Source organism: Heterodontus francisci, unplaced genomic scaffold (assembly GCF_036365525.1).
Source record: "Heterodontus francisci isolate sHetFra1 unplaced genomic scaffold, sHetFra1.hap1 HAP1_SCAFFOLD_51_1, whole genome shotgun sequence".
In the NCBI taxonomy this organism is placed as follows: Eukaryota; Metazoa; Chordata; class Chondrichthyes; order Heterodontiformes; family Heterodontidae; genus Heterodontus; species Heterodontus francisci.
Genome location: NW_027141937.1, coordinates 4,184,252 through 4,328,430, shown reverse-complemented (window position 1 = coordinate 4,328,430; position 144,179 = coordinate 4,184,252). Strand labels below are relative to the sequence as shown.

The window sequence follows — 144,179 nt, the reverse complement described above, 5'->3', positions numbered from 1 at the left end:
TGGTGGTGGACAATTAAACAACCAACAGGAGGAGGTGGATCCACAAATATCCCCAACCTCAATGATGGGGGAGCCCAGCACATCAGTGCAAAAGATAAGGATGGAGAATTTGAAACAATCTGCAGCCAGAAGTGCTGGGTTGATGATCCATCTCGGCCTCCTTCTGAAGTCCCCAGCATCACAGATGCCAGTCTTCAGCCAATTCGATTCACTCAACGTGATATCAAGAAACGACTGAAGGCACTGGATACAGCAAAGGCTATGGGCCCTGACAATATTCCGGCAATAGTACTGAAGACCTGTGCTCCAGAACTTGCCGCGCCCCTAGCCAAGCTGTTCCAGTACAGCTACAACACTGGCATCTACCCTGCAATGTGGAAAATTTCCCAGGTATGTCCTGTCCACAAAAAGCAGGACAAATCCAACCCAGCCAATTGCTGCCGCATCACTCTACTCTCAATCATCATTTTAGTGATGGAAGATGTCATCGACAGTGCTATCAAGTGGCACTTGCTTTGCAATAACCTGTTCAGTGACGCTCAGTTGGGTTCCGCCAGGGCCATTCAGCTCCTGACCTCATTACAGCCTTGGTTCAAACAAGGACAAAAGAGCTGAACTCAAGAGGTGAGGTGAGAGTGTCTGCCCTTGACATCAAGGTAGCATTTGACTGAGTATGGCATCAAGGAGCCAGAGCAAAACTGGAGTTAATGGGAATCAAGAGGAAAACTCTGCACTGGTTGGAATCGTACCTAGCACAAAGGAAAATGGTTGTGATTGTTGGAGGTCAATCATCTCAGCTCCAGGACATTACTGCTGGAGTTCCTCAGTGTAGTATCCTCGGCCCAACCTTCTTCACTACTTCATCCTTCAATCATAAGGTCAGAAGTGGGGATGTTCACTGATGATTGCAAAATTTAGCACCATTCGCGACTCCTCAGATACTGAAGCAGTCCATGTAGAAATGCAGCAAGACCTGGACAATATCCAGGCTTGGGCTGATAAGTGGCAAGTAACATTCGCGCCACACAAGTGCCAGGCAATGACCATCTCGAACAAGAGAGAATCTAACGATCTCCCATTGACACTCAACGGCATTACGATCGCTGAATCCCCCACTATCAGCTTCCTGGGGGTTCCCATTGACCAGAAACTGAACTGGAGTAGCCTTATAAATAGTGTGACTACATGAGCTGGTCAGAGGGTAGGAAGCATGCGGTGAGTAACTCACCTCCTGACTCCCCAAGCCTGTCCATCATTTACAAGGCACAAGTCTGGAGTGTGATGGAATACTATCCACTTGCCTGGATGGGTGCAGCTCCAACAACATTCAAGAAGCTCGACACCATCCAGGACAAAGCAACACGCTTGATTGGCACGCCGTCCACAACATTCACTCCCTTCACCACTGACGTACAGTGGCAGTAGTGTGTACCATCTACAAGATGCACTGCAACAATGCACCAAGGCTACTCAGGCAGCACCTTCCAAATCTATATCCTCTACTGCCTAGAAGGACAAGGGCAGCAGATGCATGGGAATACAACCACCTGAAAGTTCTCCTCCAAGCGACACATCATCCTGACTTGGAACTATATCGCCATTCCTTCCTTCACTGTAGCTGGGTAAAAATCCTGGAACTCCCTTCCTAATAGCACTGTGGGTGTACCTACCCCACATGGACTGCAATGGTTCAAGAAGGAAGCTCACCACCACCTTCTCATGGGCAATTAGGGATGGACAATAAATGCTGGCCTGGCTGGCGACGTCCACATCCCATGAAACAAATAATTAAATACAATAACAGCTCATCTCAATTCCTAGTATTTCTAAATCCCACCAGTCCAACATAAGCTGAACAATTATTGCATGTTGTGATTGACGGTCTGGTCTGTAAACTGCACTGTATCACAGATTGCTGACATTTGCTGACTGGAAGTGAGAACTGCAAAATCGGGACAGTAGTTCACATAGTCTGTCAGTGTGAAAGAATCAGGCAATGTGAGGTAATGGAATTTGTCTGTAAATGTTACACTCATATTGCTTTATATTTTTATATTGAAAATAAAAGTAATCATTTCGTGAAAATAGTGACATGTTGTCCAAACTTTGGAAGCCAGTTGTTTTCGTCTTGCACTCAGCAGGGCAATCCGCAAGAATACCAATTTAAGGGAAAACAACAACTTTCTTCTGTATGAGAATGTGAGTGCTGATTGGTTGGCAAGTGAACTCTGATTGGTCGAGGCATTGCCATTCAGAATGCATCAGTTTATGGTAACTGACAGATAACTGCCCAGCTTTGTTTGAAATTTAAACCAGGCAGCTTGACTCTGATTGGTCAAGGCATTGCCCTGTGGAATGAGCCAGTGAATGGCTGTCACTTATTTTGTTTAGCTGAAACTGGCACAACATGTGTGCATGTTCTTTCTGTTTGCAAAGAACAGGGCCCTGTGTATTAATATATGCAGCTGACAGGACACACCAATGCACCACACTGCAAGCCCTACAGACAGTCTTAAATCGGTTGTCAGTGTAATTCTTAGCACACTGAGAATTATTTAGCAAATGTTGTCCTATTGTGGAATCACATCTCATGTTGGATACTGTGTTTTGAGTTTTGCAAGCACGGGTTGGTTGGGTAGGGCCCATTGCGAACAGCGGAAGGGACATGTTATTTGATACAATCCGCCAGTTTTGGGATGTACGGTCTAGAAACCTAGCATCACACTGGTATTGAAATTCATATATCACGTTACTTATTTGTGTGATAGGCAGGACGTCTCTTTTGCTTGACAGCAGCATCCTGTTAGTGGCGAACACCACACTTGTTGCTCCATCATAGTAACAGCAGGAAACAGCTCGCTTCACCTGTTACTCACATACTGGGGATATATTACCCTTCCAGGGTAATTTGAGGGAGACTGGGCACTTTTCAGGGCTCAAAATGACGTGCTTCAGCCCGTTTATAAGTTTGTGCGATATACAGTGAGAAATGATCTGATCAGTGTAGCCATTGTAATGCAGGATGTCTTTGATTCGCACTATTTCAGCATCAAGCTTGCATGGTGAGCAAATGGCTCAGCCCTATTTATGAGGTTGTCGATAAGACCAATCTTATAGCGCGTGGAACTGTAATAATCCCAACGCGTGTATTGACCAGTGAAGGTAGGTTTGCGGTAGACCGTGGTCGAAAACCCCTTAGCAGATTTCTCAACTAGTACATCAAGGAAAGGGAGCTCATTTGACAGCTCCATTCCAAAGGTGAATTTGAGTGTCGGATGGAGCCCATGAAGACGTGCAAGGAAATTATTTCATGCAGCTGCGGATTCAAATTTAGCAAACGTATCATCTACATATTGGAAATATGCAAGAGGTCGGAGGTTAGGTGTCATTCCCTGAAAAACAGTTTTGTCATGGAATCCAACAAAGATGTTTGTGAGAGCTGGGCCTAGAGGGGATCCCATGGCAACACCAGCGATACATGGTGTCAATAAAACTGAACCCAACTGTGCAAGTTGCCGAGTTCATAAGTTCAATGAATACGGATTCACGCAATGGTGACGGGTCTAGATCACCATGATATAGCACTGCAGTGCAAATATCTATGGCTTCCTGAAGTGGTACATTGGTGAATAGGCTAGCAATGTCAAATGAACACATGGACACGACATTGCTATCGATATGCAAGTCCTGTATGGTCTTCGCAAATGTGAAGGAATCCTTCACCGTGTTTGTGGAGAACTTGCTCAAAAACTGGTTGTAACAATTTGCCCAATCATTTGGCAAATTCATTTCAGGATACTATTTACATTACTTCAAATAAAGAAAACACAACGACACAAAGAATTGAGCACAACGCTGAAAGTTTCACAGCAAATAGTCAAATGGGAAATGGATGAAATACAGAAAGAAAAAGCCTAAAATACTGAAAACACTCAGCCAGTCCGGAAACAACTGTGGAGAAGAGAAGCTCGGGTTAATGGTCCAGTTCTGTGACCCTTCTATAGACCTGAAACATTGCTCCTCCCTTCCTCTCTCCACAGATACTGCTGGAACTGCTGAGTGTTTCCAGAATCTTCTGTTATTATTCAGATTTCCAGTGTGTGCAGTATTTCTCTTTTTGAAAATAAAATATTCCCTGAGAGGAATGGAACTTAACATAAAAAATAGGAGTGGGCCATTCGGCCCATCGAAATAGCTCTGCCATTCAATAAGATCACAGCTGATTTCCTACATCAACTCCAGCTGACCACACTAGCACAGATCCGTTGATTCCCTTAGTATCCAAAAACCTTTCGATCTCTCTCTTGGATATACCCAACGATCATCCACATCTCTAGAGTCACAGAGAGATACAGCACTGAAAAAGGCCCTTCGGCCCACCGAGTCTGTGACGACCAACAACCACCCATTTATACTAATCCTACACTAATCCCATATTCCTACCACATCCCCACCGACCCTATATTTCCCTCCCACCTACCTAAACCAGGGACAATTTATCATGGCCAATTTACCTACCAACAAGTCTTTTGGCTTGTGGGAAGAAACCGGAGCACCTGGAGAAAACCCACACAGACACAGGGAGAACTTGCAAACTCCACCTAGGCAGTACCCAGAATTGAACCCGGGTTGCTGGAGCTGTGAGACTGCGGTGCTAACCACTGCGCCACTGTGCCGCCCATAATGTGTGATCTCACCAAGGCGCTGTCTAATTGCAGTCAAACTTCTTTATTCTTATAAAAACTCTTCACAATGTTGAACACAACTATTAACTGCCATTCTGCTCCAAGAACAAGGACCCCAGCTTCACACACCCCAGACCCCTATTCTTTCCACATTAGCTGAATTCCTGCATTTCTGATACCATTCCAGTAAATCTCCTCTGCACCCTCTCTGAGGCCTTGACATTCCTGCTAAAGTGTGGAGCATGGAATTAGACACAACGCTCTAACTGAGGCCTATAACCAGTGAGATTTCTAAAGGTCCAGCGTAAATTCCTTGTCTGTGTCCCGTACTCCCATTTCTGGTTTCTGACTCAATGTCGGCTCTGAGCTGTTGAAACTGCCTGAATAAATATTTCCACCCAACAAAGCGCTCGGAATGTGAGAAGGGACAAAGTGAGTGACCAAGTACATCAACTCTAAGTAAAACTCCACCGTGCAGTGAAAACACTCGAAACACAACGGCTCTTTTAAGAGCCACCCACAATCGCTCTGAAAAAACTGCACCAACATCTCTCTAGAATTGGTTTATTTCATTGGTTTTAATGCTCAGTAACTCTCTGGAACTTTCTCACTGTCTTTGTGTTTTCTGTTTCAATCTGGTATGGAGTGTCTGGGAAGATGAGTTTCACTGCCTGGGAGGATCTTTGTGGTTTTCCTGCAGAAACACAAAACAAAGTCTCTTTTCAGAGTCACCCACCGCCTCATCGGGACAGCAGTGACATGGGAACGGGAGCTGGGGTGTGTTTTATGCCGGAAATATCAGTTAATGATTTATGTTGTGCTCTCGTTAGATTCCAATCTCTGAATCGAGCCTTTCCACCGCACCAGGGTTATGGGGAGAGTTTTCATCGTTTATTTTCTAAACGTACAGACGATGTTATAAAGTTGCTGATTTATCCAGATGGTGGATTCTCCCCTCACAGTGAAAAGTAACATCGCACCTTCACATCTGCCCATTGTTTTATAATTGAATAATTAGTCAAATGGAATTATTTGTGACGTTATTTCCCCCGAGTCGGTGTTTCCTGCAGTGAAACTGATCAGTTTCAGCTCAGTCATTCAGGGACCTGGAATTCCTGCAGTTTGAACCCGCTGTCACCCCAGCCCACTTCTGATTGGTCACCCTCTTCTCATAAAGTCATTGACAGCACATGAGAAGGCCATTCGCCCCATTAAGTCCATGTCGGGTTTCCAATCTGTTCAGTCCCCGACTCAATCCCCAAATCCCTTTGGGTCAAAATGACCATGGCAGGACTCGAACCTGCAATCTTCTAATAACATCATAAAATACACCGAATTCAGACGCCTTATCCATTAAGCCACACAGCCATTAGCTTACATGAATGATTCAATCAGAGAATATCGAAGCACAAAATACAAAAAATCATTGGTTGAACCTGTCAACCTGGCAGAATATTTGAATTTGTGAAAGCCGCCAATTTCACTGTGGAAAAGAAGTGATCGACTGGAAAAGTACATAAAAATCTATTTTCCCGTAGCGGTTTAAATAAACTTTTAAAACACAATTTTGCTTTTACCGACTCAAATTGCTGGTGCTATTTTATGAACAGCTTTATTTTGCCAATTTTTGTCAACTTCTCATCCGTAACTGATAGTAAAAGACTCCGTTCAGCAATCTTTCACGCGACAAATAACTCAAACTCGGTGTGGAAGTAATAAATTACAGACTATTGGTAATTCCCCTTCACACAGGCTTCAGGGGGACAGTGAGAAGACACTGAAATAGTTGCTTCATCCTTTTAAAAGGTTACCATTCTGTCCTGTTACTGACATGTTGGAATCAGATTTGTATTTAACAAGATATTTCTGTGAAAACAAAATCCTCAACAGACCAGCTGGGAATCTGGGAATCACTGTAGTAAAATAAAAGGCTTTTGATTGAGAAGACGGGACCGTCTCACCAGCAGCCTGGTTACATTCCCCTCACATCCTTACACAGTGAGCAGCTCTTTCCCTCGAGAAATAGGCAGCAGCAGTTGGAAGTTCAGTAAAAGGATCGGTTCATTGAGACAAGTTTCTGACTGACAGGTGGTGCTGAATATTAATACAAGAAGGCCCTGGAATGGGAAACAAGTGTCCAGAGTGGGGTCTGAAATCAGGACAGGGAAATGGCCAGCACTGACACAGATCATTTCATTATTACATTGATATCTGACTGTCTATAAGGAGAAGCGAGTTAAACACATGATGTTGAAAGGAATGGAAGATGACGCTGGTTGTTCTAGATGAAGAGGGATAGACAGAGGTGTGGGTACAGCAGACTTCAGACAGTAATCAGCCCTTTCAGTTACTGTGGGTGGATCTGAAAAGAGCCTTTGGGATAGGGAAAAAAGCTCTTTGTTTAAAAACCCTCAAATAGCTACCTTGTAATTGGTCAGGTTACTAATGTTTTAGTTAGTGTAATTTATGAATAATTACTAATTAGAAAGTGCTGTTTGGACAGAGTGTAAAGCTGTGAGTTGATGTGTGAGGGACTTCACTGACTGGGGGAAGGAGGTGCTCTTTGGTCTCTTCTGCCTTTTCAGCCTCCATGGTACAGGGGAAGAAGCTGATCGGTGAGTAGCTGGTAAATTATTCTACTTATTACACTTATTACACGAGCAATAATGAGTTTGTAATGCTAAGTAATGGCAGGGCAGCTCGAAAAGTAAAAGTTCTAAATTGGGGGAAGGCAAATTTTACAAAACTGAGAGGTGATTTGGTGGATGTGGACTGGATACAACTACTTGAAGGAAACCCAAGGATGTTTTATCAGTCCATGAAGAGCGAGAGGATAATTAAGGAAAGGGTATGGCTTATCAGAGATGTACAAGGGAACTTCTGTGTGGATCCAGAAGATGTGGGCGGGGTTCTTAATGAGTTTTTTGTCTCTGCCTTCACAAAGGAGAGGGATGATGCAGACATTGTAGTAAAAGAAGAGGAGTGTGAAATGTTAGATACGATAAGCATAATGAGAGTGGAAGTACTAGAGGGTCTGACATCCTTGAAAATGAATAAATCACCAGGGCCAGATGGTTTGCATCTGAGGTTGTTAAAGGAAGCCAGGGAGTAAATAGTGGATGCGCTGAGGATCATCTTCAAATCCTCACTGGATATGGGGGAGGTGCCGGAGGATTGGAGGTCTGCGAACGTTGTACTATTGTTTTAAAAGGATGTGGTCAGTCTGACCTCAGTGGTGGGTAAATTATTCGAATCAATTCTGAGGGACAGGATAAACTACCACTTGGAAAGACATGGATTAATCAGGGATAGTCAGCATGGATTTGTTAAGGGAAGGTCATGTCTCACTAACTTTATTGAGTTTTTTGAGGAAGTAACAAGGAACATTGATGAGGATAGTGCGGTGGATGTGGTTTACATGGATTTTAGTAAGGCATTTGATAAGGTCCGACATGGCAGTCTGGTCAATAAAATGAAAGCCCATGGGATATAGGGGAATGTGGCAGGTTGGATCCAAAATTGACTCAGTGACAGGAAACAAAGGATAGTAGTCAACGGATGTTTTTGCGAATGGAAAGCAGTTTTCAGTGGCGTTCCACAGGGCTCAGTGTTGGGTCCCTTGCTGTTTGTGGTGTACATTACCACACGGGTAGCACAATGGCGCAGCGGTTAGCACCGCAGCCTCACAGCTCCAGCGACCCGGGTTCAATTCTGGGTACTGCCTGTGTGGAGTATGCAAGTTCTCCCTGTGTCTGTGTGGGTTTCCTCTGGGTGCTCCAGTTTCCTCCCACATGCCAAAGACTTGCTGGTTGATAGGTTAATTGGCCATTATAAATTGTCCCTAGGTAGGTGGTAGGGAAATAGAGGGACAGGTGGGGATGTGGAAGGAATATGGAATTAGTGTAGGATTAGTATAACACGGATGGTTGATGGTCGGCACAGACTCGGTGGGCCGAAGGGCCTGTTTCAGTGCTGTATCTCTTCAAAAAAAAAAAAATAACTATTTGGAATTAAAGTTGGGAGGTATGATTGGGAAATTTGCTGATGATTCAAAAATTGGCCATGTAATTGATAGTGAGGAGGATGACTTCAGAATGATATGAATGGATTAATTGAGTGGGCAGAAAAGTGGCAAATGGAATTCAATCTGGAGAAGTGTGAGGTAATGCATTTGGGGAGGGCAAACAAAGCAAGGGAATACACAATAAACGGGAAGATATTGAGATGGGTAGAAGAAGTGAGAGACTTTGGAGTGCATGTCCACAGGTCCCTGAAAGTGACAGGATAGGTAGATAGAGTGGTGACGAAGGCATATGGAATGCTTTCCTTTCTTGGTCAACAAAAGCAGGGATGTAATGCGAGAACTGTTTAAAACGGTGGTTTGGCCACAGCTGGAGTATTGCGTACAGTTCTGGTCATCACATTACAGAAAGGACATAATTGCTGTGGAGAGAGTACAGAGGAGATTTACAAGAATGATACTGTGGGTGGCTCTGAAAAGAACCTTTGGGTATTTGATAAAATCCTGGCAGATTGCCTTGGTTTTGGTGCCCGGAGCGCTGGTTTTCTTGGGCAGCAGAATGCCCTAGATATTAGGCAACACCCAGCCCTGAGTGATGGTCACCCCTTGCAGCAGCTTGGTGAGCTCCTCGTCATTCTGGACAGCCAGCTGTAGGTGTCTGAGGATGTTGCGAGTCTTCCTGTTGTCCTGGGCCGCGTTACTGGCCAACTCGAGGATTTCAGCGGTCAGATACTCCAGCACAGAAGCCAGATAGACCTGGGCTCCGGCAACCACACGCTCAGCATAGTTGCCCTTTCTCAGGAGCCTGTGAACACGGCCCACCGGGAACTGCAGTCCAGCCCGGGAGGAGCGAGACTTGGCCTTGGACCGAGCTTTCCCGCCGGTCTTTCCTCTTCCAGACTTTTCTTTTCCAAAAATATACTTGAGGACATTCCGTGCAGACCACTGCCTGATGGATTGGTGGTCCAAGGTGTTTTTCCACGCAAACATTCCCACGAACGCACAGTCCAACTGGATGGAGCGTTCCGTGGCAATGTCACCAGATCCATCCTTCGCAACACCGGGGTCAGATAGAACCTCAGCACATAGTGACAGTTGGTGTTTGCATACTGGGGCTCTACGCACAGCTTGATGCAGCCACATACTAAGGCGGCCATCAGGTTGAGGGCGACGTTGAGGACATTTTTTCGCCTTTATCCAGAGGTTTGAACATCGTGTCCCTCCAGACCCGGTCCATTTTGCGTCTTCAGATAAAGCGGGAAATGGCTCGGGTGATCGCCACAGCACAGGAGTGGGGTATGGGCCAGACCTGTGCCACTATCAGCAACAACGTGAGCACCTTGCACCTGATGACCAGGTTCTTACCCATAATAGAGAGAGATCGCTGCTCCCACTTGCTCAGTTTATGTTGTACCCTGGCTACTCGCTCCTCCCATGTTTTGGTGCACGTCTCGGCCCTGACAAACCATATCACCAGCACCTTCAGGTAGTCTGACCTGACAGTGAAGGGGACAAAGGATCGGTGAGCCCAGTTTCCAAGGAACATGGCCTCGCTTTTGCCATGGTTAACATTGGCTCTCGAATCCAGTTCGAACTGGTCACAGATGCTCATCAGTCTGTGAATAGACAGCGGATCCGATCAGAATACTGCAACATCATCCATGTACAGGGAGGCTTTGACCTGAGTGACACCACTGCCTGGGATTGTCACCCCTCTTATGCCCGCATCCTTCCAAATAGACTCAGCAAAGGGTTCGATACAGCAAACACACAAGGCAGGGGAAAGAGGACAGCCCTGTCTGACTCCAGATTTGATTCGAAACTTTCTGATTCCCACCCAATTTTTTTGGACTGCACTACTGATGTTTGTGCAGAGCAGTTTGATCCAATTGCAGATTCCCTCCCCAAACCCCATTTTGGAGAGCATATCCATCATGTATGTGTGCGATATCCTGTCAAAAGCCTTCTCCTGGTCCAGGCTGATGAGGCAGGTGTCCACCCTCCTGTCCCGTACATAGGCGATCATATCCCTGAGTAGCACGACACTATCAGAGATCTTCCTGCTGGGTACAGTACAGGTCTGATCAGGGTGAATCACCAACTCCAGAGCAGTCTTGACTCGACTGGCGATGACTTTGGACAGAATTTTGTTGTCTACATTAAGCAGTGAGATGGGCCGCCAATTTCTGATTTCTGCCCTCTCCCCCTTCTGCTTGTAGATGAGGGTGATGATGCCTTTCCTCATGGATTCTGACATGCTGCCGGCCAGGAGCGTACCCTCGTACACTTCCAGCAGGTCAGGGCTGACCCAGTACCACAGGGCCGAATACAACTCAACTGGTAAGCCGTCGCTTCCGGGAGTTTTCTTCGTCTCAAAAGACTTGATGGCCTTTGTCAGCTTGTCCAGAGTTAACGGTTTGTCCAGATTCTCCTGCATGCTGTCATCTAAGACCTCTGTGATAGATGACAGGAAGGACTGGGAGGCCATGCTGTCCATAGACTTCACGTCTTACAGCCCAGCATTCAAGGATTTGCTAATCCTTAGTATGTCGGAGTGTGAAGTTGTGACCGAGCCATCCTCTTCCTTCAGGCTGCTGATCACAGAGCTCTCTCTGTGTACCTTTTGGAAGAAGAAACGCAAGCACCTCTCATCCTGCTCAATGGAGCAGACTCTGGACCGGAAGATGATCTTGGAGGCCTCCGTGGCAAAGAGCGAGGCCTGCTGGCTCTTCACCTCTTGGAGCACCTCCTTGACCTCGACACCCATCGACTGCAGCCGGAGCAGATTTTGCATTCTTTTCTGGAGTGCGGACATTTCCCTCTGTCTCGCTCACCCTCTGAACACCTTTGGAGATAAAGAACCTCTTGATATTCACCATGATCGCTTCCCACCAGTGCACCGGATACTCAAAGAGGGTCTCACTGTTCTCCAACTTTTTCAATCTCTTTTGAGTTCCACAATGTTCTCTGGGGTTAGCAGTGTAGCATTGAGCTTCCATGTCCCCCTGCTAACCCGCTGGTCAGCCTGTAAGTGACAGTCAACCAGTAAGAGGCAGTGGTCGGAGAAGAACACCGGCTTGACGTCGGTGGATCTGACCGTGAAAGCAGGGGACACAGGCAGGAAGTCAATCCTGGAACGGGCAGACCCGTCCAATCTTGACCAGGTGTATCTACGCTGCTCTCTGTCTGCAGGTTTGCTGAAGACATTGTGCAGTTTGGCATTTTTTACTGTTTCATTTAAGAATCTGGGCGTAGCGTCCAGTTGTCTGTCGTCACTGCCAGATCGTCCAGCTGCATCAATGATGCAGTTGAAGTCACCTCCAAGAATGACCGGCCTGGATGTCGCCAGCAGCAGTGTGAGTTGCTGGAGGATGGTCTGCCCCCGGTATTGGACCGGGGCATATACCTTGCTTAACTGGAGCGGAGCATTGTTGTTCATTACATCTGCTACCAGAAGGCGACCGCCCACCAGCATCTTAACTTCAGAGATGGTTAAATTGCCTCCCCACAGCAGAATCCCCAGGCCGGACGAACAGGAATCATTTCCCCGGACCAGATCGATGACCCATGGGATCACCATCGTGACCATTGCCTGTAAGTGCTGCGGTGCAGGATTCCACACTCCTGACAAAACAGTACGCCGGCTTTGACCTTTGCGAAGTCATCCAAGGTTGAAACACATCACGTGGTGGATTTAACACAATGCATGTTAATCGAAGCAATCTTTATATCCACTATAAAGTTGGGTGTTGCTTACCACACCAGGTGTCCTTGCTAGTCCCAGTCCTTGAGTATGTTCCTGCATCCCCATCGTGTCCGCAAGCTGTTTCACATTCGTTGAGCCCAGAAACCCCTCATGGTTATTCATGAGGGTTTTGTTCCACTGGGGTGACATCGGCAGGTGGGGGACGGGTCTTGTCGGCAGCAAGGCTTGGGTTGTCCTCTGCTGTTGGTGTCTTTCCCCTCTGTCCCTCCTCAAAGACATCACTGTTCCTGACTTCCCGGAGCTGGAGCTGGAGTGCGCAGGACACTTCGCTGCTCTTGGTCTCCCGGAGCTGGGGTGCACTGAGCATCTCACTGGGTTCCATGCTTTTGGTTTGGGGTGCGCTGGGCGTGTCACAGCTTCCAGTGCCCCGGAGCTGGGGGGCTTTATCTTCCAGCTCCTTTGAGTTCTGCTGCTTCTTTTGGAGGTGCCATCGTTCAGGCCCTTCCTCGTGCAGTGAGGAGGAGCTGCTGTAGTCTGTCTCAGACGGTAGCCTCCTCTTGCCATTGGTTTGGGTGGTGACCTGTTCTTTTTTTGGAGCTTTTATCTTTGTGGTCTTCCTTTGTACCACCTGCCACTGACCTGTTTGTCCATCTGCTGCCTCCTCCTCCATTAATTCTGTCTGTAGAGGAGGAGTTTCCAGGCACGGAGTAGGTGTTGGGTCGCTGGTTGCAGCTGCCTCCCCTTTCTTCTCTTTCTCAGATAGACTTTCATCGCTGTGGGGAGGATTGCTTGTTTCCCTCCCAGCACCAGACGTGTTCACCGTTCCTTAACCCGTTCTTTCCTTGGTCCTTGCTGCCTGAGCATAACTGAGGCAGCGTTTGGGCAGGTTTTGTAGAGGTGGCCTGCCCCACCTCACAGGTTGCAGCACTTACTCTGTTTACAGTCCTTGGTCTGATGGCCTTCCTTCTTGCAGTTCTTGCAGACAACCGTGCTGCAGTTAGCTGCCACATGACCAGATTTGCCGCAGGTACGACAAACTCTGGGCTGCTCCGCATAGACCATGAAGCCTCGACTTCTCCCGAAAGCGAAGCTGGAGGGAGGATGGATGATGGCTCCGTTGGCATCGACCTTCAAGGTCACCTTGACCTGCCGCTAACTGGTCCAATTCCCAAATGGGTCCTTGACATCAGTGCTGCTGCCGGCCACCTCGACGTACCTGGTGAGGAAGGTGAGTACATCCACGACAGGAACATGGGGGTTGTAGAGGTGGCTTCTCACCACCCGGTCACGTTGCGATGGCAGTGTGAAGAGTGGCTCCACTGTGAGGATCGACAGCGGCGCCTGGTTTCCCTTCTCCTTGAACACCTTCAGGAACTTGATGCATCCGCCACGTACTTGGACGTCACGTCAGAATATCCACTGCTGGGGAAGTCCTGCAGGCAGAAGATGTTCGCAGCTTGTAATCCACAGAAATTAATAAGGATTTTCTTAATGAAGAAGGTACGATCAACCGGTGCATCTCCATCATTATCCTTCACTACCACCCGAACGGTGTTACACACTCCCTGGCCTGAAGTTACAGAATTGATTGCAGCCATTTTACTCAAAAACTTACCTGAGAAAGGATCATGGTCTCTCCCCTGCTCCTCTTCCAGACATTTCCACAATCTCACAAATACTTTCACAAAGAGTGAGGAATTCCTCCCGCACTTCCCTGCTTTACCTTCTGGAGGAATGCAGTCCGGCTACTTCTGATTGGTTACTGTCTGCTGAATCTCATTGGCTGGTTCATGTCACCAATCAGGTAGCTGCTATTTCGCCGATCATCAAAGGGCAATGAGAAAATGGGGCGGAGATTGACAGTGGCAAATTGTCAGAGCTGAAACCCATTCACAAATTTGAAAAGCCCGCCAAAATATTTGTGAAACAAGGAACAGCAGAAATATAATAAATAATATCGTCTGAAGAGTAAAATGTATTTCACTCTCTCCTGATATTGTGTTTCTCCTCTTTGTCCGTCACAGATACCAGACTTACTTTCCTTCCAGGAGCGGAGCAGAGAGGAGTGGACCTGTGGGGAGAGCGCCGATAGCAGAACCAATAAATTGAGCCCAAGGATCGCGGACCAGTCACTCACCTTCCGGGAGAGGATTGGACCTGTGGGGAAAACACCGAGATTGGAGCCGATAAATTGAGCCCGAGGATCGTGGCCCAGTCACTCACCCTCCGGGAGAGGATTGGACCTGTGGGGAAAACACCGAGAGTGGAGCCGATACATTGAGCCCGAGGATCGTGGCCCAGTCACTCACCCTCCGGGAGAGGAGCAGACCTGTGGGGAGAACACCAACAGTGGAGCCAATACATTGAGCCTGAGGATCGCGGCCCAGTCACTCACCTTCCAGGAGAGGAGCGGACCTGTGGGGAGAACACCGAGAGTGGAGCCGATAAATTGAGCCCAAGGATTGCGGCCCAGTCACTCACCTTCCGGGAGAGGAGTGGACCTGTGGGGAGAACACCGAGAGTGGAACCGATAAATTGAGCCTGAGGATCGCGGCCCAGTCACTCACCTTCCGGGAGAGGAGCGGAGAGCAGTCCAGGCACGCCGGAGTTTGAAAACAAAGTGAGCAGTGATGTCACAGGAAGGCTGCAAGGTGATTGGTTGGTGAGTGTCTGCTGTTAGGGAGTTACTTTAAATAGCTGGGTAAGTAACTAAAAGTAAAGGGAAAGGTCGACAGTTTTTTCAATAAAGGAGGTCGTGTTTTTTTGGGGGAGAATCAAGGTCCCTAGTGTAAATAATTTAATTTTTGGGTAATTTAAGGGGATTAATTAAGGGTAAGTCATGGCAGGGCAGTTCGGCAATGTGGAGTGATCCTCCTGTGCAATGTGGGAAGTCAGGGAGACTTCAAGTATCCAGGGCGAACACGTGTGCAGGATGTGTCTCCAGCTGCAGCTACTCGAAATCCACGTTTCGGATCTGGAGCGGCGGCTGGAGATACTGTGGAGCATCTGCGAGGCTGAGATCATCATGGATAGCACGTATAGGGAGGTGGTCACACCGCAGGTAAAGACTGCTCAGGTAGAAAGGGAATGGGTCACCACCAGGCAGAGTAGAAGAACTAGGCAGGTAGTGAAGGAGTCCCCTGGATCCATCTCCCTTTCTAACAGATTTTCCACTTTGAATACTGTTGGGGGAGATAGCTTCTCAGGGGAATGCAGCAAGCACCAAGTCTGTGGCACCACAGGTGGATCAGCTGCACAGGAGGGGCGGGAAAGGAGTAGAAGAGCTATAGTGATAGGGGATTCTATCGTAAGAGGTACAGATAGGCATTTCTGTGGCTGCAAACGTGACTCCAGGATGATATGTTGCCTCCCTGGTGCTAGGGTCAAGGATGTCACAAAGAGTGGCTGCAGGACAAGGGGGAGGGTGAACAGTCAGAGGTCATGGTACACATTGGCACCAATGACATAGATAGAAAGAGGGATGAGGTCCTGCAACCAGAATTTAGGGAGCTAGATAGCAGATTAAAAAGCAGGACCTCAAAGGTTGTAATCTCTGGATTACTCCCAATGCCACATGCTAATGAGTATAGGAGTAAGAGGGTAGAGCAGATGAATGCTTGGCTGAGGATATGGTGCAGGAGGGAGGGCCTTAATTTCCTCGACCACTGGGTCTGTTTCTTATTCCTATCACAGAGACATGGTTGAGGGAGGGGCTGGACTGGCAGCTCAGAATTCCAGGGTACAGAATCTACAGGCAAGACAGGTGAAGGGGTAAAAGAGGAGGTGGCATTGCACTGTTGATCAAGGAGTCAATTACTGCAGTAAGGAAGGATGATATCTTAGAAATTCCTCAAATGAGGCCATATGGGTAGAACTTAAAAACAAAAAGGGGACAATCACTTGGCTGGGAGTGTACTATAGGCCTCTAAACAGACAGGAAGAGATAGAGGAGAAAATATGTCGGCAAATCTCAGAGAGGTGTAAGAATCTTCTTCTTTGGCCTTCTTGTCTCGAGAAACAATGGGTAAGCACCTGGAGGTGGTCAGTGGTTTGTGAAGCAGCGCCTGGAGTGGCTATAAGGGCCAATTCTAGAGTGACAGACTCTTCCACAGGTGCTGCAGATAAAATTGGTTGTCAGGGCTGTTACACAGTTGGCTCTACCCTTGCGCTTCTGTCTATCTTCCTGCCAACTGCGAAGACTCTTCGACTCGCCACACTTTAGCCCCACCTTTATGGCTGCCCGCCAGCTCTGGCGATCACTGGCAACTGACTCCCACGACTTGTGATCAATGTCACAGGACTTCATATTGCGTTTGCAGACGTCTTTTAAGCGGAGACATGGACGGCCGGTGGGTCTGATACCAGTGATGAGCTCGCTGCACAATGTGTCCTTGGGGATCCTGCCATCTTCCATGCGGCTCACATGGCCAAGCCATCTCAAGTGCCACTGGCTCAGTAGGGTGTATATGCTGGGGTTGTGTTGGAGATATGGTTCTGCCACCTGATGCCAAGGATTCTCCGGAGGCTGCGAAGATGGAACGAATTGAGACGCTGCTCTTGGCTGACATACGTTGTCCAGGCCTCGCTGCCGTAGAGCAAGGTACTGAGCACACAGGCTTGATACACTTGGACTTTTGTGTTCTGTGTCAGTGTGCCATTTTTCCACACTCTCTTGGCCAGTCTGGACATAGCAGTGGAAGCCTTTCCCATGCACTTGTTGATTTCTGCATCGAGAGACAGGTTACTGGTGATAGTTGAGCCTACGTAGGTGAACTCTTGAACCACTTCCAGAGCGTGGTCACCGATATTAATGGATGGAGCATTTCTGATATCCTGTCCCATGATGTTCTTTTTCTTGAGGCTGATGGTTAGGCCATATTCGTTGCAGGCAGCCGCAAACCTGTCGATGAGACTCTGCAGCCACTCTTCAGTGTGAGATATTAATGCAGCATCGTCAGCAAAGAGGAGTTCCCTGATGAGGACTTTCCGTACTTTGATCTTCGCTCTTAGACGGGCAACCTGCCACCTGATCTTGTGTGGAGGAAAATTCCTTCTTCTGAAGGGTTGAACGCATGTGAGAGCAGCAGGGAGAAGAAGATCCCAAACAATGTAGGTGCGAGAACACAGCCCTGTTTCATGCCACTCAGGATAGGAAAGGGGTCTGATGAGGTGCCGTTATGCTAAATTGTGCCTTTCATATTGTCATGGAATGAGGTGATGATACTTAGTAGCGTTGGTGGACATCCAATCATTTCTAGTAGTCTGAAGAGACCATGTCTGCTGACGAGGTCAAAGGCTTTGGTGAGATCTATGAAAGCAACGTAGAGGGGCATCTGTTGTTCACGGCATTTCTACTGTAGCTGGTAAAGGGAGAACAGCATGTCAATGTTGGATCTCTCTGCTCGAAAGCTACACTGTGCCTCAGGGTATACACGCTCAGCCAGCTTCTGGAGCCTGTTTAAAGCGACTCGAGTGAAGACTTTCCCCACTATCCTGGACAGGGAGATTCCACGGTAATTGTTGCAGTCACCACGGTCACCCTTGTTCTTATAGAGGGTGATGATATTGCCATCGCGCATGTCCTGTGGTACTGCTCCCTCGTCCCAGCACAGGAAAAACAGTCCGTAGAGTGCTGAAAGTATAGCAGGCTTGGTACTCTTGATTATTTCAGGGTAATGCTGTGCTTCCCAGGTGCTTTTCTGCTGGCTAGAGAATGAATGGCATCACTGAGTTCCTATTTTGTTGGCTGTACGTCCAGCTCATCCATGACTGGCAGAGACTGGGCTGCATTGAGGGCGGTCTCAGTGACAACATTTTCCCTGGAGTACAGTTCTAGGTAGTGCTCCACCCAGCAGTCCATTTACTTCCGTTGGTCAGTGATTATGTCCCCTGATTTAGATTTGAGGGGGGCGATCTTCTTGATGTTTGGCCCAAAAGCTCTCTTAATGCCATCATACATTCCTCTGATGTTTCCAGTGTCAGAGGCCAGCTGAATATGACTGCATAGGTGTTGCCAGTAGTCATTTGCACAGTGCCTGGCTGTTCTTTGTGCAGCGCTTCTGGCTGCTTTAAGAGCTACGGATGTTAACTCGCTGGGGGCTTTCTTGTAGTTCAACAGTGCAATGCGCTTAGCGGCTATGAGAGGTTCCAGCTCTTCAAAGTGTGATTGAAACCAGTCTGCATTCTGCTTCACACGTTTGCCATAGGTGATCATAGCTGAGTCATAGATGGCAACTCTGATGTGGGCCCACTTGGTCTCTGCATCCCCTGTCGGAGTGTTTTGAAGGACTTTATCAAGTGAATTTAGAAACTTACGTAACAGCTGTGGATAAGAAATTCTGCTAGTGTTGATGCGCAGGCGGCCCTTCCGCTTGGAGTGATGCAGCTTCTTTGGTTTGAGTCTAACCTTGCTGCATACCACACACTGCACACCACACACATCCTTGTCCACTCAACACAGTATTAGACTGGCAGTAAAGTAAGCTTGTCTGCAGCTTGCTGTGAAATGGCATGAGACTGACATCTCTTGGTGTGAAATAGAACTGCAAGAGGGAAATCGATTGATAATAAAAAGCTCGGTGGGAATGTAAGCTGTGAGGGGGATACAAAGGACCGGATTTTATTTGGATCACTCCCCCCGAGATTCCGGCCCTGCTCCAATTCTGGTCTTTTGAGCATCGCTGATTTTTATCGCTCCACCGCTGGCAGCTGTGACATCAGCTGTCCAGGCCCGAAGCCTGAGATTTCCCTCCCTGAACTCTCTGCCTCTCGACCTCTCTTCCCTCCTTTAAAACACTCATGGAAGCTACTTCTGTGACCAAGCTTTTGGCCATCTGCTCTAATGCGGTCTTGTGTGGCTTGGGGTCCAAATTTGCTTTCCGACACTCCTGTGAAGTGCCATGGGACGCTGTATTACGTTAAAGGTGCTCGATAAATTTACACACAAGTTGTTGTTGTTTTTGGTCTGGAATGTATTGCCTGAGAGAATGGTGGAAGGAGACTCAATCATAAGGTTGAAAAGGGAATTTTGATAAATAGTTGAAAGGAAATGAAAGAGCTGCCACAGGCACGATGGGCCGCCCTGGTTGTGGATGTCGTCGTCGTCATCCTTCCTTCTACGTGAGATGATGGACTTGCAGCAAATCCATTGGTGATGGGACAGTTTCCCATGGTGCACTTTGTCCGATAGATGAAGAGGTCAATCTGTGAGAGGCAGGTTCTTCCACAAGTGACACATATGAGGTGGGATTATCAGGTGCCGCTGTTTTCCATGTCGGCACCTGCTGTCGAACTGCTGTAGTCCCTGATTGTCATGGTGATGCACACACCAGTCCAGGGGTAATATCACCATTTCCCTCTGTTGTTGGCCAGTGTCTCCCATGTGTGAAAATCGATGTTTCGGGCCTTCATGTCCTGCTTGCAGGCATCCTTGAAGTGGGGCTTTGGGCATCCAACTGGTCTTCTGTCTCCGGCTACCTCCCCATACAGAATACCCTTGGGAATGTGTCATCTTCCATCCTGCAAACGTGCCTGAGCCAGCAAAGTCACCTCTGCTTGACGAGTGTGAGCATACTCGGGAGATTTGCTTTTGAAAGCATTGTTACATTTGTGATTTTGTCCAGTGATTATTTGCGCAGTGTCTCACTGTCTCTTGCACAACTGCCTTGGCTAATTCCAAGTCATATAATGTTCTGGCTGCTGGTTTCATGTTGTGCGTCAGGTCGGTTCTGCTTTTTGCTTCAATAACAGATGTCATCTCTGCTGAGTAGGTGGGGAAGAGACAGTTGCCCACCTCCTTCTGGAATGTGTCTTTGCAAAGCAGGTGTGGAAAGACATGCAGTGGTTTTTGTCGAGGTTCATCCCAAGCAGCTCTGTAACACAGGAGTCTGTGCTCTATGGGCTGTTCCCAGGGACGCACACCGAGATAAACATCAACTGCTGCTGGAGGACCATCAATTTAGTGATAGACACTTTTTGGTCTGCCCGAAACTTGCTGGTCTTCCAGCGCAAAACGTTGTCCACGACCGAGTGTTGCAGACTGGCACATTCCAAGGTCCAGGACTACGTGCTGAGGGACACACTAAAGCTTGGGGTAGCCACTGCAAAGGCTCAATGTGGAAAGACCATTGTGTAAGGTCCTCCTGCCATAGTGAACTAAGGAACTGGACCCATGGGAAACCCATCGGGCTGTATACACCAAATATGGTTTTGCTGTAAAATGTACATGGCAGGTAAAGTGGAATGGAAGGGTTGTGAGGCAACTCACTCCTGTATTGAAGAAAACTGATTTCTTTCACACTTTTTGGAATGTCATAGAGTCATGGAGAGATACAGCACTAAAACAGGCCCTTCAGCCCACCGAGTCTGTGCTGACCACCAACCACCCATTTACAGTAATCCTACATTAATCCCATATTCCCTCCCACATCCCCACCTTCCCTCAATTCTCCTACCACCTACCTACACTGGGGCAATTTACAATGGCCAATTTACCTATCAACCGGCAAGTCTTTGGCTGTGGCAGGAAACCAGAGCACCTGTCGGAAACTCACGCGGTCACAGGGAGAACTTGCAAACTCCACACAGGCAGTACCCAGAACCGAACCCGGGTCGCTGGAGCTGTGAGGCTGCAGTGTTTTTTTCCAGATTTTTATGAATAAGGTATATTTTGGAAAAACAAAATTCTTAATGAAGTAGGCGCAGTCGATGGGTGCACCTCCTTCACTATCTTTCACCGCCACCCTAACGGTGTTACACACCCCCTGGCCTGGAGCTCTGGTGTTGGTTGCAGCCATTTTTACTTGACGCTTTCCTGGGACAAGTACTAAATCCTCAACTGACAGGGAAACCACCACCACGGTAGATCTCCAAACCCAAAGGGCGGAAGGCCCTAAATACGGTGCTGAAACCACCTCCCACCCCCAAAAAAACACAAAAACAGTACCTGCATTATCAAATGCCACTGATCACGGTCTCTCCCCTGCCAGCTAAGTCCAAGCATTGAGGTGGAGAAGTGTGTACTTGGAGCTGCGAAGAAACGAGCACGAGTGTTTATAGCAAAAAATATTTGGGAGCAGAAACACTGTCCAGCAACAGCTAGTAAATTCTATTTTTGATTCATATAATCAGGGGTGAGCACAAAAGCAGACCCCCAACTATCACAAATTCTGCTGTTGAGTATCCCACATTTGAAGACATCGCAGGCATCAGCAAATCCACAGTACAATAGGTTAGCCTCATCCTGGGAGAACTTTTTTCTTTATTTCCAAAATATACTTTATTCATAAAAATCTGCAAAAATTACATTCCCAAACAGTTTAAAACAGCATCAAGTCAAAAAATACAAACAGTGCAAAGGTGATCAGTTTCCTTCGACACAATCATGAGTTGCCTCACAACTCTTCCATTTCACGATTGTCATGCCAATTATAGTTTCACATTTACAGCAAAAGTAAATATCAACAAAACAGTTCGAGGAGTTTCCCATGGATCCAGCCCCTCAGTTCAGCTTGATGGGGGGACCTTACTTTTTTTTTTAATTTCCAAAATATACTTTATTCATAAAAATCTGTAAAAATTACATTGCCAAACAGTTTCCAAACAGCACCAAAAAATACAAACATTGCAAGGGAGATCAGTTTCCTTCAATACTGTCATGCGTTTCTTCACAACCCTTCCGTTTCACAATTGTCATGTCAATTACACTTTTACATTTACAGCAATTGAGAATATTAACGATACAGTTCGAGGGGTTTCCCATGGATCCAGCCCATCACTCCAGCTTGGTGGGGGAACCTTACACTGTGGTCTTTCCCCATTGAGCCTTTGCTGCGGCTGCCCCAAGCTTTAGTGCGTCCCTCAGCACGTAGTCCTGGACCTTGGAATGTGCCAGTCTGCAACATTCGGTGGTGGACAACTCTTTACGCTGGAAGACCAGCAAGTTTCGGGCAGACCAAAGAGCGTCTTTCACCGAATTGATAGTCCTCCAGCAGCAGTTGATGTTTGTCTCGGTGTGCGTCCCTGGGAACAGCCCGGAGAGCACAGACTCTTGTGTTGCACTGCTGCTTGTGATGAACCTTGACAAAAACCACTGCATCTCTTTCCACACCTGCTTTGCAAAGGCACATTCCAGGAGGAGGTGGGCGGCCGTCTCTTCCCCACCACAGCCAACGCGGGGGCACTGTGCGGAGGGGGCGAGACTTCGGATGTGCATGAAGGAACTGACGGGGAGGGCCCTTCTCACCACCAGCCAAGCTACGTCTTGGTGCTTGTTTGAAAGTTCTGGTGATGAGGCATTCCGCCAAATGACTTTGACGGTCTGCTCGGGCAACCATCCGACAGGATCCACCGTTTCATTTTCCCGTAGGGCCTTGAGGACATTTCGTGCAGACCACTGCCTGATGGACCGGTGGTCAAAGGTGTTTTCCCGCAGAAACTGCTCCACGAAGGATAGATGGTACGGCATGTCCCAACTGCACGGAGCGTTCCGCGGCAATGTGACCAGGCCCATCCTTCGCAACACCGGGGACAGATAGAACCTCAGCACGCAGTGACACTTGGAGTTTGCATACTGGGGATCTACACACAGCTTGATGCAGCCGCACACGAAGGTGGTCATCAGGATGAGGGCCACGTTGGGTACATTTTTCCCGCCCATGTCCAGAGATTTGAACATCGTGTCCCTCCGGACCCGGTCCATTTTAGATCCCCAGACGAAGCAGAAAATGGCTCGGGTGACTGCCACGGCGCAGGAGTGGGGTATGGGCCAGACCTGCGCCACGTAGGGCAACAACGTGAGCGCCTCGCACCCGATGACCAGGTTCTTACCCACAATGGAGAGAGATCGCTGCCCCCACATGCCCAACTTTTGTCATACCTTGGCTACTCGCTCCTCCCATGTTTTGGTGCACGCCCCGGCCCTTCCGAACCATATCCCCAGCACCTTCAGGTAACCTGACCTGACGGTGAAGGGGACAAAGCATCGGTCAGCCCAGTTCCCAAAGAACATGGCCTCGCTCTTGCCATGGTTAACTTTGGCTCCCGAGGCCAGTTCGAACTGGTCGCAGATGCTCATCAGTCTGCGCACGCACAGCGGATCCGAGCAGAAAACGGCGATGTCATCCATGTACAGGGAGGTTTTGACCTGAGTGCCTCCGCTGCCTGGGATTGTCACCCCTCTTATGCGCGCATCCTTCCTAATAGACTCAGCAAAGGGTTCAATACAGCAAACAAACAAGACCGGGGACAAAGGACAGCCCTGTCTGACTCCAGATTTGATCGGGAAACTTTCAGATTCCCACCCGTTGATTGAGACTGCGCTACTGATGTTTGTGTCGAGCAGTTTGATACAATTGCAGATTCCCTCCCCAAACCCCATTTTGGAAAGCACGTCCATCATGTAGGTGTGCGATATCCTGTCAAAAGCCTTCTCCTGGTCCAGGCTGATGAGGCAGGTGTCCACCCTCCTGCCCCGTACGCAGGTGATCGTATCCCTGAGTAGCGCGAGACTATCAGAGATCTTCCTGCCGGGTACAGTACAGGTCTGATCGGGGTGAATCACCAACTCCAGAGCAGACTTGACTCGACTGGCTATGACTTTGGACAGAATCTTGTAATCAACATTAAGCAGTGAGATGGGCCGCCAATTTCTGATTTCTGCCCTCTCCCCCTTCTGCTTGTAAATGAGCGTGATGATGCCTTTTCTCATGGATTCTGACATGCTGCCGGCCAGGAGCATACTCTCGTATACTTCCAGCAGGTCCGGGCCAAAACAGTCCCACAGGGCCGAGTACAACTCGACCGGGAAGCCGTCGCTCCCGGGAGTTTTACTCGTCTCGAAAGGCTCGACGGCCTTTGTCAGCTCGTCCAGAGTTAGCGGCTTGTCCAGTCTCTCCCTCCTGCTGTCATCTAAGACCTCTGTGATAGATGACAGGAAGGACTGGGAGGCTCTGCTGTCTGTGGGCTTCGCGTCATACAGCCCAGCACAAAAGGATTTGCTGATCCTTAGTATGTCGGACTGCGAAGACGTTACCGAGCCATCTTCTTCCTTCAGGCTGCTGATAACAGAGCTCTCTCTGTGTACCTTTTGGAAGAAGTAACGCGAGCACGTCTCATCCTGCTCGATGGAGCGGACTCTGGACCGGAAGATGAACTTGGAGGCCTCCTTGGCAAAGAGCGAGGCCTGCTGGCTCTTCACCTCTTGGAGGTCCTCCTTGACCTTGACCCCCATTGACTGCAACCGGAGTAGATTTTGAATAATTTTCTGGAGTCGGGACAGTTCCCTCTGTCTCTCTCTCGCCTTCTGAACACCTTTGTGGATGAAGAACCTCTTGATGTTCTCCTTAATCGCTTCCCACCAGTGAACTGGAGACTCAAAGAGGGGTTTCACGGTCCTCCAACCTTTGTAATCCCTTTTGAGGTCCTCAACGTTCTCTGGGGTCAGCAGTGTAGCATTGAGTTTCCACGTCCCTCTGCCAACCCGCTGGACGTCCTGTAAGTGACAGTTGGCCAGTAAGAGGCAGTGGTCGGAGAAGAACACCGGCTTGACGTCGGTGGATCCGACCGTGACAGCACGAGACACAAACAGGAAGTCAATCCTGGAACGGGCAGACCCGTCCGATCTTGACCATGTGTATCTGCGCTGCGCTCTGTCTGCAGGTTTGCTGAAGACCTCGTGCAGTTTGGCATCTTTAACTGTTTCTATTAGGAATCTTGACGTAGCGTCCAGTTTGCTGTCGTCACTGCCGGATCGTCCAGCCGCATTGATGATGCAGTTGAAGTCACCGCCTAGGATGACCGGCCTGGACGTCGCCAGCAGCAGTGGGAGCTGCTGGAAGACGGTCAGCCGCTCGCTGCGTTGTACCGGGGCGTACACGTTGATCAACCGGAGCGGAGCGTTGTTGTACATCACGTCTGCTATGAGGAGGCGGCCGCCCACCACCTCCTAAACTTCGGAGATGGTGAAGTTACCTCCACGCAGCAGAATACCCAGGCTGGAGGAACGGCAGTCATTACCCCCCGACCAGATCGATGGCCCGTGGGACCACCATCGCGACCACTGCCTGTAGGTGCTGAGGTGTGGTATTCCACACTCCTGCAGAAACAGTAGGTCAGCTTTGACCTTGGCAAGGTAATCCAAGGTTGAAATACATCGCGTAGTAGATTTAATGCTACGCACATTAATGGAAGCAATTCTTACACCCATTTTTTACTAAAAATTAGTTGTTGCTTCCCATACCATTTGTCCTCGCTAGTCCCAGTCCTTCGGGATGTTCCTGCATACCCATCGTGTGCGCAAGCAGTTTCACGTTGATTGGGCTCAGAAACCCCTCCTGATTTTTCATGCAGGGTTTGTTCCGCTCGGGTGACATCGGAGGGGTCTTGTAGGCAGAGAGCATTGGGTTGTCCTCAGCTGCTTCCATCTGTTCCTCATCGAAAACATCACAGCTCCCGGTGTCCCGGAGCTGAGATGCGTTGGCCACGTCGTTACGTGTGGGGCATTGGGGTTGGGCCACGCCGGGCCCATCACAGCTTCCAGTGCCCGGGGGCTGGGATGCTTTACCATCCCTCTCGGAGTTCTGCCGCCTCTTTTGAAGGGGCTGTCGTTCCAGCATTTCCCCGTCCAGTGAAGAGGAGTTGTTGCAGTCTGATTCAGAAGAGAGCCTCCTCTTGCCACTGGTTTGGGTGGTTGCTTTGGGATGTTTATTCTTTGTGGTTTTCCTCTGGACCACTTGCCACTGACCTGTTTGTGTAGATAGGCTGACTGGAGGGGAAGCTATGTTGGATTTGGTGCTTGGCAACGAACAAGGCCAGGTGGCAGTTCTCTCGGTGGGAGAGCATTTCGGTGATAGTGATCACAACTCCCTGACCTTTACTATCGTCATGGAGAGGGACAGGAGCAGACGGGATGGGAAAATATTTAATTGGGGGAGGGGGAATTACAATGCTATTAGGCAGGAACTGGGGTGCATAAATTGGGAACAGATGTTCTCAGGGAAATGCACGGCAGAAATGTGGAGGTTGTTTAGGGAGCACTTGCTGCGACTGCTGGATAGGTTTGTCCCGATGAGGCAAGGAAGGGATGGTAGGGTGAAGGAACCTTGGATGACAAGAAATGTGGAACAGCTAGTCAAGAGGAAGAAGGAAGCTTACTTAAGGTTGAGGAAGCAAGGATCAGACAGGGCTCTAGAGGGTTACAAGGTAGCCAGGAAGGAACTGAAGGATGGACTTAGGAGAGCTAGAAGGGGACATGAAAAAGTCTTGGCGGATAGGATTAAGGAAAATCCCAATGCGTTCTACAATTATGTGAGGAACAAGAGGATGGCCAGAGTGAGGGTAGGGCCGATCAAGGATAGTGGAGGGAACTTGTGCCTGGAGTCGGAGGAGGTAGGGGAGGTCCTAAATGAATACTTTGCTTCAGTATTCACTAGTGAGAGGGACCTGGTCGTTTGTGAGGACAGCGTGAAACAGGCTGATATGCTCGAACAGGTTGTTGTTAAGAGGGAGGATGTGCTGGAAATTTTGAAAGACATGAGGACAGATAAGTCCCTGGGGCCAGACGGGATATACCCAAGGATATTAAGGGAAGCGAGGGAAGAGATTGCCGCGCCTTTGGCGATGATCTTTGCGTCCTCACTGTCCACTGGAGTAGTACCAGATGATTGGAGGGTGGCAAATGTTATTCCCTTGTTCAAGAAAGGGAATAGGGATAACCCTGGGAATTATAGACCAGTCAGTCTTACGTAGGTTATGGGCAAATTATTGGAGAGGATTCTGAGAGACAGGATTTATGATTAGTTGGAAAAGCATAGTTTGATTAGAGACAGTCAGCATGGCATTGTGAGGGGCAGGTCATGCCTCACAAGCCTTATTACATTCTTTGAAGATGTGACAAAACACATTGATGAAGGAAGAGCAGTGGATGTGGTGTATATGGATTTCAGCAAGGCGTTTGATAAGGTTCCCCATGGTAGGCTCATTCAAAAAGTAAGGAGGCATGGGATACAGGGAAAGTTGGCTGTCTGGATACAGAATTGGCTGGCCCATAGAAGACAGAGGGTGGTAGTAGATGGAAAGTATTCAGCCTGGAGCTCGGTGACCAGTGGTGTTCCGCAGGGATCTGTCCTGGGACCTCTGCTCTTTGTGATTTTTATAAATGACTTGGATGAGGAAGTGGAAGTCTGGGTTAGCAAGTTTGCCGATGACACGAAGGTTGCTGGAGTTGTGGATAGTGTGGAAGGCTGTTGTAGGTTGCAACAGGACATTGACAGGATGCAGAGCTGGGCTGAGAAGTGGCAGATGGAGTTCAACCTGGAAAAGTGTGAAGTGATTCATTTTGGAGGGTTGAATTTGAATGCAGAATACAGGCGAAAAGACAGGATTCTTGGTAGTGTGGAGGAACAGAGGGATCTTGGGGCCCATGTCCATAGATCGCTCAAAGTTGCCACCCAAGTTGATAGGGTTGTTAAGAAGGCGTATGGTGTGTTGGCTTTCATTAACAGGGGGATTGAATTTAAGAGCCGCGAGGTTATGCTGCAGCTCTAAAAAGCCCTGGTTCGACCACACTTGGAATATTGTGTTCAGTTCTGGTCGTCTCATTATAGGAAGGATGTGGAAGCTTTAGAGAGGGTGCAGAGGAGATTTATCAGGATGCTGCCTGGACTGGAGGGCATGTCTTACGAAGAAAGATTGAGGGAGCTGGGACTTTTCTCATTGGAACGAAGAAGGATGAAAGGTGACTTGATAGAGGGGTACAAGATGATGAGAGGCATAGATAGAGTGGATAGCCAGAGACTTTTTCCCAGGGTGGAAAGGGCTATCACCAGGGGGCATAATTTTAAGGTGATGGAGGAAGGTTTCGGGGAGATGTCAGAGGTAGGTTCTTCACACAAGAGAGTGGTGGGTGCATGGAATGCACTGCCAGCGGTGGCAGTAGAAGCAGATACATTAGGGACATTTAAGCGTCTCTTGGATAGGTACATGGATGATAGTAGAATGAAGGGTATGTAGGTAGTTTTGATCTGAGAGTAGGTTAAAGGTTCGGCACATCATCGTGGGCCGAAGGGCCTGTACTGTGCTGTACTTTTCTATGTTCCATAACACAGGTGTTGGGAGGCTCAGCCTGGCTACGCAATATTACAAGGACGCTGAGTGACACCATCGACAACGGGACAGAGAGAAAAACACACAGAAAACGAATAGACTGTGAGGAAGCAAAAGTGAGGAACGGAGAGAGAGAGACAGACAACGAAACTGAGATGGAGAAACAAGGCATTTGTATGATTGTGCTCTCCCTGTTGTGTAACGGTATTTCCTGTTGTGTAAATATATTTTCTGTTGTGTAAAGATGTACCCTGTTGTTGTGTAAAGGTTTTCCCTGTTATTGTTTTATTTTCTGTTGCTGACAGTCTCCTCACTGTGACCATTTGTCCTGGTTTTATTGTGGCCAAAATCATCATCTGGTGGTGGAGAGGAGACTCTGCAGGAAGGGGGTTGACAAAGTGGGAGAGACTCGGCTGGTCCGTGTTTGCAGTTTGTGTTCGTGTGAGCAAAAGTGATTTGTTACTGATTGATGTGTTCACTCAAAAGAAAAAGCTGATTGCAATCGAGCGCGTCTTGTTATGATGGGGAAACACTTGATGTTTTGAAAGTGAACTGTTTGTGTTATTACCAAACATAAATAGCAGAGAATGGTTTCAATCCATCGACCCAGCACGCTTCCGCTGCGCCACTCTGCTAACTGTTGGTTTAAATTTTAGCTGCCTGTTAGTGAAATATGTTCATTTCTCCAATGTTTTTATAAAAATAGGATTGTAGTCGGATTTCTCAAGAATCCCGGACTCAGCAACACACGTGCTGACGGACTCACCCTCACTGCACAATGACACAAGGACACTGAGTAACAGCACCGACAATGAGGCAGGCAGAGAAAGACACACAGAAAACCAGGAAGAGATTATCAGGACCCAGAAAGGAACAGACAGAGAAAGACACACAGAAAACCAGGAAGAGATTATCAGGACCCAGAAGGGAACAGACAGAGAAAGACACACAGAAAACCAGAAAGAGATTATCAGGACCCAGAAGGGAACAGACAGAGAAAGGTACTGAGCAAACAGCAAGAGACAACAAAAGACTGATGATTTATGTAATTGTGTTCTCTGTTGTGTAAAGATATTTCCGGCTGTGCAATATGTTCTCTGTTGTGTTACTGTATACGCTGTTCTGTGAAGATGTTCTCTGTTATTGTGCAAAATGGTTCCCTGTTGGGTTATGATCTTCTCAGTTGTGTAAATATGATCCGTCTTGTGTAAAAGTGTTCCGGGTTGTTTAAATATGTTCCCTGCTCTGTAATGTGGAGCTGAGTCTGCACTAATGGAATTGCTACAGTATCTTCCAGTCTGATACTGTATGAGGGCTGGAATATGATCCAAAGCACAGTCTATACAAATTAAATTGCTATTGTATCTTTTAGTTTCACAATCTGGGGGAGTTTTAAACTGAAATCTCAGTTTGTATCTCAGGTTATGCTATCTTTCAGATTCTCTCAATCTGATATCACACTTGAGATTTAGACTTAAGAAAGGATGTACTGGCATTGGAGGAGTTCAAAAGCGATTCACTCAGCTGATTCCTGAGATGAAGGAGTTGACTTATCAAGAATGGCTAAACAGGTTATTCATTCGAGTTCAGAAGAATGAGGGGTGATCTTTTTGAAACGAACAAGATTCTGAGGGTGCTTAACAGGGTGAAGAAGGGTCTCTGACCTGAAACATTAACTCTGCTTCTCTCTTCACAGTTGCTGCCAGACCTGCTGAGTATTTCCAGCATTTCTTGTTTTTATTAACAGGGTAGATGTTGAGAAGATGTTTCCACTAGTGGGGGAATCTCAAACTAGGCGACATAGTTACAGAATAAGGGGACACTCATTTAAAACTGAGATGCAAAGGAATTTCTTCTCTCAGAGGGTAGTGAATGTCTGGAATTCTCTATCCCAGACAGTATTGGAGGCTAAATCACTGAAAGTATTTAAAGAGGATGTAAATAGATTTTTGAAATATTGGAGAGTTGAGGTCCATGAAGAGCTGGCATGAAAGAGGAGTTGAGGTCTGGGGCAGATCAGCCATGATCTTACTGAAGGCGAGGCAGGCTTGAGGGGCCGAATGGCCTACTCCTGCTCCTATTTCTTCTGTTCTTATGTAATGTTATATCTAATGTATATGTCAGGATGCACTATGGGAATTAATACTGAAACTTATAAACTCATAATGTGTGTAAATATTGGGCTGATATTTAACTTGAATCTCAGAGTACATTATTGTGGTTAATTCTGTAAGTTTGAAAAGGGAACTCTGTGCCATAATGAAAACAAGAAATGCTGGAAATACTCAGCAGGTCAGGCAGCATCTGTACAGAGAGAAGCAAAGTTAACGTTTCAGGTCAGTGACCTTTCAGATGCTGCCAGACCTTTTGAAAGTCCATGTACACCACATCAACAGCATTGCCCTCATCGTCCCTCTCTGTTACCTCATCAAAAAACTACAGCAGGAAAGTTAAACATGATTTTCCCTTAAGATATCCATGCTGGCTTTCTTGAATTAACCCACATTTGTCCATGGGATTATTAATTTTGTCCCGAATTATTCTTTCGAGAAATTTTCCCACCTCCAAAATTGAACTGACTAGAGAGTGAAATGAGGTGAGTTGCTCTAACAGAGAGCCAGCACGGGTTCGACAGGCTGAATGGCCTCCTTCTGTGCTGTAGCCATTCTATGATTGTATGATTCTAGCAACAACTGTTGGTGGAGAGGCAGTGATGCAGGAATGGGTTGACAGAAAGGGGAAAGTCTGGGCTGGTGTGTGTTCGGGTTTGTGAATAAAGGTGATTTGGAAGCTGTGTTCCAAATTGAAGTGTTGACTGGAAGGAAGACGTTGATGTAAATAAAGAGTAAAACGTGTTAAGATGAAGCGTGGTGTGATTGTGGGCAGCAGTAAATATAGTGCTGGTGAATTATTTGTGTTAATAAACTTCCACTGCGCCCTCTGCTGCAGGCTGCTGTTTATATCCAGCTGTGTATTAGTGCTGTGTGTTAACGAGATAAATGTTTGTTTCAACGCTGTTTATAAAGCAATAGCATTGCACTCAAACAGTCCCAGACATAGCAACACACGTACTAAAGCAAAATACTGCAGATGCTGGAAATCTGAAACATAAACAGAAAATGCTTGAAATAATCAGCAGGTCTGGCAGCATCTGTGGAGAGAGAACAAAGTTAATGTGAGCTAAGGAAACAGACCTCAACTGTTAACTGTTTCTCTCTGCACAGATGCTGCCAGACCTACTGAGCATTTCCAGCATTTTCTGTTTTTATTACAGCAACACAGGCGTTGGGAAGCTCAGCCTGGCTACACAATGTTACAAGGACGCTGAGTAACACCATCGACAACGGGACAGAGAGAAAAACACACAGAAAACCAAGAATAGACTGTGAGGAAGCAAAAGTGAGGGACAGAGAGAGAGGCAACGAGACTGAGATGGAGAAACAAGGCATTTGTATGATTGTGTTCTCCCTGTTATCTAAAGGTATTTCCTGTTGTGTAAATATGTTTTCTGTTGTGTAAAGATGTCCCCTGTTGTTGTGTAAAGGTTTTCCCTGTTATTGTTTTATTTTCTGTTACTGACCGTCTCCTCACTGTGACCATTTGTCCTGGTTTTATTGTGGCCAACATCACCATCTGGTGGTGGAGAGGAGGCTCTGCAGGAAGGGGTTGACAAAGTGGGAGAGGCTCGGCTGGTCCGTGTTTGCAGCTTGTGTTCGTGTGAGCAAAAGTGATTTGTTACTGATTGATGTGTTCACGAGAAAGAAGAAGCTGATTGCAATAGAGTGCCTTTGGAAGCATGTTGTTATTATGGGTAAATACTTGATGTTTTGAAAGTGAACTGTTTGTATTGTTACCAAACATAAATAGCAGAGAATGGTTTCGATCCATTGATCCCTGGGTTATGGGCCCAGCACACTCCCGCTGCACCACTCTGCTAACTGCTGTTTTCAATTTCAGCTGCCCGTCAGTGAAATATGTTCATTCCCCAATGTTTTTATAAACATTGGATTGCAGTCGGATTTCTCAAGAATCCCGGACTCAGCAACGCACGTGCTGACAGACTCACCCTCACTGCACAATGACACAAGGACACTGAGTAACAGCACCGACAATGAGGCAGGCAGAGAAAGACACACAGAACACCAGGAAGAGATTATCAGGACCCAGAAAGGAACAGACAGAGAAAGGTACTGAGCAAACCAGCAAGAGACAGCGAGATAAAAGCAAAATACTGCGGATGCTGGAAATCTGAAATAAAAACAAGAAATGCTGGAACCACTCAGCAGGTCTGGCAGCATCTGTGGAAAGAGAAGCAGAGTTAACGTTTCGGGTCAGTGACCCTTCATCAAGGAGGCGAGGACAAATGGTATGGGAAGCAACAACTAATTTTTAGTTAAAAATGGGTGTAAGAATTGCTTCCATTAATGTGCGTAGCATTAAATCTACTACGCGATGTGCTTCAACCTTGGATTACCTTGCCAAGGCCAAAGCTGACCTACTGTTTCTGCAGGAGTGTGGAATACCACACCTCAGCAGCTACAGGCAGTGGTCGCGATGGTGGTCCCACGGGCCATCGATCTGGTCGGGGGGTAATGACTGCCGTTCCTCCGGCCTGGGTATTCTGCTGCGGGGAGGTAACTTCACCATCTCCGAAGTTAAGGAGGTGGTGGGCGGCCGCCTCCTCGTAGCAGACGTGATGTACAACAACGCTCCGCTCCGGTTGATCAACGTGTTCGCCCCGGTACAACGCAGCGAGCGGCTGACCGTCTTCCAGCAGCTCCCACTGCTGCTGGCGACGTCCAGGCCGGTCATCCTAAGCGGTGACTTCAACTGCATCATCTGAAGATATAAAATGGACCAGGGCGGGAGGGACACGATGTTCAAACCTCTGGACAAGGGCGGGAAAAATGTACCCAACGTCGCCCTCATCCTGATGACCACCTTCGTGTGCAGCTGCACCAAGCTGTGTGTGGAGCCCCAGTACACAAACACCAAGTGACACTATGTGCTGAGGTGTTGCGAAGGATGGGTCTGGTCACATTGCCGTGGATCGCTTCATCCAGTTGGACCATACCGTACCAGCTATCCTTCGTGGGAAAGTTTCGCGGGAAAACACCTTTGACCACCAATCCATCAGGCAGTGGTCTGCACGGAATGCCCTCAAGGCCCTACGGGAAAAGGAGATGGTGGATCCGGTCGGATGGTTCCCCGAGCAGACTGCCAAAGTCATTTGGCAGAATGCCTCATCACCAGAACTTTCAAACAAGCACCAAGATGTAGCTTGGCTGGTGGTAAGAAGAGCCCTTTCTGTCAGATCCTTCCTGCATGCCCGAAGTCTCGCCCCCTCCGCACGCGTCCCTCAAGGTGGCTGTGGTGGGGAAGAGACAGTTGCCCACCTCCTTCTGGAATGTGTCTTTGCAAAGCAGGTGTGGAAAGAGATGCAGTGGTTTTTGTCGAGGTTCATCCCAAGCAGCTCTGTAACACAGGAGTCTGTGCTCTACGGGCTGTTCCCAGGGATGCACACCGAGATAAACATTAACTGCTGCTGGAGGACCATCAATTCGGTGATAGACACTCTTTGGTCTGCCCTAATCTTGCTGGTCTTCCAGCGCAAAGAGTTGTCCACGACCGAGTTTTGCAGACTGGTACATTCCAAGGTCCAGGACTACGTGCTGAGGGAGGCACGAAAGCTTGGGGTAGCCACTGCAAAGGCTCAATGGGGAAAGACCACTGTGTAAGTTCCCCCCGCCATAGTGAACTGGGCAGCTGGACCCATTGGAAACCCCTCGTGTTGTATACACCAGATATGGGTTTGCTGTAAAATGTCCATGTCAGGTAAAATGGAGTGGAAGGGTTGTGAGGCAACTCACTCCTGTATTGAAGAAAACTGATTTCCTTTGCACTTTTTGGAATGTCAACTTGGTGCTGTTTTGAACTGTTGTATAATGCATTTTTTACAGATTTATATGAATAAACCATATTTATAGGAATAAAAACCTGGGATTCATATGCATAGTTCTTTGCAGGTGGCAGGACACATTGAGAAAGTAGTTAGCAAAGCATATGGGATCTTGGCCTTCATAAATAGAGGTACTGAGTACAAAAGCAGGGAAGTTATGCCGAACCTGTATAAATTTCGAGTTGGGCCACAACCAGAGAATTGCAACCAGTTCTAGTCAACACACTTTTGGAGGGATGTGAGTGTCCTTGAGAGGGTGGTGGAGATTTAACAGAATGGTTCCAGACATGAGGGATTTTAGCTGTAAGGTTAGGTTGGAGAAGCTGGGGTTGTTCTCCTTGCAGCAAAGGAGATTGAGGGGAGATTTGATAGACATGGACAAGATTATAATAAATATGACAGGTTTAGATAACTTACAGGGCGATGGGGATAGAGCGGGGGAATGGGACTGAATGGATTGATTTACATGGGCTTGATGGGCAAAATGACTTCCTGTACTGTAGTGACTCCATGACTCAATGACTCTCTCTCCTTCTCTCTCTCTCTCTCTCTGTCTATCGCTTTACCTCTCTCTGCCTCTCTCTCTCTATCTGTCTTTAGCTGGTCCTCTAACTTTCTATCGCACTCTCTCTCTCTCTTTTTTTCACTCTCTCTCTCTCTCCATTACACACATATTTGTCAATCACATGTCAAAGAAGGAAGCGTAATGAAGGAATGGCTGCGCCCTTGAAAATGCTTCCAGCAGAATAGTTAAATGTTTAAAGTTTCTGTAGGGAGTTTGACCTGAGATGGTGAGACACAAGGATGTGAGGTTATTAAAGTCTGCCCCAAATGCAATAGGGAATAATTTTCTTCACTGGTGAACCCAAAGGAACAAATATGGCACAAGAATGAGAAAAGTCAGAGGATTGAGAAACATCCAATGGTTCTTCACATCTACAAGTCAACAGACCCACAGAAATACAGTAGGTTGAGAGTTCAGATCCAGTGATAGACTGGACAAATATCGAGCCAGTGCTTTTTTCTTTATGAACCTGACATCTGTCCACTTGGCTATTGCATCTCGTCTCGATGTATCTGATAATACTGATACTATTTGTATTCCACAGTTGCTTTGAAATCACAGGCAATATAAATGGATTGGGAATGTCAATGGTCAGGAACCATTAATGGATTGGGAAAGTCAATGGACTGGAAAATATCAGTGGATTGGGAAATTCTATAGACTGAGTTATATCAATGGATTGGGACAGTTCAGTACATTGTGAAACATCAATGGATTAGGAAACAGGAATTAAAGGGACAGATGGAGTTCAACCTGGAAAAGTGTGAAGTGATTCATTTTGGAAGGTCGAATTTGAATGCAGAATACAGGCTTAAAGACACGATGCTTGGTAGTGTGGAGGAACAAAGGGATCTTGGGGTCCATGTCCACAGATTGCCCAAAGTTGCCACCCAAGTTGATAGGGTTGTTAAGAAGGCATATGGTGTGTTGGCTTTCATTAACAGGGGGATTGAGTTTAAGAGCCGCGAGGTTATGCTGCAGCTCTATAAAGCCCTGGTTAGACCACACTTGGAATATTGTGTTCAGTTCTGGTCACCTCATTATAGGAAGGATGTGGAAGCTTTAGAGAGGGTGCAGAGGAGATTTACCAGGATGCTGCCTGGACTGGAGGGTATGTTTTACGAAGAAAGGTTAAGGGTGCTAGGGCTTTTCTCATTGGAACGAAGAAGGATGACAGGTGACTTGATAGAGGGGTACAAGATGATGAGAGGCATAAATAGAGTGGATAGCCAGAGACTTTTTCCCAGGGCGGAAAGGGCTATCACCAGGGGGCATAATTTTAAGGTGATGGAGCAAGGTTTCGGGGAGATGTCAGAGGTAGGTTCTTTACACAGAGTGCGGTGAGTGCGTGGAATGCACTGCCAGCGGTGGTAGTAGAAGCAGATACATTAGGGCCATTTAAGCGACTCTTGGATAGGTACATGGATGATAGTAGAATGAAGGGTATGTAGGTAGTTTGATCTTCGAGTAGGTTAAAGGTTCGGCACAACATCGTGGGCCGACGGGCCTGTACTGTGCTGTACTGTTCTATGTTCTATGTTCCAGATGAAAGGATTGCATTAATCAATGGATTAGAATGTGGAGAGGCAGGAGAAAATGATGCCATTTTAAGTAGGGGGCCGGGGGTTAGTAGAAACAGACCAGGGCTATTTTACTCTCTATCTCACTCCTTTCTTCTATCTGGCTCATTATCACATCCTCTCTCTCTCAGAGCGGTGGGAATCACTGGAACCCACACTTGTTGCTCAGGTTGTTTGGTTCCGGGAAAATACAAGGTCCACATCAGATTGACAGGAAGGATAAATGTGATTCAAAGCCAATCATATTCCTTTTAGTGATGTGTGCTCAGCCTTGTTATATCAGCAAAGGCAGCAGGAAATGCAACTCCTGAAGAGGTTTGAAAGAGTGAAGAAGGAGAAAGTGTTGCCAGTGACAGAAGGGTCAGTAACCAGAGGAAACACATTTAAAGTAATTGACAAAAGAATTCGAGTTGTGATGAGGAGATTGTTTTTTCAGCAGTGTGTTGTTCTGGTCTGGAATGCAATCCTGAAAGGTCAGTGGAAGCAGATTCAATGGTAACGCTAAATGGAATTGGATATATACCTGACATGGAAAATATAACAGGGCAATGGGGGAAAGGTCAGGAGTGCCGAATGTGGGATTAAAAGAATAGCTCTGTTCAATATCCGGCATATACACAGTAATAAGGTTCAGTGCTTGGACCTCAGATATTTTCACTCTATCAATGGCAGAGATGGCTCGAGGAACCATGTGGCGACTCCTCACGTTCTTCCCCGTGTCCAGGACAAAGTACAACATGAGACCGATTTCCAGATGGCCGAAACAAATGCAACGCACATCTTTTGTGGAAACATCATATTTAAAGTGAGAAACTAATCAAAAGGCACGAACGGGGATTGAACTAGTGATCTTCAGTTTACGAGACTGACGCTTTGCCACTTGGCCACCATGCCTCTTGTTAATGAGCACCTGAGGCTCCAGAGGAGGATTTGTGATTCTTTTTCAATTTGGTTGAAACAGCATCGAGAAACATGCACAGAAATAAAGAGGGATTGTGGAATGGGGAACAGATCAGCCTCATCGACATCATCAGCATCATGAAATCTGCATTCAGACGTTCCATTCCCATCCTCAGCTTTTCTCACATCTGTGCAATAATATAAGAGTGGACATTGGGTTGTTACTGGGCAGATTATATAAATAGACTATGTGCATCATCACAGGAAGTGATGTAATATAATCTGTACGGCACCTCATGGAGAGTTGTAGATGAAACCTTCAATGAAAGATGTGCAGAGTAAACTCAGGTTATTTTAACCGTCAGATTCTTATAAATTCTGTACTATGCCTTGACAGATATCAGAATATTATATGGGGGCCACAGTAAACCAAAGCGAAGATGGAGAAATCTTTGCCTGTACCTTTGAAAAGGTCACTGCACTGAACCAAGCCGACGAGTGGCCGAGTTGGTTCCAGAGGTTTGCAAGGTATCGTACTGCATCGGGCCGCGTGCAGAAGCCAGACATGGAGCAGGTCAGCACACTATTGTCTGCCATGAAGGGAGTGTGCAGGCAACATCCTCATGAAGAACAGAAGGCAACATGTGAAGAAGTTATTAAGGCACTGAAGACCTATTTTAATTGAGGAAAAAAATGTCATCGTGGAGCCAAAGTTAAAACGCTGCATTTGCTGACAACGCAACCACCAGGTGACGCTGTACTAGCACATGCGCAAATGCAGCCTCTTCCACTGAAACGTCACTGTCTGTGACATTCAGGCAGCTGCCAGGATTAAAGATGGAGCTACTCAATTTGTCACAGAAAACAACTTCGACCCAAAAATCCCCTCAAAGGTTGCCATCGCCGCCTCCGTCCCACCCCCAACAGTCCCCCGCTCCTTCTTGTGCATTCGCCAGTTATATAGTACCAAGTCATCTTAATTCACCTCAAGTGAATTATTTTCGGAGCAGTGACTGTCGTTTCATAAGCAAATATGGCACATATCTACACAATGGACATGTTTTGGTTGATACTCGGAGAACGTTGCGCTGTTTGAAGTCTCATCAGAAGGACAGCACCTCTGACAGTGCTGCACACCCTCTGTAATTCAGTGAGGTTTCATAGAGTCATAGAGTTATACAGCACAGAAACAGGCCCTTCGGTCATCATGTCCGTGCCGGCCATCAAGTACCTATCTATTCTAATTCCATTTTCCAGCACGTGGCCGTAGCCTTGCATTCTGTGGCGTTTTGAGTGCTCATCTAGATACTTCTTAAATGTTGTGTGGGTTCCTGCCTCTACCACTCCTTCAGGCAGTGTGTTCCAGATTCCAACCACCCTCGAATTGAAAAATTTTTTCCTCAAATCCCCTCTAAACAGTGCCATCCCATTCTCAGGAGGATCATTCCCCACTTCCCCCCATCCCACTCTCTGACTGCTCATTCCCCGCTTCACCCACCACCACCCCCATCCTGCTCTCTGGCCGCTCACACTCCAGGCCATGGGCTCTGCCGCTTCCCTCCTCTCGGCCACTCGCTCCAACATTGCCCCATCACCTCTCGAGGCTCGCCTTGCTTTATCGGGTGGTGCGGTGAAGAATGATCGAATGTTGGAGCGAGAGGCCGAGAGGAGGGAAGCAGCATGGCTTCGAGCTAGTGTCCGGAGGGACGTGGGGGGGAAGCGGGGCGTGAGTGGACGGAGAGACGGCAGTGCGGGGGTAGCAAGCGGCCGGAGGGCGGGGGAGCAGGGTAGCGAGGAGCGGGTAGCGAGCGGCCTGGAGTGAGTGGCTGAAAGTGGGGAGAGAGTTTTCCCGCGCATGCACCACTTCGTCCTGGAAGACGTAGGCTGAGCATGCGCAGCATCTCAGAGTGCAGGAGACTGTTTGTGCATGTGCGCAGCTTGGAGCGCTCTGATGACGTCGGCTGGCTGCTGCATTGTCAGGAATCACTTTGAATTTAATAAGCGTACAAAACAGAAAGGGGAGAGTATTCATTCATTTATCAATGACTTGTACAATCTCACGGAAGTTTGTGAATACGGCAACATAAGAGAAGAGCTGAATGGAGACAGGATTGTGTTCGGGGTATTAGACAACACCCTTTCAGATCATCTACAGTCCAGGGCTGATCTCACATTAACGAAAGAGTTTCAATTGAGCAGACAAACAGAGGTTAGAAAGTTTAACCAATCCGTTGTTCGAGGGGACAGGGAGAGTCTGATCTCGAGAGTTGCAGACTCAATTGAATTTGTTAAGAAAACAAAAGAAAAATTAGTGGTAAAAGACAAGAAAGACGGGAAGAGCATCTAGTGGTAGCTGCAACCAATTGCAGTAGGTGTGGCCGAGAGAGACACAAGTGGGAAAACTGCCTCGCCAAAGAAGCTGAGTGTTTTTCCTACAGAAAGATGGGACACTTTCAGTCAGTGTGTGGCAGTAAAATACCAGCGCTGAATATAATTAAAGGGAAATCCCCAGAGAGCAAAAACATTAATGAAGTACAGGATATCCAAAGTGTGGAAATACATTTTTTAGGTGAAATCCAGGAAATAAAGTGAGAGTTGCTGGACGACAGAAATTCTGAAATATTTTAAGACAGAGGTAGATAGATTCTTGATAAACAAGGGGGTGAAAGGTTATCAGGGGCAGGTGGGAATGTGGAGTTGAGGTTGCAATCAGATCAGTCATGATCTTATTGAATGGTGGAGCAGGCTCGAGGGGCCTAGTGGTCTACTCCTGCTCCTAATTGGTATGTTTGTATGTAAGAAAACATGTTCCAGATACAATGAGAACTATCATTTGTTTGGAAATGGATTTGAACCCTTTTATCAAAAGGTTATAGAGCTTTAATTTTTCTACAATTAACAGGCAAATCCTTGTGGAGTTGAGATTGACAGAAACAATGGGCTGGATTCCATAGAGCCTTCGACGTCGAGATCTGTGGTGGGGGTGGGGTGGGGGCCGCCTGAAGATGGCCCCGGATGAGACCCGCCACGGACCTCAACGCCGGCAGGGCCTGGCTCGATATTGCCGGCGACGGCGAGGCCTTGTGGGGGACCTCCACCGCTCGGCAACGGGACCACAAACCTGCATTAATTATTATCCCATCACTTCCTGATGTTCCGCAGCGATCTTCAGCCCAGTGGCCGGCACTGCCGTGCCTTCGGAGCCCCATCCGGGCAAATGAGGTGCAACACTGGTGGGGAGGGGGGAGAAGGTAAGTTTCTCAGTGTGGGGGTGGGGGGACGGTGTCAAATTAATGTCATGGGTGTAGGGGATGGTGGGAAGGGTTATAGTTTACAGTTTGTTCAGTTTTGGGTGGAAGGTCAGATGGTAAAGGTAGGTTTTGGGAGGGAAGGGCAAATAATTAATTTAACTGTTATTGGGGGGATGGGAGAGAGGCAAAAGCAATGTATTTATTTCATTTCATTTAATCTTCCTTTAAATATTTTCCAGTAGGACTAACAGCCCTTTAAAAATGGCTGACACTCCAGTACAGTACTAAGGCAGTGCTGCACTATCAGAAATGCTGTTTTTCAGGTGAGACAGAAAACTGAGGATCCCTCTGCCCTCTCACGTGGATGTTAAAGGTACCATGGCACTATTTCAGAGAATAGAAGGGGAATTATTTCTGGGATGCTGGTCATTGTTTAACCCTGAATCAACATCACTTCAAAACAGATTATCTCGTTTTTATCACATTGTTGTTTCTGGGAGCTTGCTGTGCGCACATTGGCCACCATGTTTCCTTCAGGACTACAGTGACTACACTTGGAAAGTCCTTCATTGGCTATAGAAGGCTTTGCAATGTCCTGTGGTCGTGAAATGCAAGTCTTGCTTTTTCCATTGTTATCAGTGTCATTGTGATCAAAAGATAGGATTCGTGAACACAAAATTTAAATCAATTTTGATTAAAATAATGTAAAAGCATCTATATTCTTGCACTGTACTTAATAATCTCCATCTTCCTATCCTTACAGAGTGCAATGTCATCGACCCTGAAATTGATTCCAGAATCTCATAGAATCTTAGACTCATAGAAAGTTTAAGGCACAGAAAGAGGCCACTTGGCCCTCAGACAATTTCAGCCCAGTTCTGATGAAAGGTCACAGACCACAAACGTTAACTCTGTTTCTCTCTCCACAGATGCTGCCAGACCTGCTGAGTATTTCCAGCATTTTCTGTTTTTATTTCAGATTTCCAGCATCTGCAGTATTTTGCTTCTGTGTTAATTTGAAAGTTAAAACTGAACCACCTGTTTACAATTCACACTGGGGTCTCCCATGAAATGATTCTGTATAATATTGATATAATGAATACAGATTCCGACACAGAGCTTCCTGTGGGGAATTGGGGATATGAAAACCAGCAGACTCTGCAGGAATTTCCACTGGGAGCACAAATTCACAAAATCTACCTTTTATATATCGATTCATTTTGATTGTCCTTCTGGAAAATTATTTTGCAACAATTTAAACATCAACCCACAGCTCCATGACTGGGTCAATTATGAGGTCATCCTCTGACAAGTCATGCGACAGCTGGAGCCACAAGACATCAGAGCCAGATTTGTGACTGGATTAAAACCCGGAATCCTGTCCCAATAGCTTTTCAAACAAAGCTGTTGCTGTTTGAAAACACAGCAGTTAAACCTTCTGCCTGACCATGAGGGGAGCTAGGGAGAAATTTACAAAACTCAATCCTTCAACAAAATAGTTCAAAAATCATTCATATCGAAATCATGTGAGGATTCATATGCAGTAGAGAAACAAGCAGATACAGAAAGTACAGAGGAGAGCTGAAAAAGGAAATGAGATCAGCAAGAGAATGTATGAGAAAAGATTAGCAGGTCACATAACTGGGAATACTGAAGGCTTTTACCAACATATGGACAGTCAATGAAAGGGTGGGTCAATTAGGAGATCCTGTGGAGACAGAGGGTGTGGCTGAGGCACTAATTAAGTATCACAAAATAAGCGGATGCTGCAAATGTCACAGTAAAGGAGGAGGAAGTGAAGAAATTGGACAGGATGAAAATAGATAAAGAGGAGACAATTACAAGGTTGGCAGCTCTCACAGTAGAAAAGTCACCCAGTTTGAATGGGCTGCATCCTGCGTTGCTGAGGGAAGTAAGGGTGGAAATATCAGAGACTCGAACCACAATCTTTCAATCCTCCTTAAATATGGGAATGTTGCCAGAGGACTGGAGGATGCAGGTACGCTTGGGTAGTTCGATCTCAGTTTAATTTGACCATTTTTATAATGTATCCATTGTAATAACTAACAAGGTCAAGAAAGCCATTTTATAATTAACACATGACAAAAGGAGCCATTTTGTGTTCAGTACTAATTTGCCATGTAGAGGACACTATTTGTGCTTAAACATTAGCACAACACGGGAAGAAACGGTTCCCGATTATAAGCTCTCACTCAATTGGTGCAGAGTATGAGCACCAGGGGTTACTTCTGACAGTTGAAGAGATCATCGCATCTCATTGGATAGCTACCACCCACTCCAAGCTGGGCAGCCGCCAATCAGTTAGGTGCTGTCCTGCCACGACCTGCTTGCTTCAATGGGTGCTTGGAGCTTAGAGAGTCATCTCTCAACAGGCGGATCGATAATCAATGCACCAAGAAAAACAAGCTCAACAAAGAAGACACCAGACCTTCGCATCACAAGCTGGAATGTAAGGACCATGTGTCCTGGCCTTACTGACACCCTTCTGCAGGTTGATGACACACACAAGACAGCTGTGATCGACAAGGAACTCACAAGGCTCAATGTGGACATTGCTGTGCTGCAAGAAACTAGACTCGTTCAAAGTGGATCCCTCAAAGAGAAACACTACACCTTCTTCTGGCAGGGGAAAGCCCAAGAGGCAACTCGTGAGCATGGAGTGGTTTTCACAGTAAAAAACACGCCACTTGAGATGAGTGAACCACCCACAGTAGGCTCAGAGAGACTTCTTACTCTTCACTTGTCAACAAGCGTGGGCCCAGTTAATCCCATGTGCATCTATGTCCCGACACTCACCTCCACCCCAGAAGTCAAGGATCAATTCTATGTGACACTTGACACTGCTATCAGTAGAATTCCCAGCACTGAGGGACTGTACCTTCTAGGAGACTTCAACACAAGCTTGGGTACTGACTACACAGCTTTGCCAATGTGCATAGAGCACCAGGGGATTGGCAAGATGAATGAAAATGGACAGAGGTTGCTGGAGCTATGCTGTCACCATGGATTCTGTGTGATGAACAGCTACTTCCAGGTCAAGCTGTGCCACAAGGTGTCCTGAAGACATCCGACATCACGCCACTGGCACCAGCTAGACCTTATGATCACCAGACATACCACCCTCAGCAGTGTCCTCATCACTCACAGCTATCACAGCGCTGACTGTGACACTGACCACTCCCTGGTGTGTAACAAGGTCAGGCTTCAGATAAGGAAGCTTCATCCATCCAAGAAGAACGTCGTCCTCAGATCAACACTTGACGACCCACTGATCCAGAAAGGACCCAGGAGTTCCTCAACATCCTCGATCAGGCTCTTTCAGACAACAATGCTCAAGGTCTCAGTGCGGTGTCAAAGTGGAATCATCTGTTAACAAGCAGATGGAAAGGTGAGTGGAGCATTACCTTAAACTCTACATAACGGAGAATATTGTCATTGAAGTGGCTCTCAGTGCCATTCCAGACTTCCCTGTCATGGAGGAGCTGGACAGTGACCCCACCATAGTGGAGCTCAACAAAGCCATTGACCATCTTGCCAGTGGTAAAGCCCCGGGAAATGATGGTATTCCACCTGGAATCATCAAGAGTGGAAAAGCGGTTCTACTGCAGCATCTCCATGAACTTCTGTGTCTCTGTTCGAAGGAAAGATCTGCACCTCAAAACATGCGTGATGCAAACATTGTCACCTTGGACAACAGTAAGGGGGAATCGCAGTGACTGCAGCAATTAGCGAGGCATCTCCTTGCTAAGTATTGTGGGGAAGGTCTTTGCTCGCATTGCTCTGACCAGATTGCAGACCCTGGCATCACACATCTATCCTGAGTCTCAGTGCAGCTTCAGAGCTGGTAGATCGACAGTCGACATGATTGTCTCACTTCGGCAGTTACAGGAGAAGTACTGTGAACAGTACAGACCACTCTACATTATCTTTACATAGGAACATACGAATTAGGAGCAGGAGTGGGCCACTCGTCCCTTCGAGCCTGCTTCACCATTCAATAAGCTCATGGCTGAACTGATTACTCCACATTTCCATCTACCTCCGATAACCTTTCGCCCCCTTGCAGATAAAGAATCTATCCATCTCTCCCTTAAAAATATTCAAAGACTCTGCTTCCACCGCCTTTTGAGGAAGAAAATTCCAAAGACTCACGACCCTCTGAGGGGGAAAATTGCTCCTCATCTCTGTATTAAATGGGTGCCCCTTATTTTTAAACAGTGACCCCTAGCTCCAGATTCTCCCACAAGGGGAAACATCCTTTCCACATCCACCCTGTCAAAACCCCTCAGGATCTTGTATGTTTCAATCATGTCGCCTCTTTCTCTTCTAACCTCTAGTGGATACGAACCTAGCCTGTCCAATCTTTCCTCGTAAGACAGCCCACCCATTCCATGTATTAGTCTAGTAAACCTTCTCTGTACTACCTCCAATGTATTTACATCCTTCCATAAATAAGGAGACCAGTACTGTACTCAGTATTGCAGAAGAGTTCTCACCAATGCCCTATATAGCTGAAGCATAAACTCCCTACTATTGTATTCAATTCCCCTGGCGAGAAATGATAACAATCTATTAACTTTCCTAATTACGTGCTGTACCTGCAGACTAACCTTTTGCGATTCGTGCACTAGGACACCCAGATCCCCTGCAACTCAGATCTCTGCAATCTCTCACCATTTAGATAATATGCTTTTTTATTCTTCCTGCCAAAGTGGACAATTTCCCACTTTCCCACATTATACTCCATTTGCCAGGTCTTTGCCCAGTCACTTAACCTATCTATATCCGTTTGTAGCCCCCTTATGTCCTCTTCACAACCTACTTTCCGACCTATCTTTGTCATCAGCAAATTTAGCAACCATACTTTTGGTCCCTTCATCTAAGTCATTTCGAGAATTGTAGAATGTTGAGGCCCCAGCACAGATCCCTGTGGACCACTCGTTACTTCTTGCCAACCAGAAAATTACCCATTTATGCTGACTCTCTGTTTCCTGTTCGCTAGCCAATCTTCTATCCATGCCAATATGTTACCCCTGACACCATGAGCTTTTATTTTCTGCAATAACCTTTGATATGTCACCTTATCCTTCTGGAAATCGAAGTACCATACATCCACCTGTTCCCCTTTATCCACAGCACATGTAACCCCCTCAAAGAACTCCAAAAAATTGGTTAAACATGATTTCCCTTTCACAAAACCATGTTGACTCTGCCTGATTACCTTTATTTTTTCTAAATGCCCTGCTATAACATCTTCAGTAATCGCTCCTAACATTTTCCCTAAGACAGATGTTAAGCTAACCGGCCTGTCGCTTCCTGCTTTCTGTCTCCCTCCCTTTTTGAATAAATGAATTACATTCGCTACTTTCCAATCTAACAGAACCTTCCCGAAGCGAGGGAATTTTGGAAAATTAAAACCAGCGCATCAACTATCTCACTAGCCACTTCAGGACCTGGCGACTTGTCAGCCCGCAGCTCCAACAATTTGTTTAGTACCACTTCCCTGGTGATTGTAATTTTCTTGAGTTCCTCCCTCCCTTCCATTTCCTGATTTACAGCTAATACTGGGATGTTATTTGTATCCTCAATAGTGAAGACCAATCCAAAGTATCTGTTCAATTCATCTGTCATCTCTTAATTATCCATTATTAATTCCCCAGACACACTTTCCATAGGACCAACACTCACTTTGTTAACTCTTTTCTTTTTAAAATATCTATCCAAACTCTTACTAGTTGTCTTTATATTTCTTGCTAGCTTTCTCTCGTACTCTAATTTTACCTTCCTTATCAATCTTTTAGTCATTCTTTGCTGTTTTTTATATTCTGTCCAATCTTCTGACCTGCCTCCCATCTTTGCACAATTATAGGCTTTTTCTTTAAGTTTGATAGTATCTTTAACTGTTTTCATTAAACATGGATGGTGAGTCCCACCTTTGGAATTTTTCTTTCTCGTTGTAATGTATCTATTCTGTGTATTCTGAAATTTTCCTTAAATGTCTGCCACTGCATCTCTATTGACCTATCCCTTAACCTAATTTGCCAGTTCACTTTAGCTAGCTCTGCTTTCATGCCCTTATAATTGCCCTTATTTAAGTTTAAAATACTAGTCTGGGACCCACTCTCCTCTCCCTCAAACTGAATGTAAAATTCAATCATATTATGATCGCTACTACCTAGGGGCACCCTAACTATGAGGTCATTAATTAATCCTATCTCATTGCACAATGCCAGGTCTAGTATAGCCTGCTCTTAGGTTGGCTCCAGAACTTATTTTTCCAAGAAAATATCCCAAAAACTTTCTATGGACTCCTCATCTAGGCTACCTCTGCCCATCAGAATTTTCCAGTCTATATGGAGATCAAAATCCCCCATAATTATTGCTGTACCTTTCTGACAAGCTGCCATTATTTCTTTTTTTATACCCCATCCTGCAGTGTGGTTAATGTTAGGTGGCCTGTACACCACTCCCACAAGTGACTTCTTGCCTGTATTATTTCTCATCTCAACTCAAACTGCTTCTACATTGTGATCTCCTGAACTTAGGTCATCCCTCCCTATTGCGCTAATACCATCATTAATTAACAGAGTTACCCCACCACCTTTTCCTAGCTTCCTGTCCTTCCTAAATGCCATGTAACCTCCAATATTCACATCCCAATCGATGTCGCCCTGCAGCCAGGTCTCTGTAATGACTATCAGATCGTACTTATTTATTCTATTTGTGCTCTCAGTTCATCTGTTTTGTTTCGAATGCTCCATGCATTCAGATACAGAGCATTTAGTTTTGTCCTTTTATTATTTTTGTAACCTCTAGCCTTATCTGTCGATTTACTCTCAGATTTGTACATTCTGTCCCTTCCTGTCACAGTCTGTTTATCATTTCCCATATTTATACCTTTCTCTCTTGCCTTGTCTCTCCTCCTTGATTCACCATATCTTCCCAAATTTGATCCCTTGCCCCCACTATTCAGTTTAAAACTGTCTCTACTTCCCTCGTTATGTGGCTCACGAGAACAACGGCACCAGCACGGTTCAGGTGTAGACCGTCCCAACGGTACAGCCACCACTTTCCCCAGTACTGGTGCCAATGCCCCACGAACCAGAACCCACTACTACCACACCAGTCTTTGAGCCACGAATTAATTTTTCTAATCTTATTTGTCCTATGCCAATTTGCACAAGGCTCAGGTAATAATCCAGAGATGATTAACTTTGAGGTTCTGCTACTTAATTTGCTGCCTAGTTCCTCATACTGACTTTGCAGAACCTCTAACCTTGTCCTGCCTATGTCATTGGTACCGACATGGACCACGACGACTGGATCCTCTCCCTCCCATTGTATGTTTCTCTCCAGCCCTGAGCAGACGTCCTGAATCCTGGCACCGGCAGGCAACACAGCCGTCTGGAGTCTTGCTCTTTGCTGCAGAGAACAGAGTCAATCCACCTTACTATACTGTCTCCTACGACCACTACATTCCTTTTTTCTCACTCTTTGAGCCGCAAACACTTACTACAGATGTGTTTGCCCTGGATCACTCTGGCATCCAGGAGCTCCCACATGCTGCAGCTGTGACACATCACCTGTCCTGTCATCCTTAACGTGTTTCAATTAACTACTTAATTATTTTATTCAATTGTTTATTTTATTGTATATTTTATTAAGCTTACTACTAGTTTGTTTACTATTTTAAACAATAGGACTAAAATGGACCTTAATCACTTACCAGATACTCATCAAAAATGCAGCTTTTTCCAAACCAATCAACTACCTGCTTGCCTGTGATGTCACAGCTTACCAGATCCTCACCAAACAGCTCCTTCCACTGCTCCGAAGCAAGAACCAAATCCTGTAAACTCACCCCAGCAGCTCTCTGTTTCCCTGCTCTCACTCTCCATTGTGATGTCACTCCTTGATTTTTTTTACCCCTGCTCCGCTCCTGCCGTGCTCCTATCTCTCTCGCTCTGTCTCTGAGTCGGTGCTTTTGACACACTTGTTAACTCTCTGTTCCGTCGTGCTCTTCTGTCTCTGGTCCAAAATCTGACTCTGGTGGGATTTGAACCCACAACCTTTGAATGCCTTCTTTATTATTATTTAGAAGTCCAACCCGCTATCCATTGCGCCACAGAGCCGCACACATTTTGAAAGACATCACCAAGGCCTTTGATCTTGTCAGCAGAGACGGACTCTTCAAACTGCGATGGAAACTCGGCTGCCCTCCTGAACTCTTGGGCATCATCTCTTCTTTCCACGAGAACATGTACAGTTCCATCAGTTACAATGGAGCAACATCAGACACTTTCAAGATCAGCAGTGGGGTAAAGCAGGGCTGCGCGCTGGCGCCAACTCTCTTAGGAACAGAGGAACATAGGAGTAGGCCAATCAGCCCGTCGAGCCTGTTCTGCCATTCAATTCGATCATGGCTGATCATCTACCTCAACGCCCCTTTCCCGTGCTATCCCCATATCCCTTGATGTCATGAGTATCAAGATTTCTAACAATTTCTGTCTTGAACATGCTCAATGATTGAACTGCCACAGCTCTCTGGGGTAGAGAATTCCAATGATTCACCACCGTCTGAGTGTAGAAATTCAACCCTATCTCAGTTTTAAATGGCCTACTCCTTATTCTGAGACTTGGTCCCCTGATTTTAGACTCACCAACCAGGGCAAACATCCTATCTACATCCACACTGTCACGCCCCATAAGAATTTTATCAGTTTCAATGAGATCACCTCTCATTCCTCGAAACTTTAAGGACTACAGGCCCAGTTTCAGTCCCACCATCCCAGGGATTAGTCAAGTGACCCTCTGTTTCACTCCCTCTATGGCAAGTATATCCTTCCTTAGATGAGGAGACCAAACTATACACAATACTCCAGCGCGGTTTCACCAAGGCTCGATACAATTGCAACAAGACATCTTTACTCCTGGAAACATGACCCCTCGTGTGAAGGCCAACATACCATTTGCCTTCCTAATTGATTGCTGCACCTGCACAAGAGCTTTTAGTGTCTCATGAACAAGGACACCCAGGTCCCTTTGGACATCAACACTTCCCAACCTCTCACCATTTAAGAAATACTCTGTCTTTCTGTTTATTCCACCAAAGTGGAGAACTTCACACTTATTCACATTATATTCCATCTGCCATGTTCTTTCCCATTCACTTAGCCTTTCCAGGTTCCCTGGAAGCCTGTCTGCATCCTTCTCACAGCTCACACTTCACCTAGCTTTGTGTCATCTGCAAACTTGGAAATATTACATTTAATCCCCACATCCAAATCATTTATTTCGGTTGTTAACAGCTGTGGCTCCAACACTGATCCTTGCAGTACCCCAATAGTAACAGCCTGCCATCCTGAGGAGGACCCGTTATTCCTACTCTCTGTTTTCGGTCTGTTAACCAATTCTCAATCCATACCAGTATATTATCCTCAATCCTATGTGCTCTGATTTTGTTTACTCACCTCCTGTGTGGGACATTACCAACGCATCCACTGGTTCTCCTTTATCTGGTCTACAGGTAACATCCTCAAAAAACTCAACGGGTTTTTTCAAGCCTGTTTTCCTTTTCATAAATCTATGTTGACTCTGCCCAATCATATCATTATTTTCTAACTGTCTAGTTATCACATCCTTTATAATTGGTGTATTCTTCTCCATGCTGCTATTGTACACTTTCAGTCACTCAGATGGGGGTGTTCACCTGTATATCAGAGCTGACGACAAGCTGTTCATCTTTTGGCAAGACTCCACTTGGACGTAGAGACTTGGACGTAGAGACTCCACTTTCCATCAACATTGACCAGCTCACTTTGGAGGTTGTCAACAGCTTCACATACCTTGGATCAACAATCACCAGCAATCTGTCCCTTGATGCTGAAATCAGCACCAGGATTGCCAATGCTGCAGCTGTCATGTCAAAGTTGAGAAGACGGGTGTGAACCGACAGCAAACTGACCGAAAATACAAAACTCCACGTGTACCAGGCTTGTGTTCTCAGCACCCTCCTTTATAGTAGAGAAGCATCAACAACTTATACAAGCCAAGAAAAGCGGCTGAACAGCTTCCACCTCCACTGCCTCAGATGGATATTGGGCATCTCCTGGCAGGACAGAGTGCCGAATGAGGAAGTACACCAGCGTGCAGGGATCCGCAGCATGTTTGCCCTCTTGAGTCAGAGGCGGCTCTGTTGACTGGGCCAAATGAATGACAGTCACATTGCCATATACATGCTCTGTGGTGAGCTTGCTATAAGCACAAGACCAACAGGTCAGGGAACAATTCAAGTCATTTGGAGAGGTTTGAGTTAATTAAGGAGAGTGGGCATGGATTTATAAATGGAATTTCATGCTTGATGAATCTAACTGCATTTTTCGATACACTATCTGAGAAAGTTGATGAAGGGAATGCAGTGGATGTTGTTTATATGGATTTTACAAAAGCATTTTATAAAGTACCACATAAAAGGGTGGTTAACAAAATTGAGGTTCATGGATTAGGAGGGTCAGTGTCCATTTGGATAGGAAATTGGTTTCAGGACAGAAAACAGCGAGTCATATGAAATGGTTCTTGGTCAGACCGGAGGATAGTCGACAGTGGTGTTCCCCAAGGGTCAGTGCTAGAACCATTGCTTTTTTTTGCTACAGATTAATGACTTGGATCTTGGAATATCGAGTAGAATCTCAAAATATGCCGATGACACCAAACTTGGAGGAGTGGCAAACAGTGAGGATCTAATGAACTGCCTGAAATAGGATAGTTATCGGCTAGTAGGATGGGCAGATAGGTGGCAGATGGAATTTAATAGTGACAAGTGTGAGGTGATGCATTTTAGCAGAAGAAATAGGGAGAGGCAATATATACTCAATGCTACAGTTCTGAAGAGTGTGCTGGAATAGAGGGACCTGGAGTACATGTCAATCATTCTTTGAAGTTGGCAAGACATATTGCGAGAGTGGTTAGCAAAGCATGTGGGATCTTGGGCTTTATAAATAGAGACATTGAGTACAAAAGCAGGGTTGTTATGCTGAACTCTGGTTAGGCCCCAATTGGAGTGTTGCATCCAGATCTGCTCACCGATCTTTAGAAAGGATGTGCGGATTCTTGAGAGGATGCAGAGGAGATTTACCAGAATAGTTCCAGGGATGGAGGGTTTTAGTTTCAAGGTTAAGTTAGAAAAACAGGGTTTTTTCTGCCTGTATCAAAGGAGATTGAGGGGAGAATGGATAGAGGTGTCGAAGGCTCTGACAGTTTTAGATAAGTTGGCAAGGAAACATTGTTCCCATTAACTATTGGTACAAGGACTAGGGGATTCAGATTGAAGGTTTTGGACAAGAGATGCAGGGGGAATGTGCGGAAGAGCTTTTTTACACAGTGATTGGTAATGATCTGTAACTCGCTGCCCCCGAGGGTGGAGGAAGTGGAGACAATCGTTGGTTACAAAAGGAATTTCGATGGGCATTTGAAGGAAATAAATTTACAGGGCTAGGGGGATCGAGCAGACGAGTGGGACTGACTGGATCGCTCCATGGAGAGCTGGTCTGTACTCGATGGTGCGAATGGCCTCCTTCTATACCACAAATGACCCAATGACTCGATGAGTCTATGTCACTCTCAGAATCAAGACAACAGAGTGACAGATTTAACACAACATTATAACATATGTTTGGTTTGACAAATTCAATAATAACTCGTCTCCACTCCTAGTATTTCTAAATCCCACACATTCACGAGAATGTGAACAATTATTTCCTGTTGTGTCTCTCTCACATTTGTGAACTTCACTATATTGGAGTGAGGTGACATCTACTGGCGGGAAGCAAGAACTGCAATCAAGCAGCAGAAACTCCACAGTCTGTCAGGGTTAAAGAAACATTGCAATATGAGGAAATAGTGAAGGGGTTTGATCGGGTTGATGGAAACATGATTCCACTTGTGGTATCATATGAAGCAAGGGCCAGAAATATAAAATTGTCGTTAATAAAAGAAATGAGGAATTCATGAAAAATGCATTTGCTTAGAGAATGGTTATCGAGATATACAGCACTGATATAGGCCCTTTGGCCCACTTAGTCTGCACTGACCATCAACCACCCATTTATACTAATCCTATGTTAACCCAGAATTCCCTACCACATCCCCACATTTCTCCTATCACCTACCCTGGGGCCAATTTACAACAGTCAATTTATCTATCAACCCACAAGTCTTTCGTTGTGGGAGGAAACCAGAGTACCTTGTGGAAGCCCACATAAACAACTTGCAAACTCCACACAGGCAGTATACAGAACTGAATCGGGGTCATTGAAGTTGTGAAGCTGCAGTGCTCACCACTGCGCCACCCTTAGAATGTGGATAGAGTAAAAAGTGAGATTGGATGGACAGAAGCAGTCTGAAAAGATGGCTCAAACAAAAGGTGAAAACCCTGAAATGTTAACTCTGTTTCTCTCTCCACAGATGCTGTCAGAGGTGCTGAGTATTTCCAGCACTTTTTGTTTTTATTTCAGCTTTGTAGGATATTGTTTTGATCTGAAAAAAATGCATGATCGGCTGTGGGTGCCAGTGAAATTCCACAGGAGCGAATAAAAACCATGCCAACGGTGGCTCGTTGGTTTCGGGGTATGATTCTCGCTTTGGGCATATAAGTGATTAATATGTGAGAGATCCTGTGTTCAAATCCCAGACGAGCCCTTCTCTGTTGCCATTTTTAGTTTAAGGTCATCGATTGCTTTCAGCCTTCCAGAAAGCGGAATCGATTTCCAAACTGAGCCTGCTTGAGGACCGGGGAACTGGATTCAAAGAGCTTGTCGACAAAATTGAAATGAACAAAATATACAGATTGTCAAGTGGGAATATAAGGTTGCAACAGTAACTAAAGGCCTGCTCGGGTCAGCAAATGAAACCCGACCCAAGCCTGACAGCACCACATCCGACCTGGTCCGAGTCCTTTCAATTTTTCCCGTGCCCGAACTGACCACCAGAATGTTCAGTTAAACTTGCTTCCGTTTTTCACTTTTTAAGCTTGTGCAGGTAAGGCAACAAAAACTGTAACTGGACTTGAAAGGTTGTTTAAATGTACATTAAGATTCGAGCTATGTACCGGAGGTGATGAGCTGAAGATTGTTACCATAGTAGTTAGTGATTGTGAGGTCACTAGTTAAAGAGAAACTCATGGAGTTGTGCCCAGACAGGTTGTCCCACACTGTATTGATTAAAATATTGCCCGAAGGCGAGAAAATATCATTATACATTCCCTAGACTCCTGCTTTACAGGTTGAAATACTTTCTGCAAGTTTTTCCAGAGAGCAGCTGAGATGCAGAGACCAGGAAGGTCTTGAGTGATTAATTATTATAAAATATACATTCTTATATTAAAGAGATTGTGCTCAAGCTTCGATGGAATCGCTCACTGCAGACTAGTGCGGAGTGTTTCCCACCTTGACGTCCTGGCTGTCACTGGATCTTGAGTACAGGCCTCTGGATTACTGGTCCAGTAATCTTTGAAATTTCTCCCTTGTTCTAATATTTTAATCTGGTAAGTCAGATTTTACAAAAAAAATTAAATGATTTAAGACTGCTTCATGTTCAGCAGTGCCAAATGAATAAAGAAATTCAAATATATTCAAAATTATATATCAACTATTAAATACTAATGCCCAGCTTTGAATACAAAAAATGCCTCTAACTGTGTTCTGGTCTGGAATGGAATTCTTCAGTGTTTCTGTTTAGCTTGGATTGACTCATCGATTTTCTTGTTTTTCACTTTGTCGATGCCTTTGAATAATTGTGGATCCTTCTTCAGGGAGTCTTCTTTCACCAGGTAGTTCTGACCTCTGATGATGTTGATCGTAATCAGCTTCAATTTGCTGATAGTTTTGGAAGTGAGCAGATTTCCTTTGCTTGAGTTCACAACATGGAACTCAGTCTGACGTGTGGACCCATGGGAGGATTTGAAAGCTGCCCTTGCATTGGAGCATACAGTTGCATCCATCCAAACAGAGGGACAGTAGAAGTGACATATTCAGTTCAGTCTGTCGATCATGGGACTTTTAATCTCAGGGTTGTGAGTTTGAGCGCCATTTAGTTTTTCCATTTTTTAGGCTTCATTTGCAGAGAGTACAAGGAGTGTTTGAAATGAAATTCAACAACATTATGAGAAACGCTCTCTTTCATTCGGGACTCTTAACTCTCTGCAGCATCTCGCTGTGAAAGATTGAACTTTATCTCATTTCTTTTTCAGCTGGGGGTCAGTGCAGCTCAGTGGGACTTCTGGCTGTCTCCCACCTCACAATTCATCAGTGCTGAGAAAGCAATGGGAAATATTACGCATGGCTGAGTAAGCAGAGGACACCGATTTAAGGTGAATGGGAAAAGAACCAAAGGCAACATGAGGAAAAACCTTTTTTATGCAGCAAATGGTTAAGATGTGATATTTACTGCCTGAGAGTGTGACGGAGGAAGATTCAACCATAGCTTTCAAAAGGATATATGATAATTATCTGAAGGGAAAAAAAATTCAGGTTTTCATGGAATACATGAGGATGTGGCATGAGCTGAGCTGCTTGTGCAGAGAGGCAGCACAAGCACGATGAGCTGAATCCCTCCTTTTGTGCTGTAAGTATTCTGTGATCTATGATTCTATACAAAGTGAAACCAACACTCACATATGAGAAACTGACAGGTACAGTGGAAACCCCACACTAACAAACCAGCAAATGCCAGCGACAGAGTAAAACCAACAGTCCTAGACAAGAAACTGACAGATACTGTGTGAAACCCAAAAATCACTTATCAGGATATGGCAGTTAATGTGTAAAAACCTCTCTTCAATATCCATCCTGCAAGGTACAAAGAAAATTAGGTACAAACCCAGGCTCATACTTCGAAGACTGAGAGATGAAGAGCAAAACACAGACTCACCTACAGGAGGCTGACAAGTACAGAGAATAAAACAGAGGGGGTGCAGATTAAAAACACATGCATGTAACGGATACTGATAGGGATAGAATCAAACCCTTTCTCACACATGACATGAAAATTGGTGGTGTCGTAAATAGTGAGGAGGAAAGCCTTAGATTACAGGCCAATATAGATCGTCCGAGGCAGAGAATATAAGAGCAGGGAGGTTATGACGGAGCTGCATAAAATGCTAGTTAGGCCACAGCTGGAGTACTGTGTACTGTTCTGGGTACCACACTATAGGAAGGATGTGATTGCACTGGAGAGGGTACAGAAGAGAGTCACCAGGATGTTGCCTGGGCTGGAGCATTTCAGCTATGAAGAGAGACTGAAAAGGCTCGCGTTGTTTTCCTTAGAGCAGAGAAGGCTGAGGGGAGATAAGATTGAGGTTTACAAAATTATGAGGGGCATTGATGGGTTAGATAGGAAGAAACATTTTACCTTAGCGGAGGGGTCAATAACCAGGTGGCATAGATTTAGGGTAAGGGGCAGGAGGTTTAGATGGCATTTGAGGAAAAAAGTTTTACCCAGAGGGTGGTTGGAATCTGGAACGCACTCCCTGAATAGGTGGTAGAGGCCGGAACCCTCACAACAATTAAGAAGTATTTACATGAGCATTTGAAATGCTATAGCATGCAAGGCTACGGGCCAAATACTGGCAAATGGGATTAGAATAGTTAGGTGCTTGATGGCCAGCACAGACTCAATGGGCTGAAGGGCCTGTTTCTGTGCTGTATAACTCTATGACTCTATATCAGAAACTGATAGATCTGGACAAAAGCTGATGTTCACATACAAGTTGTTGAAAGATATGTGGTGAAACTCACATTTATTTTTTATTTCCAAAATATACTTTATTCATAAAAATCTGTAAAAATTACATTCCCAAACAGTTTAAAACAGCATCAAGTCAAAACATACAAACAGTGCAAAGGTGATCAGTTACCTTCTGTACAATCATGAGTTGCCTCACAACCCTTCCATTTCATTGTCATGCCATATACATTTTTACATTTACAGCGCACAAAATTTCTCCGATACAGTTCGAGGGATTTCATATGGATCCAGCCCCTCAGTTCAGCTTGGTGTGGGGACCTTACACTGTGGTCTTTCCCCATTGAGCCTTTGCTGCGGCTGCCCCAAGCTTTAGTGCGTCCCTCAGCACGTAGTCCTGGATCTTGGAATGTGCCAGTCTGCAACATTCGGTGGTGGACAACTCTTTTCGCTGGAAGACCAGCAAGTTTCAGGCAGACCAAAGGCCGTCTTTCACCGAATTGATAGTCCTCCAGCAGCAGTTGATGTTTGTCTCGGTGTGCGTCCCTGGGAATAGCCCGGAGAGCACAGACTCCTGTGTTACCGAGCTGCTTGGGAGGAAGATCGACAAAAACCACTGCATCTCTTTCCACAAAGTTAACTCACATAGCAATAGCAGAAACAGTCACAAACCGAAAACTGAAACATACAGAGTAAGAACCCACATTCTCACACCAGAAATTCACGGCTACAAAGTGAAGCTGACTCTCTCCTCCCAGGCACTGACGGGTGCAAAAGAAAACACGCACTAACATACCAGGAAATGAAATGTAGGAAATAAAACCTGATTATCATGTCAGAGATTGGCATTAATGACAGTTGTGGTACCCAGAATGCTCTGCGCTCCAGAATTTGCCTTGTCTCTGATAAGGAGCAGGCGCGGTAGTGGCTGAGCTCCATCTGCAGCTGGAGCGGAATATTCACAAAGTGCAGGGAGACCGCGCCCGTAGCGGGTGCACACAGCTGGAGCAGGGCGTCAAGGCCACAATAGGATGGAACGATCCCGTTTGTGTCCCTGCGGGTGGCGGTTAAGCTTTTCCCTGTGAGGCTTCCCGAAACTGCCCGCCAGCAAGGTCAACTGGTCAGAGAGCGTCTATAAATGGATAGAAATTGGGGATTGGGCAGGGAGCGTCTCTAAATGAATAAGATTTGGGGACTGGGCAAGGAGCGTCTGTAAATGGATAAGAATTGGGGATTTAGCAGGGAGCGTTTTTTTATCCGTTCGTGGGATGTGGGCGTCGCTGGCTCGATCTCAGCTACAGTAATGTGTCCAGTTCTGGGCACCAGGTTTCAGAAAGGACATCAAAGCTTTTGAGACAGTTTGGAGGAGATTTACGAGAATGATACCAGAGATGAGGGGTTTCAGTTCTCTGGACAGGGTGGTGAAGCTGGGATTGTTGGCCAAAAATGTCAAGGGGAGGTGAGGAGAGATCTTTTTACCCAGTAACTGATTCGGATTTGGAATGAATTGTCTGACAGGGTGGTGGAAACAGATTCAATTATAACTTTCATAAAGGAATTGGACAAATATTTCAAAGTGAATTTCTCCAGGACTATGGGGAAATAGGCAGGGGGTTGGACTAATTGCATCATTTTTTTCACAGATTCAGCACAGGCACAAAAGACCGATTGGCCTCCTTCTGTGCTGTATGATTCTATGAAATAGTGACAGTCAGGGCAAGTCTGTATAAGAAGGAGAAATGGAGACAGGTCAGGGAGAGCACATCACCAAAACTGGGAGATACTACATTGGACAGGGAGGGTCGGAGGGGGAGAGAGCACATACATACAGTCAGAATCAGCACCTTCAGGGGAAGACAGAGAGAGGAACCAGTGAGTGTAGTACTGAACCCAGCCAGAGTCAACCTGCTGAAACACCAGTGAGTTCACACTGGGGAGAGATCATTTACCTGCTCCGTGTGTGGGAAGGGGTTCACTCAGTCATCCAACCTCACTGAACATCAACTTGTTCACACTGATCAGAGACCTTTTCAATGTCCTGACTGTGAGAAGAGCTTGAAAAGCAGTAATGATCTGCTGAAACACCAACACATTCACTCTGGGGAGAGGCCGTTCCCCTGCCATGTGTGTGGGAAGGGATTCACTCAGTCATTCAATCTGCTGCAACATCAGCAAGTTCACATGTAACTGCAGGGGTTGGATTCTGCTGTTGTTGCTGCTATTCATCACTTTCAGAGACAAAGTTGGGTCTTAATTTATAACCAGTGTAGTCCAGAGCAAAAGCGTCTTCTTAATGTTGAGATAAACGGGAGAAGAAACCGGGAAGTGGCGGCGAGGATGGGGGAGGTGCTGCACCATCACTTTAATGGTGCACCCTCCCTCCCCCGGGTCCTTGCTGCACGCCCGCCAGGCCTGGTGGCTCTGATTGGGGTCCTGAGAGCCCCTGAGACTCGGTGCAGCTGAGGCTGCGCTCACCCCCGCACAGCTCTGTTGTGATATTTAAAATACGAAAGGCCTGTTGGACTGAGAGCTGATCTGGAATTTAGAAAGCATCATTACTGGAGGCTCATTGCTGCTCAGCACAATCTCACCCCCCGCTCCTGGGAATTGTTGATTCTACACCCTGTAGTTCAGTTCTGCAATTAACTCGAGGGGGAGATGTGTGAGCAGAAAAACAGAGCGAAATGAAAACACAGCTGGACAGATGTGCAACAGGTCAATCCACTGTTACAATAACTCCATCTCTGACTCCCTCCTGACAGTAACCAGCCCTTTCACAGAGACTGTGGGTGGCTCTGAAAAGAGCCTTTGGTTTATTTGATGTCAATTTGGCCGCTTTACTTTTTCTGGGAGCTCTGAGCGCTGGTTTTCTTGGGCAGCAGCACAGCCTGGATATTAGGCAGCACCCCGCCCTGAGCGATGGTCACGTCTCCCAGCAGCTTGTTGAGCTCCTCGTTGTTGCGGATGGCCAGCTGCAGGTTTCTGGGGATGATGCGGGTCTTCCTGTTGTCCCGGGCCGCGTTACCGGCCAGCTCGAGGATTTCAGCGGTCAGGTACTCGAGCACAGCAGCAAGATAGACCGGGGCTCCAGCACCCACACGCTCAGCATAGTTGCCCTTTCTCAGGCGCCTGTGAACACGGCCCACCGGGAACTGCAGTCCAGCCCGGGAGGAGCGAGACTTGGCCTTGGACCGAGCTTTCCTGCCGGTCTTTCCTCTTCCAGACATTTCCACAATCTCACAAATACTTTCACAAAGAATGGATAATTTCTCAGCTTTTGTCGTAAGCTTGAAACAGTCAAGATGGCCGAGTGGTCGAAAGGGCTGTGTTCAGGTCGTAGTGTTTTCTGGAGGCGTGTGTTCAAATCCCAAATCTACCAAGTTGTGTTTTGACTGAACTGGAGGGATTTGGGAGCAGCGGTGAAGGGAGAACATGGAAGAATATTGACAAGTAAAATGAAAATGGACCCAAAGATGTTTCTTCAATACATTAAGGTAAGAGGCAACTAAAGAAAGAGGAGTGCACTGAAAAGTCCCAAAAAATCAGTGATTTTTGACATCTTGCCAGGATTGAGTGGCGCGTGCACGGGATGATGTCATTTTGCAGCGCCAACGTCATCACATTTCCGCAATAAATCCATCTTCGTGCATGCGTGATAAAGCGTCATTGGGTATCTAGCCACCCCATCACCCCACCATTTGGCTGGAGGAAGTGGCTGAATGGGAGATTTTGAAGCTGTAGCTCTCCCCCCTCGGCAACTCACTCCAGGCCTCGACGATTCCCCCCCTCAGCCGCTCGCTCCAGACCTCGCTGCTCCCCCACCCCCCCACTCCCCTGGCCAGTTGTTCCTCGCTTCGCACCACCCCACTCTCTGGCCACTCGCTCCAGGCCGCGCCGCTTCCCTCCTCTCAGCCACTCACTCCTCCGTCGCCCTGTCACCCCTTGCGGCCCTCCTGCTTCTACAGGTGGCGCCTGGTGAAGAAATGTGGGAGCGAGTGTCACGGCCAGAGCTAGTAGCTGTGGGCTGGGCTGGGACAGGGTGGGGGGTGGGGGTGCGGAGAGCGAACAGACAGAGTGCGGAATTTCACCAGTAGGGAGGAGGGGGAGAAAGCGAGTTGCAGAGGGGGGAGAACGGTCAGTGGGGTGGGAGCTAGTAGCTGTGTTCGGGTGAAGTCAGTCCTGGTCAGTTATATAAACAAATCACAATAACGAATTGGCAGCACATTTTATCCTCTGCCCGATTTTCCTTTCCATCGATCGGGATACTATTTCACTATATTCCAATGGAAATTCAATCATAAAATTCCTTTTGTATTTAATAGGATTATTGAAATGTTAAATGGATCTGAGGATTACAGTTAGTATTAGCAAACGCACCCGAGTGAATTAGCACCCCAATCGATGGAAATGAAAATCGGGGTAAGTATAAAATGTGCCGCCAATTTCGTTATTGAGATTCGTTGAGTAATTCGATTCTGCCCAACACTGAAATTGGCGGCTTTTTTGAATTCAATCTTTCTGCCAGGACGACAATTTAAGCCAATGATTTGCTGTATTTTCTAATTCGAGGCTCGGCAATTGGTTAAGACATGCGAATGGGAAGAGGGTGACCAATCAGAAGTGGGCTCTGGATAGCGCGGGCTCAAACTGCGGGAATTCCAGGTCCCTGAATGACTGAGCTGAAACTGATCAGTTTCACAAACCCTGTCAGTTTCAGTGCAGGAAACACTGTCTCGGGGGAAATAACATCACAAGTGGGTTTGGTTCCAGCGATGGCTGCTGCAAAACTCCCGGATTCCCTCATTGCAGCGAAATCATTTTGAAATTCTATGAAAACAATGAGTGATTCTGGAGGAGTGATGTGGCTTTTCACTGAGGGCATGTGTCGACTGGAGAAATCACTAACTGCAGAGCCTCAGGCGCTGTTTACACAGCCCGTTCAGAAAATCAAATCCACTGCACTTCCTTGCTGCAAATGAAATGTCAAATTTGGGGATTCCAGTTTTGTATCTCGAACACAGCACAGATTTATTCTAGACAGTTCTAAACAGCCTATCCCAGCTCCCGTTTCCAGGTCACTGCTCTCTCTGTGAGGCGGTGGGTGGCTCTTAGAAGAGCCTTTGTTGTGTTTGCTGGAAAGGGTCGAGTTGTTCAGCCGCTGAATTCGTAGAGAGTGCGGCCCTGCCGTTTCAGAGCGTACACCACATCCATGGCAGTGACCGTCTTGCGCATGGCGTGTTCAGTGTAGGTGACCGCATCCCTGATCACATTCTCCAGGAAAACCTTCAACACCCCGCGAGTCTCCTCACAGATCAAACCCGAGATCCGCTTGACCCCGCCACGGCGAGCCAGGCGGCGGATTGCTGGTTTGGTGATGCCCTGGATATTATCACGAAGCACTTTGCGGTGCCGCTTTGCTCCGCCTTTGCCCAGTCCTTTCCCTCCTTTACCTCTGCCAGACTTTCTTTTATTAATTTCCAAAATATACTTTATTCATAAAAATCTGTAAAAAAAAACATTACAAAACAGTTCCAAAAAGCACCAAGTCAAACAATACAGAGAGTGCAAAGGAGATCAGTTTCCTTCAATACAGGAGTGAGTTGCCTCACAACCCTTCCATTTCATTGTCATGCCATGTACATTTTACAGCAAACAAATATTTTCTGGCTACAGTTCGAGTGGTTTCCCATGGATCCAGCCCCTCAGTTCAGCTTGGTGAGGGGACCTTACACAGTGGTCTTTCCACATTGAGCCTTTGCTGCAGCTGCCCCAAGCTTTAGTGCGTCCCTCAGCACGTAGTCCTGGACCTTGGAATGCGTCAGTCTGCAACATTCGGTCGTGGACAACTCTTTGCACTGGAAGACCAGCAAGTTTCGGGCAGACCAAAGAGCGTCTTTCAACGAATTGATAGTCCTCCAGCAACAGTTGATGTTTATCTCGGTGTGCGTCCCTGGGAACAGCCCACAGAGCACAGACTCCTGTGCTACAGAGCTGCTTGGGATGAACCTCGACAAAAACCATTGCATCACTTCCACACCTGCTTTGCAAAGACACATTCCAGAAAGAGGTGGGCAACGTCTCTTTTCCACCACAGCCACCTCGAGGGCCGCGTGTGGATGGGGTGAGACTTCGGGTGTGCAGGAAGGATCTGACGGGGAGGGCTCTTCTCATCATCAGCCAGGCTACATTTTGGTGCTTGTTTGAAAGTTCTGGTGATGAGGCATTCTGCCAAATGACTTTGTACTTCTGCTCAGGGGACCATCCGACAGGATCCACCATCTCCTTTTCCCGTAGGGCCTTGAGGATATTCCGTGCAGACCACTGCCTGATGGATTGGTGGTCAAAGGTGTTTTTCCACAGAAACTTTTCCATGAAGGATAGGCAGTATGGCACAGTCCAACTGGATGGAGCATTCCGCGGCAATATGACCAGGCCCATCCTTTGCAACACCGGGGACAGATAGAACCTCAGCACGTAGTGACACTTGAAGTTTGCAAACTGGGGATCTACACACACAAAGGTAGCCAGAAGGATGAGGGCGACGTTGGGTACATTTTTCCCGCCCTTATCCAGAGGTTTGAACATCGTGTCCCTCCGGACTCGGACCATTTTGGATGCCCAGATGAAGCGGAAAATGGCTCAGGTGATCGCCACAGCGCAGGAATGCGGTATGGGCCAGACCAGCACCACGTACAGCAATGTGAGCACCTCGCCCTTGATGACCAGGTTCTTACCCATAATGGAGAGAGATCGCTGCTCCCACATGCTCAGCTTATGTTGGACCCTGGCTACTCGCTCCTTCCAGGTTTTGGTGCACGTCCCAGCCCTTCCAAACCATACCCCCAGCACCTTCAGGTAGTCTGACCTAACGGTGAAGGGGTCAAAGGATCGGTTAGCCCAGTTCCCAAAGAACATGGCCTCGCTCTTGCCATGTTTAACATTGGCTCCCAAGGCCAGTTCGAGCTGGTCGCAGATGCTCATTAGTCTGCGCACAGACAGTGGATCCGAGCATAAAACGGCGACGTTATCCATGCACAGGGAGGTTTTAAACTGAGTGCCTCCGCTGCCTGGGATTGTCACCCCTCTGATGCTCGCATTCTTCCTAATAGACTCAGCAAAGGGTTCAATACTGCAAACAAACAAGACAGGGGAGAGAGGACAGCCCTGTCTGACTCCAGATTGGATCGGGAAACTTTCTGATTCCCACCCATTGATTGAGACTGCACTACTGATGTTTGTGTAGAGTAGTTTGACCCAATTGCAGATTCCCTCCCCAAACCCCATTTTGGAATGCACATCCATCATGTAAGTGTGCGATATCCTGTCAAAAGCCTTCTCCTGGTCCAGGCTGATGAGGCAGGTGTCCACCCTCCTGTCCTGTACATAGGTGATCTTATCTCTGAGTAGCGCAATGCTATCAGAGATTGTCCTGCCTGGTGTAGTATAGGTCTGATCAGGGTGAATCACCAACTCCAGAGCAGACTTGAATCGACTGGCTATGACTTTTAACAGAATCTTATAGTCAGCATTAAGCAGTGAGGTGGGCCACCAATTTCTTATTTCTGTCCGCTCCCCCTTCCGCTTGTCGGTGAGGGTGATGATGCCTTTCCTCATGGATTCTAACATACTGCCAGCCTGGAGCATACTCTTGTTTACTGCCAGACATGTTGATTCTTGCCTCAAATCAGTGCACAATAAAAGAGACTGATTCCGTCAGGCTCCTTTTTTTACAGGCCACCCGGACCTGGCTGAGAAAGGCAGAGTGAGAGCAGGGAGGGGAGGAGACAAGAGTGAAGATTAAACAGAGAGCTAGATGGAGGAGACACCCAGAGTGACAGACAGAGAGAGAACGGCCCCTCATCTTTCAGCTCCACCTCCAGTTTCCTCCGGGCTGCCAATTTCAAACCCTTTATTAACAGTAGAACCGAAACCCAGCTCTCCACACAAACCCTTCCAGACTCGGCCTTCATAGTCAAGGCTTTCCAGAAAGCCGGAGCTTTTAAATATGGTCCCGATGCAATTAACACTCAGTAATATTCCCACCTAAACACAGTCCATTCTAGACGAAGAAACCTCCTCAGTAACATCACCATTTCCACACACATCCGCTTCCAGCAGTTTACAACACCTTACTGTAGCTGTTTGGGGAATCTCCTGTGTTAAGATTGGAGTTGGAAAGCGGCCTTTACCCGGCAGTGTTATTGTCTCACACTGAATCTACTAGACATCCTGTTCTCTTTATTGCGAGAGAGAAAGCACGGATTTAGGAAATTTTCATTTGAAATGATCTCTATTGAGAACGAGCCCGGCCGTGGGACAGGTATTCCAGTGCAAAGAGCTGTCCATTACCGAGTGTTGCAGACTGGCACATTGCAACGTCCAAGACAATGTGCTGTGGGACGGCATTGAAGCTTGGGGAAGCCACCATGGAGACTCAATGGGGAAAGGCTGCAGTCTGAGGCCCTAGTAGGCCATAGTCCAGTGAGGGGCTGGAGCCCGTGTAAAACCCCTCGGACTGTTTGCACCAGAGAATGTTTGATGTGTAATGTAAATACTGTAAATATAACCTGTGCAGGCAGGGATAGTGAGATACATCATGTACATTATTGAAGGACACTGATCTGTATTGTACCTTATGTAATATTAAATTTGAACTGCTTTGCAATGTAATTGCACAAATTATATGAATAAATTACATTTTGTGCAAAAGAAAGCAGCTTTCCTGTCAACACACACCTTGTCTCAGGGCACAACTTTCCTGTGATCTTTTCATACCCAACTTCGCTCTATATCTTCTGACACACACACTTTACAGCCTGTCATTTCCAAAAACAAGCATTCTAAAATCAAAAGACCTTTTGTTTATTTCTCCTTTCTTTTCATTTCTCCTCTATTCTTCTCAATCACTCCCTTCAACAGTCCTATTCAGATCAAGGTGGAATGTGAATAGTGTCACAACTCACCTCTGACACTATTATTACCCTTCTCTTCTCTTGTCTCATTCAATGGGAAAGTTTTATTCACCAGTCTGTTGCTGTTTTACACTCTTGCCATACCATCTGGTATTGCATCCATCTGAATTCTGTGCTTTCATGGCCTTATATTTCTTTTCCACTTCTGGATGATTTGTTTGCTTCAGTTCCATTCAACCAGGCTGGACCACAGACAAGCTTAGAACCTTTGCCTTGGACGGGTCCACGTTGATCCATTACATTCAGAATCACCTCCTTGAAATAACTCCATAGTACAACTACAGTAACCACACAGCATCTGCTTCAAACACTCCTCCACATTTTATCTGTTCTGACCGTCAACACCTCCAGCTCTTTTGTTTAAGTGGAACCCATCAGGTGTGTATAGGCTCCTTCTATTCTGAAAGCTGTAGCACTGGTTCAGGGAATTCAGCCCTGTTTCTCTGCTCAAAAGGATCAGCCCTGCTTGATCTGCCTCGTATTTTGCTTTTATTGCAACGTTACAAGACCTCCAATCCTCTCGCACCACACCTGTATCCAGTGAGGGATTGGAAAATGATGGTCAGACCTTCCACTATTTCTTCCCTGGCTTCTTTCAACAGCCTGGGGTACATTTCATCTGGTCCTGGTGATTTATCCACATACAAGGATGCTCATCCCATTCAGACTTCCTCTCTCCTTAAGTTATCACGTCCAATACTTCACACTCCTCCTCCTTAATAACAATATCTGCATCACCCTCTCATTCGGGAAGACAGTAATGTATTCTTTCAGGATATTGGCAACATCTTCCAAACCGATACAAAGGTTCCATTTTTGATCTTTTCTGCGCCCTGCTGTTTGCTTAGTTGCCTCTGACTCTAATGTTTTCATGCAACATCTTTGGGTCCATTGTTATTTTGTTTGCCCATGTTCTTACCTGATTTTTCTTTGCTTTTTACCGCTGCTCCCAAACGCCTCCAGTTCAGTCAAAACACAACTTGTCAGAAGTGGGATTCGAACCCACGCCTCCAGTAGAGACTGCGACCTGAACGCAGCGCCTTAGACTGCTCGGCCATCCTGACTGCCTGCGACATGCTATCAATGCTAAGGAAATTATTCATTCTTTGTGAAAGTATTTGTGAGATTGTGGAAATGGCTGGAAGAGGTAAGACCGGCGGGAAAGCTCGGGCCAAGGCCAAGTCTCGCTCCTCCCGGGCTGGACTGCAGTTCCCGGTGGGCCGTGTTCACAGGCTCCTGAGAAAGGGTAACTATGCTGAGCGTGTGGGTGCCGGAGCCCCGGTCGATCTGGCTGCTGTGCTCGAGTATCTGACCGCTGAAATCCTCGAGCTGGCCGGTAACGCGGCCCGGGACAACAAGAAGACCCGCATCATTCCCAGACACCTGCAGCTGGCCGTCCGCAACGACGAGGAGCTCAACAAGCTGCTGGGTGGGGTGACTATCGCTCATGGCGTGGTGCTGCCGAATATGCAGGCCGTGCTGCTGCCCAAGAAATCCAGCACTCAAGAGCTCCCAGAAAAAGTAAAGCGGCCAAAATGTCATCTAATAAACCAATGGCTCTTTTCAGAGCCACTCACAGTCTCTGTGAAAGGACTGGTTACTGTCAGGAAGGAGTCAGAGATGGAGTTATTGTCACAGTGGATTGACCTGTTCACATCTGTCCAGGTGTGTTTTCAGTTCCCTCTCTGGATTTCGCTCTGTTTCTCTGCTCACACATCTCCCCCTCTAGTTAAGTGAAGAACTGAACTACCGGGTGTCAGATTCAACAATTTAATAAATCCCGCTGCCCTCGATTTGATAAATCCCGAGATTATCCCGGTACATTAACGGGAACTGGTTCGGAGCTGATGAATTAATTTAATAATGGAAGTGTCCGGGTTAATTCTCTGTTTTTCATTTGGACAGTTTGAATTGTGTCTTTTTTTTCTCTCTGGTGATCTGAGCGCCACTTCTCAATGAGAATCTGCTCCCAGAACAGAGTAAATGCAGGAAGAAAGAGGCCATTCTCGGGCTGTGTGTTTCTCTCCTAACCTGATCTGTTTAGACCGCACTGTTCCCAGAGGACGGAATCAGTCAGAGTTGTGCACACACAGGAGCTGAGTCCATTGCAGCGCTTTAATATGTGCCTTCCCCCCGGCCCTCCCTATTCTCCGGACACAGAGCTGTCTGTTTCATCCGGCAGCGGGATAGAGTCGGGGATTCTCTCCCCGCAGTGTCAGGGTCTGCAACCCCGGGGAACTGGCGGTTTCAGTCAGAGTGACCGAGCTGCCTTACATATCCTGTGTACTGATCTCCAATGGATTCAAATATTAGTGAACTTATTGGGTAATGTTTGTAAATAACCCTCATGTGAACGGACCCGGCTCCATGAATGCCTTCCAAATAAAACTGGGATCCATTTCTTTTCCCCAAATGCCAGCTAACGGATCCCAGGAGCGGGGTTGAGATTGTGCTGAGCAGCAATGAGTCTCCGGTAATGCTGCTTTCTAAATTCCAGATCAGCTCTCAGTCCGACAGGCCTTTCGGGAAAGTGATGTGACAAAACAGAAACCATGTGGCCGCCCCTCCAATCTAATGGGTTTGATGATGAACAGAGATGGCAGCTCTTTCCTTTGCTGATTTTGTGGCTCTGAAAAGAGCCCTTGTTACACTTGTTACTGAAGCTGGGTTTTAGGTGCGTTCCCCGCAGATGCGGCGGGCCAGCTGGATGTCTTTGGCCATGATGGACCGGGATCATTCTGGTGAATCTGCTCATTTTCCGGCAGAAGCATCAGTCGCTGTTTGAACTGTTTAAAGTCAGGGGTGTATTAGCAGCCAGAAAGTGAAGGGCAGTTCATTGCTCCCTGCAGCATTATCTGCCTCTTTCAGGAGAAAAGATCAGAAACCGCTCGTTTCTGTCAGTCCCCGAGAAGCCTGTGAGGAGCGGTTAGTCGCTAATTTGTTCCTTTTACAGAGTGGAAGCTGATATTTGTCCCGTTTTAAATTGCTGTACTGGACCTTCCTCCCGCCGCTTACAGTTAACAGATTGACAAATGAAAACGATTCCTAAAATCGCGTCAGGATTTTGTGACGGTAAATACAGTAAAACAGAACATAAAATGAGAGGTTTTAAAATTGTTGCCTGAAAATTGAAATTTTCCATCACTTCAATTCCTTCCTGCTCTGGAATTGCCGGGCTTTTTCCAATTGGAAATTCTAAGCCAATGAGAACTTCTATTTACTTATATGTGATTCTCCTATTGGTTAAGAATTGGATTGAGAAGCGGGTGACCAATCAGAGACAGAGTCAAACTGTGGGGATTCCAGGCCCCCAGTAACTGAGCTGAAACTGTTCAGATTGACAAACCCTGTCAGTAGCTTCACACATTGGACACTTCACACTGAGTCATTCAAGGGCTGGTGTGAGAGAAGCTTCAGATCCTGTCATTACTCTCTGACTCATTATTCATCTCGAACCAAACAATTAGTAAATGTGAAGCAGTGAAGAGACTTTTCATTCTCACTGCAGAATATGTCATCTGGGGAAATAAGGAACTATTATTTTCGGAGATTCCAGGTACATTCCTCCCTGAACAAATCCATTCCTAACATTCCCGATCACAGCCTATCCCAGCTCCTGTTGTCACCCGACTCCAGCTGAATTGGAGAAACTCATGTGTTGGGGTTTGAGTTGTGAGGTGGGGTTTCTCCGCCAGTGTTACTGTCTTACAAACTCTCCCCCTGAATTTGTGAACTGAGACTGCACCGAACACATCCCCAGTTAGAGTGAGGGCCGGACATCCCTTTGTTTTATGACAGAGAGTGGGGAAAGGGCTGGGTGGAGGGGAGTCACCAGGGATCCTGGATTTACTCCAAATCATTTCCATGTGGAATCTGCAGGCGGGGCCTGGACAGGGATCATTTGATCAGGGGATCAGCTCTTTCCTGAGAGATGTGGGTGGCTCTGAGAAGAGCCTTTGTGTTCAGATGTTTACAAGTTTCCCGCGCTTTCACTTCTTTCCAGACCCTGCTTTCTGAGACTTCGCTGCTTTCGGCTTGACCTTGCTCTTCCATGTCTGCACTTTCTTCAGCGCCTTTCCGCCCGCCGCACTCTTGCCTTTTTTGACCTTCTTCGCAGGAGACTTTTTCTGAAGCGCTGCTTTCTTCACCACCTGATTTGGCGTTGCCGCCGCCTTGCTGCTCGTTTTCTTGGCTGTTACTTTCTTTGTTGTCACTTTCTTGTCTGCTGGTTTCTTCACTAAAGATTTCTTGTCTGCTGGTTTATTCACTGAAGATTTCTTGTCTGCTGGTTTCTTCACTAAAGATTTCTTGGCTGCTGGTTTCTTCACCTTCTTTCCCACTTTTCCCTGGGTTTTCCTTCTTGCTGATTTTGAAGGAGCCGGAGGCGCCCTGTCCCTTGCTCTGCACCAGGGAGCCTTTGTTCACATTCCTCTTGATACTTTGCTTGATTTGGGTCTTGAGCTTCTCCTGAGCGGTGGCAGACCTGCAAGGAATCAACTACCAGCTAGCGTATAAAGCGAGACCAAGGCTCAGGGCCTTCAGTTACCTGGAGGGGAGTCGGAGAGGCAGCGGATCCTGTGAGGACCCACACTCCAGGAAGGATGAGAAGGTCATTGTCAGGGTACAGAGGAGATTAAGTTAAAGATTTACCAGTTTATAAGCAAGCGCAGAGCCAAGGAACGGTGCTGGGGCAGATCAAATAATAGGAAGCTGTGATCAGTTGGAAGGCAAGAGTGATCAAATGACAGAAGAGATGATGGTGCAAGGCAAAAGTCAGGGAAAGAATAAATAACATTTTGTAAGCACAGATACCAGGAGTGGGGTTTGAACCCAGGCAGACACATGTCTATTGGATCTTAAGTCCAACGCCTTAACCACTCGGCCATCCTGTTACTTTAACCAACCACTGAAAATGAAATTTAAGGTGATCCGGGTGCCATCTGGCCTTTTCCAATATAAAGTTTTGACTCCTCTCCCATGGCAAATTGGACCCTTCATTATTTATGAACCTCAATCGGATCACCCCTCAGTCTAGGTTTCTCTAAGGTGTAGGGTCCCAACTCTTTTAGTCTAACTTGATAACCAAGATGTCTTATACTGGGAATTAGTCGAATGTCTCTCCTCTGTACCCTTTCCAAAGCCTCAATATCACCCATCATGTGAGGAGACCAAGACTGGATACAATATTCCAAGTGAGGCCTGACCAAGGTTTCATAAAAGGACAAATTCGGGACATCTCAGATACTGAAGGAGTCCGTGTCCAGAAGCAGCAAGACCTGGACAACATTCAGACTTGGGCTGCTAAGTGGTAAGTAACATTCACACCACATAAGTACCAGGCAATGACCATCTCCAACAAGAGAGAATGTAACCATCTCCCTTTGACGATCAACAGCATTACCATCGCTGAATCCCCCCACCATCAACATCCTGGGGGTTACCATTGACAAAAGCTTAACTGGACCATTCATATACATACTCTGGCTACAAGAGTAAATCAGATAGTGGGAATTCTGTGATGAGTAACTCAGCTCATGGCACGTGGTGAAATGCTCATTAGGAGAGCTGGAGAAATGGACTGGTCAGGTGGGCAGAAAAGTGGCAAATGGAACTCAACTTGGAGAAGTGTGAGGTGATGCCTTTGGTGAGGTCAAACACAGCAAAGGAATACACAATTAATATGTGAATGCTGAGAGGTGTAGAGGAAGTGAGGGACCTTGAAGTGAATGTCCACAAATCCCTGAAAGTAGCAGGACAGGTTGTTAAGTTGGTTGAGAAGGCTTATGGAATCCTTTCCTTTATTAGCCGATGTATAGAATATAAGAGCAGGGAGGTTCTGCTGGAACTGTATCAATCATTAGTTAGGCCACAACTTGAGTTCTGTGTGCAGTTCTGGTCACCTCATTCCAGAAAGGATGTAATTGCACTAGAGAGGTTACAGAGGAGGTTTACGAGGATGTTGCCAGCTCTGGAAAAATGCAGCGATAAGGAAAGATTGGATCAGCTGGGGTTGAATAGAGGAGGCTGAGGGGAGATTTGATTGAAATGTACAAAATTGTGAGGGGTCTGGATAGAATGGATGGGAAGGGTCTATTTACCTTAGTAGGGAGGTCAGTGACGAGGGGGCATAGATTTAAAGTGATGTGTTGAACAATTAGAGGGAGATGAGGAAAGGTTTTTTCACCCAGAGGGCTGTGGGAGTCTGGAACTCACTGCCTGTAAGGGTAGCTGAGGCAGAAACCCTCAACTCATTTAAAAGGAGTCTGGATGTGCACCTCAAGTACCTGAACCTGCAGGGCTACGGTCCAAATACTGGGCAATGGGATTCAGCTGGGTGGCTCGTTTTTTGGCCTGCCTGTGCTGTAAACTTTCTATGTTCTATGATTCTATGCAGACACAATGGGCCGAATGGCCTCCTTCTGCACTGCAATAATTTTGTGATTTTTGACTCTCCAAAACTTGTCAACCATCTACAAGGCACAAACCAGGATGAGTGCAGCACCAACAATACTCTAGAAACTCGACACTGTCCAGGACAAAGCAGCCGCCTTGATTGTCACCCCATTCACCACCTTAAACATTCACTCCCTTCATCACTGACGCACAGTGGCAGTAGTGTGTACCATCTACCAGATGCACTGCTGCAACTCACCAAGGCTCCGCAGACAGCACCTTCCAAACCGAAGACCTCCACCACCTTGAAGGACAAGGGCTGCAGATGCATGGAAACACCACCATGTGCAAGCTCCCCTCCAAGTCACACACCATCTGATCTGAAAATATATCGCTGTTCATGCACTGATGCTGGGTCAAAATTCTTGATCTCCCTTCCTAACAGCACTGTGGGTGTACCTACACCACATGGAGTGCAGCAATTCAAGAAGGGAGCTCACCGCCACCTTGTCAAGGACAATTAGGGATGGGTAACAAATTCTGAACTTGTCAGTGTCGCTCACATCCCATGAAAGAATATGCCTCATCTTATACTCAATTGTCCTCTGAATGCAGCCCAACCCTCTATTTGCTCCAACTATCACTTCACAGCATTGCTGCTGTAACTTTCGAGATCTGTGCACGAGAACATCCAGATCTCTGCTCAAAATTATTTTCTTTTTTCCACCTACTTTAATGTTTTTCCCTGAAGGGTGTATGAATGTTGAACATTCGCCCTGTCCACATGAATAACACTGCACTTACCCAAATTAAACATCATTTACCAGTCATGAACCCAATCTCCCAACACATGAAGATCAGCCTGAAACAGTCGAGTATCGTCTACAGTCTAAACACTCGCACAGATCTTCAAATCATCTGTAAATTTACAGATGGTGCCCCCTACACCTACATCCAGATCATTAATAAAAATAGTAAAGAGCAACAGTCCCAACACCGATCCCTGTGGGACACCACTGGTAACTGGTCTCCAAACAGATCCAGATCCATCTATAACTACTTTCTGCCTACGTCTGCCAGTCAGTTCCCAATCCAGATTAATATATTACCACTGATACCAGGGACTTTAATCTTATAGAGAAGCCTCTTGTGTGGAACCTTATAAAAATCTTTTGGCTGAGACCTGCTAATTGAACACAGGCCGGGGATGAGGCCTAGGCCTGTCCTGCTTTGTGTGTGGGTCTCAGGACCACACAAGGTGAGATCAGCTCACTGAGCACAGGCCCATCCTGCTCTCTAGTGCTCAGTACCTCACCAAATGAGAATAACTAACACACCACAGGCCATGGAGCCTCGGCCCATCCTTCCCTGATTGCGGTTCAGTGCCAACCAGGTCAGATCAGCTAATTCAGCACAGGCCGGAGATGGAAGCTGGATCTTTCCTGCTCTGGGGACTCCGTGCCATACCAGGTGCGATGAAGTAAAATACCACAGGCCGGGGATGGAGCCTGAGATTTCCCTGTTCTGTGTGGGGCTCTGCACAACAACGTGTGAGAAGAACTATCATCCCTCAGGCTGAGGAAGGAGCCTGGGCCCATTCTGTTCTGTGTGGCTCCTACCACACTGAGTGGGATCAGTTAACACAACACAGGCCATGAATACAACCAGGCCCTTTCCTGCTCCGTGTGGCTCAGTATCACACCTGGTGGCATCAGCTAACACAGCACAGGCTGGGGCTGGGGCTGGAGCTGGAGCCTGGGCCCGCCCTGCTCTGTGGGCTCAGTAACAACCCGTAAGATGAACTCTTTTCAAAAGACTTCAGTGTATTTATCTCTGTCCAACACTCTGAGGCAGCTTTCTGTGTTTATAAAGAGTGTAATTTATTGACTGGTCTCTTGGATCAAACAGGGTAACAGACAGAGGTCTGTGTGCAGAGGGTTTGGGGGTGAGCTCTGATTCCTAACCCTTTCTGGATTGTGAGGAATAAAGAATGAATGAGAGAGAGAGAATGTGGGAGAAGGGATGATGGAAGAATTTGTCCGTGAACCTGATTAAAAGTGGCTCAAACGCAAGATAATATTAAGATATCAAGAGCAGAACATTAACATAATCTGAGTTCCGCGATCTGGTCGGGTCCCATTCCCCTGAAGTGAGGAATGAACGGGTGGGGAAATTCCACCTGGAGTTATATTTGTCTCCAATGAAGATGAGTTCACAGTGAGGCTGGAACAGCTCAGTTGGGAAAACACTAGATTGAAGAACCGGGATACAATCCCTGGTTTCATCAGTTTTAATTTGGTGTCTCCTTCATTTTAAGTACAGAGAATCAGAGGGGAGATTTTCCACTCTTGACCCCATGGGCTGAATTTTAAACTAACGGTGCGGCTCTCGGCAGAGGCACCGGAAGTGGGTGTCGTCACCACACGAGTGAAATGTGGCCGACCGACCCCGATCACGGAGCAGCCGACCAATTAATGAAGGGGAGGCGTGGGGCCTATGTAAACAAGGACCAGAGGTCGGGAACGAGGCGCCGATGGCACCGACATCTGACACAACGGCAGGTGCTGGCACCATATTGAAAGGGCTGCCAGACCTGCATTCACTGCTGCCTGGTTTAAAGGAGTGTCTTCCTGAGAGCCCTCTGCTGCCCCAGGTCCCGTTCTGCTGCCTCTGCTGTCCCAGAACCCGTTCTGCTGCCTCTGCTGCCACAGGTCCCGTTCTGCTGTCCCAGGACCCGTTCTGCTGCCCCAAGACCCGTTCTGCTGCCTCTGATGCCCCAGGACCCGTTCTGCTGCCGCTGCTGCTCCAGGACCCGTTCTGCTGCCACTGATGCCCCAGGACCCGTTCTGCTGCCCCAGGACATGTTCTGCTGCCTCTGCTGCTCCAGGACCCGTTCTGCTGACCCAGGACCCGTTCTGCTGCCTCTGATGCCCCAGGACCCGTTCTGCTGCCCCAGGACCCGTTCTGCTGCCTCTGCTGCTCCAGGACCCGTTCTGCTGCACCAGGACCCGTTCTGCTGCCTCTGCTGCCCCAGGACCCGTTCTGCTGCCTCTGATTCCCCAGGACCCGTTCTGCTGCCCCAGGACCCGTTCTGTTGCCTCTGCTGCTCCAGGACCCGTTCTGCTGTCCCAGGACCCGTTCTGCTGCCTCTGCTGCCCCAGGACCCGTTCTGCTGCCTCTGCTGCTCCAGGACCCGTTCTGCTGCATCTGCTGCCCCAGGACCTGTTCTGCTGCCTCCGCTGCCCCAGGACCTGTTCTGCTGCATCTGCTGCCCCAGGACCTGTTCTGCTGCCTCTGCTGCCCCAGGACCTGTTCTGCTGCCTCTGCTGCCCCAGGACCAGTTCTGCTGCATCTGCTGCCCCAGGACCTGTTCTGCTGCATCTGCTGCCCCAGGACCAGTTCTGCTGCATCTGCTGCCCCAGGACCAGTTCTGCTGCCTCCGCTGCCCCAGGACCTGTTCTGCTGCATCTGCTGCCCCAGGACCTGTTCTGCTGCATCTGCTGCCCCAGGACCTGTTCTGCTGCCTCTGCTGCCCAGGACCCGTTCTGCTGTCACTGATGCCCCAGGACCCGTTCTGCTGTCTCTGCTGCCTGATAGGTAAGGAGCTGAATGCGAGCCTGCAGTGACCATGGTCCAATGGTTTGGCGATGCCTTCCTGCAGGTTCGCCTCCAGGTGACAACAGATAGGTGGAAGATCCTCTTCCCCAGGGATGGGAGGTGGAGACCTGTCCACCTGACCAAGCAAAGCTGCTTTGAGATAGTAGGTGAAGTCAGCAGCCGTGGGGTCACACCCAAGAAATGGATCCAGTGCACGAAGTGGTCAATGACCGGATCCGGGCTGCTCAGGCGCAAACTCAAAACACTTTGGACCCTTTGGACATTGCGCATGGCAGAGTGAGAGGGAGTGTTTGGTGGAAAGGGAGTGACCACCCAGTCATGTGTATTGGGGAAGGGCAGCAGGACATGCTGCCTGAGGCTTGGCTGCATCTCGGTGGGAGGTGCACATCAGTCATTGTATAAACTCACACAGTCCCTCGAGAGGGGCCACATGCAGGAGGAATATGTGTGTCCACATCATGGACTGCTGGACTATCACCATCAGAGATATTGGGCTTGTCCCCGCTGGGAGACTAACTTTGTTGATCATAGTGGCTGCAGGAGAAGACAGCCCACAATCGGAAAGAGCATGTCAAGACTGGCAGTGGATGCCTTATCTCCATGTCCTCATCCCGATGGAGGAGGAGGCCATGGAACAAGCAGGGCAGCAAAGCAGCTGCTCCATAGCTGATGGAGAGACAGGGACACCTACCTAAGAGAGTGAGTGAACATCTCCTGGGGCACAAGGGAGCATCCGCTGCAAAGGAGCCATACTGCTCATCTGTTCACCACTGCATCAATGGAGCTGCACAGTAGGGGTGGTTGGAATGTCACGATGGGCAGGCCCTAACCCTTCAATGTCCCTGTTTTCACATGCAGGCTAGGATGAACGACAAGAGCGAAGAGCTGGAGAGACTGTGGGACAGTCAGACACCTCTGAGGAGGAGGAGGGAGCCTCAGATGGTGCACCTTCACCTCATTCCCCTGCACCCTCCACCAGCACAGAAACCCTCACTCGGTGGGTATCCACTGGATGATAGATTTGGGCACACAAGCTGGTGAGCACGTCACAGACAGGCCCGGGCAGCTGACGGAGGCTGTGACAGCCGAGGCCACTGGCAGTTGGAAGTCTGTGGGAGGACAGGCCCATGCTGAGTCCCAGGCTGATGATGTGCCTCTGGTGTCACCAGCAAGACGGGAAATACTGCAGCTGCAGCTAGAGGTCAGGCAACATCTGGCAGAGTTGCCGGAGATTATGTGTACCCAAGTTCGGATGATGGAGGAGTCCATCCAGGCCTTGCATGCTGCACTGTCTCTGATGGGGGTGTATCTGGCTTCCTTCCTTGAGAGATTGGTGACTCTGATGGAGAGCCAGATCCAGCCGACCAATCAGTGGCTGCCGGAGATGCACGCAGACTTGCACTCCATCGCTTTGTCCATGAGATCCATCCAGCGGTGACAAGGTGAGAGGGGGGACGAGGCACCTGAACTCTTCACCAGGTCCACATCCCTCTCAGGTCAGCAGACACAAGTGTGTCTGATAAGGGGGAGGAGCAGCTGGCTGCTACATCTGGGGTCTCCTCTCAGGGTGCTCCTGGTGTGGACAGTAGCTCCAAAGCCCCTCTGCCAGTGACACAAGTGATGCCAGTGCCTGCCTCCATCACCCTCGATGACAGAGGGGGGTCCCTGTACCTGTGCAGGAGGCCCTCAGTGTGCCGGGGACCTCCAGGCCTATGGCAGCAAGAGGACGGCCACCAATGTCATCCCAAGCCATGGGGCAGCAAGGTCAGCAGCCTGTCTCCATCTCAGCTGACAGAGCAGGGGGAGCACCACGTAGGAGCACCCGGAAAAGATTTAAGAAGAGCACCTAGATTCACTGAGGGGTTCACGGGTGAATGTACAGTCCAGATGGATAGGGTTGTGTTTGGTGTCACACGGAAGAAAGAAATGATGTTCTCTCACTATGTCTCCTTCTTATTATTGATACCCTTTGGGACTTCATTTAAACCCTTCCTCCCAAGGGGCTGGAAGTGAGGGACCAAGCCCTGAGTTTACAAAGCTTCGGCCTTGTCACTGTGCGATGTGTACCTGGACGCTGCAGAACAGAAGGAAGGAGGTGACAACAGGGCTGCTTAAAGCTAAGACTTTTTTGCTGTGGTTCCAGAAGGTGGTAAAGCTCAAAGGAAACTTGAATGTATAAGGGTGTCTCATGTCTCGTTGTGTGTATCTCATGGCCCCTTTCCTGCTGTGCCTGAGGTTCTTCATCTGGCACTGCTTGGGCAGCATCCTCCTCCACGTCCTCATCATCAGTGAAGACACCACACTCCACGATATCCTCACTAGTCAACACCTCACCCCTCTGTAATGCCAGATTGTGCTGTGCACAGCAAACCACCACGATATGCGAGACCCTCGCCGGGACATACTGAAGGGCTCCACTGGATCGATCTAGGCACCTGAATCTCATCTTCAGGAGACCAATGGCCTCCTTGATGGTCGCTCGGGTTGACCCGCAGCAGGTGTTGTACCTCTCCTCTGCATCCGTGCGTGGGTTCCTCACAGACGTCAGCAGTCATGTCCTCAGTGGGTAGCCCTTGTCTCCAAGGATCCATCTCTGAAAGCGGATGGGGCCACGGAAAGGTTCTGGCACCTGGGAGTGCCTTGGTATGCAGGCGCTGTGGCTGCTTCCCGGGATTTGTGCACACACCTATGAGATCCATTTGCAGTGGTCGCAGACCAATTGCACACTGAGCAAGTGGAAGCCCTTCCTGTTGAAGGCTGCTGGCTGGTCTGCAGGAGCTTTGATGGTCACATGGGTGCAGTCAATGACACCCTACACCTGGTGGAATTCAGCGATGGCCCCGAATCCTATAGCTCTCTCAGCTTGACTGTTTGGATCAATGTGCACATAGTCACCGGCCCTCCTGAACAGGACATTGGTGACCTCCTTGATGCACTGATTCACTACAGACTGTGAGATTCCACATATATCTCCAGTGGATCCCCGCAATGATCTGGTGGTGAAGAAGTTCAGTGGCACGGTGACCTTCAGTGACACTGGCATCAGGTGCCCACCAAGTCGCAGGGGGCACAGCTGCATCATGGCAGAGAGATCAGTGACGACCTCCGTGGAGAGGTGCAGTCTGCGGAGACACTGTCACTCGGACATCTGCAGGTAGTTGAACCTCGGCTGACGTGTTCCTGTGCCTCCTTCTCCAGCCTCCTGTTCGAGGCTGGCCTTCCTGTGGGCCCCCAAGCTGCTGTGGTGCCCCTGCTGGTGCCTGCGACTCCCTCCCTTCCTCTCTGCTCCTCCTCGTCCTCCTCAATGGGAGCCTCGAATCCAATGAGAGCCTCGAATGAGGCCCATGACAGGTTGCCCCTCCCTGAGTGCAAGGCCTTCACAGTAAACAACACCCAGCCACATTTACCTTACTTGTCACACTCAATGAAGTGGCACTGCCCCAATGGCACCCTGGTGTTGTTCCCTCTGCAGAGCTGGCACGTTGGCCCCCACTCCTGACAGTGTTTCCCGATGCCCTTTCCCCCTCCACCCTTGCTGCCAAGTTTTGCTGCCTCACCCGATAGCTTCCCAGTGAAGACAACACTCAGCTCCCACCTCCCAGTCACCTCCTTTAACCAGGCGAGGCTCTGAAGCCCCGTGGTTCCCGTGTGCTATTAGTTCAATTGGATCCAGTGAATAAAATTGCTGACAATTGGACTCATAAATACTTTAAATGCCTTCTTGCCATGTGGATGTGCGAAGTCTGCCCTCCATGTCAGCCGCCGACTGAAAAATCCGGTCCAACGTCTTCCATCCCCATTTTATACACCCCCCCTCCCCCTCCCCGGCCTCCATTCCCGTCTCCAACGGGCCCTTAAAATTCTGGCGCATGTCTCTAAGACTAATGGGAGTGAAACCAGATCTGCTCCTTCGACTGAACAGGGAGAGCTGCTCTCTCTGTGTTTAAAGTGAATGAATCTGCTCTTCACCTTGTCTTACTGGAACGTTCACTGTCTGGAGATGTCTGTTTGAAAATGTTTTCCTGTTATATTAATGGAGCAGAGGAGCAGATGTGAGGTACTGTTGAACAGAGAGGTTTGGAAGTGGGTGAAGGGGTGGAGTGACGGTGGGAGTGAGAGGCGCAGTGAGTTGGCCATTCTCAATAGAGTGTCAGGAATGAAGGTCAGAGGAACAGACCAGGCAGGAAACACAGAAAGAGCGAGGAGAAGCTGGTGTGAAAAACAGAGATTAAACAACAGGCTTGTTCATTTGGTTTGGGTCTGGTGTTTACAATACCCGGAATCTGGGTTCACTTCCCTTCCAACTCAGTGAATTGTATCAACATTATGATCATAAAACCATGGAATGATACCCAAAGAAGGAGACCATTTGGTCCATTGTGTCAGTGCTGTCTCCTGTAATCTGTACATTTTTCCTTCCAGTATTTATCCCTATCGCTTTTCAAAGTTACTACTGAATCTGCTTTCAAGTCCTGATCAGACAGTGCATTTCAGATCACAACACATCACTGTATAAAAAATCATTCCTCATTTCGCCTCTGGTTCCTTTCTCAATCACCTGATAAATACATCCTCTGGTTACTGACCCTTTTGCCACTGGAAACAATTTCTCCTTATTTAACTTATTGAAAACCTTCTTGATGATGTCACATACTAGACTGCCAGTAAAACTGAAGTGCATGGAATAAAAGGGACAATGACAGCATGCATATGAAGTTTGCAGACTGATAGGAACATAGGAGCAGGAGTAGGCCATTTAGCCCATCGAGCCCACCCTGCCATTCAATATGATGATGACTGATCGTCCACTTCAATGCCTTTTTCCCACACTTTCTCCATCTCCCCTATGTCATTTGTATTTAGAAATCTGTCAATCTCTGCTTTAAACACACTCAATGACTGAACTTCCACAGCCCTCTGAGGTAGAGAATTCCAAAGATTCACAACCCACTGAGTAAAGAAATTTCTCCTCATCGCTGTCCGAAGTGGCTTTCCCCTTACGTTGAAATTGTGTCCCCTGGTTCTAGACGCCTCAACCGGGGGAAACATCTTAGCTTCATCTACCTGTCTATCCCTTTAAATATGTTGTAAGTTTCAATGAGATCACCTCTCGTTCCTCAAAACTCTAGAGAATACAGGCCCAGTTTCCCCAATCTCTCTTCATTTGACAGTCCCGCCATCCCGGGAACAAGTCTGGTGAACCTTCGTTGCACTCCCTCGATGGCAATGATATCCTTCCTAAGGTAAGGGGAACAAAACTTCACACAGTGTTCCAAAGCGCAGTCCAACCAAGGTTATATACAACTGAACAAGACTTCACTACTCCTATACTCAAATCCTCTTGTGATAGAGGCTAACATATCATTCGTCTTCTGAATTGCTTGCTGCACCTGCATGTTAGCTTTCAGTCACTTATAGACAAGGACACCCAGGCCCCTTTGTACATTCACACTCTTACCATTTAACACATAATCTGCACATCTGTTTCTCCTACCAAAGTGGATAACCTCACATTTTTACACATTATATTTCATGTGCCACTTTCTTGTCCACTCACTAAGTCTGTCCAAATTCCCTTGAAGCCGCTTTGCATTTTCCTCACAACACACATTCCCACCTAGTTTTGTGTCATCTGCAAACTTGGAAGTACTACATTTGGTCCCCGCATCCAAATCATGTGAACAGCTGGGTCACAGTGTGGTGGTGAACAGTTGTATTTCTGTCTGGTTTACAGTGGGTTCCCCATGGTGCCACATAACTTCAGTTATGTGCAGACAATGGAAAAGCTGGGGTTGTTCTCCTTGGAGCAGAGCAAGTTCAGAACAACTTTGACAGAGTTAGAATCAAGGAATCAAATGGTTACAGTACAGAAGGAGACCATTCAGTCCATCATGTCCATGACAGCTCTTTGCAAGAGCAGATCAGCGAATTCCACTCCTCTGCCCTTTCATTGTAGCCCTGCAAATTTTCTCTATTCAGGTGTTTATCCAATTCCCTTTTGAAAGCCACGATTGAATCTGCCTCCAGCACACTCTCAGGCAGTGTATTCCAGATCCGAACCACTCACTCTGTCCCACACCCCTGGTACCATTGCAGAAAATCTTTTCTGTTCATTTCATCCCTCATAAATAATTGAAATGAAATGTTTATGAGGGAACGCACAACATAAAAAGGAGAGAGAAATAAATGCTGAGTAAAATAGAAGTCAATGTTTGGAAGGTAAAAAGAGCAAAAGATGTAACTTTTATTCTGGTTGAATGAGAGGAATATATCACACTTTGGGGATTTTGTAAGAGGATTTACTGATAAACCTGGGATTTGAAAGGAAGCTGGTTCATGGTTTACAGAACAAATTCAGCCCCTGGGGTAGAGCCAACAGCTGCACCGTCCAATAACAGACAGGCCGGGGACACTGTCTCGGGCCGAGTGAGCTCAGTCAATGAAAACATGAAACTCTGAATCTCAAGTTTTTGAGTTTGAGCCCACGGTGGGTGTTTTTTATTTCCTTTTTAGGCTGATTTTACAGGCGTTATCCAGCTCTGAATTCCTCGGCAGGGAGTTCAAGGAGTGTTTGAAATGAGATTCAACAGCAGTATGAGAAAGTCTCTCCTTGATTCAGGACTCTTACCTCTCTGCAGCATCTCACTGCTGAAGACTGAACTTTATCTCATTTCATTCTCAGCTCAGGGTCAGTGTGGTTCACTGGGACTTCTGGCTGTCTCCCACTTCACAATCCATCAGTGCTGAGAAATCAATGGGGAATATTACATCACATGTTGTAATGTTTTGTAAATACTTGAATGTATTTCACACTGTGTCTAACAGTGTGAATCTCCCCTGGTATATCAGCTGACCAACACTTCAACAGAACATTCACATAATGTGAGCTCTGAGATCTATTCGAATCCCATTCCCAAGACCTGGAAAGTGGGATTGGGCTGGATCACTCTTTTTCAGCTGGCACAGACACGATTGCTAAATGGTCTCATTCTGTGCCATAAATGTTCTCCATTTTCTATGTTCTATGAAGTGAGGGAGGGACAATTCCACCAGGGTTATATTTTCTACCAAAACAATGACACAAGGGATACTTCACATTTTTATTCATTCATTCATGCGATGTGGGCATCGCTGGCCAGGCCAGCATTTATTGCCCATCCCTAATTGCCCATGAGAAGGTGGTGGGATGGGCTGCATTCTTGAACCACCGTGGTCCGTGTGGGGTAGGTACACTCACAGTGCTGTGAGGAAGGGAGTTCCAGGATTTTGACCCAGCGACAGTGAATGAACGGCGATATAGTTCCAAGTCAGGATGGTGTGTGGCTTGGAGGGGAACTTGCAGGTGGTGGTATCCCCTGCATTTGCTGCCCTTGCCCTTCAATGTGGTAGAGGTTGCTGGGTTTGGAAGGTGCTGTTGAAGGAGTCTTGGTGCATTGCTGCAGTGCATCTTGTAGACGGTACACACTGCTGCCATTGTGTGCCGATGGTGGAGGGAGTGAATGTTTGTAGATGGGGTGCCAAACAAGTGGGCTGCTTTGTCCTGGACGGTGTTGAGATTCTTGAGTTGGAATTGCACCCATCCAGGCAAGTGGAGAGTATTCCATCACACTCTTGACTTGTGAATTGCAGATGGTGGACAGGCTTTGGGGAGTCAGGAGTCATGGATGAGTGAGAGGAATATATCACACTTTAGGGCTTTTGTAAGAGGATTTATTGATAAATCTGGGATTTGAGAGGAAGCTGCTTCATGGTTTACAGAACAAATTCAGCCCCTGGGGTGGAGCCAACAGCTGCACTGTAATTACTCGCCTCAGGATTCCAAGCCTCTGACCTGCTCTTGTAGTCACGTTATTTGTATGGCTCCCCATGGTAACCCCCATGATGTTGATAGTGGGGGATTCAGTGATTGTAATGCTATTGAATGTCAAGGGGAGATAGTTAGATTCTCTCTTGTTGCAGATGGTCATTGCCTGGCACTTGTGTGGTGCGAATGTTACTTGCCACTTATCATCCCAAGCCTGTGAGACTGAAATAGCTCAGTTGGGAGTGTGTTAGACTGAAGATCCCTCGTTCAATCTGGGGTTTTGGCAGTTCTCCTTTATTCTGCATCGCCCTTTGGTTTTGACTCTTGAGCTGCACAATTTGCACTGAAATTATTTCCCCAACTCTGAAGGCTGGATTGGAATAGAGAGATATCAAGGATGGGAAATATTTACATTGTCAGCTTTAGCTTATTCTCTATCTCCTTGTGTCCTTTTCCCCAGTTTTTGAATCTTTCGGGGTCGGGTGAACATTTGATTTGCTGCATTTGTCCCAAACTGAAGCCTTTTCCACATCTTTGGGTGGTTAGACTTGCTCTGTCTGTTTTTCCTGCTCGTGACCATTAACGAGAACAGGCCACGAGTTCAATGTTTATCAGCAAATGGAAGATAACTGGAAAGAATTCTGTGTTACTCCAGACCAGTGACAAAGATGCAATGGATGTTATTCAAAATAAATTCCCTCTGACATTTTATGTAAACTTGTTTGCATCTAAAAGTTGGATTTTAAGTGTTACAAAAATGTGTCAAATTAATGACTGACCATGTGACAGCGCACATGGGGATCAAATCCACAGCCTTGTTGTTATCAACACTGCGTCCTAACCAACTGAACTAAGCGGCCTATAGACAGAGCCAGGTATGGGTTTGAGCCGCACGCTGGGCGGTTTGTGTTTTATTTCCCACACTGGGTGACAGAGCGATTGTACAAACAATGGACACATCACATCCCTGAAACATTGTGCTGATATAAAACAGTGTGAAATAAGAACTGAGCATGGAAATGGAACGGTACCAGAAATCAGTACTTGAATCTATTGAAGTTGATCTTGAAATTCAACCATTCACTAAACATTCCAATCGATCGAACTCTCTTCTGATATAAAATCCAGGAACTTGAGCTGCTGTAAAACATAACTGAGCCTGACGTGATCTGAACACACAATCTTCTGATTTGTAGTCAGACGCGCTACCATTATGCCACTAGCTCACAAATAGAATAAAGTGTTTCATTCCTGACAGATTTACTTCTTGTTTAGATTCAGTGATTGAAATTAATTCAATCCTCATCTGACCGCCACTCTGTGAAGGCCTGCTACCCGACCTGAACCCGACGAGAACCGCGACCTGTGTCGGGTCCGGGTCGTGTCGGGTCGCTCTTCCGGGTCTGGCTTTCGGGCTCAGGTCAGGTCGGGCCAGGTTCGGGTCGGGCTGGGTCCAGGTCGGGCTGTGTCCGGGTCGGAAACACACAGGAAGTATTACATTTTGCTCTGCTGGGAAGTTGAGTTTAGTAAGTGTCAAAAGTTGAAAAGCCAACCTGAGCTGGGAGTCCGGGACATCAAGGAGGGAAACTCTGAGTCTGCTCAGTGAGCAAGTGAGCATCTCAATTATGTCATTGCGCTCATGCTGCAGCTTCCTGTAGATTCGGAATCGGGAGGTAGATAAAGTGAACATTCCGGTGGTCGGGTAAGGTTCGGGTTAGTTTGGGCGTGGGAATAAATGGAGATACTCGGGCCGGGTCGGGCTCGGGTCCAATGTGATTCTGTTGGGTTCGGGTCGGGTTTTTTTTCCTGACCTGAGCAGGCCTTTACCGCTCTGTCAGTTCAGTGCCTTATTTAAACTATTACTTGGAGTTCTGTTTTACAGGGTCTCGGCTGTTTAAGTGTTTCCCAGACCCACTACTCTGATTAATCAGACATTTTGCTGCTAACTGCTGCTGCTACAATTGAAATGTAAAAAAGAATTTCCAGTGACCTGCAACCAATGGACAAATAAATTTCAGAAAGATAAAGCTCATTCACCAATCCACAAATGTGTCTTTCTGCTTATATTTATAAACAACTCCTTCTCTCCACTATGAGAACTATGCAATCACTACAGTTATTTGAAAGTTAGTATAAGATGTTCCAGTTCATCAATGTTAAAACTGCAGCAGGTATTTTCCAGAAAACTTCTCTGTTGGAACCTCAGTCCCATTTAGATTGAAAGTGGACAATTAATGTATTCACTTGTTCATTGTGGACAGGTGTCTGACTTCGAATAAATCTCATTAACTTTCAATGAGGTGGCAGTATTTCTGTGCTCCCATTTTACACAGTCTGTCCTGTTCATGCACCATGTTTTTATTCTCCTCTCCCATTCTCCACAGGATACAGATTACAAGCATAATCAATCTAGCTGTTGAAAAGCATTGGAAGAATCTGGTCACACAGGTATTGAAACATTCATTTTCTGCCATTTTACAAGTTGGTTGCTTTAAACACAGTGCGATGTGTAATCATCTTGAAAAGAGATTCTCTTCAATATCCAATACAAACTGAATTACAAACCTGACAGACAAACACAGGAGAACAAGTGACTAGTGAACACAAACCACATGGTGCTCATTTTCAGATTTATTGCAGTCATCCGACAAAACAAGTGAAAGAATATTCCAGTCAAATGATTTGGAAAGTAGGTGTAACTTTTGTTGGTGCCTTTCTTTGCTCTGTTGGTGAAACTTTCTTGCACCTGACTCCTGTTCATGTCTCTGTTTCCTCTATTGAATGAGGAAGGAGGTATTTGATCAGAAATCAACTGGATTGTGTACCTTTGAGAGGGGATTTCTGCACCATCAGGGCTGGAAACAGGAGTGAGTGAAAGACAATGTGTGCAGTTTGATTTTGTACAGAGGGAGAGCAAATCTAACAGGACTGTGAGATATTGGCCTGGATTTTACAGCCCCAATAGCGGTGAACTCTGAGACTTTCACTGCTATTGAGGGTCTGAACAGCACTGCAACTGCTGGTACATGCACACACTAACACCAGCATCTGGAAGTTGTGGTGGTGAGAAATGTGCTGAGAATGAGCTTCTGATCATAATCGCACCAGCCCACTCTTTAAAGTGACAGGGACCTGTAGTTCAGCAATTTGGGCTCATTGTCCACAATGTACCCTGATTTTTACCTGGGTTGGATTAAAGCCGGTACCAACAGGCTCAGGGCCGCTCGGGAAGGACTTTTCTGTTGACACAACAGCTCCACTATTCCAGGAAGACACCAGCAGCAGCAGGGGTCAACTTTCAGAAAGGAGTTCAGACATTTTAAGTGTTGTATTTTATTTCTTAATTGTATGTAAGTTTTTAGCATGGCCTGATCAGAGTTCTTAAATTTACATCTGACTTTTTATTAACAAGATTGAAGTGTTTTTAAAAGATCTCTAAATATATATGACTTTTTATCAAGATTTACTTGGCTTCTTTGTAAAGACTCGAGTAAGATTGAAGTGACTTTTAAAAACTACATCTTATCCTTTAAAATCCTGCTTCCATGTAGATGACATTGGAAGATGACTTCAGAATAGCTTAGACTATCTTTCTAACAGGTACTGCAACAGCTTAAGACCTACTTTTCTGCAAAAGCTGGTGAATTACCTTCCGGGAGCGGAGAGGAGCGGAGCGGAGCAGACCTATATGGACCGATATGAGGAGAACGTTGAGAGCGGAGCCGATAAATCCAATCCGAGGATCGAGGCCCAGTCTCTTACCTTCCAGGAGTGGAGTGGAGATCTTCCAGTGTGCTGGAGTTTTGAAAAAAAAAGAAGCCAACTGTGATGTCAGAGGAGAGCTGCAAGGTGATTGGTTGGTGAGTCACTGCTGTTAGTGTATTTAAATATCATAAAGAAAATGGTAACGTTTTTTAGTTGAAAAAAAAACCTCTGCTGATAAGTTGAGTACTACTAAAGTGTTTTTTTTTATTCAGTGTAACTTATGAAGGACTTTAGATTGTCGTGGGTCGAACAAGGCCACGAGTGTCATTACCATTTTTTAATTAAGGGAGTAACTAATTAATCTAAGGGTAAGTCATGGCAGGAGAACTCAGTCCCGTGATATGCTCCTCCTGCGCTATGTGGGGATTCAGGAACCCTCCCAGTCTCCATGACGGCCATGTGTGCAGGAAGTGTATCCAGCTGCAGCTACTGGCTACTCGCATTATGGAGCTGGAACTGCGGGTGGTTTCACTGTGGAGCGTCCGCGAAGCTGAGGGCGTCATGGATAGCATGTTTAGTGAGGTGGTCGCACCGCAGGTAATGGATGCACAGGCAGAAAAGGGATGGGTGACCACCAGATGGAATAGTAGGAGCAGGCAGATAGTGCAGGGGTCCCCTGTGGCCATCCCCCTCTCAAACAGAGATACTGCTTTGGTTACTGTTGGGGGGATGACCTCCCAGGGGAAAAGAGCAACAGCGCGGTCCGTGGCACCACAAAGGGTTCTGCCGCACAGCAGGGGAGGAAAAGGGGTGGAAGAGCTATTGTGATAGGGGATTCTATCATAACGGGTGCAGATAGGCGTTTCTGTGGCCGCAAACGAGACTCCAGGATGGTATGTTGCCTCCCTAATACTAGGGTCAAGGATGTTTCTGGGCAGCTGCCGGAAATTCTGAAAGGGGAGGGTGTGCAGCCAGAGGTCGTGGTCCATATTGGTACGAACGACATAGGCAGGAAGAGAGATGAGGTTCTGCAAAGTGAATATAGGGAGTTAGGCAGAAGGTTAAAGAGCAGGACCTCTAGGGTTGTAATCTCAGGATTACTCCCTGTGACACGTGCTAGTGCGGGTAGGAATAGGAGGATTAGGCAAATGAATGCGTTGCTGAAGACTGGCGAAGGCGGGAGGGCTTCAGGTACTTGGATCATTGGGATCTCTTCTGGTGTAGAGGTGACTATTGGGGGGCCTATAGTATAATCCCATCAAAGGGATCACCCTTTTATTATTTCTAAGTTCTACCAGTATGGCCTCACTGGACATTCACCCCGGGATATCCTCGCTAAGTACTGCCGTGATGTCCTCCCTAATCAATAGTGCAACTCCCCCTCCTCTCTTACCTCCACCTCTGTCACGCCGGAGTCCAGGATAGTTTTCTGAAGCAGTACGTGGATGGCCCGACTAGAGAAGGGGCTACACTCGATCTCCTCTTAGGAAATGAGAATGGGCAGGTGGTTGAGGTGTACAAGAGGGACGGGTTGCATCTGAACTGGAAGGGGACCAATATCCTTGTAGGGAGATTTTATAGTAATACACTGGAGGGTTTAAACTAGTCTTGCAGCGGGGGTGGGACCCAAAGTAGTAGTCTCTCCGATGAGATAGTTGAGGCAAATGGAGAGGTTAAAACAAGCAAGTCCAGTAGGCAGGCCAGGCAGGGGCAGGACAGGGAGCGTGGAAGGTCTGGTGGGCTAAACTGCATTTACTTTAATGCAAGTGTCCTTACAGGTAAGGCAGATGAACTCAGAGCATGGATCGGTACATGGGATTGTAGTATTGTAGCTATTACGGAAACGTGGTTGAGGGATGGGCAGGACTGGCAGCTCAATGTTCCGCGGTACCGATCCTTCCGGCGTGACAGAGGTGGAGGTAAGAGAGGAGGGGGAGTTGCACTATTGATTAGGGAGGACATCACGGCAGTACTTAGCGAGGATATCCCGGGGTGAATGTCCAGTGAGGCCATACTGGTAGAACTTAGAAATAATAAAAGGGTGATCCCTTTGATGGGATTATACTATAGGCCCCCCAATAGTCAGAGGGAAGTGGAGGGGCATATATGTAGGGAAATCACAGATAGGTATAGGAATTATAGGGTTGTAATAGTAGGTGATTTTAACTTCCCTAATATTGACTGGGACTGCCTTAGTGCTAAGGGATCAGATGGGGAAGAATTTGTTAAGTGAGTCCAGGATAGTTTTCTGAAGCAGTACGTGGATGGCCCGACTAGAGAAGGGGCTACACTCGATCTCCTCTTAGGAAATGAGAATGGGCAGGTGGTTGATATGGCAGTGGGGGAGCACTTTGGGACCAGTGACCAGAACTCTATTAGCTTCAAGATAGTTATGAAAAAGAATAGGACTGGTCCTCAGGTTGAAGTCCTAAATTGGGGGAAGGCTAATTTCCATGGCATCAGACAGGAACTCTCAAACGTTGAATGGGAGAGGCTGTTTACAGGTAAAGGGACGTCTGGCAAGTGGGAGGCTTTTAAAAGTGAGATAGGAAGAGTTCAGGGCCAGCATGTTCCTGTTCGATGGAAGGGCAAGGCTGGCAAGTTTAGGGAACCTTGGTTGACGAGGAATATTGAGGGTCTGGTCAGGACAAAGAAGGAGGCATACGCCAGGTATAGGCAGCTGGGATCGAGCGAGTCCCTCGAGAAGTATAGGGGATATAGGAGTATACTTAAGAAGGAAATTAGGAGGGCGAAAAGGGGCCATGAGATTTCCCTGGCAGATAAGATAAAGGAGAATCCTAAAAGATTCTATAAGTGTATTAAGAGTAAAAGGGTAGCTAGGGAGAGAGTAGGTCCCCTTAAGGATCAGTGTGGCAATCTATGTGTGAAGCCACGCGAAATGGGCGAGGTCTTAAATGAATATTTCTCGTCTGTATTTACCGTGGAGAAGGTCATGGAAGCGAGTGAGTTCAAGGGAGGGAACAGCGATATCCTGCAGCATATCAACATTACAAAGGAGGAGGTGTTGGAGGTTTTGAAGCGCATTAAGGTGGATAAATCCCCAGGGCCTGATCAGATGTATCCTAGGATGCTCTGGGAAGCAAGGGAGGAGATTGCTGGGGCGCTGGCAGAGATTTTTGTATCATCGTTAGCCACGGGTGAGGTACCGGAAGACTGGAGGATAGCTAATTTGTTAATTAATAAATTAAATAACAAATCATGTCGCCTCTTTCTCTTCTAAACTCTGGCGGAGACAAGCCCAGCTTGTCCAATCTTTCCTCGTATGACAGCCCACCCATTCCATATATTAGCCTCGTAAACTTTCTCTGTACTACCTCCAATGCATTTGCATCCTTCCGCAAATAAGGAGACCAGTACAGTACTCAGTATTGCAGAAGAGGTCTCACCAATGTCCTGTATAGCTGAAGCATAACCTCCCTACTATTGTATTCAATTCCCATGGTGATAAATGATAACATTCTATAGCTTTCCTAATTACGTGCTGGACCTGCATACTAACCTTTTGCAATTCATGCCCTCGGACACCCAGATCCCTCTGCATCTCAGAGCTCTGCAATCTCTCACCATTTAGATAATATGCGATTTTATTCTTCCTGCCATAGTGGACAATTTCCGACTTTCCCACATTATACTCCATTTGCCAGGTCTTTGCCCAATCACTTAACCTATCGATATCCCTTTTAGCCCCCTTATGTCCTCTTCACAACCTACTTTCCTACCTATCTTTGTGATCAGCAAATTTAGCAACAATACCTTCGGTCCCTTCATCTAAGTCATTTATATAAATTGTAAAAAGTTGAGGCCCCAGCACAGATCCCTGTGGCACACCACTCGTTACTTCTTGCCAACCATAAAGTGACCCATTTCTGCTGACTCTCTGTTTCCTGTCAGCTAGCCAATCTTCTATCCATGCCAATATGTTACCGCCGACATCATGAGCTTTTATTTTCTGCAATAACCTTTGATATGGCACCTTATCCTTCTGGAAATCGAAATACAATACATCCACTGGTTCCCCTTTATCCACAGCACATGTAACTCCCTCACAGAACTCCAATAAATTGGTTAAACATGATTTCCCTTTCAGAAAACCATGTTGACTCTGCCTGATTACCTTAATTTTTTCTAAATTCCCTGCTCTAACATCCTCTGTAATAGCTCCAAGCATTTTTCCTCAGACAAATGTTAAGCTAACTGGCCTGTCGTTTCCTGCTTTCTGTCTCCCTCCCTTTTTGAATAAATGAGTTACATTCACTCTTTTCCAATCTAACGGAACCTTCTCGAATCTAGGGAATTTTGGAATATTAAAACCAGCGCATCAACTATCTCACTAGCCAATTCAGGACCTGGCGACTTGTCAACCCGCAGCTCCAACAATTTGTTTAGTACCACTTCCCTGGTGATTGTAATTTTCTTGAGTTCCTCCATCCCTTCAATTTCCTGATATACGGCTAATACTGGGATGTTATTTGTATCCTCAATAGTGAAGACCGATGCAAAGTATCTGTTCAATTCATCTGCCATCTCTTAATTATCCATTATTAATTCCCCAGACACACTTTCTATTGGACCAACAGTCGCTTTGTTAACTCTTTTCTTTTTAAAATATCTATCGAAACTCTTACTAGTTGTCTTGAAATTTCTTGCGAACTTTCTCTCATACTCTAATTTTACCTTCCTTATCAATCTTTTAGTCATTCTTTGCTGTTTTTTTTATATTCTGTCCAATCTTCTGACCAGCCTCCCATCTTTGCACAATTATAGGCTTTTTCTTTAAGTTTGATAGTATCTTTAACTGTTTTCGTGAACCATGGATGGTGAGTCCCACCTTTGGAACTTTTCTTTCTCGTTGAAATGTATCTATTCTGTGTATTCTGAAATATCCCCTTAAATGTCTGCCACTGCATCTCTATTGACTTATCCCTTAACCTAATTTGCCAGTTCCCTTCAGCTAGCTCTGCTTTCATGACCTTATAATTGCCCTTATTTAAATTTAAAATAGCAGTCTGGGACCCACTCTCCTCTCCCTCAAACTGAATGTAAAATTCAATCATATTATAATCGCTACTACCGAGGGGCACCTTAACTATGAGGTCATTAATTAATCCTATCTCGTTGCACAATGCCAGGTCTAGTATAGCCTGCTCTCTGGTTGGCTCCAGAATGTATTGTTCCAAGAAATTATCCCCAAAACATTCTATGTATTCCTCATCTAGGCGACCTCTGCCCATCTGAATTTTCCAATCTATATGTAGATTAAAATCCCCCATAATTATCACAGTACCTTTCTGCAAGCTGCCATTATTTCCTCCTTTATATCCCATCCGACAGTGTGGTTAATGTTAGGTGGCCTGTACACCACTCCCACAAGAGACTTCTTGCCTTTATGATTTCTCATTTGTACTCAAACTGCTTCTGCATCCTGATCTCCAGAACTCAGGTCATCCCTCTCTATTACGCTAATACCATCATTAATTAACAGAGCTACCCCGCCACATTTTCCTAGCTTCCTGTCCTTCCAAAATGCCATGTCACCTCCAATATTCACATCCCAATCTATGTCGCCCTGCAGCCATGTCTCTGTAATGACTATCAGATCGTACTTATTTATTCTATTTGTGCTCGCAGTTCATCTGTTTTGTTTCAAATGCTCCATGCATTCAGATACAGAGCATTTAGTTTTGTCCTTTTATTATTTTTGTCACCTCTAGCCTTATCTGTCGATTTACTCTCAGATTTGTACATTCTGTCCCTTCCTGTCACAGTCTGTTTATCATTTCCCATATTTATACCTTTCTCTCTTGCCTTGTCTCTCCTCCTTGATTCACCATATCTTCCCAAATTTGATCCCTTGCCCCCACTATTCAGTTTAAAACCGTCTCTACTTCCCTCGTTATGTGGCTCGCTAGAACACCGGCACCGGCACGTTTCAGGTGCAGACAGTCCCAACGGTACAGCCACCTCTTTCCCCAGTACTGGTGCCAATGCCCCACGAACCAGAACCCACTACTACCACACCAGTCTTTCAGCCGCACATTACTTTCTCTAATCTTATTTGTCCTATGCCAATTTGCACATGGCTCAGGTAATCATCCAGAGATGATTAACTTTGAGGTTCTGCTTCTTAATTTGGTGCCTAGTTCCTCATACTGACTTTGCAGAACCTCTATCCTTGTCCTGCCTATGTCTTTGGTACCGACATGGACCACGACGACTGGATCCTCCCCCTCCCATTGTATGTTTCGCTCCAGCCCTGAGCAGACGTCCTGAATCCTGGCACCGGCAGGCAACACAGCCGTCTGGACTCTTGCTTTTGCTGCAGAGAACAGAGTCAATCCACCTTACTATACTGTCCCCTACTACCACTACATTCCTTTTTTCTCACTCTTTGAGCCGCAAACACTTACTGCAGACGTGTTTGCCCTGGATCACACTGGCATCCAGGAACTCCCACATGCTGCAGCTGTGACACATCACCTGGCCTGTCATCCTTAACGTGTTTCAATTAACTACTTAAATATTTTATTCAATGATTCATTTTATTGCATATTTTATGAAACTTACCACTAGTTTGTTTACTATTTTAAACGTTAGGACTAAAATGGATCTTAATCACTTACCAGATGCGCATCAAGCAGGTCGGTTCTTCCAAACCAATCAACTACCTGCTTGCCTGTGATGTCACAGCTTACCAGATCCTCACCAAACAGCTCCTTCCACTGCACCGAAGAAAGAACCAAATCCTGTAAACTCACCCCAGCGGCTCTCTGTTTCCCTGCTCTCACTCTCCATTGTGACGTCACTCCTCGATTTTTTTTTCCCCCTGCTCTGCTCCTCTCTCTCTCCGAGTCTGTGCTTTTGACGCATTTCTTCATTTGCTGTTCCGTTGTGCTCCTCTGTTTCTGGTCCAAAACCTGACTCTGGTGGGACTTGAACCCACAACCTTTGAATACCGTCTTAATCATTATTTAGAAGTCCAACACGTTACCCATTGCGCCACAGAGCCTCACACATTTTTATTAACATCACTAAGGCATTTGATCTTGTCAGCAGAGACGGCCTCTTCAAACTGCGATGGAACATAGGCTGCCCTCCTGACCTCTTGGGCATCATCTCTTCTTTCCACGAGAACATGCACAGGTCCATCAGTTACAATGGAGCAACATCAGACGCTTTCAAGATCAGCAGTGGGGTAAAGCAGGGCTGCGCGCTGGCGCCAACTCTCTTAGGAACAGAGGAACATAGGAGTAAGCTATTCAGCCCGTCGAGCCTGCTCTGTCGTTCAATTCGATCATGGCTGATCACCTACCTCAAAGCCCCTTTCCCATGCTATCCCCATATCCCTTGATGTCATGAGTATCAAGATTTCTATCAATTTCTGTCTTGAACATGCTCAATGATTGAGCTGCCACAGCCCTCTGGGGCACAGTATTCCAATGATTCACCACCGTCTGAGTGAAGAAATTCCACCCATCTCAGTTTTAAATGGCCTACTCCTTATTCTGAGACGATGTCCTTTGGTTTTAGACTCACCAACCAGGGCAAACATCCTGTCGACATCCACACTGTCACGCCCTGTAAGAATTTTGTCAGTTTCAATCAGATCACCTCTCATTCTTCGAAACTTTAAGGAATACAGGCCCAGTTTCCTTATCAGACAATCCCACCATCCCAGGGATTAGTCTGGTGACATAAAAACAAGAAATGCTGGAACCACTCAGCAGGTCTGGCAGCATCTGTGAAAAGAGAAGCAGAGTTAATGTTTCAGGTCAGTGACCCATCTTCGGAACTGACATATATTAGAAAAGTCACAGGTTACAAGCAAGTGGGGTGGGGGTGGGGCAAGAGATAACAAAGGAGAAGGTGTAGATTGGACAAGGCCACATAGCTGACCAAAAGGTCATGCAGCAAAGGCAAACAATATGTTAATGGTGTGTTGAAAGACAAAGCATTCGTACAGATTAGGTGTTAATGGACTGAATATTGAACAGCAGCAAGTACAAACCTGAAAAAAAAACAGTAGGTAAGCAAACTGAACAAACTGAGATGAAATGAAATAAATGCAAAAAAAAGATTAGTCTGTTGACCCTCTGTTTCACCACCTCTATGGCAAGTGTATCCTTCATAAGATGAGGAGACTAAACTGTGCACAATACTCCAGTGCGGATTCACCAAGGCTCTATACAATTGCAGCAAGACATCTTTACTCCTGTACTCATGACCCCTCGTGTGGGTACAACATACCATTTGCCTTCCTAATTGATTGCTGCACCTGCACAAGAGCTTTTAGTGTCTCAGGAACAAGGACACCCAGGTCCCTTTGGACATCGGCACTTCCCAACCTCTCACCATTTAAGAAATACTCTGTCTTTCTGTTTATTCTACCAAAGTGAATAACTTCACACTTATTCACATTATATTCCATGTTCTTGCCCATTCACTTAGCCTCTCCAGGTCCCCTGGAAGCCTCTCTGCATCCTCCTCACAACTCACACTTCACCGAGCTTTGTGTCATCTGCAAACTTGGAAATAATGCATTTAATCCCCACATCCAAATCATTTATATAGGTTGTTAACAGCTGTGGCTCCAACACTGATCCTTGCAGTACCCCAATAGTAACAGCCTGCCATCCTGAGAAGGACCCGTTATTCCTGCTCTCTGTTTTCGGTCTGTTAACCAATTCTCAATCCATATCAGTATATTATCCCCAAGCCTATGTGCTCTAATTTTGTTTACTCACCTCATGTGTGGGACCTTACCAAAGGAAAATACAAATCCCACACATCCACTGGTTTTCCTTTATCTGTTCTATAGGTAACATCCTCAAAAATCTCAACAGGTTTTTCAAACCTGTTTTCCTTTTCATAATTCTATGTTGACTCTGCCCAATCATGTCATCATTTTCGAACTGTCTAGTTATCACATCCTTTATAATTGGCATATTCTTCTCCATGCTGCTATTGTACACTTTCAATTACTCAGATATAGGTGTTCACCTGCACATCAGAGCTGACGACAAGCTGTTCAACTTGGCAAGACTGTGCGCCAAGACCAAAGTGGGTAAATTCCTAGTCTGTGAGTTGCTATTTGCTGATGATGCTGTGCTGACATCCCATAATGAAGTTCAGTCACAGCAGCTTGTAGATCGGTTCTCCCTGGCCTGCAAAGAGTTTGGACTGACAATCAGCATCAGGAAGATGAAAGTTACGGGCCAGGACGTAGAGACTCCACTTTCCATCAACATCGACAACCTCACTTTGGAGGTTGTCAACAGCTTCACATACCTTCAATCAACAATCACCAGCAATCTGTCCCTTGATACTGAAATCAGCACCAGGATTGCCAATGCTGCAGCTGTCATGTCAAAGTTGAGAAGACAAGTGTGAACCGACAGCAAACTGACCGAAAATACAAAGCTCCACGTGTACAAGGCTTGTGTTCTCAGCACCCTCCTTTGTAGTAGAGAAGCATCAACAACTTATACAAGCCAAAAAAAGCGGCTGAACAGCTTCCACCTCCACTGCCTCAGATGGATACTGGGCATCTCCTGGCAGGACAGAGTGCCGAATGCGGAAGTACACCAGCGTGCAGGGATCCACAGCATGTTTCCCCTCTTGAGTCAGCGGTGACTCTGTTGACTGGGCCAAATGGATGACGGTCACATTGCCAAATACATGCTCTCTGGTGAGCTTGCTATCAGCATGAGATCAACAGGTCAGGGAAAAAAATCAAGTCCTTTGGAGAGGTTTGAGTTAATTCAGGAGAGTGGGCATGGATTTATCAATGGGAGTTCATGCTTGACGAATCTAACTGCATTTGTTGATAAACTATCTGAGAATACTGATGAAGGGAATGCAGTGGATGGTGTTTATATGGATGTTACGAAAGCATTTTATAAAGTACCACATAAAAGGGTGGTTAACAAAATTGGGGTTCATGGATTAGGAGGGTCAGTGTCCATATGGAGAGTAAATTGTTTTAAAGACTGAAAACAGCGAGTCATATTAAATGGTTCTTGGTCAGACTGGAGGATAGTCGACAGTGGTGTTCCCCAAGGGTCAGTGCCAGAACCACTGCTTTTTTTGCTAAAGGTAAGTGACTTGGATCTTGGAATACAGAGTAGAATCTCAAAATATGCCGATGACACCAAACTTGGAGGAGTGGCAAACAGTGAGGATGATATGAACTGCCTGCAACAGGACAGTGATAGGCTAGCAGAATGGGCAGACAGGTGGCAGATGGAATTTAATAGTGACAAGTGTGAGGTGATGTATTTTGGCATAAGGAATAGGGAGAGGCAATATATACTTAATGGCACAGTTCTAAAGAGTGTGCTGGAATAGAGGGACTTGGGGTTCATGTGCATCAATCTTTGAAGGAGGCAAGTCATATTGCGAGAGTGGTTCGCAAAGCATATGGGATCTTGGGCTTTATAAATAGAGGCATTGAGTACAAAAGCAGGGAAGTTATGCTGAACCATTATAAAACTCTGGTTAGGCCCCAATTGGAGTGTTGCTTCAAGTTCTGCTCAGCAGACTTTAGAAAGAATGTGAGAGTCCTTGAGAGGACGCAGAGGCGATTTACCAGAATGGATCCAGGGATGGGGGACTTTAGTTACAAGGTTAGGGTGGAAAAGCTAGGATTATTCTGCCTTTCTCAAAGGAGATTGAGTGGAGAATTGATAGAGGTGTATAACACCTCCAGAGAACAGGCCATCCTGGACTGGGTATTGTGTAATGAGAAAGGATTAGTTAACAATCTTGTTGTGTGGGGTCCCTTGGGGAAGTGCGCCCATAATATGATAACATTCTTCATTAAGATGGAGATTGAGAGAGTTGATTCCGAGACTCGGGTCCTGAATCTAAACAAAGAAAACTATGAAGGTATGAGGCGTGAGTTGGCTATGATAGATTGGGGAACGTTACTTAAAGGGTTGACAGTGGATAGGCAATGGCTAGCATTTAAAGAGCGCATGGATGAATTACAACAATTGTTAATTCCTGTCTGTGCAAAAGTAAAACAGGAAGGGTGGCTCAACTGTGGCTTACAAAAGAAATTAAGGAAAGTATTAGATCCAAGGAGGAGAAGTATAAAATGGCCAGAACAAGCAGCAAACCTGAAGATTGTGAGCAGTTTGGAATTTAGCAGAGGAGGACAAAAGGATTGATTAAGAAGGGGGAAATAGAGTATGAGAGTAAGCTAGCAGAGAACATAAAAACTGACTGTAAAAGCTTCTATAGATATGTGTAGAGAAAAAGATTATTGACGACAAATGTGGCCCTTTACAGTCAGAAACGGGGGAATTTATAATGGGGAACAAAGAAATGGCAGACCAATTAAATACATACTTTGGATCTGTCTTCACAAAGGAGGATACAAATTATCTCCCAGAAATGTTGGGGAACATAGGGTCGAGTGAGAAGGAGGAACTGTATGAAATCAGTATTATTGGGAATGTTTGGGAAATTGATGGGATTGAAGGCCGATAAATCCCCAGGGCCTGATAATCTACATCCCAGAGTACTTAAGGAAGTGGCCCTTGAAATGGCAGATGCATTTCTGGTCTTTTTAAAAAATTCTATCGACTCTGGAACAGTTCCAATGGATTGGACGGTAGTTAATGTAACTCCACTATTTAAAAAAAGAGGCAGAAAGAAAACAGCGAATTATATACCGGTTAGCCTGACATCAGTCGTGGGGAAAATGCTGGAGTCCATTATAAAAGATGTCATAGCAGAGTGCAATAGTAACTCGTCTCCACTCCTAGTATTTCTAAATCCCACACATTCACTATAATGTGAACAATTATTTCCTGTTGTGTCTCTCTCAGATTTGTAAACTTCACTGTATTGGAGTGAGGTGACATCTACTGGCAGGAAGCTAGAACTGCAATCAAACAGCAGAAACTCCACAGTCTGTCAGGGTGAAAGAAACATTGCAATGTGAGGCAACAGCGAAGTGGTTTGATTGGGTAGATGGAGACATGATTCCACTTGTGGTGGTGTCTGAAGCAAAGGCCAGACATACAAAATTGTCATTAATAAAAGAAATGAGGAATTCATGAAAAATGTAGTAACGTAGTGAATGGTTAGATTGTGGATAGAATAGAAAGTGAGATTCGATGGACAGAAGCAGTCTGAAAGGATAGCTGAAACAAAAGGTGAGTGCCCTGAAATGTTAACTGTGTTTCTCACAGCACAGATGCTGCCAGAGCTGCTGAACATTTCCAGCACTTTCTGTTTTTATTTCAGCATTTGCAGGATGTTGCTTTGATCTGAAAAAAAATGGATGATTGGCTGGGGGGTTCCAGTGAAATTCCACAGCAGCAAATAAAGCTTGACCTGTCAGTGGCTCGTTGGTCTAGGGGCATGATTCTTGTTTTGGGAGTATGGTTAATTAACATGCGAGAGATCCCGGGTTCAAGTCCCGGACGAGCCCTGGTCTGCTGGCATTTTTAGATTAAGGTTATCTATTGGTTTCAGCCTTGCAGAAGGTGGAATTGACTTCCCTACGGAGCTGGCTTGAGGACCAGACAATTGGATTCAAAGAGCTTGTCGACAAAATTGTAATTAACTAAATGTACAGATAACCAACTGGGAATATAAAGTTGATGCAGTAATTGAGACCTGACTCCAAAAACAACAGGACTGGGTTCTGGACTGGAATGGAATGGAATTCTTCAGTGTTTCTGTTGTTTGGCTTGCATTGACTCATCGATTTTCTTGTTTTTCACTTTGTCGATGCCTTTGAATAATTGTGGATCCTTCTTCAGGGTGTCTTCTTTCACCAGGTAGCTCTGACCTCTGATGATGTTGATTGTAATCAGCTTCAATTCGCTGATAGTTTTGGAAGTGAGCAGAATTCCTTTGCTTGAGTCTACAACATGGAACTCAGTCTGACATGTGGACCCATGGGAGGATTTGAATGCCACCCCTGCGTTGGAGTTGCATCCATCCAATAAGAGACCGAGTAGAAGTGACAGTTCTGTCAGTCGAATATGAGACTTTTAATGGCAGGGTTGTGAGTTTGAGTGCCATTCTGTTTTTCCCTTTTGTAAGGCTTCATGAGCAGAGAGTACAGGGAGTGTTTGAAATGAGCAAGTCTCGCTTTGATTCAGGACTCTTACCTCTCAGCAGCATCTCACTATGAAAGATTGAATTTGATCTCATTTCATTCTCAGCTCGGGGTCTGTGCGGCTCAGTGGCACTTCTGGCTATCTCCCGCTTCACAATCCATCAGTACTGAGAAAGCAATGGGGAATATTACTCACATGTTGTGTTCTTTAATTTTTTGGAAAACTTGAATGTATGTATTTTCTTCCAAAACAAGGACACCAAGCCACTATTAATGTAGGGCTGAAATAGCTCAGTTGGGAGAGCGTTAGACTGAAGATTTAAAGGTTCCTGATTCAATCCCGGGTTTCAGCAATTTTGCTTCCTTGTGCGTCCCTTGCCTTGGTTCTGATTTTCTGGTTGCACAATTTGCTTTGAGATTATTTACCAAGCACCAGTGGATTGAATTTGAGAAACAACACAGAGTCATTTACAGCACAGAAGGTGGTCGTTTGGCCTATCACGTCAATGCTGGCTCTCCCGGAGCAATCTAGTCAGTTCCACTCACCAGCTCGGTCCCTTTCCTCCTGCAAGTTTCTTTCCTTCAAGTATCCATCTAATTTCCTTTTCAAATCATTGATTGTCGCTGCTTCCACTACACTCGTGGGCCAAGACATTACTACCCGCAGCATAAAAAATTCCACCTCATCAAGGATGGGAAATACTTATATCTTCTATATTTGCTTATTCTCTATTTCTATGAGAATAGACTGACAGTCAACATGAAAGGAAACCCAAAAATCTTCGAGCAGCATGTAAATGATAAGTGGGTAGTAAGAGGTTGAGTCGGGCCTATGAGGGACAAAAAGGATAATATAAGCTTAGAGGTGCAGGGCAATGTTAATCTACTTAATGAGTACTTTGTATCAGTGATCACTAAGGAAGTGGAATTTGACAAAATATCAGTCGAAGTGAAGAGAGTAGAGTCAATGGAGAGGGTACAAATTGAGAGAGGGAGGTACTAAAAAGGCTGGCTGTGCTTAGGGAAGATAAATCACCTGGTCCGGATGTCTCACATCCCAGGTTGCGAAAGGAAATGCGGATGCAGATAACGGAAGGGCTTGCTATAATCTTCCAATCTTCCCTGGATACGGGAGAGGTGCCAGAGGATTAAACAGTGGCAAATGCGACACCCTTATACAAGAAAGGGTGTAAGGACAGTCCGGGTAACTACAGGCTAGTTAGATTAACAGCAGCGGTGGGAAAGGTTTTAGAAAGAATAATCAGGGTAAAAAATCAACAGTCACTTGGAGAGGTTCGAGTTAATTAAGGAGAGTGAGCATGGATTTATAAATGGGAGTTCATGCTTGACTAATCTAACTGCATTTTTTGATGAACTAACAGAGCAGGTTGATGAAGGGAATGCAGTGGATGATGTCTATATGGATTTTAAGGAAGCGTTTGACAAGGTACCACATAAAAGGGCGGTTAACAAAATTGAGGTTCGTGGTATAGGAGGGTCAGTGTCCAATTGGATAGAAAATTGGTTTAAGGACAGAAAACAGCGAGTCTTATTAAATGGTTCTTTGTCAGACTGGAGGATAGTCGACAGTGGTGTTCTCCAAGGGTCAGTGCTAGATCCACTGCTTTTTTTGCTCAAGGTAAGTGACTTGGATCTTGGAATACAGAGTAGAATCTCAAAATATGCCGATGACACCAAACCTGGAGGAGCGGCAAACAGTGAAGATGATATGAACTGCCTGCAACAGGACAGTGATAGGCTAGCAGAATGGGCAGACAGGTGGCAGATGGAATTTAATAGTGACAAGTGTGAGGTGATGTATTTTGGCATAAGGAATAGGGAGAGGCAATATATACTTAATGGCACAGTTCTAAAGAGTGTACTGGAATAGAGGGACTTGGGGTTCATGTGCATCAATCTTTGAAGAAGGCAAGTCATATTGCGAGAGTGGTTCGCAAAGCATATGGGATCTTGGGCTTTATAAGTAGAGGCATTGAGTACAAAAGCAGGGAAGTTATGCTGAACCATTATAAAACTCTGGTTAGGCCCCAATTGGAGTGTTGCTTCCAGTTCTGCTCAGCAGACTTTAGAAAGAATGTGAGGGTCCTTGAGAGGACGCAGAGGCGATTTACCAGAATGGATCCAGGGATGGGGGATTTTAGTTACAAGGTTAGGTTGGAAAAGCTAGGATTATTCTGCCTTTCTCAAAGGAGATTGAGTGGAGAATTGATAGAGGTGCATAACACCTCTAGAGAACAGGCCATCCTGGACTGGGTATTGTGCAATGAGAAAGGATTAGTTAACAATCTTGTTGTGTGGGGTCCCTTGGGGAAGTGCGCCCATAATATGATAAAATTCTTCATTAAGATGGAGAGTGAGAGAGTTGATTCCTAGACTCGGGTCCTGAATCTAAACAAAGAAAACTATGAAGGTATGAGGCGGGAGTTGGCTATGATAGATTGGGGAACGTTACTTAAAGGGTTGGCAGTGGATAGGCAATGGCTAGCATTTAAAGAGCGCATGGATGAATTACAACAATTGTTCATTCCTGTCTGTGCAAAAGTAAAACAGGAAGGGTGGCTCAACTGTGGCTTACAAAAGAAATTAAGGAAAGTATTAGATCCAAGGAGGAGAAATATAAAATGGCCAGAACAAGCAGCAAATCTGACGTTTGTGAGCAGTTTGGAATTTAGCAGAGGAGGACAAAAGGATTGATTAAGAAGGGGGAAATAGAGTATGAGAGTAAGCTAGCAGAGAACATAAAAACTGACTGTAAAAGCTTCTATAGATATGTGTAGAGAAAAAGATTAGTGAAGACAAATGTGGGCCCCTTACAGTCAGAAACGGGGGAATTTATAATGGGGAACAAAGAAATGGCAGACCAATTAAATACATACTTTGGATCTGTCTTCACAAAGGAGGATACAAATTATCTCCCAGAAATGTTGGGGAACATAGGGTCTAGTGAGAAGGAGGAACTGTATGAAATCAGTATTAGTAGGGAATGTTTGGGAAATGGATGGGATTGAAGGCCGAAAAATCCCCAGGGCCCAATAATCTACATCCCAGAGTACTTAAGGAAGTGGCCCTTGAAATAGCAGATGCATTTCTGGTCTTTTTTCAAAAATCTATCGACTCTGGCACAGTTCCAATGGATTGGACGGTAGTTAATGTAACTCCGCTATTTAAAAAAAGAAGCAGAAAGAAAACAGCGAATTATATACCGGTTAGCCTGACATCAGTCGTGGGGAAAATGCTGGAGTCCATTATAAAAGATGTAATAGCAGAGTGCAATAATAACTCGTCTCCACACCTAGTATTTCTAAATCCCACACATTCACTATAATGTGAACAATTATTTCCTGTTGTGTCTCACTCAGATTTGTAAACTTCACTGTATTGCAGTGCGGTGATATCTACTGGCGGGAAGCAAGGACTGCAATCAAGCAGCAGAAACTCCACAGTCTGTCAGGGTGAAAGAAACATTGCAATGTGAGGAAACAGCGAAGTGGTTTGATTGGGTAGATGGAGACATGATTCCACTTGTGGTGGTGTCTGAAGCAAAGGCCAGAAATACAAAATTGTCATTAATAAAAGAAATGAGGTATTCATGAAAAATGTAGTAACGTAGTGAATGGTTAGAATGTGGATAGAATAGAAAGTGAGATTGGATGGACAGAAGCAGTCTGAAAGGATGGCTGAAACAAAAGATGAGTGCCGTGAAATGTTAACTGTGTTTCTCACAGCACAGATGCTGCCAGAGCTGCTGAACATTTCCAGCACTTTCTGTTTTTATTTCAGCATTTGCAGGATGTTGCTTTGATCTGAAAAAAAATGGATGATTGGCTGGGGGGTTCCTGTCAAATTCCACAGCAGCTAATGAAGCTTGATCTGTCAGTGGTTCGTTGGTCTAGGGGTATGATTCATGCTTTGGGTGTATGGTTAATTAACATGCGACAGATCCCGGGTTCAAGACCCGGACGAGCCCTGGTCTGCTGGCATTTTTAGATTAAGGTTATCTATTGGTTTCAGCCTTGCATAAGGTGGAATTGACTTCCATCCGGAGCTGGCTTAAAGACCAGACAACTGGATTCAAAGAGCTTGTCGACAAAATTGTAATTAACTAAATGTGCAGAGAGCCAAGTGGGAATATAAAGTTGTTGCTGTAATTGTGACCTGACTCCAAAAACAACAGGACTGGGTTCTGGACTGGAATGGAATGGAATTCTTCAGTGTTTCTGTTGTTTGGCTTGCATTGACTCATCGATTTTCTTGTTTTTCACTTTGTCGATGCCTTTGAATAATTGTGGATCCTTCTTCAGGGTGTCTTCTTTCACCAGGTCGTTCTGACCTCTGATGATGTTGATTGTAATCAGCTTCAATTCGCTGATAGTTTTGGAAGTGAGCAGATTTCCTTTGCTTGAGTCTACAACATGGAACTCAGTCTGACATGTGGACCCATGGGAGGATTTGAATGCCACCCCTGCGTTGGAGTTGCATCCATCCAATAAGAGACCGAGTAGAAGTGACAGTTCTGTCAGTCGAATATGAGACTTTTAATGGCAGGGTTGTGAGTTTGAGTGCCATTCTGTTTTTCCCTTTTGTAAGGCTTCATGAGCAGAGAGTACAGGGAGTGTTTGAAATGAGCAAGTCTCGCTTTGATTCAGGACTCTGACCTCTCAGCAGCATCTCACTATGAAAGATTGAATTTGATCTCATTTCATTCTCAGCTCGGGGTCTGTGCGGCTCAGTGGCACTTCTGGCTGTCTCCCGCTTCACAATCCATCAGTACTGAGAAAGCAATGGGGAATATTACTCACATGTTGTGTTCTTTAATTTTTTGGAAAACTTGAATGTATGTATATTCTTCCAAAACAAGGACACCAAACCATTGTTAACGTAGGGCTGCAATAGCTCAGTTGGCAGAGCGTTAGACTGAAAATCTAAAGGTCCATGGTTCAATCCCGGGTTTCAGCAATTTTGCTTCCTGATGCGTCCCTTGCCTTGGTTCTGATTTTCCGGTTGCACAATTTACTTTGAAATTATTTATCAAGCACCAGTGGATTGAATTTGAGAAACAACACAGAGTCATTTACAGCACAGAAGCTGGTCGTTTGGCCTATCACGTCCATGCTGGCTCTCCCCGGAGCAATCTAGTCAGTTCCACTCACCAGCTCGGTCCCTTTCCTCCTGCAAGTTTCTTTCCTTCAAGTATCCATCTAATTTCCTTTTCAAATCATTGATTGTCTCTGCTTCCACCACACTCGTGGGCCAAGACATTACTACCCACAGCATAAAAAATTCCACCTCATCAAGGATGGGAAATACTTATATCTTCTATATTTGCTTATTCTCTATTTCTATGAGAATAGACTGGCAGTCAACATGAAAGGAAACCCAAAAATCTTCGAGCAGCATGTAAATGGTAAGTGGGTAGTAAGAGGTTGAGTCGGGCCTATTAGGAACAAAAAGGATAATATAAGCTTCGAGGTGCAGGGCAATGTTAATCTAATTAATGAGTACTTTGCATCAGTGATCACCGAGGAAGTGGAATTTGACAAAATATCAGTCGAAGTGAAGAGAGTAGAGTCAATGGAGAGGGTACAAATTGAGAGAGGGAGGTACTAAAAAGGCTGGCTGTCCTTAGGGTAGATCAATCACCTGGTCTGGATGGCTGGCATCCCAGGTTGCGAAAGGAAATGCGGATGCAGATACTGGAAGAGTTTGCCATAATCTTCCAATCTTCCCTGGATACTGGGGAGGTGCCAGGAGTAAACAGTGGCAAATGCGACGCCCTTATTCAAGAAAGGGTGTAAAGACAGTCCGGCTAACTACAGGCTAGTTAGATTAACAGCAGCGGTGGGTAAGGTTTTAGAAAGAATAATCAGGGTAAAAAATCAACAGTCACTTGGAGAGGTTTGAGTTAATTAAGGAGAGTGAGCATGGATTTATAAATGGGAGTTCATGCTTGACTAATCTAACTGCATTTTTTGATGAACTAACAGAGCAGCTTGATGAAGGGAATGCAGTGGATGTTGTTTATATGGATTTTAAGGAAGCGTTTGACAAGGTACCACATAAAAGTGGGGTTTACAAAATTGAGGTTCGTGGTATAGGAGGGTCAGTGTCCAATTGGATAGAAAATTGGTTTAAGGACAGAAAACAGCGAGTCTTATGAAATGATTCTTTGTCAGACTGGAGGATAGTCGACAGTGGTTTTTCCCAATGGTCAGTGCTGGAACCACTGCTTTTTTTGCTAAAGATAAATGACTTGGACCTTGGAATATTGAGTAGAATCTCAAAATATCCCGATGACAACAAACTTGGAGGAGTGGCAAACAGTGAGGATGATATGAACTGCCTGCAACAGGACAATGATAGGCTAGCAGAATGGGCAGACAGGTGGCAGATGGAATTTAATAGTGACAAGTGTGAGGTGATGTATTTAGGCATAAGGAATAAGGAGAGGCAATATTTACTTAATGGCACAGTTCTAAAGTGTGTGTTGGAATAGAGGGACTTGGGGTTCATGTGCATCAATCTTTGAAGGTGGCAAGACATATTGCGAGAGTGGTTAGCAAAGCATATGGGATCTTGGGCTTGAAAAAAAGAGGCATTGAGTACAAAGCAGGGAAGTTATGCTGAACCATTATAAAGCTCTGGTTAGGCCCCAGTTGGCGTGTTGCTTCCAGTTTTGCTTGCCACACTTAAGAAAGAATGTGAGCGTCCTTGAGAGGATGCAGAGGAAATTCACCAGAATGGATCCAGGGATGGAGGATTTTAGTTACAAGGTTAGGTTGGAAAAGCTAGGGTTGTTCTACCTGCATCAAAGGAGAGTGAGGGGAGAATTGATAGATGTGTTTTCGGCTATGACAGTTTTAACTAAGTTGGCAAGGAAACATTGTTCCCGTTAACTATTGGTACAAGGACTAGGGGACACAGATTGAAGGTTTTGGACAGGAGATACAGGGGGAATGTGCGCAAGAACTTTTTTTACACTGATTGGTGATGATCTGTAACTCGCTGCCCACGGGGGCAGTGGAAATGGAGCCAATCGAGGATTACAAAAGGAATTTGAATGGGCACTTGAAGGAAATAATTTTACAGGGCTATGGGGATCGAGCAGACAAGTAATAACTCGTCTCCACTCCTAGTATTTCTAAATCCCACACATTCACTATAATGTGAACAATTCTTTCCTGTTGTACAAAGAACAAAGAACAAAGATAATTACAGCACAGGAACAGGCCCTTCGGCCCTCCAAGCCTGCGCCGATCCAGATCCTCTCTCTAAACATGTCGCCTATTTTCTAAGCTTCTGTATCTCTTTTCTTCCTGCCCATTCATGTATCTGTCTAGATACATCTTAAAAGACTCCATCGTGCCCGCATCTACCACCTCCGCTGGCAATGCGTTCCAGGTGCCCACCACCCTCTGCGTAAAGAACTTTCCACGCATATCCCCCCTAAACATTTCCCCTTTCACTTTGAACTCGTGTCCTCTAGTAATTGAAACCCCCACTCTGGGAAAAAGCTTCTTGCTATCCACCATGTCTATACCTCTCATGATTTTGTACACCTCAATCAGGTTCCCCCTCAACCTCCGTCTTTCTAATGAAAATAATCCTAATCTACTCAACCTCTCTTCATAGCTAGCGCCCTCCATACCAGGCAACATCCTGGTGAACCTCCTCTGCACCCTTTCCAAAGCATCCACATCCTTTTGATAATGTGGCGACCAGAACTGTGCGCAGTATTCCAAATGTGGCCGAACCAAAGTCCTATACAACTGTAACATGACCTGCCAACTCTTGTACTCAATGCCCCGTCCGATGAAGGAAAGCATGCCGTATGCCTTCTTGACCACTCTATTTACCTGCGTAGCCACCTTCAGGGAACAGTGGACCTGAACACCCAAATCTCTCTGGACATCAATTTTCCCCAGGACTTTTCCATTTACTGTATAGTTCACTCTTGAATTGGATCTTCCAAAATGCATCACCTCGCATTTGCCCTGATTGAACTCCATCTGCCATTTCTCTGCCCAACTCTCCAATCTATCTATATTCTGCTGTATTCTCTGACAGTCCCCTTCACTATCTGCTACTCCACCAATCTTAGTGTCGTCTGCAAATTTGCTAATCAGTCCACCTATACTTTCCTCCAAATCATTAATGTATATCACAAACAACAGTGGTCCCAGCACGGATCCCTGTGGAACACCACTGGTCACACGTCTCCATTTTGAGAAACTCCCTTCTACTGCTACTCTCTGTCTCCTGTTGCCCAGCCAGTTCTTTATCCATCTAGCTAGTACACCTTGGACCCCAAGCGCCTTCACTTTCTCCATCAGCCTGCCATGGGGAACCTTATCAAACGCCTTACTGAAGTCCATGTATATGACATCGACAGCCCTTCCGTCATCAATCAACTTTGTCACTTCCTCAAAGAATTCTATTAAGTTGGTTAGACATGACCTTCCCTGCACAAAACCATGTTGCCTATCACTGATGAGCCCATTTTCTTCCAAATGGGAATAGATCCTATCCCTCAGTATCTTCTCCAGCAGCTTCCCTACCACTGACGTCAGACTCACCGGTCTATAATTTCCTGGATTATCCCTGCTACCCTTCTTAAACAAGGGGACAACATTAGCAATTCTCCAGTCCTCCGGGACCTCACCCGTGTTTAAGGATGCTGCAAAGATATCTGTTAAGGCCCCAGCTATTTCCTCTCTCGCTTCCCTCAGTAACCTGGGATAGATCCCATCCGGACCTGGGGCCTTGTCCACCTTAATGCCCTTTAGAATACCCAACACTTCCTCCCTCCTTATGCCGACTTGACCTAGAGTAATCAAACATCTGTTCCTAACCTCAACATCCGTCATGTCCCTCTCCTCGGTGAATACCGATGCAAAGTACTCGTTTAGAATCTCACCCATTTTCTCTGAGTCCAAGCATAACATTCCTCCTTTGTCCTTTAGTGGGCCAATCCTTTCTCTAGTTACCCTCTTTCTCCTTATATATGAATAAAAGGCTTTGGGATTTTCCTTAACCCTGTTTGCTAAAGATATTTCATGACCCCTTTTAGCCCTCTTAATTCCTCGTTTCAGATTGGTCCTACATTCCCGATATTCTTTCAAAGCTTCGTCTTTCATCAGCCGCCTAGACCTTATGTATGCTTCTTTTTTCCTCTTAGCTAGTCTCACAATTTCACCTGTCATCCATGGTTCCCTAATCTTGCCATTTCTATCCCTCATTTGCACAGGAACATGTCTCTCCTGCACGCTAATCAACCTCTCTTTAAAAGCCTCCCACATATCACATGTGGATTTACCTTCAAACAGCTGCTCCCAATCTACATTTCCCAGCTCCTGCCGAATTTTGGTATAGTTGGCCTTCCCCCAATTTAGCACTCTTGCTTTAGGACCACTCTCGTCTTTGTCCATGAGTATTTTAAAGCTTACGGAATTGTGATCACTATTCCCAAAGTAGTCCCCTACTGAAACTTCAACAACCTGGCCGGGCTCATTCCCGAACACCAGGTCCAGTATGGCCCCTTCCCGAGTTGGACTATTTACATACTGCTCTAGAAAACCCTCCTGGATGCTCCTTACAAATTCTGCTCCATCTGGACCTCTAACATTAAGCGAATCCCAGTCAATGTTGGGAAAATTAAAATCTCCTATCACCACCACCCTGTTGCTCCTACATCTTTCCATAATCTGTTTACATATTTGTACCTCTATCTCACGCTCGCTGTTGGGAGGCCTGTAGTACAGCCCCAACATTGTTACCGCACCCTTCCTATTTCTGAGTTCTGTCCATATTGCCTCACTGCTCGAGTCCTCCATAGTGCCCTCCTTCAGCACAGCTGTGATATCCTCTTTGACCAGTAATGCAACTCCTCCACCCCTTTTACCTCCCTCTCTATCCCGCCTGAAGCATCGATATCCTGAGATATTTAGTTGCCAATCATGCCCTTCCCTCAACCAAGTCTCAGTAATAGCAATAACATCATACTCCCAGGTACTAATCCAAGCCCTAAGTTCATCTGCCTTACCAACTACACTTCTTGCATTAAAACAAATGCACCTCAGACCACCAGTCCCTTTATATTCATCATCTGTTCCCTGCCTGCTCTTCCCCTTAGTCACACTGACTTCATGATCTAGTTTCTTACAGGCTTTTGTTACTACCTCCTCACTGTCAACTGACCTCAATTGGTTCCCATCCCCCTGCCACATTAGTTTAAACCCTCCCCAACAGCGTTAGCAAAAGCACCTCCAAGGACATTGGTTCCAGTCCGGCCCAGGTGCAGACCGTCCAATTTGTAATAGTCCCACCTCCCCCAGAACCGGTCCCAATGTCCCAAAAATCTGAACCCCTCCTTCCTGCACCATCTCTCAAGCCACGCATTCATCCTGACTATTCTTTCATTTTTACTCTGACTATCACGTGGCACTGGTCGTAATCCTGAGATTACTACCTCTGAGGTCCTACTTTTTAACTTGGCTCCTAACTCCCTAAACTCTGCTTGTAGGACCTCATCCCGTTTTTTACCTATATCATTAGTGCCTATGCGCACAATGACAACTGGCTGTTCACCCTCCCCCTTTAGAATGTTCTGCAGCCGATCTGAGACATCCCTGACCCGTGCACCTGGGAGGCAACATACCATTCGGGAGCCTCGTTTTCGACCACAGAACCGCCTATCTACTCCCCTTACAATCGAATCCCCTACGACTATAGCCCTTCCACTCTTTTTCCCGCCCTTCTGAGCAGCAGAGCCAGCCACGGTGCCATGGACCTGGTTACTGCTGCCTTCCCCTGGTGAGCCATCTCCCTCAACAGTATCCAAAACGGGATACTTGTTTTGGAGGGAGATGACCGCAGGGGACTCCTGCGCTGCCTTCCTGCTCTTTCTCTGCCTTTTGGTCACCCATTCCCTTTCTCCCTCAGCAATCCTAATCTGCGGTGTGACCAATTCACTAAACATGCTATCCACGACCTCCTCAGCATCGCGCATGCTCCAAAGTGAGTCCATCCGCAGCTCGAGAGCCGTCATGCGGTCTAACAAGAGCTGCAGCTGGACACACTTCCTGCACGTGAAGGAGACAGGGTCATCAGCCATGTCCCTGAGCTCCCACATTGAGCAAGAGGAGCATGATACGGGTCTGAGATCTCCTGCCATTTTTAATCTTAAGTTTAAACTTAGTTAAATGAAAAAGGAACGAAAAGTTTTTACCAATCACAATAAAACCAGAGAAATCGAAAAAGCCTTACCTTATAAACACCCCACCGAGTCCTTTTTTTTTGGTTAGAGGAGGAGGGCGGGTGGGAGACACTACAAGTGTGGTGTCTCGGGTTCAGAAACCGCCCAAATATATAGTGTTTTACTTACCCAGCAGTCCCCTGGCCTCCGCCGAAAAACAAAAGGAAATTAAATTTACTTTCAAACTGACTTTCCCAGCTGCTCACTCGCTCACACGCTGCTCCCGAAAAAGCTGCTGCACTGAAAGGAAAGTTATTTTAAACCGCCCAAATATATAGTGTTTTACTTACCCAGCAGCCCCCTGGCCTCCGCCGAAAAACAAAAGGAAATTAAATTTACTTTCAAACTGACGTTCCCAGCTGCTCACTCGCTCACACGCTGCTCCCGAAAAAGCTGCTGCACTGAAAGGGCCTCTCTCAGATTTGTAAACTTCACTGTATTGGAGTGAAGTGACATCTACTGGCAAGAAACAAGAACTGCCGTGATGAGATCAGCCATGATTGTATTTAATGGCAGAGCAAGCTCGAGTGGCTGACTTGCCGACTCCGGCTCCTCGTTCTTATGTTCATAGAATCATACAGCACAGAAGGAGGCCATTCGGCCCCATTGTGTCCCTGCTGACTCTCTGACAAAAAGATGCAATTAGTCCAACCCCCTGCCTATTTCCCCATAATCCTGGAGAATTTCACTTTGAAATATTTGTCCAATTCCTTTATGAAAGTTATAATTGAATCTGTTTCCACCACCCTGTCAGACAATTCATTCCAAATCCGAATCAGTTACTGGGTAAAAAGATCTCTCCTCACCTCCCCTTGACATTTTTGGTCAATTATTTTAAATCTGTGTCCTCTGGTTACTGACCCCCAGGACAGTGGAAACAGTTTCTCCCTCTCTACCCTATGAAAATCCTTCATGATTCTGAACACCTCTATTAAATCTTCCCTTAACCTTCTCTACTCTGAAGAGAACAATCCCAGCTTCACCAGCCTGTCCAGAGAACTGACACCCCGCATCTCTGGGATCATTCCAGTAAGTCTCCTCTGAACTGTCTCAGAAGCTTTGATGTGATTTCTAAAGCCTGGTGCCCAGAACTGGACACATTACTCGAGCTGAGATCGAGCCAGCGACGCCCACATCCCACGAACGAATAAAAAAACGCTCCCGAACCAGTCCCCAATTCTTATCCATTTATAGACGCCGTTTCGGGAAGCCTCACCGGGAAAAGCTTCACCACCGCCATCCGCAGGGATACAGATGGGATTGTTCCATCTTATTGTGGCCCTGAGGCCCTGCTCCAGCTGTGTGAGCCCGCAAAGTCTTCTCGCACTTTGTGAATATCCAACTCCGAACCCGCAGCTCTTGCTGCTGACAAAGCTCTCTACCGCGCCTGCGCGCCCCGCTCCTGTCACAGATAGGGCGGATTCTAGGCCGCTGAGCATTCTGGGTATCACACCTGTCATTAATGCTATTCTTTCAGCTGAAAGGTTTTATGACGTACATTTCATGACCTGGAATCGTCGTGAGTGTTTTCTTTTGCACCTGTCAGTGCCTGGGAGGATAGAGTCAGCTTCACTTTGTAGCCATGAGTTTCTGGTGTGAGAAAGTGGTGTTTAACTCAGTATATTTCAGTTTTTGGTCTGTGACTGTGGGTATTATTCAGTACTTGTTTGTTTCTGCTATTGCTCTGTGAGTTTCACCACATATCTTTCAACAACTTGTATGTGAGCATCAGCTTTTGTCTATATCTATCAGTTTCTGAGAAGTGAGAAAGGGTTTGATTCTATCCCTATCAGTTTCTGTTACATGCATGTGTCTTTAATCTGCACCTCCTCTGAGTGTGTCTTCTTCTCTGTACTTGTAGGTCAGTATGTGTTTTGCTTTGTATCTCTCAGTCTTTGAAGTGTGAGCCTGGGTTTGTACCTAATTTCCTTTGTACCTTGCAGTTGGGATATGAAAGAAAGATTTTTACACGTTACCTGCCAACCGCTGCTACGTGACTGTGGGTTTCACACTGTATCTGTCAATTTCTTGTCTGGTAATGCGAAGTTTACAGTGTACCTGTCAGTTTCTTGTATGTGAGTGTTGATTTCACTCTGAAAAGAATCATAGATCATAGAATAGTTACAGAACAAAAGGAAGCCATTCAGCTCATTGTGCTTGTGTTGTTTCTATGCACGAGCAACTCAGCTCATGCCACAGACTCATGTATTCCATGAAAACATGCAATTTTTCCACTTCAGATAATTATCTTATACCATTTTGAAAGCCATGGTTGAATCAGCCTCCATCACACTCTCAAGCAGTGCATATCAGATCTTAACCACTCGCTGTGCAAAAGAAGTTTTTCCTCATGTTGCCTTTGGTTCTTTTGCCATTCACCTTAAATCGGTGTCCTCTGGTTACAGAGCTTTGAATAATATTCCCCATTGCTTTCTCAGCACTGATGTATTGTGAAGCAGGAGACAGCCAGAAGTCCCACTGAGCCGCACTGACCCCGAGCTGAGAATGAAATGAGATGAAGTTCAACCTTTCACAGCGAGATGCTGCAGAGAGATGAGACCCGAATCAAAGTGAGACTTTCTCATACTTTTGCTGAATTTCATTTCAAACACTCCTTGTACTCTCTGCTAATGAAGCCTTAAAAAAGGGAAAAACAAAATGGCACTCAAACTCACCACCCTGAAATTAAAAGTTTAATGTTTGACCGACTGAACTGTCACTTCTACTCGGTCTCTTATTGGATGGATGCAACTGTATTCTTCAACGCAGGGGTGGCATTCAAATCCTCCCATGGGTCCACATGTCAGACTGAGTTCCATGTTGTAGACTCAAGCAAAGGAAATCTGTTCAGTTCCAAAACTATCAGTGAGTTGAAGCTCATTACGATCATCATCATCAGAGGTCAGAACTACCAGGTGAAAGAAGACAATCTGAAGAAGGATCCACAATTATTCAAAGGCATCGACAAAGTGAAAAACAAGAAAATCGATGAGTCAATGCAAGCCAAACCGCAGAAACACTGAAGAATTCCATTCCATTCCAGTCCAGAACCCAGTCCTGTTGTTTTTGGAGTCAGGTCACAATTACTGCAACAACTTTATATTCCCACTTGGCTATCTGTACATTTAGTTAATCAAGCTCTTTGAATCCAGCTCTCTGGTCCTCAAGCAGGCTCCATTTGGAAATCAATTCCGCCTTCTGCAAGGCTGAAACCAATCAATGACCTAAAACTAAAAATGCCAAAGAAGAAGGGCTTGTCTCGGATTTGAACCCAGGATCTCTCACACATTAATTAATCACTCACCCTAAGCAAGGATCATACCCCTAGATCAACATGTCACTGTTATCAGAACTTCCTTTTAGCTCCTGTGGAATTTCACTGGCAGCCAAAGCCGACCATCCATTTTTTTACAGAGCAAAGCAACATCTTGCAAATTCTGAAATAAAAACAGAAAGTGTTGGAAATGTTCAGAAACTCTGGCAGCATCTGTGGAGAGAGAAACAGAGTTCACCTTTCAGGGCGTTTACCTTTTGTTTGAGCCATCCTTTCACACTGCTTCTGTCCACGCAATCTCACTTTCTATTTTATCTAGATTCCACCCACTCACTACCTAAATGCATTTATCATGAATTCCTCATATCTTTTAATAATGACAATTTTATATTTCTGGCCTTTGCTTTGGACTCCACCACAAGTGGAATCATGTCTCCATCAACCCAATCAAACCCATTCACTATTTCCTCACATTGCAATGTTTCTTTCACCCTGACAGACGATGGAATTTCTGCTGCTTGATTGCAGTTCTTGCTTTCTGCCAGTAGATGTCACCTCACTCCAGTACAGTGAAGGTGACAAATCTGAGAGCACACAACAAGAAGTAATTGTTCACGTTGTTCATTGTTCAGTGAACAGGTCCCTCTATTCCTGCACACTCTTTAGAACTGTGCCATTAAGTATATATTGCCTCTCCCCATTCCTTCTGCCAAAATGCATCACCTCACACTAGTCACTATTAAAATCCATCTGCACCTGTCTGCCCATTCTGCTGGCCTATCACTGTCTTGTTGCAGGGGGTTCATTTCATCCTCACTGTTTGCCACTTCTCCAAGTTTGGTGTTATCGGCATATTTTGGGATTCTACTCTATATTCCAAGATCCAAGTCATTTATTTGTCGCAAGTAAAAAGCAGTGGTTCCAGCAGTTACCCTTGGGGAACAGCACTGTCGACAACCTTCCAGTCTGAGAATGAATCATTTATTACGACTTGCTGTTTTCTGTCCTTAAGCCAATTTTCTATCCAATTGGACACTGACCCTCCTATTCCATGAACCTCAATGTTGTTAATCACCCTTTTATGTGTCGTTTCTTAAAATCCATATAAACAACATCCACTGCATGCCCTTCATCAACCTTCTCTGTTAGTTCATCAAAAAATGCATTTAGATTAGTAAAGTATGAACTCCCATGTATAAATCCATGCTCACTCTCCTTAACTAACTCAAACCTCTCCAAGTGACTGTTGATTTTTTCCCTGATTGTTCTTTCTGAAACCTTACCCGCCACTGCTGTTAATCTAACTAGCCTGTAGTTACCCGGACTGTCCTTACACCCTTTCTTGAATAAGGGTGTCACATTTGCCACTGTTTAATCCTCTGACACCTCCCCCGTATCCAGGGAAGATTGGAAGATTATAGCAAGCATTTCTGTTATCTGCATCCACATTTCCTTTCGCAATCTGGGATGAAAGCCATCCGGACCAGGTAATTTATCTTCCTGAAGCATAACCAGCCTTTTCAGTACCTCCCTCTATCAATTTGTACCCTCTCCATTGCCTCTACACTCTCCACTTCTCCTGATATTTTGTCAAATTCCACTTCCTTAGTGATAATTGATACAAGGTACTTATTAACTAGATTAACATTGCCCTGCAGCTCTAAGTATATATTGCCCTCTTTGTCCCTCATGGGGCCCACTTCACCGCTGACTACCTGCTTATTATTTATATACTGCTCGAAGATTTTTGGGTTCCCTTTCATGTTGACTGCCATTCTATTCTCGTAGAGATAGGGAATAAGCTAAATATAGAAGATATAAATATTTCCCATCCTTGGGTGAGGTGGAATTTTTTTATGCTGTGAGTGGTAATGTCCTGACCCATGAGTGTGGTGGAAGTAGAGACAATCAATGATTTGAAAAGGAAATTGGATGGATACCTGAAGCAAAGGAACTTGCAGGAGGAAAGGGATCGAGCAGGTGAGTGGAACTGAGTAGTTGGCTCCGATAATTGCTGCAGTCACTGCGATCCCCCTTAATTTTGTACAAGGTGACAATGTTTGCAGCACGCATGTTTTGAGCCCTTGTTGAGCTCGACTCTGGAGGGCTCACTGTCCAGTTCCTCCATGACAGGGAAGTCTGGAATGGCACTGAGAGCGACTTCAATGACAATGTTCTCCGTTATGTAGAGTTCAAGATAATGCTCCACTCACCTTTCCATCTGCTTGTTAGGTTCAGTGATGATCACCCCTCTCCTTGTCTTCAAAAGGTGCTGATTTAGTTACTACTGGGCCCATTGCTTTCTTAATTCCTTCATACATCCCTCTAGCATCCCCGGATTCATCAGCAGAGTTTTAACCAGTATTGATTGGTGCAGTGCCGAGCAGTCTGCAGAGACTTGATTCTGGCAGCTCTGAGAGCATTTAGATGTTGTTTGCTGGGGACTTGTTTGTAGTTCATGAGGGCTCTCCTCTTAGTGACAGTAACTGACTCCATTTCAGTCCAATAAGCCTCAAACCAGTCAGCATTCCTCCCATCTCTTTTCCTATACACAGTGAGTGCAGAGTTATAGATGGTGGTGTGCAGATGATTCCACTTTGACACTGCACTGAGGCCTTGAGCATTGTTGTCTGAAAGAGCCTGATCAAGGATGTTGAGGAACTCCTGGGTCCTTTCTGGATCAGTGGTTCGGCAAGTGTTGATCAGAAGACGAGCTTTCATCATGGATGGATGAAGCTTCCTTGGCTGAAGCCTGACCTTGTTACACACCAGGGAGTGATCAGTGTCACAGTCAGCGCTGTAATAGCTGCGAGTGATGAGGACACTGCTGAGGGTGTTATGTCTGGTGAAGATAAGGTCTAGCTGGTGCCAATGGCATGATCTCGGATGTCTCCAGGACACCTTGCAGCACAGCTTGACCTGGAAGTAGCTGTTCATCACACAGAATCCATGGTGACAGCATAGCTCCAGCAATCTCTGTCCATTTTCGTTCATCTTGCCAATCCCCTGGTGCCCTATGCACATTGGCAAAGCTGTGTAGTCAGTACCCAAGCTTGTGTTGAAGTCTCCTAGAAGGTACAGTCCCTCAGTGCTGGAAATTCTACTGATGGCAGTGTCAAGTGTCACATAGAATTGATCCTTGACATCTGGGGTGGAGGTGAGTGTCGGGACATAGATGCACATGAGATTAACTGGGCCCACACTTATTGACAAGTGAAGAGTAAGAAGTCTCTCTGAGCCTACTGTGGGTGGTTCACTCATCTGAAGTGGCGTGTATTTTACTGTGAAACCCACTCCATGCTCACGAGTTGCCTCTTGGGCTTTCCACTTTGAACAAGTCTAGCTTCTTGCAGCACAGCAATGTCCACATTGAGCCTTGTGAGTTCCTTGTCGATCACAGCTGTCTTGTGTGTGTCATCAACCTGCAGAAGGTTGTCGGTAAGGCCAGGACACATGGTCCTTACATTCCAGCTTGTGATGCGAAGGACTGGTGTCTTCTTTGTTGAGTTTGTTTTTCTTGGTGCATAGATAATCAATCCGCCTGTTGAGAGATGACTCTCTAAGCTCCAAGCACCCATTGAAGCAAGCAGGTCGTGGCTTCACAGCAACTAACTAACTGGGGGCTGCCCAGCTTGGAGTGAATGGTAGCTATCCAATGAGACACTAAGAGCTCTCCCACTGTCAGAAGTAACCCCTGGCGCTCATACTCTGCACCAATTGAATGAGAGCTTATAATCAGTAACTGTTTATTCCCGGGTTGTGCTCATGTTTAACCACAAAGCTGGAGTGTCCTCTCTCGGGCACAGGCCTGGGCAAACAGTATGGAGACCCTGAGCATCAGGACCCCCTCTCAGCATTGCTCGTATTGTCCAAAGGAAAGGAAAAACCAGTACTGTCTGTTACCAGCTCTGCTGTCGGAGTTGCTGGAAAACTGCCTGATAAGTCACAGGTAACCGCCTCCAGGACTCCACTCCGGATTTACTGTCCAGGTTTACTGCCTCAGCCTTCTTATTTATTTATTTATTTAGAGATACAGTACTGAAACAGCTCCTTCCAGCCCACCGAGTCTGTACGACCATCAACCACCCATTTATACTAATCCTACATTAATCCCATATCCCTACCACATCCCCTCAATTCCCCCACCACCTACCTACACTAGGGGCAATTTACAATGGCCAATTTACCTATCAACCTGCAAGTCTTTGGCTGTGAGAGGAAACCAGAGCACCCGGCAGAAACCCACGCAGTCACAGGGAGAACTTGTAAACTCTGCACAGGCAGTACCCAGAATCGAACGCGGGTCACTAGAGATGTGAGGCTGCGGTGCTTACCACTGCGCCACTGTGTCTTCTCGAGACATCCCTTGAGAAGTGAGACTTTTTGCCCAGAGATGGGGCTCTGTTTCTTGGCATCAGGATGGAACCACACACCAGTGGGCCTGTATGACATGCACAAGGATATCACACACTGCCCCATCTCTGGTACAGATCAGAGTCAGACACTGAACAGATTGCAACCCACAAGGACATCACAACCTTCCCGCTCTCTGGGACAGGTCAGTGTGATACACCAAACAAACAGCACCCCACAGGGACCTCATAAATGCCACGTCCCTGTGACAGATCAAGGTCAGACACTGCAAATATTGCAACCGCAGGAATGTCACAAATTGCCCCATCCCTCGGACAGCTCGGGGTCTGACATTGAACATATTGCAACAACAAGGTCATTACTGTATAACTCCCTCCATTCTGAAAAACAAGCATTCACCCTACTTTTTACCCTGCAGCCAATTTTGGATCCACACTGCCACTGCCTCTTTAATCCCATCTGCTTGAATTTTGTTTGCAAGTCATAGAGAGATACAAAACTGAAACAGGCCATCCGGCCCACTGAGTCTGTGTTGACCAACCACCACCCGTTTATAGTAATCCTACAGCAATCCCATATTCCCTACCACGTCCCCACCATTCTCTTACCTACACTAGGAGCAATTTACAACAGCCAATTTACCTATCAACCTGCAGTCTTTGCTTGTGGGAGGAAACCGGAGCACCCAGCAGAAACACACACAGTCACAGGGAGAACTTGCAAACTCTGCACAGGCAGTACCCAGAACTGAACCTGGGTTGCGAGAGCTGTGAGGTTGCAGTGCCAACCACTGTGCCATTGTGCTGCCCCAAGTCTAGTTTATGGTACCTTTTCAAACACAATTTTGATGTCCAGACACGTACCATCAACCTCACCACCCTCGTCAACTCTCTCTGAAACTTCATCAAAGAAATTAATTCATTAATTATTTCAGACACAATCTTCAGTTAACCAATCTGTACTGGCTGTCGTTTATTAGCCCATGTTCTACCAAGTGACAGTTAATTTCCTCCTGGATAATTGTCTCTAAAAGTTTCCCCACCACCGACATTAGACTAATTGGTCTGTAGTTCCTGGGTTTATCTCTCTTTTGAAACAGGGCTGTAATATTCACAATCCTTGCAGACTTACCTTTTAATTCTGGAAAGTCTATTGCAGACAATCACTTTGGGCATGAATTTAACCAATTAAAGCAACAGGATACTTGATTAATAAGTCCAGAACTTTTATTGAGAGTAAAATAGTACTTAATAATTGAAAGTAAAATTAGACTTAACAAACTTGGGGAATATAACTTGACAGCTCTGGGGACTGGTCGAGCTTGGTCTCAGAGTGTCACGGTCCTCTTTGTCCAGTCTAGATCCCTCATCAGGTGGAGAACTTGGTCGATGATCTGAGCCTTTACCCCTGAGATCTTCTAGTGTTCCTGCACACTGAAACCTGACAAGATCCCTACTTTTAACCCCTGGATGGCCATCACACCACCATGTAAAATAATAATTGGTCCCAGCTGTTGCTAGGTACATTTAATTAGTTCTTAATAATGTCTTCCACGAACAGTCACCTGTCCTCAGAATCTCAGATATGAGTACAATGGAGTGGTTTCACACTGTCTCCCAATCTGATCTGAAACAAGTTTCCTGTTCATTAAATCAAGACTCTTGAAGGTCACGATGTGGCATACCATGGGTTTTATCAGGGGTCCGAGAAAGGTCCATTGTTTGAATAAATTTAACTGAAACTGCCCTTTCCCACAAAGACACAGAAACTCACAGTAATTAGATTGAACTAACTTTAAATGAAAACCCATTGTCTCTAAAATGTTTATTGATGCATTAATTATAACTCAATCAAGGTTCATTACTTTTACAATCATCTGTTTCAGGATGGGTAGCTACTCATTAATTAACCAGGATATAAACATTAGGACTGAACACAAAATGGTTCCTTTGGTCATGTGTTAATTATAAAATGGCTTTCGTAATGTTGTTAGTTATGACAATGGATACATTATAAAAATGGTCAAGTTAAACTAAGATCGAACTACCCAAGCTTACCTCCATCCTCCAGTCCTCTGGCATCATTCCCATATTCAAGGAGGATTGAAAGATTGTGGTTCGAGTCTCCTCTATTTCCACCCTTACTTCCCTCAGCAACCCAGGATGCAGCTCATCCAGACCGGGTGACTTTTCTACTGTGAGCACTGCTAACCTTGTAATTGTCTCCTCTTTATCTATTTTCATCTCCTCCAAATTCTCCACTTCCTCCTCCTTTACTGTGACATTTGCAGCACCCGTTTGTTTTGTGACAGATGAAATCTACTTAATTAGTGCCTCAGCCACACCCTCTGCCTCCACAGGATCTCCTAATTGACCCACCCTTTCATTGACTGTCCATATGTTGGTAAAAGACTTCAGTGTTCCCAGTTATGTGACCTGCTAATCTTTTCTCATACATTCTCTTGCTGATGTCTTTTCCTTTTTCAGCTCTCCTCTGTACTTTCTGTATTCTGCTTGTTTCTCTACTGCATATGAATCCTCACATGATTTCTCAGTGAATATTTTTTGAACTATTTTGTAAAAGGATTTAATTTTGTAAATTTCTCCCTAGCTCCCCTCATGGTCAGGCAGAAAGTTTAACTGCTGTGTTTTCAAACAGCAACAGCTTTATTTGAAAAGCCATTGGGACAGGATTCCGGGTTTTAATCCAGTCACAAATCTGGTTCTGACGTCTTGTGGCTCCAACTGTCACATGACCTGTCAGAGGATGACCTCATAATTGACCCAGTCATGGAGCTGTGGGTTGATGTTTAATTGTTTCAAAATAATTTTCCAGAAGGACAATCAAAATGAATCCATATATAAAAGGTAGATTTTGTGAATTTGTGCTCCCAGTGGAAATTCCTGCAGAGTCTGCTGGTTTTCATATCCCCAATTCCCCACAGGAAGCTCTGTGCTCGGAGTCTGTATTCATTACATCAACATTATACAGAATCATTTCATGGGAGACCTCAGTGTGAATTGTAGACAGGTGGGTCAGTTTTAACTTTCAAAGTAACACAGAAGCAAAATACTGCTGATACTGGAAATCTGAAATAAAAACAAAAAATGCTGGAAATACTCAGCAGGTCTGGCAGCATCTGTGGAGAGAGAAACAGAGTTCACTTTTCAGATCTGTGACCTTTCATCAGAACTGAGCTGAAATTGTCTGAGGGACTGCGATTGTGGAATCAATTTCAGGGTCAAAGACATTGTACTTGGTAAGGATAGGAAGATGGAGATTATTAAGTATAGTGCAAAAATATAGATGCTTTTACATTATTTTAATCAAAATTGATTTAAACTTTGTGCTCATGAATCCTATCTTTTGATCACAATGACACTGATAACAATGGAAAAAGCAAGACTTGCATTTCACGATCACAGGAGATTGCAAAGCCTTTTACAGCCAATGAAGGAAGGACTTTTCAAGTGTAGTCACTCAACAGTACAATAGAGTACCCGACAATAAAGATGTATAAGATTCTCACCACACAACTGCCAGACAATGACCATTCCAAACAAGAGAGAATCTAACCATCTCCCTTTGACATTCAATGGCATTACCATCGCTGAATCCCCCACTCTCAACAACCTGGGGGTTACCATTGAGCAGAAACTGAACTGCAGTAGCCAGATAAATATTATGGCTACAAGAGCAGGTCAAGAGACTAGGAATCCTACGGCAAGTAACTCACCTCCTGACTCCCCAAAGCCTGTACATTAGTCAGGGGTATGATGGAATACTCTCCACTTGTCTGGCTGGATGCAGCTCCAACAATACTCAATAAACTCAACAGGACAAAGCAGCCCGCTTGATTGGCACCCCAGTTCCAACATTCATGCCCTCCATCACTGGCACATCGTGGCAGCAGTGTGTACCATCCACAAGATGCACTGCAGCAATGTGCCAAGGCTCCTGAGACAGCACCTTCCAAACCCGCGACCTTGATTACCTAGAAGGACAAGGGCAGCAGATGCATGGGAACACCACAACCTGCAAGTTCCCCTCCAAGCCACACACCATCCTGAATTGTAACTGTATCACCGTTCCTTCACTGTTGCTGGGTCAAAATCCTGGAACTCTCTTCATAACAGCAGCACATGGACTGCAGTGGTTCAAGAAGGCAGCTCATCACCACCTTCTCAAGGCAATTAGGGATGGATAATAAATGCTGGCCTAGCCAGTGACACCCACCTCCCATGAATGAATAAAAAAAATGATAATATCCTGTAATCCTCCAAAGTTGAAAATACAGATGGAAATGAAAAATAATAAAACACAGTCAGCATGGATTTCACAAAGAAAGACTTGATTAACCTTATCTTTGAAAAATCAACAGCAAGAGTAATATAGCAGATGTAGAAGAGTTTAAGTTAATAAAGCCTCATCCATTTATGTGCTTGAACCAACAAATTGTGGGTTAACAAACAAACACACTAACTGACAGAGCTGGGTGTTGTTCTTTCTAAATTACCCGAAAGTAGGGTGTTAATGAGTTAAAGCTTCAGGTTCCTGCAACCAGAATAGCCATTGTCCACTATCAGTTTTACTGTTATAAATAAAGGGTGGAACATTCATCGTGAATCTATAGAAACAGTCTGGTCCTGCACACTGCAGACACATCCACGTCATCACCAACCAGCTCTCCTATAATTGGTGCAGTTATTTGACTTTGCCCCATTCGCTCCATGGAATTACTTTTAAAAGATTTTAAATTACAAGCAGTTTTGTTAATGTTCAGCCTTTGAGAAGAAATCATTCCCTGGCCACAGTGGAGAGAGCATTAAATATAAAACTGTAGATTACCAGGTAACACAGTGAAAGCTGATCAGCTAATCTATAATTACTTACTTTTCTTACTTTTGCTCTTGCTATTCGGTTTTTCATCATTTTCAGTTCCTGACTCCGGATATTATTGTGATTAAATGTGAAAAGATGCACTGTGTCTCAGCCCCGGTATATTGACTCTTTCTCTGTACAGTGCTGTGTACACTCAGATACTGACACTGTCTCTCCCTCCCTCCATTTTCCAGCCCTGACGGTGCAGAAAGCGCTGCTCAAAGTTACACATTCTGACTGTTTGCAGTTGATTAGTGAGAGATTATTAACGTATCCTTCTGCAGCGCTGCCTCGGTTAATAACAGCAGATAGAAGTCACATTTCAGGTACAGAAACAGACGCATCAATTATTCACTCTTTCCCAGAGTGAGTGAGGCCGGGACAAGCAGCAACATTCCGGCCCCACACTCTGCAATTACCCAGCACCAGCGGAAAGCAGTGAATACAGATTCAATCAGTGGGTTAATGTCCATTACAGGGATGCAAGATTCCACAGCCCAGGACAAACATCCCCATACACCGAGAAAAAGCTCAGGAAAACCCAGGGGAGTTAATATCCCAGTCACTGAGCATTCCAGTAACATTGAACATTTCCTGAACTGAGTGAACCTTTCAAAGCACAGAAGTGAGGACGAGGTCGAAAAGGTCTGAACAGTTGAGGTGACTGAGTGGTTTCAGCTTCTCTGTTCAGGTAGCAGCTTTCACTGGAGGCATGTGTTTAAATCCCACTTCTGACAACTTGATTTTCAGTTACTTTGCAGAGCTTCCTTGAAGGTTTGAGGTAGAGTAAATACTGAGGAACTGTTTCTAACTGCTGAACGGTCAATAACCGAAGGTTACAGATTTAAGGTGACTCACAAAACCAGAAGGAACTTGAGGAAAAATTCCTTTCTGCAACGTGTGGTTAGAATTTCAGTTATGTGGATAGATTGGAGAAGCTGGGGTTGTTCTCCTTGGAGAGGAGATTTGATAGAGGTGTTCACAATCATGAGGGGTCGTGACAGACCCAATAGAGAGAAACTGTTGGTAGAAGGATTGAGACTCGGGTAAAAGATGTGGCTCAGTCGGTCACACTCACCTCGAAATCACAAGCTTCTGGGTTCAGATTTAACAGCTGACACTCCAGTGCAGCACTGAGGGTGTTGAAGGTGCTGCCTTTCAGGTGTGATGTTAAACCAAGACCTGGTCTGCATGTTTGGGTGCATGTAAAAGATCCCATGCTGCAATTTCAAACAAGTGAAGAGCAATTCTCCCTGGTGTTGTGATCAATATTTGCCCCTCAATCAGATCAGTTGGTCATTATCACATTGCTGTTTGTGAATATCAGCTGCTGCATTTCTGACATTACAACAGTGATTACACTTCAAAGGTATTTCATTGTCTACAAAGAGCTTTGATATATCCAGTGGTCTTGAAAGGTGCTATAGAAATGCAAGTCTTTTCTTTCTTTATCACAACACATTGCTGTGTAAAAAATGGTTCTTCATGTCACCTCTGGTTCTTCTCCAATCACCTGATATCTGTGTCCTCTGCTTACTGACCCTTTTCCAACAAGAAACAGTTTCTCCTGATTTAAACTATTGAAAACGTCCATGAAATTGAACAAATGTGTCAAATGTCTTCTGGATTCTCTCTGCTGCAAGGAGAACAACCCCAGCTTCTCCAATCTCTCCACATAACTGAAATCCCTCACCCTGCTACCATTGTGGTAAATCTCTTTTTTATTCTTTCATGGGATGTGGGCACTGCTGACACAATGTGATTCCTGTCAACGCAGCGGCCCGCTGACATCATCGGACTGTGCCAAGCTGTGCATAGGCACAGCTACATCTTGCCAGGATTAAGTGGCACATGCGTAGGATGATGTCATTGCGCAGCGCCAACATCATCGCATATTTGCGCCTGGTCCACCTTCGCACATGTGCGCTAAAGAGTCATCGGGTATCCAGCCCCTCACTCAGCTGGAGGAAGCGGCTGAATAGGAGACTTTGAGGCTGGAGCTCTCCCCCCTCGGCAACTCGCTCCAGGCCTCGACGCTTCCTCCCCTCAGCCGCTCGCTCCACACTTCGATGCTCCCCTGGACAATTGTTCCCCACTCGCATCATCCAGCTCTATGGCCGCTTGCTCTCTGCCCCCCAACCCCCGCTCCAGCCGCTAGCACTAGGCCGTGCCACTTCCCTCCTCCAGGCCACTCACTACTCACTCCTACGTCACACTTTGCAGCCCACCTTGCTTCTTCGGGCGGCACGTAGAGACTGGACAAACGTGGGAGCAAGTAGCCGAGAGAAGGGAAGCAGCGCAGCCCAGAGCTAGCGGCTGGAGGGGAGGGGGGGTGGGGAGTGAGCGAACGACTGGAGAATGGGGTGACATGATCGGGAGACAATCGGCCAGGGAAGTAGGGGGGGGAGCAGCGAGGTCTGGAGCGAGCGACTGTGGAGGGTGGAAGCGGCCGGTGCAAAGCAGGGGGAGAAAGCGAGTTGTGCCACTTAGTGGTTGCGTTGTCAGCAAACGCAGCCTTTATTGTCCATCCTTAATTGCCCTTGAGAAGGTGGTGGTGAGCTGCCTTTTTGGAGCTGCTGCAGTCCATGTGTTGTACGTAGACCCACAGTGCTGTTAGGAAGGGAGTTCCAAGATTTTGATCCAGTGACAGTGAAGGAATGGTGATATAGTTCCCAGTCAGGACAGTGTGTAACTTGGAGGGGAGCTTGCAGATGGTGGTGTTCCCATTCATCCAATGTCCTTCTAGGTGGTCGAGATTGGGGGTTTGGAAGGTGCTGTCGAAGGAGGCTTGGTGAGTTGCTGCAGTGCATCTTGTAGATGGTACACACTGCTGCCACTGTTCACTGGTGGTGCAGGAAGTGAATATTTAAAGTAGTGGATGGAGTGCTGATCAAGTGATGTGCTTTGTCCTGGATGGTGTTGAGTTTCTTTGGTGTTGTTGGAGCTCCACTCATCCAGGCAAGTGGGGAGTGTTACATCACACTCCTGACTTGTGCCTTGTCGATGGTGGACAGGAGGTGAGTTACTTGCAGCAGAATTCCCAGCCTCTGACCTGCTCTTGTAGCTACGGTATTTTTATGACTGATCCAATTCAGTTTCTGCTCATTGGTAACCCCCCGGATGTTGATTGTGAAGGATTCAGCAATGGTAATGTCATTGACTGTCAAGGGGAGATGGTTAAATTCACTCTTGTTGGAAATGGTCATTGCCTGGCATTTTTGTGGCGTGCATGTTACTTGCCACTTATCAGTCCAAGCCCAATCTTGCCCAGGTCTCTCTACATGTGGACACGGACTGCTTCAGTATCTGAGGAGTTACTAATGCAACTGAACATTTTGCAATCATCAGTGAACATTTCCACTTCTGACCTTATGATGGAAGGAAGTTTATTGATGAAGCAACTGAAGACGGTTGGGGCCTAGGACACTACCCTGAGGAACTCCTGAGCGATGTCTGGTACTGAGATGATTGGCCACCAACAACCAGCACCATATTCCTTTGCGCAAGGTATGACTCCAACCAGTGGAGATTTTTCTCCTTGATTGCCATTGACTTCAATTTTGCAAGGGCTCCTTGATGCCCTTGGCAAGAGCAGTCACTGTCACCTCACCTCACCTCCTGAATTCAGCTCTTCTGTCCATATTTGGGCCAAGGCCATAATGAGGTCAGGAACTAAGTGGCCCTGGCGGAACCCAAAATGAGCATTGGTGAGTAGGTTATTGCTGTGTAAGTGCTGCTTGATAGCACTGTCAGCGACACCTTCCATCACTTTACTGATGATCAAGAGGAGGCTGATCGGGCAGGAATTGACCGGGTTGGATTTGTCCTGCCTTTTGTATACAGAACATACCTGGGCAATTTTCCACATTGCTGGGTAGATGCCAGTGTTGTAGCTTGGCGGGCGGTGTGGCTAGTTCTGGAGCACAAGTCTTCAGCACTGCAGCCAGGATGTTGTCAGCATCCAGAGCCTTCAGCCATTTCTTGATATCATGTGGAGTGAAGTGGATTTAGCTGAAGATTGGCACCTGTGATGCTGGGGACCTCAGGAGGAGGCCGAGATGGATCATCTACTTGGCACTTCTGGCTGAAGATGGTTGCAAATGATTCAACCTTGTATTTTGCACTGATATACTGGTCTCCCCTATCATTAAGGATGGGGATATTTGTGGAGCCTCGTCCTCCTGTTAATTGTTCCATTATCCACCACCATTCAGGACTGGATGTGGCAGGACTGCAGAGCTTTGATCTGATCTGTTGGTTGTGAGATCACTCAGCTTTATCTATTGCATGCTGCTTCCGCTATATGACATGCAAGTAATCCTGTGTTGTAGCTTCACTCATTTTTAGGTCTGCTTGGTGCTGTTCCTGACATGCCCTCCTGCACACTTCATTGAAGCACTATTGCTCTCTTGGCTTGATGGTAATGGTAGAGTGAGGGATATGCCAGGCCATGAGGTAACATATTGTGTTTAAATACAATTCTGCTGCTGCTGATGGCCCACAGTGCCTCATGGATGCCCAGTTTTGAGCCGCCAGATCAGTTCATTTCTTCCCTCAGATATAATTGGGAAAAAATTCCTAAGGAATGCATGAACTAAATAAAAAGGAGAGAGAAATAAATACTGACAAAATGGATGGCAGCATTTGGAAGGTAAAAAGATTTCAGTTTTATTATCGATGAGTGAGAGGAATATATCACACTTTGGGGCTTCTGGAAGTGGATTTACTGATAATCTGGTGAATTGATAGGAAGCTGTTTCATAGTTGGTGGAACAAATTCCCGCCTTTGGGGTGGAGCCAACAGCTGCATCCGTCCAATAACAGACAGAGTAGAAGTACTGTATCAGGCCTTGTTAACTCAGTTGGTACAGCATGAGACTTTTAATCTCAGGGTCTTGGATTTGAGAGCCTTGTTGTGTGGTTGTTCTTCCCTTTTTCAGTCTTTATCAGCAGAGAGTTCAAGGATTGTTTGAAATTAAATTCAACAACATCACCAGATTTCAACTACTCCCACCCCGCCCCCTCCCAGTGTAATTGACAGAACTCTCAACCTCTGCCTTCCCCCTTCCCCTCCCTCCCAGAACTGCGACAGGGTTCCCCTTGTCCTCATTTTCCACCCCACCTGCCTCCACATCCAAAGGATCATCCTCCACCATTTCCGCCACCACCAGCGTGATGCCACCAGTAAACGCATCCTCCACTCCCCTGTCAGCATTCCGAAGGGATTGTTCCCTCCGCGACACCCTGGTCCACTCCTCCATTACACCCAATACCTCGTCCCCTTCCCAAGGCACATTCCTATGCAATCGCAGGAGATATAATACCTGCCCTTTTCCCTCCTCTCTGCTCATTATCTAAAGCCCCAAACACTCCTTTTAGGTGAAGCAGCGATTTACTTGTACTTCTTTCAATTATGTATACTGTATTCACTGCTCACAATGCGGTCTCCTCTAAACTGGGGAGACCAAACGCAGATTAGATGGAACACCTCTGCTCAGGCCAAAAGCATGATCCTGAGCTTCTGGTTGCTTGCCATTTCAACACTCCCCCCTGCTCTCATGTCAACATTTCTGTCTTTGGCCTGTTCCAGTGTTCCAGTGAAAATCAACCCAAGCTCGAGGAGCAGCACCTGACCTTTTGATTCGGCACTCTACAGCCTTGTGAATTGAACATTGTGTTCAATAACATCAGAGCATGACTGGTGTCAGGCAACCACAAGCATTAACACACTCTTTGCCTTTGTCCCAGGACAGCTTTGTTATTTAATCTCTCCTTCCCTCTGCACTATCAAACACCCTCCTCTTTGTTCTCTCCCACATGCCCCTCCCCGTCACTTGTTTTAAACCTAATTCTTTTCTAACCTGTGTCAGTTCTGATGAAAGGTCACAGACCAGAAACATTAACTCTGTTTCTCTCACCACAGATGCTGCCAGAGCTATTGAGTATTTCCAGCACTTTTTGTTTTTATTTCAGATTTCCAGCATCTGCAGTATTTTGCTTTTATTGTGTCAGAAAGTCTTTCCTTGATTCAGGACTCTGACCTCTCTCCAGAATCTCTCTGCTAAAGATTGAACTTTATCTCATTTCACTCACAGCTCAGGGTCAGTGTGGCACAGTGGGACTTCTGGTTGTCTCCCACTTCACAGTCCAAAAGTACTGAGAAAACAATGGGGAATATTACTCACATGTTGTGTTCTGTAACTTTTTACAAACACTTTAATGTATATATTGTCTTCCAAAGCAGTGACAGAATGGTGGCTTTAGTGTGTTGTTGAAATAGCTTTGTTGAGTTCGTGTTGTACTAACAGTTAAACAGTTCTTGGTTCAATCCCAGGTTTTGGCACTTTCAACCTCTCCTGTGTCTTTTTCTTTGGCTCCAATTGTCAAGCTGCATGATTTACTCTGAAATTAGCACCAGAGAACCAAGGCACCAGCGAGCACGAGGAGCTGAAATTAGCACAGATCAAATCCACTTAATATTTCTGACTGAAGATGGTTGCAAATGCTTCAGCTTCATCTTTTGCACTGACGTGCTCAGCACCACCATCATTGAGGATGTGAATGTTTTTGGAGCCTCCTCATCTTGTTAGTTATTTGATTATCCACCACCATTCACGACTGGATGTGGCAGGACTGTGGAGCTGTGATCTGATCCTGAGGGAGATATCCGTGCGTGGAGTGGCGGGATGTATGGAGAGTGATCCTGAAGAGGGTGTCCGAGCCTGGAGTGGAAGCTTTCTGTTGAGGTACAGGAGTAGGCCATTCAGCCCCACTGTTTTATAAAGGTTTAGCATAACTTATTTGCTTTTACTCTATGCCTCTATTAATAAAGCCAAGTGTCCTGTTTGCTCTTAGCAACCTTTTCAAACCTTGATCAAAAAAGATTGGTGTACATTGTCTCATTCTTCCTCCCAAACTGTATCACTTCACAATTTTCTGTGTAAAATGTTATCTGTTGTGTGAAAGCCCATTTTACCAGTGTGTTATGTTCCTCTGAAGTGTGTTACTGTCACTGGCATAGGACGAAATTCACGAGCATTCTTTGATGCTATCTCCGTGGGAAGAGCAATCTTACACACTAGCTCAAATTGGGATTTTGTGTGTTTGGTATCTTTCCTCATCCACCAATTTCAGCACAAATCTGTCTCATAATGTACGGTCTAAGAATGTGCCAATCTTGCAATGTGGTGATAAATTCTTCAGTGTTACAATGTACTCACCAACTGTTTCACTACTTTTCTGATTTCTGGATCCAAGTTTGTAGCTTTCCGCGATCTCTAGTGGCTTAGGGTTGAGCCTCACTTCAACGAAGAAACGGAAAGTTATGATTTAAAGATTACACTGTCGATCATTCACATCTCTGTCTTCTCCTGAACTTCGAGTTCAAATTTGTTTGTGACGTTGAGTCACACGTTAAGACAGCACAGTCTTTGTCTTTGTGAAGGAATTGATTTGGGAATGGCTGTTTGAAACTGTCCCTTCTTGCACAGAAATTCAGTGCAAATACTTGATCACTCATAATTTCCTTGAGAGAAATTTGTTCACAATCGCATTCGACACGGAAACTGCCTCAGCATTAATCTCACTGAAGCAGAATGAGACCGTGTTGTATGTTTCAGAATGTTGGTGCCGTTATTTGTCGCTTTTAACCGAGACCGGGACACAGGGAAAGTTTCATCCGAGTTTGGAATATATTATCATTCAGGAGGAAGAAAAATCAACAGGAACCAAATAAGAAAACCCAGTCTCCAGATTTGAGAATCTGGAGATCCGCTTTGGGAAAGTGAATCAGAGCAGAATGAAGGGTGAACAGTCTGACTGCCCAGAAGAGATGAAAACACGGCTCAGTCAACACGTTCCCCTGGTTTATGATGCTGGAACATTCCTCACACAGAAATGATTCAACCCAATGACAAACATTCTTCCAGCTGATAATTTATGCTACTGATTTAAGGACTGTCTCATGTGGTTACCGAGTGACGACGAGAAGATATTAAACATTGTTCTCTTCAATCTAGCTGTAATGAAGTTTGAATTTTTCTACCTTTTATAAACAGTATTTGAAGGGTCTCGGTAACAATGTTCAGTGTTGATGAGAGTGGGGTCTGGGTGAGAAGCTGCTGAGTGTGACAGGGTCAGGACTGGATGCAGGAAGTTCTCTGACAGTCTCCCTCTATCTCTCTAATGGGTTTGAGTTGATTTACGACTGGTAGCTTTTATTTTACTTTTCTTATTTAGAGATACAGCACTGAAACAGGCCCTTCGGCCCACCGAGTCTGTGCCAACCAGCAACCACCCATTTATACTAATCCTACATTAATCCCATATTCTCTACCACATCCCCACCATTCTCCTACCACGTACCTACACAAGGGACAATTTCCAATGGCCAATTTATCTATCAACCTGCAAGTCTTTTGGAGGTGGAAAGAAACCAGAGCACCCGGCGGAAACCCACACAGACACAGGGAGAACTTGCAAACTGCACACAGGCAGTACCCAGAACTGAATCCTGGTCGCTGGAGCTGTGAGGCTGCGGTGCTAACCATTGCGCCACTGTGCTGCTGTTGGTGTTTTGATAAATGAAGGAAGTTCCCTCCACCCATTTTTTTTGGACAGACAGTGTGGTATAAGGATGTAAAGGGTTAATGCTGAAGATAGTGGGATCAACCCCTCCCACTGTCAGAGTGATGATGGAACAGTCACATGAGATGAAGTTTGGGAGAAGAGAGAGCAGAACCAAGGTTATTGTGTAAATTAGAAAAGAGTTCTTAGTTCTTTCAGCAGGAACTGTGTCCAGAAAATATCGAGAAACTCACAATTTTATTATTCAGGAGTAGGAACACAGATATTAATTCCAAGTGACAGTTCTGGGACCAATTAACAAAAAAAGTAGAGAACAATATTGCTCACTGATTGAAATCCCCCAGTGAGGAGACAGTTAAACAGGTGATCTGTTGGGGCATCCTTCGATCCAAGGTTTCAGCAACATTTAATCTCCATTTTTGGTGAAATTCTCTGTTACTTGCAATTTTTTTTATCAGCTTTGATGGGCGAGTGAAAAAACTGAAAAAATTGAACAGTTCCATCCTTTCTTTTCTTCCTTCTTCTCTTCTTTCCATCAGTTTCTCTTTTCTGTCCCAGATCAATATAATGATGAGAATCCCAATTTAATCTGCTGTTTCTGGTGTTTTATCCATTCCAATCAAAATTTCAACATTCCAATCAAATCTATTTGTTATTCCATAGTGTCTCTCCATGTGTTTTATTCTGTTGTATTCTCTCACAGTCTGCTTGATGATCAATGTAACATCTCACTCTCTGTTCTGGTGAAGATCAGAAGCAGTGATATCTGTTTACACCACCCGACAAGTCGGCCTGAGGCTGTGCCTCGCTGATCATGTGGAGTTAAAGCAATTTTTCCAGTCAGTTAGTTCAGTTGTCATTTCATGAGAAATTCGGTCATCATGACTTCGTCAGTGACCTCATGGTTCAGGTGTCTGAGTGATGTTAATCATGATGTGATGAAATGATTGTATGTTCCAGTCTTTCCGTGGTGGGTTTTCACACTGAGTAGAAACGTGTTGGACATGGTCTGGAAATGTTTCACACCGCTCCATTCCCAACTTCATTTACTGACAGAAGATATATTTCCATCATTGCACAGCTGGCTGCATAGCCAGAAACTGTGCTGAAGGTGACAGCTATGCGTCTACAGCTGACAAGGTGGCCGAGAGGTTAAGGTGATGAACTGCTAATCCATTGTGCTCTACACACGTGGGATCAAATCCCATCCTTGTCGCTAGTTTATGAACTGTTTAGTGCATTGTTTATGTTGGGGGAGTTAATGTGTGAAGTCAGCCTCGAAACCTGTTCTTGTCAATGTCCAGACAGTGATTCCAGAATTTGTTATACTTATTTAAAATTGAGACAGACAATTGGAATTCTTCACTCTAATTGCACTGGAATGAAGATCAAATAGGGATCACGAAATGGAACAGGATATTTCCTCCCCTCCTTCCTTCCATCTTTACTTTCTCTGTATTGCGCCAAGTGAAAGACAAATGGGAAAAGCAAATGGCGAGGGAGCAGATGCCGAAAATTATCCTTTGGCAAGAAATTTATTTTCAAATCTTCTTGATAGATTAAGTGAGTGAGCAATGCTTTGGCAGATGGAGTTTAAAATGTGGGGTCATCTACTACCTACGATAGATCAGAGTGTTTTTTTGTAAGAGGTGAGATGTTAGAAACGGCGGAGGAGCAGAGACCCGAATACTGAATTAATAAAAGCTAGTGGACTGGTAGAAAATAATGTGAAAAGTGAACGGAATCTGAAGATTGGAACTCATGTTGCAGTGATATAAAGCTCTGTGCTCCTGAAGTAAATGTCCAAGCCCAGATTGTGGGGAATCTGTGGAGAGTGATTTGGTTTTTATTCATTCTTGGGTGTGAGTATCGCTGATAAGGCGAGCATTTATTACCCATTTATATTGCCGTTGAGAAGTTGGTGGAGAGCTGCCTTCTTGAACTGATGCAATCTTTATGGTGCAGGAACACCCACAGTGCTGTTGCGGAGGGAGTTCCAGGATTGTGACCCAACAACAGTGAAGAAAGGCGATGTCGTTCCAAGTCAGGATGGTGAGTGACTTGGAGGGGAACCTGCAGGTAGTGAGTTCCCATGCATCTGCTGCCCTTGTCCTTCGAGGTGGTAGTGGTCACGAGTTTGGAAGGTGCTGTTGAAGGATACTTGGCGAGTTGCTGCAGTGCATGTGGAGATGGTACACACTGCAGCCACTGTTTACTGGTTGTGGAGGGATTGAATGTTTAAGGTGGCGGGTGAGGTGCCGATCAAGTGCGCTGCTTTGTCCTGGATGGTGTTGAGCTTCTTGAGGGTTGTTGAGTGGGATGTATTCCATCACACTGCTGACTTGTGCCTTGTAGATGGTGGACAGGATTTGGGGTGTCAGGAGGTGAGATACTTGCTGCAGAATTCGTAATCTCTGACCTGCGCTTATAGCCACAGTATAGATGTGACTGGTCCAGTTACATTTCTGGTCAAGATGTTGATGGTGGGGGATTTAACGATGATAATGCTTCTGAATATCAAAAGGTAGATTTCTTTTCTCTCTCATTGGAGATGTTCACTGCTTGGCACTTGTGTGGCCAGAAGGTTGCTTGTCACTTATCAGCTCAAGCCTGAATGTTGCTCAGGTCTTGCTGCTTGCAGGCACAGACTGCTTCAGTATCTGAAAAGTTGTGAATCATCATCTAACAGTCCCACTTCTGACTTATGTTGAAGAGAAAGTCGTCAATGAAACAGCTGGGAAGTTTGGGTCTAAGACACTACCCTGAGAAACTCCTGAGGCAATGTCCTGGGCTGAGATGATTGGCCTCCACTAACCACAACATCTTGTTTTGTGCTAGGTATGACTTCAACAAGTGGAGGGTTTTCCCCCTGATTCCCCTTGACTTCAATTTTGCGAGGCATCCTTGATGCCACACGCACTCAAGGGCAATCACTCTCACCTCTCCTCTGGAATTCCAGTCTTTCGTCTCTGTTTGGACCAAGCTGCAATGAGATCATAAGAACAGAAGATCGGATGAACTCTTAGCAGGAGTAGGCCATTAGGCCCCTCGAGCTTGCTCCGCCATTCAATAGGATCATGGCTGACCTGATCATGACCTCAACCCCACTTTCTTGCCTGCCCACATAACCCTTGGCTCTCTTGTAGATAAAAATCTTGAAGACATTCAATGACCCAGCCTCCACTGCTCTCTGCGGCAAAGAATTCCAAAGATTAATGACCCTCTGAGAGAAGAAATACCTTCTTAAATGTAAAAGCCCTAAATCTGAAACTGTGTCTCCTAGTTCTAGATTCCACCACGAGAGGAAACATCCTCTCAGCATCTACCCTGTCAAGCCCCCTCAGAATCTTATATGTCTCAATACGTCTCCTTTCATTTTTCTCAACTCCAATGAGTATCGGTCCAACCTGCTCAACTTTCCTCATGAGACAACACCTTCATCACAGGAATTAATCCAATGAACCTTCTCTGAACTGCCTCCAATGCAAGTATATCCCTCCTTAAATAAGGAGACCAAAACTGTACACAGTACTCTAGGTGTGGTTTCACCAGCACCATGTACATTTGTAGCAAGACTTCTCTACTTTTATACTCCATCCCCCTTGCAATAAAGGGTAACATTCCATTTGCCTTCCTAATTATTTGCTGTACCTGCATGGTAACTTTTTGTGATTCATGTACGAGGACACCCAGATCCTTCTACACCGCAGCATTCTGTAATCTCTCACAATTTAAATAATATTTTCCTTTTCTATTCTTCCTACCAAAGTGGATAACCTCACATTTTCCCACATTATACTCTATCTGCCAAATTATTTCCTGGAGTTGAGAGACCCTGGCAGAACCTAAATTGAGCATTGATGATCAGATTATTGCGAAGTGTGTGGTGCTTGATAGCACTGTTGGTGACATCTTCCATCACTTTGCTGATGATTGATAGTAGACTGATGGGGCGGCAATTGGTCAGATTGGATTTGTCCTGCATTTTTTTTGTGGAGAGGGCACACTTGGGCAACTTTCCACATTGTCAAGTAGATGCCCGTGTTGTAGCTCTACTGGAACAGCTTGGCTGAGGGCGCAGCTAGTTCTGGAGCACAAGTCTTCAGTACTAGTGTGGAAGTGAGCAGAAAGGCATGGCACTATGCTTAATGGGAAATATAGCCAAGTTAGGAATAGTAGCTTTGCTGAGCTTTGATTTTAAGTGGCAGAAACCACAATGAAATAGTTAAAAGTAAAGGCAGAGCGTGTGAGACTGTAAAGACTAGCCGACACTGGTAATTGCAAAGACATCTGTTCTTTATGGCCTGATTGTGTGACTCCCTGTGGTTTGGAACAAATGGACTCCTGTGAATCAAATGATGTCCATCCCTGTGTGAGTGATAAGGAGTGCTCGGCCCCTCTTATCTTCGTGAACTGCCACTACTTGATGCAGCTGCAGACTGCATGAAACACTCAGGAATGTACACCTAACAGAGATAGCAGGGTGCGCCGCAATTACTTGTCACAAGGTAGAGACAGACTCATGATCCATGTAGGGAGTGAGACCAGAATGATTATTGATGATTCCTATGCTCTTGCTAATTAGCTTGCTTGTCCGCTTTGTTTTATCTTGCTGGTACAAAACAATATTTTATTAGTAACAAGTATGTATTGAAAATGGAGTGTATTGTAACCTCAGAACAGATGTACTGCATGTCACCACGTGGGTGAAGTCGAATTGGATCGCACTGATTGGTTAAACAAGGGGGTGTAGCATGAATCTTAATGTATAAACAGTAGTACCTGTATCAAAAAACTTCACTTACTCTAGTGGACCAGACAGGCTCTGGGTGGAGTCAGTGTTGTTGCATTAGAGTAAGTCAGCCGGCTAAATGGGCAAATAAAGTAATTGATTTTACCTACACATCCGACTCAGTATATTTACTGAACCAGACTGAAGCCAAAAAGAACTCAGATTTACACTAGAGCCGGAATGTTGTTAGGGCCCATAGTCTTTGCTGTATCGAGTGCCTTCAGCTATTTCTTGCCATTATGTGGAGTGAAGCAAATTGGCTGAAAACTGGAAGCTGTGATGCTGGGGACCTCAAGAGGCCGAGATGAATCATCCACTGAGCAATTTCTGACTGAAGATGGTTTCAAATGCTTCAGCTTCATCTTTTGCACTGACGTGCTCGGCTCCACCAACATTGAGGATAGGGATGTTTTTGGAGCCTCCTCATCTGGTTCGTTATTTAATTGTCCTCCACCTTTCATGACTGGATACCTAGTTTCTCAGGGCAGTGTCCAAGGCCCAACCATCCTCAGCTGTTTCATTGATGGCTTTCTCTTCAACATAAGTGAGAAGTGGTAATGTTCGCTGATGATTCACAACTCCTCAGATACTGAAGCAGTCTGTGCCTGCAAGCAGCAAGACCTGAACAACATTCAGGCTTGAGCTGATAAGTGACAAGCAACATTCTTTGATCGGATCCTGATTGAGATATCCGTGCGTGGAGCGGTGGGATGTATGGAGAGTGATTTTGAAGAGGATGTCTGAGCCTGGAGGGCAGAATCTGTGGAGAGTGGTCCTCAAAGGATGTCCGTGTCTGGAGATTTAGGATCTCGAAGAGGGTCTCCGAGCCCATAGTGCTGGGAGCAATGGAGAGTGATCCTGAAGTGGGTGTCCGAACCTGGAATGGCGGGATCTGTGGAGAGTGATCGTGAAGTGGGTGTCTGAGCCTGGAGGGCAGAATCTGTGGGGCGTGATCCTGACGAGTGTGTGTAAACCTGGAATGGAAGCTTTCTGTAGAGGTACAGGTGGAGGCCCTTCATTCCCAGTATTTTATAAAGGTTTAGCATAACTTATATGCTTTTACTCTATGCCTCTATTAATAAAGCCAAGTGTCCTGTTTGCTCTTAGCTACCTTTTCAATCCTTCTAACATTGGTGTACATTGTCTCTCTGCTCCTGCACCCAGTTTAGAATTGTAACGTTTCATTTATCTGGCATTCTTCCTTCCAAATTGTATCACTTCACACTTCTCTGTGTAAAATTTCATCTGTTATGTGAAAGCCCATTTTACCATTTTGTTTTAAGTTCCCCTGAAGTGTGTTACGATCACTGGCATAGGTCAAAATTCCTGAGCATTCTTTGATGCTATCTCCATAGACAGAGCAATCGTTTACGCGAGCTCAAATGTAGGATTTTGTGTGTTTAGTATCTTATTTCACCCACCAATATAAGCACAAATATGTCACGTAAATCCTGTTCACTGCAGTCCCTGCTGCTGTTTGCTGCCTATATTTACAGACTTTAATCTCAACCTCGTCACCATGTTCCCTAATATATTCAGGGGGCATCAGCAGAGAAAATGTTCAAGCGTGGCAAGTGCAAGGAAGTGTTTATTTATGTCATTATGTCATGAACATAATATACAAATTTTACATGTGTGAATCATCAATATGTGTCTTCATAAATGGAACCCCGTCACAATAAACACTGCCACCTTTCAATGTTTAGCAGACAGGTTTGACAGCCTGATGTGTGTGATTCCCATATTAATGTGTTTGGACAAAGTTCGGGGAAAGATGGAGATACGAATAATTTACAGGGAAATCTCTTAAGCATATTACCACATCTCTCACTCACAAAGATCTGCAAACACATGGATTCCAAAAGAACCTGAGTACAAAATCACCTAAAATAAACACAGCCAGAGAGACTTGCAATAACCTGTAGCTCAGGGAAAATACATGATGTTATGGAAGGGATTCTGTTTCTTCTGTTAAAATATTTTTTGAAGAAGTCAGAATCAAACTGAATAAATGTAGGACCAGTTCTTTTTCAAGAGAGCACCAAAAGAACCAATTTGGCAACTATGTTTACTGGTTGTCACATGATTCAAGTTAAATATAGAACAGAAACCCTGGTAACCGGGAGAAATATGGTTCGTGAAGTCAGTCATGCCCCTTGATTGGACAACCTTGGCAGCAGCAGCGCAAACCTCAGACAGCAGAAAACTCAGAACCTTTGGTTGTAGCAGTCAGTGTGTTTTACCTGCTGGAGTGAGCAGCTGATAAAGTTAGCCTGAAGAATCGTCAAGGAAGGAGAGAAGACCACAACCCAGTTTGTTTTCCAGAAAATCTTTAAAAGACCCTGAGAAGTCCACTGAGTTAATTCATCTTGTCGCATGTCTTTGAAGAAGGCCTGCTAAAATTAATTCTCAATGCCTTCTGAAAAGAACTGTTCTAAAATACCCTAGTGACCTGTCTACGTATACTTGGAAGTTAGACTGTATTCCAGTTTTGGAGCAACATATCTCATCTGATGATTTCTTCAAAAATGAGCAAATAAACAGCCCAAGAGGTTTTTTTTTGTCTGTAACAGAGTGCTGAATTAAAAAAAAAAATCCCTTTTATTTTTTCAGCTATCCGGTGTGTGTGTGTGCGTGTGGCTCAAAGACAGAAAAAAGGACTTTAAAAGTTGTTCAAGGTGAAAAAGGAACTTTTAAAATTTCCACCTGTGTGTTTATGCTTTACTTCATGACTAGTTAAAACTTGTTCGACAATAAATGGATAATTTTGTTGTTCATTAAAGAAACCTGGTCAGTGTCTTCTATTCTGGGAAAAATAGAGTATATGATTGACTGAATCAGTAGTGGGAAAAGTTCACATAGATGTTGTGACCTGTGGAAAAGTGGGATGAGAATAAAGAGTGCCCTCCTCTGCCCTTAGTTGTCACAGCACTTGTGATCTGGCTCAACAGCTTAATTGGTTCGAGTGTTTGTCTAATAATCAGAAAATCTTGAATTCATATCATGGCTTCAAAAGTTTAGCTATCAATCATTTACATCCATTTTCTTGTGAACTTTAACTTTTCTTATGAATTTCATTCACAAAAGAAAACAGCTCAGTGGTTGCCGTTGTGAAGGATGTGAGTTTGAAATGGCTGTTCCTGCTCGTACAGATGTCCAGTGCTAATATTTCAACGGCAACTCAATCCCCTACAATTTCTTTGAGAGCAATGTGTTTGCAGTTGCATTTAACCTGGAAAACAGCTCAACATTAATCTCACTGAAGGAAAGTGTGACCGTGTTGTATGTTTCAGAGTGTTTGTGTCATTTTGTGTCTCTTTTAACCAAGACTATAACACGACGCAAAGGGGAGGGTTGATCCGAGGTTTAGAATATATTATCATTCAGGAGCAAGAAAAATCAAATGGAACAAAATAAGAAAACCCAGTCGCCAGATTTGAGAATCTGTAGATCCGCTTTGGGAAAGTGAATCAGAGCAGAATGAAGGGTGAACTGTCTGACTGCCCAGAAGAGATGAAGACACAGCTCAGTCAGCACGTTCCCCTGGTTTATGATGCTGGAACGTTCCTCACACATAGATTATTCAATCAATATTCATCTGCCAAGTCGGTCTGAGGCTGTGCCTCTCTGATCATGTGGAATTAAAGCAATTCTTCCAGTCAGTTAGTTCAGTTGTCATTTCATGAGAAATTCGGTCATCATGACTTCGTCAGTGACCTCATGGTTCAGGTGTCTGAGTGATGTTAATCATGATGTGATGAAATGATTGTATGTTCCAGTCTTTCCGTGGTGGATTTTCACACTGAGTAGAAACGTATTGGACATGGTCTGGAAATGTTTCACACCGCTCCATTCCCAACAGGCCATGACCTGATGTGATGGAAATTTCATTTACTTACAGAAGCTGCATTTCCATCATTGCACATCTGGCTGCACAGCCAGGATCTGTACTGTCCAAACAGCTGACAAGGTGGTCGAGAGGTTAAGACGGTGGCGTACTACTGCATTTTGCTTTGCATGTGTGGGTTCGGATCCCAATTTTGTCGTTAGTTTATGAAGTGTCTAGGACATTGTTGTGGGGGAGCTTTTGTGGAAAGTTGGCCTGGAAACATGTTCTTGTCAATATCTCGCTGGTGATTGCAGAATTGTTTATACTTTATTAAAATTGAGACAGACAATCGGAATTCTTCACCCAAATTGGACTGGAATGAAGATCAAATAGGGATCACGAAAAGGAGGAAGATTTTTCCCTCCCTCCTTCCTTCCATCTTTACTTTCTCTGGATTTACACCAAATGAAAGACTAACGGGAAAAGCAAACGGCGAGGGAGCAGAAGCAGAACATTATCCTTTGGCAAGAAATTTATTTTCAAATCTTCTTGATAGATTAAGTGAGTGAGCAATGTTTTGGCAGATGGAGTTTAAAATGTGGGGTCATCTAGGACCTACGAAAGACAGATCAGAGTGTTTTTTATAAGTGGTGAGATGTTAGAAACTGGAGAAGCAGAGACTCACGTGCTGAATCACTAAACACTAACGGACTGGTAGAAAATAATGTGAAAGGTGAATGGAATCTGAAGATTGGAACTCACGTTGTAGTTATATAAAGCTCTGTGCTCCTGAAGTAAATGTCCAAGCCTGAATTGTGGGGAATCTGTGGAGAATGATTTGTTTTTTATTTATTCTTGGGTGTGAGTATCGCTGGCAAGGCTGGCATTTATTGTCCATCCCTAATTGCCCTTGAGAATGTGGTGGGGAGCTGCCTTCTTGAACTGCTGCAGTCAATGTGGTGTGGGAACACCCACAGTGCTATTGCAGAGTGAGTTCCAGGATTTTGACCCAACAACAGTGAAGAAATGGTGATATAGTTCCAAGTCATGATGGTGAGTGACTTGGAGGTGAACCTGCAGGTGGTGGTGTTCCCATGCATCTGCTGCCCTTGTCCTTCGAGGTAGTGATCACGGGTTTGGATGGTGCTGTCGAACGTTATTTAGCGAGTTACTGCAGTGCATCTTGTAAGTGGTACACACTGCTGCCACTGTGCTCTGGTGGTGGAGGGAGTGAATGTTTAAGGTGGTGGGTGAGGTACCGATGAAGAGGACTGCTTTGTCCTGGGTGGTATTGAGCTTTTTATATGTTTTTGGAGCTGCAGCTATCCAGAAAAGTGGAGAGTATTCCATCACACTCCTGACTTGTGCCTTGTAGACAATGGACAGGCTTTGGCATGTCAGGAGGTGAGATACTTGCTGCAGAATTCCCAATTTCTGACCTACGCTAAAAGCCGCAGCATAGATGTGACTGGTCCAGTTTAGTTTAAAATCAATGGTAACCCCCAAGATGTTGTTGGTGAGGGATTCAGTGATGATAATGCTGCTGAGTATTAAAAGGTAGATGGTTTGATTCTCTCTCATTGGAAATGTTCACTGCGTGGCACTTTTGTGGGAACCAAGTCGCTTGCCACTTATCAGCTCAAGCCTGAATGTTGTTCAGGTCTCGCTGCTTGCAGACATGGACTGCTTCAGTATCTGAGGAGTTGTGAATCATCACCTAACATTCCCACTTCTGACTTAAGTTGAGGGGAAACTCATTAATAAAACAGCTGAGGATGGTTGAGCCTAGGACACTACCCTGAGAAACTCCTGAGGCAATGTCCTGGATTGAGATGATCGGCCTCCACCAACCATAATCATCTTGCTTTGTGCTAGGTATGACTCCAACAAGTGGACAATTTTCCCCTGATTCCCATTGATTTCAATTGTGCTAGGGATCCTTGATGCCACACTCACTCAAGGGTAATTACTCTCACCTCTCCTCTGGAATTCCACTCTTTTGTCTCTATTTGGAACAAGCTGCAATGAGATCACAAGAACAGAAATAGTAGCAGCAGGAGGCCATTTGACCCCTCGAGCCTTCTCCGGCATTCAATAGGATCATGGCTGATCTGATCATGGCATCAACCCCACTTTCTTGCCTGCCCCCATAACCCTTGACTTCCTTGTAGATAAAAATCCGAAGATGAAAGAATGTCTGAGAGAAGAAATTCCTCCTCATTTCCTTCTTAAATGGAAAATCCCTAATTCTGAAACTGTGTCCCCTAGTTCTAGATTCCACCACGAGGGGAAACATCCTCTCAGCATCTACCCTGTCAAGACCCTTCAGAATCTTATATGTCTCAATACGATCACCTCTCATGTTTCTAATCTCCAATCAGTATAGGTCCAACCTGCTCAATCCTCCTCACAAGACAACCCCTTCATCACAGGAATAAATCCAGTGAAACTTCTCTGAACTTTTTTTAAAATTTCCAACATATACTTTATTCGTTAAAAAAAACTATAAAAAGATACATTACAAAACAGTTCAAAAACAGCACCAAGTCAACAATACAAAGATTGCAAAGGAGATCAGTTTCCTTCAGTACAGGAGTGAATTGCCTCACAACCCTTCCATTTCATTTTACCTGCCATGTACTTTTTGCAGCAAACAAATATTTTCTGGAATAAAAACAAGAAATACTGGAACCACTCAGCAAATCTGGCAGCATCTGTGGAAAGAGAAGCAGAGTTAACGTTTCGGGTCACTGACCCTACTTCGAAACTGACAAATATTAAAAATGTCACAGGTTATAAGCAAGTGAGGTGGGGGTGGGGCAAGAGATAACAAAGGAGAAGGTGCAGGTTGGACAAGGCCGCATCGCTGACCAAAAGGTCAGCAATATAAAAGGTTGTAAAAAATGTAAAAAAGCAAAAAAGAAGAAAAAAGAAAAAACAACGAAAAATGAAAGTAAAATGGGGGGCTGTCATGCTCTGAAATTATTGAACTCAATGTTCAGTCCGGCAGGTTGTAGTGTGCCTAATCGATAGATGAGATGCTGTTCCTCGAGCTT

General features: G+C 45.7%; 2 protein-coding genes and 6 non-coding genes across 8 annotated transcripts; 3 read left to right on the top strand and 5 right to left on the bottom strand.

Annotated features, from left to right (window-relative positions):
- Window positions 1-48,830: 48,830 nt before the first annotated feature.
- trnar-ucu (transfer RNA arginine (anticodon UCU)) lies at window positions 48,831-48,921 on the bottom strand. The gene is given in 2 exon segments: window positions 48,831-48,866; window positions 48,885-48,921. It is a non-coding gene; the product is annotated as a tRNA-Arg (tRNA).
- A 10,443-nt stretch (window positions 48,922-59,364) lies between these two features.
- On the bottom strand, window positions 59,365-59,754 carry LOC137365666 (histone H2A.J-like). Its single transcript, XM_068028035.1, has one exon. It carries the CDS (start codon window positions 59,752-59,754, stop codon window positions 59,365-59,367), a length of 390 nt encoding a protein of 129 aa, XP_067884136.1.
- Window positions 59,755-66,480: 6,726 nt separating this feature from the next.
- Window positions 66,481-66,563, bottom strand: trnal-cag (transfer RNA leucine (anticodon CAG)). The gene has a single exon. It is a non-coding gene; the product is annotated as a tRNA-Leu (tRNA).
- Window positions 66,564-66,606: 43 nt separating this feature from the next.
- LOC137365671 (histone H2A-like) lies at window positions 66,607-131,969 on the top strand. The gene is made up of 2 exons (XM_068028041.1): window positions 66,607-67,020; window positions 131,871-131,969. Exons 1-2 carry the CDS (start codon window positions 66,634-66,636, stop codon window positions 131,967-131,969), a joined length of 486 nt encoding a protein of 161 aa, XP_067884142.1. The 5' UTR covers window positions 66,607-66,633.
- trnal-uaa (transfer RNA leucine (anticodon UAA)) lies at window positions 70,309-70,391 on the bottom strand. Its single transcript has one exon. It is a non-coding gene; the product is annotated as a tRNA-Leu (tRNA).
- trnar-ucu (transfer RNA arginine (anticodon UCU)) lies at window positions 93,956-94,046 on the bottom strand. The gene is given in 2 exon segments: window positions 93,956-93,991; window positions 94,010-94,046. It is a non-coding gene; the product is annotated as a tRNA-Arg (tRNA).
- Window positions 105,020-105,092, top strand: trnaf-gaa (transfer RNA phenylalanine (anticodon GAA)). Its single transcript has one exon. It is a non-coding gene; the product is annotated as a tRNA-Phe (tRNA).
- Window positions 131,970-133,636: 1,667 nt separating the features above from the next.
- trnas-gcu (transfer RNA serine (anticodon GCU)) lies at window positions 133,637-133,718 on the top strand. Its single transcript has one exon. It is a non-coding gene; the product is annotated as a tRNA-Ser (tRNA).
- Window positions 133,719-144,179: the final 10,461 nt, after the last annotated feature.

Coding starts and splice junctions, on each gene's coding strand:
- LOC137365671 (XM_068028041.1), top strand. CDS start 66,634: ATGGCTGGAAGAGGTAAGACCGGCGGGAAAGCTCGGGCCAAGGCCAAG. Junction 67,021..131,870: donor CTCAAGAGCTCCCAGAAAAA/GTAAAGCGGCCA, acceptor TACTGATTTAAG/GACTGTCTCATGTGGTTACC.
- LOC137365666 (XM_068028035.1), bottom strand. CDS start 59,754: ATGTCTGGAAGAGGAAAGACCGGCAGGAAAGCTCGGTCCAAGGCCAAG.